The sequence below is a fragment of the Carcharodon carcharias genome, chromosome 28 (genome assembly GCF_017639515.1).
Source record: "Carcharodon carcharias isolate sCarCar2 chromosome 28, sCarCar2.pri, whole genome shotgun sequence".
Classification (NCBI taxonomy): Eukaryota; Metazoa; Chordata; class Chondrichthyes; order Lamniformes; family Lamnidae; genus Carcharodon; species Carcharodon carcharias.
This window is the reverse complement of record NC_054494.1, coordinates 5,244,364-5,388,542: the sequence shown is the minus strand read 5'-3', so window position 1 is coordinate 5,388,542 and position 144,179 is coordinate 5,244,364. Positions and strand designations below refer to the sequence as shown.

General features: G+C 47.1%; 1 protein-coding gene across 1 annotated transcript; it reads left to right on the top strand.

Moving 5' to 3' along the window:
* The first annotated feature begins 33,319 nt into the window (after positions 1–33,319).
* On the top strand, positions 33,320–117,460 carry alox5a (arachidonate 5-lipoxygenase a). Its single transcript, XM_041176309.1, has 14 exons — positions 33,320–33,533; positions 40,543–40,741; positions 72,849–72,930; positions 75,077–75,199; positions 85,470–85,576; positions 86,949–87,121; positions 88,638–88,784; positions 92,138–92,341; positions 95,147–95,233; positions 96,673–96,851; positions 105,243–105,364; positions 112,574–112,674; positions 113,574–113,744; positions 116,950–117,460. Exons 1-14 carry the CDS (start codon positions 33,384–33,386, stop codon positions 117,127–117,129), a joined length of 2,025 nt encoding a protein of 674 aa, XP_041032243.1. The 5' UTR covers positions 33,320–33,383; the 3' UTR covers positions 117,130–117,460.
* The last annotated feature ends 26,719 nt before the right edge of the window (positions 117,461–144,179 follow it).

Here is a 144,179-nt window from a genome sequence, read left to right as displayed (position 1 = left end):
TGAGAGCAGAGGAGCTATAAAAACAGTGTGAGAAACAGTGAGAGGTCGAGAGCAGAGGAGCAATAAAAACAGAGAGAAGCAGCGAGAGTTTGAGAGCAGAGGGATAAAAAAACAGCGAGAGAAGCAGGAAGAGTTTGAGAGCAGAGGGATAATAAAACAACATGAGAAGCAGCGAGTTCGAAAGCAGAGGAGCTATAAATACAACGCGAGAAGCAGTCTGTTCAACAGTAGAGGGATATAAATACAGCTCGAGAAGCAGCAAAAGTTTGAGAGCAGAGGGATATAAAAACAGCGAGAGAAGCAGCGAGAGTTTGAGAGTGGAGGAGCTATAAAAACAGTATGAGAATCAGTGAGAGTTCGAGAGCAGAGGGATATAAAAACAACACGAGAAGCAGCAAGAGTTTGAGAGCAGAGGGATAGAAAATCATTGTGAGAAGCAGTGAGAGTTCAAGAGCAGAGCAGCATAAAAACAGCGCGAGATACAGCGACTGTTCGAGAGCAGAGGGATATTAACACAGTGCAAGATATAGCTAGATTTCCAGAGCAGAGGAGTTATGAATAAAGCGCCAGAAGCAGCGGGAGTTTGAGAGCAGAGGAGCATAAAAACAGCGCAAGAAGCAGCGAGAGTTTGAGGGCAGAAGGATATAAAAACAGCCACAGAACCAGCGAATGTTCGCCAGCAGAGGAGCTATAAAAACAGCACGAGAAGCAGCGAGGGTTGAAAGCAAAGGACTATTTAAATAGTGCAAGAAACAGCGTGCGTTCGACAACAGAGGGATAAAAAAACAGTGCGAGAAGCAGCGAGAGTTCAAGACCAGAGGGATATAAAAATAACATAAGAAGTAGCGAGAGTTTGAGAGCAGAGGGATAAAAAAAGTGTGAGAATCAGTGAGAGTTCGAGAGCAGAGGGATAGAAAATCAGTGTGAGAAGCAGCGAGAGTTTGAGAATAGAGGCATATAAAAACAGCTTGAGAACCAGCGAGAGTTCGAAAGCAGAGGAGCTATAAATACAGTTTGAGAATAAGTGAGAGTTCGAGAGCAGAGGGATATAAAAACAACGCGAGAAGCAGCAAGAGTTTGAGAGCAGAGGAGTTATAAAAACAATGAGAGAAGCAGTGAGATTTCGTGAGCAGAGGGATATAAACACAGTGCAAGAAATAGCTAGCTTTCCAAAGCAGAGGAGTTATGAATAAAGCGCCAGAAGCAGTGAGAGTTTGAGAGCAGAGGAGCATAAAAACAGCGCAAGAAGCAGCGGGATTTTGAGGGCAGAAGGATATAAAAACAGCCACAGAACCAGCAAATGTTCGCCAGCAGAGGAGCTATAAAAACAGCACGAGAAGCAGCGAGGGCTTGAGAGCAAAGGAGTATTTAAATAGTGCTAGAAACAGCGTGAGTTCGATGGCAGAGTGTTATAACAACAGCGCGAGAAGCAGCGAGAGGTCCAGAGCAGAGGGATATAAAAACACTGAGAAAAGCAATGAGAGTTTGAGAGCAAAGTGATATAAAAACAGTGAGAGAAACAGCGAGAGATTGAGGCGAGAGGAGCTATAAAATCAATGAGAGAAGCTGTGAGATTTCGTGAGCAGAGGGATATGAAAATAATATGAGAAGCAGCGAGATTTCGTGAGCAGAGGGATAAAAAACAGCGTGAGAAGCAGCGAGAGTTTCAGAATAGAGGCATATAAAAACAACGCGAGAAGCACTGAGAGTTCAAGAGCAGAGGAGCTGTAAAAACAATGAGAGAAGCAGCGAGAGTTCGAGAGCAGAGGAGTTATAAAAAGTGTGAGAATCAGTGAGAGTTCTAGAGCAGAGGGATATAAAAACAGCTTGAGAACCAGCGAGAGTTCGAGAGCAGAGGAATATAAAAACTTGAGAACCAGCGAGAGTTCGAGAGCAAAGGAGCTATAAAAACAGTGTGAGAATCAGTGAGAGTTCTAGAGCAGAGGGATATAAAAACAGTGTGAGAATCAGTGAGAGTTCTAGAGCAGAGGGATATAAAAACAGCTTGAGAACCAGCGAGAGTTCGAGAGCAGAGGGATATAAAAACTTGAGAACCAGCGAGAGTTTGAGAGCAGAGGAGATATAAAAATAGTGTGATAATCAGTGAGAGTTCTAGAGCAGAGGGATATAAAAACAGTGTGAGAACCAGCGAGAGTTCGAGAGCAGAGGAGCTTTAAAAAAAAATGAGAATCAGTGAGCGGTCGAGGGCAGAGGGATATAAAAACAACGTGAGAAGCAGCGATAGTTCGAGAGCAGAGGAGCTATAAAATTGTTTGAGAATCAGTGAGCGTTCGAGAGCAGAGGGATATAAAAACAGTGTGAGAATCACTGCGATTTCGTGAGCAGAGGGATGTAAAATCCAGGCGAGAAGCAGCGAGATTTTGAGAGCAGAGGAGCTATAAAAACAGCGAGAGAAGCAGGGAGAGTTCGAGAGCAGAGGGATATAAAAACAACGAGAGAAGCAGCGAGAGTTCGAGAGCAGAGGGAAATAAAAACAGTGAGAGAATCAGTGAGAGTTCGAGAGCAGAGGGATATAAAAACCATGCGAGAATCAGTGAGAGTTCGAGAGCAGAGGGATATAAAAACAGCTTGAGAAGCAACGAAAGTTCGAGAGCAGACGAGTTATAAAAACAGCACAAGAAGCAGCAAAATCTCAAGAGCTGAGGGTTATAAAAACAGTGCGAGAATCAGTGTGAGTTCGAGCGCAGAGGGATATAAAAACAGTGCGAGAAGCAGCTAGAGATCAAGAGCAGAGGGATATAAAACAGTGAGAGAAACAGCGAGAGTTTGAAGGCAGAGGGATATAAAATCAGTTTGAGAACCATCGACAGTTCGAGAGTAGAGGGATATAAAAACAACGCGAGAAGCAGCGAGAGTTCGAGAGCAGAGGGATATAAAAACAGTGTGAGAATCAGTGAGAATTGAGAGCAAAGGGATATAAAAACAACGGAAGAAGCAGTGAGAGTTTGAGAGCAGCTATAAAAACGATGAGAGAAGCATTGAGAGTTCAAGAGCAGAGGGATGAAAAACAGTGTGAGAATCAGTGGGAGTTTGAGAGCAGAGGGATATAAAAACAGCGCGAGAAGCAACGAGAGCTCGAAAGCAGAGGGATATAAAAACAGCGAGTGAAGCAACGAGAGTTCAAGAGCAGAGGGATGTAAAAACAGTGAGAGAATCAGCGAGAGTTTGAGGGCAGGAGGATATAAACACAGTGCAACATAATACTAGATTTCCAGAGCAGAGGAGTTATGAATGAAGCGCCAGAAGCATCGAGAGTTTGAGAGCAGAGGAGCATAAAAACAGCGCAAGAAGCAGCAGGTTTTCGAGAGCAGAGGGATATAAAATCAGTGTGAGAAGCAGTGAGAGTTCAAGAGCAGAGCAGCATAAAAACAGCGCAGGAAACATCGTGATTCGAGAACAGAGGGATATAAAAACAGCACGAGAAACAGCGACAGTTCGAGAGCAGAGGGATATATACACACTGCAAGAAATAGCTAGATTTCCAGAGCAGAGGAGTTATGAAAAAAGCGCCAGAAGCAGCGAGATTTCGAGAGCAGAGGTATATAAAAACAGTGAGAGAAGCAGCGAGAGTTCGAGAGCAGAGGTATATAAAAGCAGTGCAAAAAGCATTGAGAGTTTGAGGGCAGAGGGATATAAAAGCATTGAGAAACGCCTCGAGAGTTTGAGGGCTGAATGATAGCCAGAGAAGAGGGTTATAAAAACAACGCGAGAATCAGTGAGAGTTCTATAAAAGAGGGATATAAAAACAGCGTGAGATCAGTGAGAGCTCGAGAGCAAAGAGATATAAAAACAGCGAGAGAAGCAGCGAAAGTTCCAGAGCAGAGGGATATAAAAACAACGCGAGAAGCATCGAGAGTTCCAGAGCAGAGGAGTATAAAAACATGAGAAGCAGTGAGAGTTCGAGAGCAGAAGGATATAAAAACAGTGTGAGAATCAGTGAGAGTTCGAGAGCAGAGGGATATAAAACCAATGTGAGAATCAGTGAGAGTTCGACAGAAGAGAGATGAAAATACAGCTCAAGAAGCAACAAGAGTTCGAGGGCAGTGGGATATTAAAACAGCGAGTGATTCAGAGAGAGTTTGAGGGCAGAGGGATATAAAAACAGTGTCAGCACCAGCGAGATTTCCAGAGCAGAGGATTTATAAAAACATCGTGAGAAGCAGCAAGAGTTCAAGAGCTGAGGGTTAAAAAAATCAGTGTCAGAAGCAGTGAGAGTTCAAGAGCAGAGTAGCATAAAAACAGTGCAAGAAACAGCAAGAGATGGAGGCGAGAGGAGCTATAAAAACAATGAGAAAAGCAGTGAGATTTCGTGAGCAGAGGGATACGAAAATAATATGAGAAGTAGCGAGAGTTCGGGAGCAGAGTGATATAAAAACAGCTTGAGAAGCAGCGAGATTTTGAGAGCAGAGGGATATAAAAACAACGCAAGAAGCAGTGAGAGTTCGAGAGCAGAGGAGCTATTAAAACAGTGTGAGAATCAGTGAGATTTCGTGAGCAGAGGAATATAAAAACAGCGAGAGAAGCGGCGAGAGTTCCAGAGCAGAGGGATATAAAAACAGCTTGAGAAGCAGCAAGAGTTTGAGAGCAGAGGGATATAAAAACAGCGAGAGAAGCAGTGAGATTTCGAGAGCAGAGGGATATAAAAACAGTGAGTGAAGCAACGAGAGTTCGAGAGCAGAGGGATATAAAAACAGCGTGACAAGCAACAGGAGTTCGAAAGCTGCTGAGTTATAAAAACAGCACAAGAAGCAGTGAAATCTCAAGAGCTGAGAATTTAAAAACAGCTCGAGAAGCAGTGAGAGTTTGAGAGCAGAGGAGTTATAAAAACAATGAGAGAAGCAGTGAGATTTCATGAGCAGAGGGATATAAAAACAGTGTGAGAAGCAACGAGAGTTCCAGAGCAGAGGGATATAAAAACAGCTTGAGAAGCAGCGAGATTTTGAGATCAGAGGGATATAAAAACAACGCGAGAAGCAGCGAGATTTTGAGATCAGAGTGATATAAAAACAACGCGAGAAGCAGCGAGAGTTCGAGAGCAGAGGAGCTATTAAAACAGTGTGAGAATCAGTGAGATTTCGTGAGCAGAGGAATATAAAAACAGCGAGTGAAGTTGCGAGAGTTCCAGAGCAGAGGGATATAAAAACAGCTTGAGAAGCAGCAAGAGTTCGAGAGCAGAGGGATATAAAAACAAAGCGAGAGGCAGCGAGAGTTCGAGAGCAGAGGAGCTATAAAAACAGTTGGAGAAACTGTGAGAGTTCGAGAGCACAGGGAGATAGAAACAGTATGAGAATCAGTGAGAGCTCGAGAGCAGAGGGATATAAAAACAACACAAGAAGCAGTGAGAGTTCGAGAGCAGAGGTATATAAAAATAGTGAGAGAAGCAGCGAGAGTTCGAGAGCAGAGGTATTTAAAACAGTGCAATAAGCATCGAGAGTTTGAGGGCAGAGGGATATAAAAACAGCCACAGAACCAGTGAATGTTCTCCAGCAGAGGAGCTATAAAAACAGTACGAGAAGCAGCGAGGGTTTGAGAGCAAAGGAGTATTTAAATAGTGCAAGAAACAGCGTGAGTTCGATGGCAGAGGGTTATAACATCAGTGCGAGAAGCAGCGAGAGTTCGAGAGCAGAGGGATATAAAAACAATGAGAGAAACAGCGAGAGATTGAGGCCAGAGGAGCTAGAAAAACAATGAGATAAGCAGTGCGATTTCGTGAGCAGAGGGATACGAAAATAATATGAGAAGTAGCGAGAGTTCGAGAGCAGAGGGATATAAAAACAGCTTGAGAAGCAGCGAGATTTTGAGAGCAGAGGGATATAAAAACAACGCAAGAAGCAGTGAGAGTTCGAGAGCAGAGGAGCTATTAAAACAGTGTGAGAATCAGTGAGATTTCGTGAGCAGAGGAATATAAAAACAGCGAGAGAAGCGGCGAGAGTTCCAGAGCAGAGGGATATAAAAACAGCTTGAGAAGCAGCAAGAGTTTGAGAGCAGAGGGATATAAAAACAGCGAGAGAAGCAGTGAGATTTCGAGAGCAGAGGGATATAAAAACAGTGAGTGAAGCAACGAGAGTTCGAGAGCAGAGGGATATAAAAACAGCGTGACAAGCAACAGGAGTTCGAGAGCTGCTGAGTTATAAAAACAGCACAAGAAGCAGTGAAATCTCAAGAGCTGAGAATTTAAAAACAGCTCGAGAAGCAGTGAGAGTTCGAGAGCAGAGGAGTTATAAAAACAATGAGAGAAGCAGTGAGATTTCGTGAGCAGAGGGATATAAAAACAGTGTGAGAAGCAACGAGAGTTCGAGAGCAGAGGGATATAAAAACAGCTTGAGAAGCAGCGAGATTTTGAGAGCAGAGGGATATAAAAACAACGCGAGAAGCAGCGAGAGTTCGAGAGCAGAGGAGCTATTAAAACAGTGTGAGAATCAGTGAGATTTCGTGAGCAGAGGAATATAAAAACAGCGAGTGAAGTGGCGAGAGTTCCAGAGCAGAGGGATATAAAAACAGCTTGAGAAGCAGCAAGAGTTCAAGAGCAGAGGGATATAAAAACAAAGCGAGAGGCAGCGAGAGTTCGAGAGCAGAGGAGCTATAAAAACAGTTGGAGAAACTGTGAAAGTTCGAGAGCACAGGGATATAAAAACAGTGTGAGAATCAGTGAGAGCTCGAGAGCAGAGGGATATAAAAACAACACAAGAAGCAGTGAGAGTTCGAGAGCAGAGGTATATAAAAATAGCGAGAGAAGCAGCGAGAGTTCGAGAGCAGAGGTATTTAAAACAGTGCAATAAGCATCGAGAGTTTGAGGGCAGAGGGATATAAAAACAGCCACAGAACCAGTGAATGTTCTCCAGCAGAGGAGCTATAAAAACAGTACGAGAAGCAGCGAGGGTTTGAGAGCAAAGGTGTATTTAAATAGTGCAAGAAACAGCGTGAGTTCGATGGCAGAGGGTTATAACATCAGTGCGAGAAGCAGCGAGAGTTCGAGAGCAGAGGGATATAAAAACAATGAGAGAAACAGCGAGAGATTGAGGCCAGAGGAGCTAGAAAAACAATGAGAGAAGCAGTGCGATTTCGTGAGCAGAGGGATACGAAAATAATATGAGAAGCAGTGAGAGTTCCAGAGCAGAGGGATAAAAAACAGCTTGAGAAGCAGCGAAAGTTTGAGAATAGAGGCATTTAAAAACAACGTGAGAATCAGTGAGCGTTTGAGAACAGAGGGATATAAAAACAGTTTGAGAATCAGTGAGAGTTCGAGAGCAGAAGGATATAAAAACTGTGTGAGAATCAGTGAGAGTTCGAGAGCAGAGGGATATAAAAACAGCTTGAGAAGCAGTGAGAGTTCGAGAGCAGAGGAATATAAAAACAGTTTGAGAACCAGCGAGAGTTCGAGAGCAGAGGGATATAAAAACAACGTGAGAAGCAGCGAGAGTTTGAGAGCAGAGGAGCAATAAAAACAATGAGAGAATCAGTGAGAGTTCGAGAGCAGAGGGATATAAAAACAGCATGAGAAGCAGCGAGAGTTCGAGAGGAGAAGGATATAAAAACAACTTGAGAACCAGCGAGAGTTCAAGAGCAGAGGAGCTATAAAAACAGTTTGAGAATCAGTGAGAGTTTGAGAGCAGAGGGATATAAAAACAGTGTGAGAATCAGTGAGAGTTCGAGAGCAAAGGGATATAAAAACAACGCGAGAGGCAGGGACAGTTCAAGAGCAGAGGAGCTATAAAGACAATGAGGGGAGCAGCGAGAGTTCGAGAGCAGAGGGATATAAAAACAGGGTAAGAAGCAACGAGAGTTCGAGAGCAGATAAGTTATAAAAACAGCGCAAGAAGCAGCGAAATCTCAAGAGCAGAGGGATATAAAAACAGCTCGAAAAGCATTGAGAGCTCTAGAGCAGAGGGATATAAAATCAGCGAGTGAAGCAACGAGAGTTTGAGGGCAGGAGGATATAAACACAGTGCAACATAATACTAGATTTCCAGAGCAGAGGAGTTATGAATGAAGCGCCAGAAGCATCGAGGGTTTGAGAGCAGAGGAGCATAAAAACAGCGCAAGAAGCAGCGAGAGTTTGAGAGCAGAGGGACATAAAAACAGTGCGAAAAGCTTCAAGAGTTTGAGGGCAGAAGGATATAAAAACAGCCTCAGAACCTGCGAATGTTTGCCAGCAGAGGAGCTATAAAAACAGCACGAGAAGCAGCAAGGGTTTGAGAGCAAAGGAGTATTTAAATAGTGCAAGAAACAGCGTGAGTTCGATGACAGAGAGTTATAACAACAGTGCAAGAAGCAGTGAGAGTTCCAGAGCAGAGGGATATTAAAACAGTGAGAGAAGCAGCAAGAGTTTGAGAGCAGAGGGATATAAAAACACTGCGAGAAGCAGTGAGAGTTCGGAAGCAGAGGAGCTATAAAAACAATGAGAGAAGCAGCGAGAGTTCGAGAGCAGAGGGATATAAAAACAACGCGAGAAGCAGCGAGAGTTCGAGAGCAGAGGAATATAAAAAATATGCGAGAATCAGTGAGAGTTCGAGAGCAGAGGGATATAAAAACAGATTATGAAGCAATGAAAGTTCGAGAGCAGATGAGTTATAAAAACAGCACAAGAAGCAGCAAAATCTCAAGAGCTGTAGGTTATAAAAACAGTGCGAGAAGCAGCGAGAGATTGAGAGCAGAGGGATAGAAAAACAGTGCGAGAAGCAGCAAGAGTTCGAGAGCAGAGGGATATAAAAACAGTGCGAGAAGCAGCAAGAGTTCGAGAGCAGAGGGATAGAAAAACAGCAAGAGAAGCAGCAAGAGTTCGAGAGCAGAGGGATAGAAAAACAGCGAGAGAAGCAATGAGAGTTTGAGGGCAGAGGGATATAAAAACAGTGTCAGCACCAGCGAGATTTCCAGAGCAGAGGAGTTATAAAAACGTGAGAAGCCGCAAGAGTTCGAGAGCAGAGGGATAGAAAATCAATGTGAGAAGCAGTGAGAGTTGGAGAGCCGAGGGATATAAAAACAGCGCTAGAAGCAGCTAGAGATTGAGAGCAGAGGGATATAAAAAACAGTGTGAGAAGCAGCGAGGGTTCGAGAGCAAATGGATAAAAAAACAGTTTGAGAACCATCGACAGTTCGAGAGAAGAGCGGTATAAAAAAAACGTGAGAAGCAGCGAGAGTTCGCGAGCAGAGGGATATAAAAACAGTGTGAGAATCAGGGGGAGTTCGCGAGCAGAGGGATATAAAAACAGTGTGAGAAGCAGTGAGAGTTCGAAAGCTGAGGGTTAAAATTAGTGAGAGAAGCAGTGAGAGTTCGAGAGCCGAGGGATATAAAAACAATGAGGGAAGCAGCGAGAGTTCCAGAGCAGAGGGATATAAAAAGAGCGTGAGAAACAGGAACTGTTCGAGAGCAGAGGGATATAAAAACAGTGAGAGAAGCAGCGAGAGTTCGTGAGCAGCGAGATACAAAAATAATATGAGAAGCAGTGAGAGTTCAAGAGCAGAGGGATATAAAAACAGCGTAAGAAGCAACGAGAGTTCGAGAGCAGAGGGATATAAAAACAGTGAGAGAAGCAGGGAGCGTTTGTGAGCATCAGAATACAAAAATAATATGAGAAGCAATGAGTGTTCAAGAGTAGAGCATCATAAAAACAGCGTGAGAATCAATGAGAGTTTGAGAGCAGAGGGATATAAAAACAGTGAGAGAAGCAGCGAGAGATTGAGGCAAGAGGAGCTATAAAAACAATGAGAGATTCAGTGAGATTTCGTGAGCAGAGGAATACAAAAATAATATGAGAATCATTGAGAGTTCGAGAGCAAAGGGATATAAAAACAACACAAGAAGCAGTGAGAGTTCAAGAGCAGAGGGATATAAAATCAGCGTGAGAAGCAATGAGAGTTTGAGAGCAGAGGGATATAAAAACAACACGAGAATCAGTGAGAGTTTGAGAGCAGAGGGATATAAAAACAGTGTGAGAATCAGTGAGAGTTCGAGAGCAGAAGGATATAAAAACAGTGTGAGAATCAGTGAGATTTTGAGAGCAGAGGGATATAAAAACAACGCGAGAAGCAACGAGAGCTCGAGAGCAGAGGGATATAAAACAGCGTGAGAAGCAACGAGAGTTCAAGAGCAGAGAGATATAACAACAGTGTGAGAATCAGTGAGAGTTCAAGAGCAAAGGGATATAAAAACAACGCAAGAAACAGTGAGAGTTCGAGAGCAGAGCAGCTATAAAAACGATGAGTGAAGCATCGAGAGTTCAAGAGCAGAAGAGTTATAAAAACAATGAGGGAAGCAGCGAGAGTTCCAGAGCAGAGGGATATAAAAACAGTGTGAGAATCAGTGAGATTTTGAGAGCAGAAGGATTTAAAAGCAGCGTGAGAAGCAACGAGAGCTCAAGAGCAGAGGGATTTAAAAACAGCGTGAGAAGCAACGAGAGCTCAAAAGCAGAGGGATATAAAAAAAGTGTGAGAATCAGTGAGAGTTTGAGAGCAGAGGGATATAAAAACAGTGTGAGAATCAGTGAGAGTTTGAGAGCAGAGGGATATAAAAACAGCGTGAGAAGCAACAAGAGCTCGAGAGCAGAGGGTTATAAAAACAGTGTGAGAATCAGTGAGAGTTTGAGAGCAGAGGGATATAAAAACATGGCTAGAAGCAGCAAGAGTTCGAGAGCAGAGGGATATAAATACAGCTCGAGACGCAGCAAGAGTTCAAGAGCAGAGGGATATAGAAACGATGTCAGCACCAGCGAGATTTCCAGAGCAGCGGAGTTATAAAAACAACGTGAGAAGCAGCAAGAGTTCGACAGCAGAGGGATAGAAAATCAATGTGAGAAGCAGAGTTCAAGAGCAGAATAGCACACAAACAGCACAAGAAACCTCGTGATTCAAGAACAGAGTGATATAAATACAGCACGAGAAATAGCTAGGTTTCAAGAGGAGAGGAATTATGAAAAAAGCACCAGAAGCAGCATGGGTTTGAGAGCACAGGAGCATAAAAACAGTGCAAGAAGCAGCAAGAGTTTTAGAGCAGAGGGATATAAAAGCAACGCGAGAAGCAGCGAGAGTTTGACGGCAGAGGATAATAAAAACAACATGAGAAGCAGTGAGATTTCGTGAGCAGAAGGATAGAAAAACAATGTGAGAAGCAGTGAGAGTTCGAGAGCAAAGGGATATAAAAACAGTGTGAAAAGCAGTGAGACTTCGAGAGCAGAGGGCTATAAAAATAGTGTGAGAAGCAGCGAGAGTTCGAGGGTAGAGGGATATAAAAACCGTGTGAGAATCAGCGTGACTTCGAGAGCAGAGGGATATAAAAACATCACGAGAAGCAGCGAGAGTTCGAGAGCAGTGGGATATAAGAACAGTGTGAGAAGCAGCAAGAGTTCCAGAGCAGAGGGATAAAAAACAACGCGAGAAGCAGCAAGAGTTCCAGAGCAGAGGGATATAAGAACAGTGAGAGAAGCAGCAAGAGTTTGAGAGCAGAGAGATATAAAAACAGTGCGAGAAGCAGTGAGAGTTCGGAAGCAGAGGAGCTATAAAAACAATGAGAGAAGCAGCGAGAGTACGAGAGCAGAGGGATATAAAAACAACGCGAGGAGCAGCGACAGTTCGAGAGCAGAGGGAAATAAAATCTATGCGAGAATCAATGAGAGTTCGAGAGCAGAGGGATATAAACAACGCGAGAAGCAGCGAGAGTTTGAGAGCAGAGGGAAATAAAAACGATGCGAGAATCAGTGAGAGTTCGAGAGCAGAGGGAAATAAAAACAGTGAGAGTTCGAGAGCAGAGGGATATAAAAACAGTGAGAGAATCAGTGAGAGTTTGAGAGCAGAGGGAAATAAAAACGATGCGAGAATCAGTGAGTGTTCGAGAGCAGAGGGAAATAAAAACAGTGAGAGAATCAGTGAGAGTTCAAGAGCAGAGGGATATAAAAACCATGTGAGAATCAGTGAGAGTTCGAGAGCAGACGTGTTATAAAAACAGCACAAGAAGCAGCGAAATCTCAAGAGCTGAGGGTTATAAAAACAGTGAGAGAAGCAGTGAGATTTGAGGGCAGAGGGATATAAAAACAGCGTCAGCACCAGCGAGATTTCCAGAGCAGAGGAGTTATAAAAACAACGTGAGAAGCAGCAAGAGTTCAAGAGCTAAGGGTTAAAAAAATCAATGTGAGAAGCAGTGAGAGTTGGAAAGCAGAGGGATATAAAAACAGGGCAAGAAGCAGCTAGAGTTCGAGAGCAGAGGGATAAAAAATCTGTGAGAAGCAGTGAAAGTTCAAGAGCAGATCATCATAAAAACAGCGCATGAAACATCGTGATTCGAGAACAGAGGGATATAAAAACAACGCGAGAAACATGAACTGTTCGAGAGTAGAGGGATATAAAAACAGTGAGAGAAGCAGCGAGAGGAGCTATAAAAACAATCAGAGAAGCAGTGAGATTTCGTGAGCAAAGGGATATAAATACAGTTTGAGAACCAGCGACAGTTCGAGAGCAGAGGGATATAAAAACAATGAGGGAAGCAGCGAGAGTTTGAGAGCAGAGGGATATAAAAACAGTGTGAGAATCAGTGAGAGTTCGAGAGCAGAGGGATATAAAATCAGTGTGAGAAGCAGTGAAAGTTCAAGAGCAGAGCAGCATAAAAACAGCGCATGAAACATCGTGATTCGAGAACAGAGGGATATAAAAACAATGCAAGAAACAGCGACTGTTCGAGAGCAGAGGGATACAAAAATAATATGAGAAGCAGTGAGAGTTCGAGAGCAGAGGGATATAAAAACAGCGCGAGAAGCAGCGAGAGTTCAAGAGCAGAGGAATAGGAAATCAGTGTGAGAAGCAGTGAGAGTTCAAGAGCAGAGCAGCATAAAAACAGCACGAGAAACAGCGACTGTTCGAGAGCAGACGGATATAAACACAGTGCAAGAAATAGCTAGAATTCCAGAGCAGAGGAGTTATGAATAAAGCGCTAGAAGCAGCGGGAGTTTGAGAGCAGAGGAGCATAAAAACAGCGCAAGAAGCAGTGAGAGTTCGAGAGCAGAGGGATATAAAAACAATGAGAGAAGCAACGAATGTTCGAGAGCCGACGAGTTATAAAACAGCACAAGAAGCAGCGAAATCTCAAGAGCTGAGGGTTATAAAAACAGTGAGTGAAGCAGCGAGATTTGAGGGCAGAGGGATATAAAAACAGTGTCAGCAACAGCGAGATTTCCAGAGCAGAGGAGTTATAAAAACAATGTGAGAAGCAGCAAGAGTTCAAGAGCTAAGGGTTAAAAAAATCAATGTGAGAAGCAGCAAGAGTCCAAGAGCAGAGGGATATAAAAACAGCGCGAGAAGCAGCGAGAGTTCAAGAGCAGAGGAATAGAAAATCAGTGTGAGAAGCAGTGAGAGTTCAAGAGCAGAGCAGCATAAAAACAGCGCGAGAAACAGAGACTGTTCGAGAGCAGAGGGATATTAACACAGTGCAAGATATAGCTAGATTTCCAGAGCAGAGGAGTTATGAATAAAGCGCCAGAAGCAGTGAGAGTTTGAGAGCAGAGGAGCATAAAAACAGCGCAAGAAGCAACGAGAGTTTTTGAGCAGAGGGATACAAAAATAATATGAGAAGCAGTGAGAGTTTGAGAGCAGAGGGATGTAAAAACAGCGCGAGAAGCAGCAAGAGTTCGAGAGCAGAGGGATATAAAAACAGCGCGAGAAGCAGCGAGAGTTCAAGAATAGAGGGATAGAATATCAGTGTGAGAAGCAGTGACAGTTCAAGAGCAGAGCAGCATAAAAACAGCGCGAGAAACAGCGACTGTTCGAGAGCAGAGGGATATAAACACAGTGAGAGAAACAGCGAGAGTTTGAGAGCAGAGGAGCATAAAAACAGCGCAAGAAGCGGTGAAAGTTTGAGAGCAGAGGGATATAAAAACAGCCTCAGAACCAGCGAATGTTCGCCAGCAGAGGAGCTATAAAAACAGCACGAGAAGCAGTGAGAGTTCAAGACCAGAGGGATATAAAAACAACATGAGAAGCAGTGAGAGTTCGAGAGCAGAGAGATATAAAAACAGTGTGAAAAGCAATGAGAGTTTGAGAGCAGAGGGATATAAAAACAGTGAGAGAAGCAGCGAGATATTGAGGGGAGAGGAGCTATAAAAACAATGAGAGAAGCAGTGTGTGTTCAAAAGCAAAGGGATATAAAAACAGTATGAAAAGCAGCGTGATCTCATGAGCAGAGGGATGTAAAAACAGTGAAAGAAGCAGCGAGAGTTCCAGAGCAGAGGATTATAAACACAATGAGAGAAGTAGCGAGAGTTCGAGAGCAGAGGGATATAAAAACAGTGTGAGAATCAGTGAGATTTCGAGAGCAGAGGGATATAAAAACCATGCGAGAAGCAGCGAGAGTTTGAGAGAACTGGAGCTATAACAGCAGCGCGAGAAGCAGCGAGAGCTCGAGAGCAGAGGGATATAAAAACCACGCAAGAAGCAGCGAGAGTTTGAGAGCAGAGGAGCTATAAAAGCAGCGCGAGAAGCAGCGAGAGCTCGAGAGCAGAGGAATATAAAAGCAGCGAGAGCTCGAGAGCAGAGGGATATAAAAGCAACGCGAGAAGCAGCGAGAGTTTGAGAGCAGGGGGATATAAAAACAGCTTGAGAACCAGCGAGAGTTTGAGACAAATGAGATATAAAAACAATGTGAGAAGCAGTGAGATTTCGAGAGCAGAAGAGCATAAAAGCAGCAAAAAAAGCAGCGAGTGTTTGAGAGCAGTTGGATATAAAAACAGCGAGAGAAGCTGCGAGAGATCAAGAGCAAAGGGATATAAAAACAGTGCGAAAAGCAGCAAGAGTTCAAGTGCAGAGGGATATAAAAACAGCCTCAGAACCAGCAAGTGTTCCCCAGCAGAGGAATTATAAAAAAAGAACAAGAAGCAGCGAGAGTTTGCGAGCAGAGGGTCATAAAAACGGCGCGAGAAGCGGCAGAAGTTTGAGAGCAGAGGTGACAGAGGGAGTTCGGGGACGAGGGGCGAGGTGTTACTTTCCTTTTCTACCCTTCCTCAGAAAGAAGAGTGGTGGCTTCATTAAGTAGGGCCTGGTGAGTAAATGAGAAATGTCTAATATTTTTGAACAAGTTTCTGTACTTGTATTTAACTGAGAAGCACCCGGAATAAGGGAAATTTTAGGCCAATATAATGAAGTAATATAAATAAGCAAACGTAGAGAAAAGTTACTATAAGGAAAGTAAGACATGGCTGGGCAGCTCAGTCAAGGGGAATGCGTGTCCTGTAACATGTACAAGTTCACGGACGCTACCGGTGTCCGTGCTGACCACATGTGCAGGAAGTGCTGTCAGCTGCAGAAACTTGACCTCTGGGTTTCAGAGCTCGAGCAGCGGCTGGAGTCTCTGTGGCACATCTGGGAGGGTGAGAACTCCGTGGGTAGCATGTTCAGAGAGGTGGTCACACTGCAGCTTAAGGGCCTGGAGACAGAGAGGGAATGGATGACCTCCAGGCAGTCCAAGAGAAGGAGGCAGGTAGTGCAGGAGTTTCTCAGGGCCCCGCTCACAAATCAGTTTTCCATTTTGGAAGCTGGTGAGGGGGCTGGCTCCTCAGTGAAGTGCAGTCGGAACCAAGTTTGTGGCACCACGAGCATGTCAGCTGTACGGGGTTGGGGGGGAAGAAGAAAGGAAGAGCTATAGTGATTGGGGATTCATTGCTTAGGATCAGACAGACAGGTGTTTCTGTGGCAGTAAACGTGACTCCAGGATGGTTTGTTGCCTCCCTGGTGCCAGGGTCAAGGATGTCACAGAGCGACTGCAGGACATTCTTCTGGGGGAGGGTGAACAGCCAGAGGTCGTGGTCCACATTGGGACCAATGACTTAGGTAGGAAGGGGGATGTGGTCCTACAATCAGAATTTAGGGAGCTCGGTCGAAAATTAGCGAGCAGGACCTGAAATGCAGTAATCTCCGGATTACTCTCAGTGCCACGTGCCAGTGAGTACAGCAATAGGAAGATAAGGCAGATGAATGCCTGGCTGGAAAGATAGTGCAGGAGGGAGGGCTTTAGATTCCTGGAACACTGGGACTGGCTCTGGGGGAGATGGTGCCTGTACAAGCTGGACGGGTTACACCTGAACAGAGCTGGGACTGAGTTCCTTGCGGGGCATTTTGCAAGGATTGTTAAGAGGGCTTTAAACTAACTCAGCGGGGGTGTGGGAACCATTAGGGAGGAATACCAGGGTGCACAAAATACTGGGAGGGAAGATAGCACGAGTATAGAGAATAGTAATAAAATCTAAATCAGGGTTACTGTGCATGTGTGTGAATGCACGGAGTGTAGTAAATCAGATTGGGGAGTTACAGGTGCAGATTGCCATGTGGAAATATGATGTTGTAGCGATAACAGAGACCTGGCTCAAGGAAGGGCAGGCCTGGGTGTTAAATATTCCCAGGTACAAGGTGTTGAGAAGAGATGGGAAAGGGAGGAAAGGAGGAGGGATGGTGGTATTGGTTAAGGAGAGCATTGCAGTGCTGGAGAAAGAGGATGTCCCAGAGGATTCAAGGACAGAATCAATTTGGCTCGAGCTAAGGGACAGAAAGGGTGAAATTACATTGCTTGGTGTAGTCTATAGACTGCAAAATAGTGAGAAGGATGTAGAGGAACAAATCTGCAGGGAAATTACAGAGAGATGAAGGCATTATACAGTAGTTATAGTGAGAGACTTTAATTACCCAAATGTAGACCGAGACAATGGTTGTGTAAAGGATGGAGAGAGGCAAGAGTTGCTCTGTTGTGTTCAGGAGAATTTTCTACAGCAGTATGTGCCCAGTCCAACAAGAAAAGATGCACTGCTGGAAATGAGGCAGACCAAAGAGATCAAGTGTCAGTAGGGGAGCATTTAGGAGACAGTGATCATTGTATTGTGTGTTTTAGGACGATGATAGAAAAGGACGATAGGCAATCCAGAGTAAGAATAATAAACTGGACGAGAGCCAATGTCGATGGGGCAAGAACAGAGCTGGGCCAGATAGACTGGACTGAAAGATTGGTGAGAAAAACCATAGCTGAACAATGGGCTATAATCAAAAAAGAATTGTTTCGGGCACAGTCGAGGTATATTCCCTCGAAAAGGAAAGATAGAGCAAACAAATCCAGATTCCCTGGATGAAAAAGGAGATAGAAATTAAGATAAAGAAGAGAGAGTGTACTTATGACAGGTGTCAGTTAGAAAATACAATCGAGAACCAAGAGAAATGCAAATGGTTCAGAGGGGAGGTGAAAAAGCATATTAGAGAAGCAAAGAGAGGTTATGAGAAAAGAGCGGCAGCCAATATAGAGGGGAATCTCAAAGTCATACATAGGCACATAAATAAAACCATAGAACCATAGAAAAATTATAGCACAGAAGGAGGCTATTCAGCCCATCTTGTCCATGCCAGCCCAAGGACACCCAGGTGCCCTTTCTAATCCCACCTTCCTGCACCCGGCCCATAGCCCTGCAGCTTACAGCACTTAAGGTGCAGATCCAGGTACTTTTTAAAAGAGTTTAAAGTTTCTGCCTTTACCACCAACTTGGGCAGCGAATTCCAGACACTCACTACCCTCTGTGTAAAAAAGTTCTTCCTCATGTCCCCCCTACACCTTCTGCTACTTAACTTGAATCTATGTCCCCTGATTCTAGAATTCTCCACCAAGGGAAACAATTTTATCCTGTCCACTCTATCTATTCCCCTCATAATTTTGTACACCTCAATCAAGTCACCTCTCAGCCTTCTTTGTTCTAAGGAAAATAACCTCAACCTATCCAATCTCTCCTCATAGCTACACTTTTCTAACCCTGGCAACATTCTTGTACACCTCCTCTGCAATCTCTCCAGAGCTATTACATCCTTCCTGTAATGTGGTGACCAGAACTGCACACAATACTCCAGTTGTGGCCTCACCAGTATTTTATATAATTCCAACGTTATATCCTTACTTTTATATTCTACACCTCTGCCAGTGAAGGAGAGCATTCCATATGCCTTCTTTACAACCTTGTCTACTTGAACTGTTGCCTTCAGGGACCTGTGTACTTGTACAACAAGATCTCTCACTTCATCTACCCCTCTTAGTATATTCCCACTTATTGTGTAATCTCTGTAACTGTTTGACCTCCCTAAATGTATGACCTCACACTTCTCTATGTTAAAATCCATCTGCCACTTTACCGTCCACTCCATCAACCCATCTATATCGTTTTGGAGATTATGACTATCCTCTACACTATCCATTGCTCGGCCAATCTTTGTGTCATCTGCAAATTTCCCAATCGTTCTCCCCATGTACACGTCCAAATCGTTAATATATAACATAAACAGCAAGGGTCCCAACACCGAGCCCTGTGGAACATCACTTGAGACAACTTTCCATTGGCAAGGGCATCCATTGACCATTACCCTTTGTTTCCTGTTACAAAGCCAACCTTTTATCCAGTTTGCCACATTACCCTGAATCCCATGGGCTTTTACTTCCCTGACCAATCTGCCATGTGGGACCTTGTCAAATGCCTTGCTAAAATCCATGTACACAACATCCACTGCACTACCTTCTTCAACCCTTCTTGTCACTTCCTCAAAGAATTCAATCAAATTTGTGAGACAAGACCTTCCTTTAACAAATCCACGCTGACCATCCCTGACTAGTCCATGCCTTTCCACATGACAGTTAATCTTATCTCTCAGGGTTGATTCTACTAATTTGCTCACCACTGATGTAAGACTAACTGTCCTATAATTGTTTGGCATTTCCTTTGATTCCTTTTTAAACAATGGAACTACGTTTGCATTTCTCCAGACCTCCAGTACCTCCCCTGTATCTAGCGAAGATTGGAAAATCATCCTCAGAGCATCTGCTATCTCCTCCCTGAATTCCTTCAGCAGCCTCAGAAACAATCCATCTGGCCCTGGTAACTTATCAACTTTCAAGGATTTCAGCCCTTCGAGTACTTCTTCTCTCTTTATGACTATCCCGTCCAATATCTCGCAGTGTTCCTCCTGGACTACTATATCTACATCCTCCCTTTCCTTTGTAAACACGGAGACAAAATATTCATTCAAAACCCTTCCCACAGCCTCTGCATCTACACACAAGTTTCCATCTTCATCTCTGATAGGTCCCACTTTTTCCTGAACTAACCTTTTAGCATTAATGTATTAGTAAAACATCTTTGGGTTATCTTTAACTTTACTTGCGAATCTTTCTTCATGCCCTCTCTTTGATTTCCTTATTTCCATTTTTACTTCATCCCTGCACTTCCTATATCTGTCTAGGCTATCTGCAGTGCTTAGTTCTTTGTGCCTATCGTACACTTTCATTTTCTGTTTGAATTTCCCCTGTATTCCTCTAGACAACCAGGGAGGTCTAGATTTGGCAGTACCACTCTTATTTTTGTAGGGGACATGTCTACTTTGTACAATTAGGTTCTCGCTTTTTAGTGCTTCCCACTGGTTTCCCACTGTTTTATCCTCCAGCAGTGCTGTCCAGTCCACCTCAGCCAAGACCCTTCTCATTTCTGCAAAATTTGCCTTCCCCCAGTTCAAGACTTTTACTCCTGCCTTATCTCTGTCCTTTTCCATGGTAATGCTAAATCTAACTGAATTGTGATCACTGTCCTCGATATGGTCGCCAACTGTCACTTCACCCACTTGCCCTTCTTTGTTCCCCAAGACTAGGTCTAGAATTGCATCTCCTCTCGTTGGGTTTGTCACTAATTGGTTGAAAAAATTTTCCTGGACACACTGCATGAATTTTTCTCCCTCAATGCCCCTTATATTGATTGAATTCCAGAAAATTCTTTGTGACAGGATTTACTGCCATTTGGAAGCAAATGGGCATATTAGTGAGAGGCAGCATGGTTTTGTAAAGGGGAGGTCGTGTCTCACTAACTTGATCGAATTTTTCGAGGAAGTGACAAAGATGATCGACGATAGAAGGGCAGTGGATGTTATCTACATGGATTTCAGTAAGGCCTTTGACAAGGTCCCTCATGGCTGACTGGTACAGAAGGTAAAGTCGCACGGGATCACAGGTGAGCTGGCAGGATGGATACAGAATTGGCTTGGTCATAGAAGACAGAGGGTAGCAGTGGAAGGGTGCTTTTCTGAATGGAGAGCTGTGACTAGTTGAGTTCCGCAGGGATCAGTGCTGGGACCTTTGCTGTTTGTAGTATACGTAAATGATTTGGAGGAAAATATAACTGGGCTAATTAGTAAGTTTTCAGATGACATTAAGGTTGGAGGAGTTGCAGATAGTGAGGAGGATTGTCAAAGGATACAACGGGATATAGATCGGTTGGAGACTTGGGCGGAGAAATGGCAGATGGAGTTTAATCCGGACAAATGAGAAGTAATGCATTTTGGAAGGTCTAATACAGGCAGGAATTATACAGGAAATGGCAGAACCCTTAAGTGCATCAATGGGCAGAGGGATCTGGGTGCATAGGTCCACAGGTCACTGAAAGTGGCAACGCAGGTGGATAAGGTAGTCAGGAAGGCGTATGGCATGCTTGCCTTCATCGGCAGGGGTATTGAGTATAAAAGCTGGGAAGTCATGCTGCAGCTGTATAGAACCTTGGTTAGGCCACACTTGGAATAGTGCGTGCAATTCTGGTCATCACATTACCAGAAGGATATGGAGGTGTTGGAGAGGGTGCAGAGGAGGTTTACCAGGATGCTGTCTGGTCTGGAGGTTATTAGCTATGAGGAGAGGTAGGAGAAACTTGGATTGTTCTCACTAGAGCGACGGGGATTGAGGGGCGACTTGATAGAAGTTTACAAAATTATGAGCGGCATGGACAGAGTAGATAGTCAGAAGCTTTTTCCCAGGGTGGAAGAGTCAATTACTAGGGGACATAGATTTAAGGTGAGAGGAGAAAACTATAGAGGAGATGTGCAGGGCAAGTTTTTTATGCAGAGGGTAGTGAGTGTCTAGAATTTGCTGTCAGAGGAGGTGGTGGAAGCAAGTACGATAGTGGTGTTTAAGAGGCAGCTTGATAAATACATGAATAGGATGGGAATACGGACCCTGGAAGTGCAAAATGTTTTAGTTGATGTGCAATATGATCGGCGCAGGCTTGGAGGGCCGAAGGGCCTGTTCCTGTGCTGTACTTTTCTTTTCTTTGATATTAGGATAGTTTAAGTCTCCTATTATTTTTGCCCTCTCATTCTTACAAGCAGAAATTTGCCTACATATTTGTTCTTCTATCTCCCTTTCACTATCTGGGGGTCTGTAGTATACTCCCAGCAGTGTGACTGCCCCTTTTTTATTGCTAAGCTCAATCCATGCAGCCTTGTTTGTTGACCCATTTAGTATATCATCCCTTCTCACAACTAGACTTGATTCTTTAACCATTAGTATTACACCCCCCCCCACCCCCCCCAACCACCACCACCACCCCTTCTTTTTTATCTCCTACTCTCTCTCGTGTCTGAAGATTCTATAACCAGGGATATTTAGCTGCCAGTTTTGTCCCTCCTTTAGCCAGGTCTCCATTATAGCAATGACATCCTGCTGCCATGTGTCTACCTGTGTCCTTAACTCACCTACCTTGTTTGTAATACTCCTTGCATTGAAGTATAAACAGTTTAACCCCGTCAATGTCCCTTGCTGGACACTTTATAAACTTTGCTTCTCCTGTAACTCCATGTCTATCACAAAGTCCCTAGCTAATGCTCTACCTCCATTTTTCTGATCTGAATCTGACCTATCAGATCCTACTCCTGGGATCCCATCCCCCTGCCACACTAGTTTAAATACCCCCCAACAGAACTAGCAACAGCCCCCACAAGGACACTGGTCCCAGCTCTGCCTGGGTGCAGCCAGTCTGATTTGTACAGGCCCCACCTTCCCCAGAACCGGTCCCAGTGCCTCAAGAATCTGAATCCCTCCCGGTTACACCATCTCTCCAGCTACATGTTCATTTGGTCTATCCTCTTATTCCTGCTCTCGCTAGCACGTGGAACTGGGAGTAATCCTGAGATTACTACATTTGAGGTCCTGCATTTTAATTTATCTCCTAACTTCCTGTACTGAGCTTGCAGGTCCTCATCCCTTATGTCGTTGGTACCAACGTGTACCACGGCCACTGGCTGCTTACCTTCCATCCCCAGAATGTCCTGCAGCTGCTCTGTGACATCCTGGACCCTGGCACCAGGGAGGCAACATACCATCCTTGATTCACGTTTGCGGTCACAGAAGCATCTGTCTGTGCCCCTAACTACTGAATCCCCTATCACTATAGCCCTGCCACTTGTTTTCCTCCCGCCCCTCTGAGCAGCAGAGCCACCCACGGTGCTGTGAACTTGGCTGTTGCTGTTTTCCCCTGAGAGACCATCCCCCCCCCAACAGTATCCAAAGTGGTATATCTGTTAGAGAGGGAGATGACCACAGGGCATCCTAGTTCAAAAAAGGTTGTAAGGATAAGCCCAGCAATTACAGACCAATCAGTTTAACTTCGGTGGTGGGGAAGTTTCTAGAAACAATTACTTAGGACAGAATTAATAGTCACATGGAAAAATGTGGGTTGATTAGTTAGAGCCAGCATGGATTTCTAAAGGGGAAATCATGTTTAACTAACTTGCTGGATTTTTTTTGAAGAGGTAACAGAGGGTTGATGAGGGTAATGCTGTTGATGTGGTGTACATGGACTTTCAAAAGGCATTCGATACAGTGCCGCACAACAGACTTGTGAGAAAAGTTATGGCTCATGGAATAAAGGGGACAGTAACAACATGGATACAAAATTGGCTGAAAAATAGGAAGCAGAGAGTAATGGTTAATGGATATTTTTTGGGCTGAAGGAAGGTTTGTAGTGGAGTTCCCCAGGAGTCTATATTGAGACCCTTGCTTTTCCTGTTATATATTAATGATCTAGATCTTGAAGTGCAGGGGACAATTTCAAAGTTTTCAGATGATATTAAGCTTGGGAATGTTGTGAACTGCAAGGAGGACAGTGTAGAACTTCAGAAGGACATAGACAAGTTGGTGGAATGGGCCAATATGTGGCAGATGAAGTTCAATGTGGAGAAATGTGAGGTGATGCATTTTGGCAGAAGAACATGGACAGACAATATAAAATAAGAGGTTGAAATTTTGAAGGGAGTGCAGGAGCAGAAAGACCTGTGTACAGATGGGCATAGATCATTGAAGGTGGCAGGGCAGGTGGAGAGAGCAGTTAATAAAGCATATAGTATCCTGGGCTTTTTATAGGGGCATAGAGTACAAGAGCAGGGAGGTTATGCTGAATTTGTATAAGACGCTCATTAGACCTCAGCTGGAGTATTGTGTACAGTTCTGGGCAGCACATTATAGGAAGGATGTGAACACATTGGAGAGAGTGCAGGAGATGTTTATAAAAATGGTTGCAGGGATGAGAAACTTCAGCTATGGGGATAGATTGGAGAGGTTGGGGCTGTTCCTTGGAGAGAAGGCTAAGATGAGATTTGATAGAGATGATCAAAATCACGAGGGGGCAGGACAGAGTAGATAGGGAGAAGCTGTTCCCGCTCAGAAAAGGATCAAGAACGAGAGGCACAGATTTAAAGTGATTTGCAAAAGAAGCAAATGTGAGGTGAGAAAAAACTTTTTCACACAACGAGTGGTTCAGGTCTGGAATGTGCTGCCTGGAAGTGTGGTGGAGGCAGGTTCAATTGAGGCATTCAAGAGGGAATGAGATGATTATTTGAATAGAAACAATGTGCAGGGTACGGGGAAAAGGCAGGGCAATGGCACTAGGTCATAATGCTCATTTGGAGAGCTGGTGCAGACACAATGGGCCGAATAGCCTCCTTCTGTGCCATTAAAACTCTATGATTCTGTGATATACATATATTTTTTTGTAAAGTATACAGAACAGCCCTTGATGTGTGGGGAGGAGGTGATTGAGCATTGAGGCCTTTGCAACTTGAGATTCCAGTGGAAGCGACTCCATTAAACGAATAGTTGGTTCCGAGATTCCAATGGAGTTGACTCCAGTAGACAAATAGCCATTTTTAAGGTTCCAGTAGTGTTAAATTTGGTAGAGAGAGAGAGGCACCGGGATACCTGCAAAATGGTGAGTTACAGAGGTACTGCATGTGGCTCTTACTTCTGAGTCAAACTTCCAGCACATGCTCTCTCTCAGCGCACCCACCAACAGACAGAGACCACAGCAGCTTTTTAACTCATCTTTAACCCCTTCTTTGTATTTAACAAATGGAAAGCAAATTCACAAATCTGTCTGGGCATTGCCCACAGGATTTCTTGATGAGATGATACTCATCTCCCATTATGTCCCATTGTCTCTACCGGAGGGAGCAATTAGTTTCTGGATGTCTTTAGAAGTACCTCGCCTGGCAACAGGGTGGGGTTCCAAAACCTCTTAGGGAGTCACCCTGCAGCATTCCAGCCAGTGGCTTGTGTGCATTGTTAAAAACTCAGGTTTTATTTTTAAAGTCCAGTATTTCCGGATGCAATTCAGTGTTTTCACCTTCATTATCATGACACCCAACCAAAAAGAGGAATTCTGATTGCAGCCCATGACCAATCTGAAAAACCTGCACACAGCCAACTGAATTCCTGAACTGTAGGATCAAATAAACTCAGCTGTACTAGGCTCCTTTACCCAAACAATTGGGTTTGAGCATTGCCATCACCAGGACTGGTTCGATAAAAATGATGCTCAAATACGAGAACTCCTGCAACAAAAACAAGCAGCCTTAGTTGCCTGGCAGAACAACCCAAGGTCTCAAGTCAAGGAGGCAGCATTCCAACAGCTCCAGGATAATGCCCAAAGACAAATCAGGAAGCTAAAGGAAATGAGGTGGAAGAGAGAGTCCAAGAGATCCAATAGTACGCTCGAATCATGGTGTGAAGCTTTCTGAAGCCAACAGGGTCTTCGACAGACCAAGATCAAATGGACAGAATTTCCTTCACTCTCAGGATGGTGCTTCTCTTCTCAATGCCACCCATCAATGCTGGAAAGAACATTCTGAACAACTCAATTGTAAATCCACAGGGGCAGCTGATACTCTCCAGGTTATCCCTCAGGTCCCTGGGTTAGAATCCACGGGTGAACCACCATCGTTGGGAGAGCTGCAACAAGCAATCAAACAGATGAAAAACAACAAAGCCTGCGCCCCTAATGGTTTTCCAGCTGAGCTCTTCAAAGCTGCCGGACTTCTGCTTAAATTAAACCTCCACGTACTCATCCAATGGATTTGGAATGGAAAAGACCTCCCCACTCCACATCAACTTCTGAGGGAGAGTAAACGTGCGGAACCGGGTCCGAGGGAGAGTAAACATGTGGAACCGGGTCCGAGGGAGAGTAAACATGTGGAACCGGGTCCGAGGGAGAGTAAAAGTGTGGAACCGGGTCCGAGGGAGAGTAAACGTGTGGAAGCGGGTCCGAGGGGGAGTAAACGTGTGGAAGCGGGTCCGAGGGAGAGTAAACGTGTGGAAGCGGGTCCGAGGGAGAGTAAACGTGTGGAAGCGGGTCCGAGGGAGAGTAAACGTGTGGAAGCGGGTCCGAGGGAGAGTAAACGTGTGGAACCGGGTCCGAGGGAGAGTAAACGTGTGGAACCGGGTCCGAGGGAGAGTAAACGTGTGGAACCGGGTCCGAGGGAGAGTAAACGTGTGAAACCGGGTCCGAGGGAGAGTAAACGTGTGGAAGCGGGTCCGAGGGAGAGTAAACGTGTGGAAGCGGGTCCGAGGGAGAGTAAACGTGTGGAAGCGGGTCCGAGGGAGAGTAAACGTTTGGAAGCGGGTCCGAGGGAGAGTAAACGTGTGGAACCGGGTCCGAGGGAGAGTAAACGTGTGGAAGCGGGTCCGAGGGAGAGTAAACGTGTGGAAGCGGGTCCGAGGGAGAGTAAACGTGTGGAAGCGGGTCCGAGGGAGAGTAAACGTGTGGAACCGGGTCCGAGGGAGAGTAAACGTGTGGAACCGGGTCCGAGGGAGAGTAAACGTGTGGAACCGGGTCCGAGGGAGAGTAAACGTGTGGAACCGGGTCCGAGGGAGAGTAAACGTGTGGAACCGGGTCCGAGGGAGAGTAAACGTGTGGAACCGGGTCCGAGGGAGAGTAAACGTGCGGAACCGGGTCCGAGGGAGAGTAAACGTGTGGAACCGGGTCCGAGGGAGAGTAAACGTGTGGAACCGGGTCCGAGCGAGAGTAAACGTGTGGAACCGGGTCCCAGGGAGAGTAAACGTGCGGAACCGGGTCCCAGGGAGAGTAAACGTGCGGAACCGGGTCCCAGGGAGAGTAAACGTGCGGAACCGGGTCCGAGGGAGAGTAAACGTGCGGAACCGGGTCCGAGGGAGAGTAAACGTGCGGAACCGGGTCCGAGGGAGAGTAAACGTGCGGAACCGGGTCCGAGGGAGAGTAAACGTGTGGAACCGGGTCCGAGGGAGAGTAAACGTGTGGAAGCGGGTCCAAGGGAGAGTAAACATGTGGAACCGGGTCCGAGGGAGAGTAAACGTGTGGAACCGGGTCCGAGGGAGAGTAAACGTGTGGAACAGGGTCTAAGCAACGTTCATCTTCAGCAGAAAAGAGGACATTTTGCAAAAAGTGAAAATCCTAAATACAGTAGCATCACAAAATATTCACTTAATTTTTATTCACCACTAAGATATGACAGTGAAATGAGGCAAGTATAATCACCTTGTGACCCCTGGACAATATCCTCTAGCAAATTCAGCCTTTCTCCAGCTCCCATCTCGATGGCTCACTCTCTATGTCCTATCATAGCAACTGGTAACACTCTCCTAAAAGAGAGAACATGGAATCACACAGAATCAGAGAACTGTTACAGTGCAGAAGGTGGCCGTTCTGCCCATCGCGTTTGCACTGGCTCTCCAAATGAGCAATTCACCTAGTGCCATTCACCTGTCTTCTCTCTGTAACCCTGCACATTCTTCCTTTTCAAAAAAACAGCCTAATTTCTCCTTGAATGCTTCAGGCTCTGCCTCTACCACATTTCCAGGCATTGCACTCGCTACATAAAAAGCTATCTCTTCATATCACTTTTGTTTCTTCCACTATTTACTTTAAATCGGTGCCCTCTCATTCTCAATCCTTTCATGAGTGGGAGCAGTTTCTCCCGATCTACTCTGTCCAGGCTCCTCATGATTTTGAATCCCTCTATCTAATCTTCTCTCAGCCTTCTTTTCTCCAAGGTAAACAGTCCCAATTTCTCCAATCTACCTTCGTAACTGAAGAAGTTCCTCATCCCTGGAACCATTCTCATGAACCTTTTCTGCACTCTCTCCAATGCCTTTACATCCTTCCTAAAGAGCGATGCCCGGAACTGGATGCAACACTCCAGCTGAGGTTTAACGGGTGTCTTATATAAATTCAGCATAACCTCCTTGCTCTTGTTCTCTTTGTTCCTATTAATAAAGCCCAGGACACTGTATGCTTTATTAACCGCTCACTAAATCCGTTTTGTCACCTTCAATGAGTTATTCACATATACGCCCAGGTCCTTCTGCTCCTGCACTCCTTTTAGAATTGCACCCTTTATTTTATATTGTCTCTCCATGTTCTCTCTACCAAAATGAATCACTTCACATTTCTCTGCATTGAACTTCATCTGCCACCTATCTGCCCACTCCACCAACTTGTCTATGTCCTTTTGAAATCCTACACTATCCTCCTCACAGTTCACAATGCTTCCAGATATTTTATCACTCACAAACTTTGAAATTATCCCCTGCACATCAAGATCTAGATCATTAATATATATCAGGAAAAGCAAGGATCCCAACACTAACCCCTGGGGAACTCCACTACAAACCTTCCTTCAGCCTGAAAAACATCCATTAACCATTACCCACTACTTCCTGTCACTCAGCCGATTTTGTACCCATGTTGCTTCTGTCTCTTTAATTCGTGAACTATAACATTGTTCACAAGTCTGTTGTGCGTCTCTGCATCAAATGCCTTTTGGAAGCCCATATACCCCACATCAACAGCATTACCCTCATTAAGCCTCTCTGCTACCGCCTGAAAAAAACTCCAGCAAGTTAAATATGATTGTCCCTTAGGAAATCCATGCTGGCTTTCCTTAATTAATTCACATTTGTCCATGTGACAATTAATTTTGTGCCAATTTATTGTTTCTAGAAGTTTCCCCACCCCCAAAATTAAACTGACTGACCTGTAGTTTCTGGGCTTATCTTTCCACCCTTTTTGGAACATGGGTGTAACATTTGCAATTCTCCAGTCCTCTGGCACCACCCCTGAGTCTAGGGAAGACTGGAAAATTATGCCCAGTGCCTCTGCAATCTCCACTGTCACTTCCCTCAGTATCCTTGAATACATCTCATCGGTCCTGGTAACTTATCAACTTTAAGCACAGGTAACCTATTCGATACCTAAATAAAATTATAATAGTGCAAATGCTGGAATTCTGAAATAAAAACGGAAAATCCAATCCCTCCTCATTTTCTATTTTAAACCCAGCTAGCGTCTGATTTACCTCATCTTTCACCATAGGCTGGGCAGCATTTAAATAACACTTATGTTATCCTCAGGATATTGTGCAGCACTGTACAACCAATTCATCACTTTGTTTTGAAGTGAATAAGGTCAACGTTGTTATGTAGCCAAATGTAGCAGCCAATTTGCTTGTAGCAAAACCACAAACACACACGCACACACACATAAACACAGACTTAAATACACAAACACAGACAGGCTGAAACACACACACAGCCTCTAATACACAACCGCACACAGCCTCTCTCTCTCTCACGCACACACACACACAGACTCAAATATACAAACACGCAGTGACTCACACACGCACAGACTCGCACACATGTATACACGTGCACAGATTCTCACATGTGCAGACTCAAATAAACAAACACAAAGACTCAAGTGCACAAACACACACACAGACTCAAACACAGGCTCAGAAACATAAAACACATACATAACCACAGACTCAAACACACAGATAAACGCAGGCTCGCTCACATGTGCGCATGTACGGACTCCCACGGTGCACGCACAGCCCCGTGCACACATGCACACCACCACCTCCCGACTCTTGCACACACGCACACACACACACTCAAACACAAACACAGACACAGGCTCAAATACACAAATATACACACAACCACAGGCTCAAAAACAGAGACTCAAATACTGACACACAGGCTCACACACACACTCAAGTACACAAACTCAAAAACACACACAGGCTCAAATACACAAATAACCACAGACTCAAGCACATGGACTCAAACACAAACACACTCATCCGCGAGCACTCACGGACTCTCACACACACTTACACCCCCCACCCCACCTCCAGCTCTCACACACACACACATTCACAGACTCAAACACAAACTCAAATACTCACACACACACAGTCTCTCACACATGCACACAGACTTTCACACACGCTCACAGTCTCTCACATAGAGACTCAAATACACAAACTCAAAAACACACACAGACTCAAATACTCAAACACACAGACACAAATACACACACAGGCTCAACCACACACAGATGCATAAACACAGGCTCAAACACACACAGATGCATAAACACAGGCTCAAACACACACAGGCTCACATTCACATCCAGGCTCAAATACACAAACACACATAAGCACAGACTCAAACACTCACACAGAGGCTTAAATACACAGACACATAAACACGGACTCAAATACTCACACACAGTTTCACACGCACAGATGCTCACACTCACACACAGACTGAAATACACAAACACGCACAGACCATCACATACACAGACTCAAATACACAAACTGCACAGGCTCAAATATATGCACATGCACAGGCTCACACACAGGCACAGACCCACACACACGCGCAGGCTCAAATATAAAAACTCATATATAAACACATACACAAACACACACAGACTCACACACAGGCTCAAAAACAGACTCATATACACAAACACAGAGGCATACATAAAAACAGAGTCACACATTAAAACACACACTGACTCAAATACACACACGCACAGACCCCCACATGCACAGACCCCTGCACAAGCTCAAATACACAAACACACACAGGCTCAAACACACAGACTCACATACACAAACACAAACAGAGTCACACATAAAAACAGAGTCACACATAAAGACATGCACGGGCTCAAATACACATGCACACACAGATCCCCACATGCACAGACCCCTACACAGGCTCAAATACACAAACACATAGGCTTAAAAACACAGACTTAAACACACAGACTCAAATACACAAACACAGCGTCAAACATAAAAACATGCACAGACTCAAATACACATGCACGCACAGACCCCCAAATGCACAGACCCCAAGACAGGCTCAAATACACAAACACATAAATAGACACATACACAAATGCACACAGACCTTCACACATGCGCACAGACTCAAATATACAAACTCAAACACACAAACTCACACACAGGTTTAAATGCAGAAAGACACACACAGGCTCAAATACACAAACATGCATGGGCTCAAATACGCACACAGGCACGGGCTCAAATATACAAACACACACAGACCCTCACATGCACAGACCCATTTACACAAACTCAGACACACACACAGGCTCAAATACACAAACACACACATGAACACAGACTCAAGCACACAGACTCACATACACAAATACACACAGACTCACACACACAAACTTACAAACACAAACACACACAGACTCAAACATGCACAGACTTAAGTACTCACACACACACAGACTCAAACACACAGACTCAAGCAAACAGCAAATGAGACCAAAACCTGCTAATGGATTCAGGAACTGCTCTGTTCTGTTTTGAATAATTCTGAGAGATTTATCTGAATGGGCCGGTTTAACAATTCAAACACAAGATAACACCTCTCACAATTCAGCACGCCCAGGGTCAGCCTGCGGTATGTGCAGGAGCTAAGAGTCTAACAGTAGGGGCAGGAGCTAGTCATGTTTTGAGCTAATAAAAGGCATCAGCAGGTTACACCCAGCACTATTTAGGAAGGGCAAAACTTTAGCTGCGGCTGACCCGTGTTCCCAAGGCTCTATGGTTTGAAGTCAGCGCCACAGGCCGAGAGGAACTCCCTGTAGCTGGAAAGCCCGGGCGCTTGGGTTGGTCACTGTGAACCACACAACAGGCTGTTTGGAAAAATACACCACAGAAACATCACTCCAGCACCTCCCCTGAAAGAGGAGTGAGCAGCTCCTTACTGATAGCATTATTTAATGATAACATTAATAATAACATTATTTAATGATAACATTAATAATAACATTAATAATAACATTATTTAATGATAACATTAATAATAACATTATTTAATGATAACATTATTAAACATCTCAAAGAAAAAGAACTTAAACTCTTCGCCCTATAGCTCCGTGCTTCTACATTCCTCACGATGGTTCTTGTTCTTCGGTCTGAAAAGCGCAGCTTTTAATAAGGTGATTGATGCCCCTGAGCTCTCTGACCCGGAGAATGTCCTGTCCTCTGTTACCCTCTCTCTCTCTCTCCCTCTCTCCTGTACACCCTTACATTGTTTTCCATTTTATCCAGCCGAGATACACTCAGCATTCCTTTAACACCTCCCCCCGGGCTGTCAATACCCAATACTGCCCGCAATACTTAGCGGTATAACTCCAGTCCCCTCCTCCAGGACTGGAGTTATACCGCACACTAACCTCTGAGCTGTGCGCTCTGCTAAATTTGGCTGGCATTGAAAACCCTTTCACATAAAGTGATTGACAACATTCTTGCCTGGGGCTCCTGTCCTGTACAAATCGTTCCGGCATGCCGCTTTATTTCGGAGAGGTTACGGGCTGGGTTAGCAGGGTAGAATGTCCGCTGCCTGACAGTGTGCGGCTGGAGGCGGATTTAATCATGCTTTTATTTTTAAAAATAGAGATTTGGGTGATGTGCAAGGGAACTGCAGGGTTTACAGGCTTCGGGTCAGGGAGTCGGACGAGCTGAGTGCTTGCCGAAGGGTGGCAGGATATGACGGGCCGAATGGCCTCCTTGTGTGCTGTGAGCATTCTGCCAAGCTGCCCTCTGCTCCCAGGCACCAGGTCCCATGTCAAACTGTGAGAGTGGGTTCCTGACCAGTGGAGCTGCTGTGTGTGTGTGTGTGTGTGTGTGTGTGTGTCTGTATGTGTTTGTGTGTCTGTGTGTGTGTGTTTGTGTGTGTGTGTGTGTCTGTGTTTGTGTGTGTTTGTGTGTCTGTGTGTGTGTTTGTGTGTGTGTGTTTCTATGTCTGTGTGTGTGCTTGTGTGTGTTTGTGTGTCTGTATATGTTTGTGTGTCTGTGTGTGTGTTTGTGTGTGTGTGTGTCTGTGTGTGTTTGTGTGTGTGTGTTTCTGTGTCTGTGTGTGTGTGCTTGTGTGTGTTTGTGTGTCTGTGTGTGTGTGTGCTTGTGTGTGTGTCTGTGTGTGTGTGTCTGTGTGTGTGTCTGTGTGTTTGTTTGTTTGTGTTTGTGCGTCTGTGTCTGTGTGTCTGTGTGTTCTTGTGTCTGTGTGTGTGTGTTTGTGTGTGTCTGTATGTGTTTGTGTGTCTGTGTGTGTGCGCTTGTGTCTGTGTGTGTGTGTGTCTGTGTGTATGTGTATTTGTGTGTCTGTGTCTGTGTGTCTGTGTCTGTTTGTCTGTGTCTGTATGTCTGTGTGTGTTTGTGTGTCTGTGTCTGTGTGTGCCTGTGTGTGTTTGTGTGTGTCTGTGTCTGTGTGTGTGTGTCTGCGTGTGTCTGTGTGTGTGTTTGTGTGTCTGTGTCTGTGTGTGTGTCTGTGTGTGTTTGTGTGTGTCTGTGTGTGTTTGTGTGTCTGTGTGTGTGTTTGTGTGTGTCTGTGTGTGTGTTTGTGTGTGTCTGTGTGTTTGTGTCTGTGTGTGTGTTTGTGTGTCTGTCTGTCTGTGTGTTTGTGTCTGTGTGTGTGTGTGTCTGTGTGTTTGTGTGTGTGTGTTTGTGTCTGTGTGTCTGTGTGTGTCTGTGTGTTTGTGTGTGTGTGTTTGTGTCTGTGTGTTTGTGTGTGTCTGTGTGTTTGTGTCTGTGTGTGTGTTTGTGTGTCTGTCTGTCTGTGTGTTTGTGTCTGTGTGTCTGTGTGTGTCTGTGTGTTTGTGTGTGTGTGTTTGTGTGTGTGTGTGTGTGGAAGGATAAATTGCAAACAGACACTAGAAGTAACAGCTACAACTTTTCTGCACGAACTTTAAAGCGGACTGAATGAGAGCGGCAGTCCGATTGGAGGGAGGTTTCGGTTTGGGAACTTGTCTCTTCTGCTGCTTCAACATCGAGAGAGAAGAAACTGGGCGGAACCAGAGATCGGAATAAAACGGAGAGTGAGTGATGTGGGCGGAGAGCTGACGAGCTGGGTGGCTGGCAATGTGTTGGGGCCAGACACTGGCACTTTAACCCTCTCCAGCAGCATGTTCTCCTACACTGTGACAGTAGCGACTGGCAGCCAGTGGTTTGCGGGCACGGATGATTATATTTACCTGACCTTGGTGGGAACTGAAGGCTGCAGTGAGAAAACCCTCCTGGACAAACCGCTTTACAATGACTTCGAACGGGGAGCGGTGAGAATAAACCTTCTTTATAACCCCCTCCCTCTCACTTTAACCCGGGAGCTCTTCATCCACAGGATCAGCCCCACACCCCCCTCCCCAATGTGCCCGGACTCCGGCAGCACCCCCCACCCCCCTTCACAGCCGTGAACTCCCCCATCCCAACTCCCTCCCTGTCCCCACTTTAACTCTTTTCACTCCTCTCTCACCCCCTCCCTCCCTCCCCCCTCCCTCTCTCTCACCCTCCCTCTCTCTCACCCTCCCTCTCTCTCCCCTTCCCCTCCTCCTCCCTCCCTCTCCCCCTCCCTCCCTCTCTCTCACCCCTCCCTCTCTCCCCCTCCCTCTCTCTCCTCCTCCCTCTCCCCTTCCCTCTCTCCCCCTCCCTCTCTCTCCTCCTCCCTCTCCCCTTCCCTCTCTCCCCCTCCCTCTCTCTCCTCCTCCCTCTCCCCTTCCCTCTCTCACCCCTCCCTCTCTCCCCCTCCCTCCCTCCCTCTCTCTCACCCCTCTCTCTCACCCCTCTCCCTCTCCCTCCCTCCCTCCCTCTCTCTCACCCCTCTCTCTCACCCCTCTCCCTCTCCCTCCCTCCCTCCCTCTCTCTCCCCCTCCCTCTCTCTCCCCCTCCCTCTCTCTCACCCCTCTCTCTCCCTCTCTCCCCCTCCCTCCCTCCCTCTCTCTCACCCCTCTCTCTCACCCCTCTCTCTCACCCCTCTCTCTCCCTCTCTCCCCCCTCCCTCCCTCCCTCTCTCTCACCCCTCTCTCTCACCCCTCTCTCTCACCCCTCTCTCTCCCTCTCTCCCCCTCCCTCCCTCCCTCTCTCTCACCCCTCTCTCTCACCCCTCTCTCTCACCCCTCTCCCTCTCCCCCTCCCTCCCTCCCTCTCTCTCACCCCTCTCTCTCACCCCTCTCTCTCACCGCTCTCCCTCTCCCTCCCTCCCTCTCTCTCCCCCTCCCTCTCTCTCCCCCTCCCTCTCTCTCACCCCTCTCCCTCTCCCCCTCCCTCCCTCCCTCTCTCTCACCCCTCTCTCTCACCCCTCTCTCTCACCCCTCTCCCTCTCCCTCCCTCCCTCTCTCTCCCCCTCCCTCTCTCTCCCCCTCCCTCTCTCTCACCCCTCTCTCTCCCCCTCTCCCTCTCCCTCCCTCCCTCTCCCTCCCTCCCTCTCTCTCCCCCTCCCTCTCTCTCACCCCTCTCTCTCACCCCTCTCTCTCCCTCTCTCTCACCCCTCTCTCTCACCCCTCTCTCTCTCTCACCCCTCTCTCTCCCCCTCTCCCTCTCCCTCCCTCCCTCTCTCTCCCCCTCCCTCTCTCTCCCCTTCCCCTCCTCCTCCCTCTCTCTCACCCATCCCTCTCCCTCTCTCTTCCCCCTCTTTCCCTCCCCCTCCCTCTAACAGCTGGGGTCAGCTCTGGCAGTGCCTGCCAGTGTATGCCGTTTCCCACTGGAATTAGAGATGTGCTGGTGATACTGAATAAACACTATCACATTTCACCTTCCAAACAGACAGAAGGTGCTGAGAGCAGCCCTATCACTGTCTGTTGTGGTAAAGCCTCTCGATACATCCTGACCGAGGTTTCATTCTCCTGTAGAAGGAGATGTACCACCTCAGTGGCACCAGTCACTCTGCATGCGAGAGCTATGCTGGTCTATATTCACTCCCTCGTTGCTCCGGGGTTCCCTGTAGTGTTCAGCCTTCATGCATTCACCCAGTGTCCCTGCAACATCTGCTACACTCGGGCTTGCACCCCTCACCAGAACGGTCCACAGGGTACTGCTGCTGGGAAAACAGTCCACGCCCATCATATCTCATGGGTCAGAGCTGGACTGGAACTACAGCCAATTTTTCAGCAATAATTCAATCCATTTTAATTAGCTCCCTGCTCCAAACGTGGTTCTCCCCAGCCCCATCACTGTTGGATCCATTCCAACCTTCTTTCATGGTGGCTGCACTTATTTTGATAATTTGCTTGTTCAGGGTATTTCTGAAGTGTAGTCACTGCTTTAGTGGGCAGGCATGATGTCAGTTGCCATGCCCACCCTAGGTCAATAAGCAATAAACACTTGATGTCCAGGTTTACACTGAGAGTTGCTGCCACTATGTTCCAGTAAGTGAGCGCGTGTGGAGGGAGTACAAAGGAAAGAATGGCTAGATGCAAACCTGATAAAGTTCAGTGTGACAGCAGCTGATGAACCAAACGTGTGGCTAGTGCAGGGTTGACTAATCCCTGTCCATGGTTTGGTGACTCATTACACCTCCGATCTCCACATTGCTCGATTGTGTCGAGTTGCGTGTATTGTGAAAGCCAGAAGCGACTTTCTGAAAATTTTTAACAGAAAAGCCAAGTCAGTTAGAAGCCGCATTAAAAGAATTGGTTTGGGTGTGCAGAGAGGTTCCCCATTCCACATTCATTAAAGCACTGCTGGACGTATCCAACCTCCTGGATTTCCTGATATAGTCTAGATCTCTGGAAAATGAGAAGTTAGTTCATTGGAAGGATTTGACAGGAAGCTGGTCCAGTCAGTATGCAGCAGTTTATTGAGAGCACAGCAAATCCAGGCCCTGGTTTGTGAGGCAGTCCGCTATACGCTGCTGAGATGTGTCGCCTCTTGACTGAGATGTGTGTGCCTGACTAGTAACAGCATGTGTCCTAATGAGAGGCACAGAACTACAGGGATTATTAATATTATTTATATATTTTATATATATTTTTCTTTTCTCACCTATTTCCATTATTTTTAAATGTATTTCCATCCATTGTTTTATCTCTACCTTTAGCCTTTTTTGATGCATTCCCTTCACCCCACCCCGGCTGGGGCTATCTGTTCCTTGCTTGTCCTGCTTTCTACCCTTAATTAGCACATTCCTTAGATAATATTCACCTTCAACACCTCTTTGTCCTTTTGTCTATGGCATCTTTTGGCTATCCCCACCTATCACTGGTCCTCTATCCAGCTCTACTTGTCCCACCCCCGCTTAAACCAGTTTATATTCCACCTCATTTCTATTTTTCCTTAGTTCTGTTGATGAGTCATACAGACTGTATTCCCCTCCGCAGATGCTACCAGACCTGCTGAGTTTTTCCAGGTATTTTTATTTTTGTTTCAGATTTCCAGCATCCGCAGTATTTTGCTTTTATCTTGGGGTTTTTTCCTACTCTGTTCTCTGTCCATTAGCCAATCCTCAATCCATGCTGATCCCATATTGTCCCAAATCCCGTGAATCTTCATTTTGTGCATTAACCTCTTGTGTGACATCTTATAAAATGCTTTTTGAAAATCCAAATGCACTACAAGGTGCATTTATACAAGGTGACAGTTACAACCTCTTAAAACCTCTAGCAGATTTATCAAACACAATTTCTTTTCCAAATCCATATTAACTCTGCTTCATCATTATCATTTTCTACATGTTACTCCGTCCCTAATAATAGATTCAGGTGTTTTGACTACCGCTGATGTTGGATTAACCAAACTGCAGCTCCCTGCTTTCTCTCTTCCTCCTTTCTTGAATAGCAGAGTTTGGTTTGTTACCTTTTAATGCATGAGGATTATTCCAGAATCGATGCAATCAGAAGGAATACATCCACTCTCTCTGAGTGACATCCAGAATGTAGGTCCAGAGGATTTGGCAACTTTCAGTCACAATTTCTCTAACACTGTTTCTTCACAATATTTACTTATTTAAGGTCCTCATTTTCATCAGACATTTGGTTACCCGTTATTTCAGGAACTGGTTGTGTGTCTCTGACTGTGAAAACAAATAAAATGTCTCTACCATATCCTTATTCACCATTTTTAAAATTCATTCATGGGATGTGGGTGTCACTGGCTGGGCCAGCATTTACTGCCCATCCCTAATTGCCCCTTGAGAAGGTGGTGGTGAGCTGCTTTCTTGAACCGCTGCAGTCCATGTGGTGTAGGTACACCCACAGTGCTGTTAAGGAGGAAGTTCCAGGATATTGACCCAGTGACAGTGAAGGAACGGTGATATATTTCCAAGTCAGGATGGTGAGTGACTTGGAGGGGAACTTCCAGGTGGTGGTGTTCCCATCGTTCTGCTGCCCTTGTCCTTCAATATGGTAATGATCGTGAGTTTGGAAGGTGCTGTCTAAGGAGCCTTGGTGAATTCCTACAGTACATTTTGTAGATGGTACACTCTGCTGCTATTATGCACCGGTGGTGGAGGGAGTGAATGTTTGTGGATGCGGTGCCAATCAAGTGGGCTGCTTTGTCCTGGATGGTGTCGAGCTTCTTGAGTGTTGTTGGAGCTGCACTCATCCAGGCAAGTGGGGAGTATTCCATCACACTCCTGATTTGTGCCTTGTAGATGGTGGACAGGCTTTGGGGAGTCAGGAGGTGAGTTACTCATCGCAGGATTCCTAGCCTCTGACCTGCTCTTGTAGCCACAGTATTTATATGGCCAGTTCAGTTTCTGGTCAATGGTAACCCCCAGGATGTTGATAGTGGGGGATTCAGTGATGCTAATGCCATTGAACATTAAGGGGCAATGGATAGATTCTCCCTTGTTGGAGATGGTCATTGCCTGGCACTTGTCAGCCCAAGCCTGGATATTATCCAGGTCTTGCTGCATTTGGACATGGACTGCTTCAGTATCTGAGGAGTCGTGAATGGTGCTAAACATTGTGCAATCATCAGCGAACATCCTCACTTCTGACCTTATGATGGAAGGAAGGTCATTGATGAAGCAGCTGAAGATGGTTGGGCCGAGGACACTACCCTGAGGAACTCCTGTGGTGATGTCCTGGAGCTGAGATGACTGACCTCCAACAACCACAACCATCTTCCTTTGTGCTGGGTATGACTCCAACCAGTGGAGAGTTCCCCCCCTGATTCCCATTGACTCCAGTTTTGCTGGGGCTCCTTGATGCCACACTCGGTCAAAGGCTGCCTTGATGTCAAGGGAAGTCACTCTCACCTCACCTCAGGAGTTCAGCTCTTTTGTACATGTTTGGACCAAGGCTGTAATGAGGTCAGGAGCTGAGTGTCACTGGCAGAACACAAACTGGGCACCAGTGAGCAGGTTATTGCTAAGCAAGTGCAGCTTGATAACACTGTTGATGACCCCTTTCATCACTTTACTGATGATGGAGAGTAGACTGATGGGGCGGTAATTGGCCGGGTTGGATTTGTCCTTTTTGTGTACAGGACATACCTGGGCAATTTTCCACATAGCTGGGTAGATGCCAATGTTGTACCTGTACTGGAATAGCTTGGCTAGGGGTGCGGCAAGTTCTGGAGCACAAGTCTTCAGTACTATTGCTGGAATATTATCAGGGCCCATAGCCTTTGCAGTATCCAGTGCCTTCAGCCATTTCTTGATATCACAAGGAGTGAATCGAATTGGCTGAAGACTGGCATCTGTGATGCTTGGGACCTCCAGAGGAGGTCGACATGAATCATCCACTCTCTCATATCTCTGCCCTTTGGGTTGGGAACCCATGTTTAACCTCTTCCTTTTTAATATCCCAATAGACTTCTACTATTTAGGTCATTTACCATTTTACTCTCATATACTCTTTCTTTATCAGTTTCATGGCCATCCTTTGTGTAATGGTAAAATTCTTCCAATCATTATACTCAGTGCTCCTTTTATTAGAGACCTCTTCCTTTGACTTAATACTATCTTTAACTCCTTTTAAAATTAGATCTGATGGGTTCTTCCCCTTGAATTGCTTTTTAAAATCTTTGGCCAGGGTTTTCCAGCCCCACTGTAGCACGACCAGTCACGGGGGGATATGTGGCCCACTGACCTTCGATGGGACTGAACAATCCCAGTGGTGGGTGGTCCTGGGAAATCCAACCCTTTGTGTTCCTAATTTTATCTAAAAGCTGTCAATCATGCCTGATTGAAGACACAGTGCTGTAGACTTTACATGGATTGTTCATCAGCTAGACTCCACGGACTCCTTAATACTTCAGCACCTTCAGTTTAATTAATACCTGGAGCAAAAAAAATCCCTTTCCATAGAAACTCCCAGTGAAACAACTTGGTCCAGTCTGCTTGATTTTTAACAACTCTTTAACAGGATGTGGGCCTCACGTTTTCTATTCTATTGCCCATCTCTAGTTGCCCTTGAGAAGGTGGTGGTGAGCTGCCTTCTTGAACCGCTGCAGTGTCTGTGGTGTAGGTACACCCACAGTGCTGTTAGGGAGGGAACATTTTGTAGCAGATTGGTACAACTGAGTGTCTTGCTCGGCCATTTTCAGAGATCAGTTAAGAGTCAACCACATTGCTGTGGGTCTGGAGTCACATGTAGGCCAGACTGGGTAAGGATGGCATTAGTGAACTAGGTGCGTTCTTACAACAATTGACAATGGTTTCATGGTCACTATTACCGAGACCAACTTTTTTATTTTGAATTCCAGATTTATTAACTGAATTTAAATTCCACCAGCTGCCATGTAGGATTTGAACCTCTGTCCCCAGAGCCTGGAACTCTGGATTACTCCAACATTGACTTGGATTTATGGTAAAGGAAACCAGATTGTGGTTTGCCTCAAACTATTTGAAAATCCTGTGAGGAGTAAGAGGTATTCTTCACACTTTATCACTGGAATGAGTGATGGAGGGTAAGGTCCAAAGTAAATTGGGAGCTAAACATAGGGGGTAAATAGAAGAGGCAATTTTAATGTTTAGGAGAAGCACTGCCCAGATTGTCATGACTCATATTTAAGGTTGAAATGTGAAAAGGTCCTGATAGGATAACTGTAGAAGAGTCACAGGGACTCGAAATGTTAACTCTGTTTCTCTCTCCGCAGATGCTGCCAAACCTGCTTGAGTTTTTCCAGTATTTTCAGTTTTTGTTCTTGGTAGGATAACTTCTGTTGTGCACATGTGAGAGACTGTCGTTTGTCTGTTTAAAAAGTGGCTGACCCTGATTTTCGACCAGAGTAAGAGGGACAGCCCTGATGGTCAAGTCTGGATATTTTCCCTTTATGATGACAGCAGGCTCAGTGCCTGCTCTTTACACTCAATACAACACTAATGTTCCCCTTCACTTTGCGTAGGTGGACTCATATGATGTAACAATGACGAATGATATTGGGGAGATCCTGTTGTTGAAGGTTGAGAAACGCAAGTACTGGGTTCACGATGACTGGTACTGTAAATACATCACAATCAAAACCCCTGCAGGAGAGTACATGGAGTTTCCGTGTTACCGATGGATTACTGACCGCAAGGAAATCGAGCTACGGGATGGACACGGTGAGTACCAAACCCTGGACAATGAACGTGAGAGAAGGTGTGGCCTGGGACAAATGGTTTGATGTCCTGCCCTTTTCAGTGGGTTACAGCTGACCTTCATGTCCCTGGGCTAGAGGGAGGAAATGTCAATAAGACTACCCACCCACACTCCGACCCCTTGGTCAACTGTGTTAAGTGTGGATGGCAGGCTCTGCAATGATGCCTTCATGGATAAACAGCCTGCCATTAATGTGTTAATCCACATATTTGAGGCCGGAACACTCTGGAACCCAGGAATGAAGATGAGCAGATGAAATTAGGGTGAAAAAATGCTTGGAAATCACCAAGTGCATTGAACATTGGGGAAGATAAAGTCACTTGGTGATGGAAGCAGCTGGTTTTATTGATCCCATCGTCAATAATACATTTCTAGAAACAGGCCAGATTCTCTACTGAGTTCGTGGCCCGGGTCGGGGGTGGGGGGGGGGGGCCTTGCTGTTGGTGGGGGAGGGGCCCTGCTGTGGGGAGGGGTCTACTGTGGGGGAGGGGCCCTGCTGTGGGGAGGGGTCTACTGTGGGGGAGGGGCCCTGCTGTGGGGAGGGGTCTACTGTGGGGGAGGGGCCCTGCTGTTGTCCTGAGTGACCCCTATGACCAGACTGGCAGATTAAGACAAGAGTTAGGAGCAGGAGGAGTTGATTTGGCCCCTTGATCCTGCACTGCCCTATAATGGCAGCTCTAATTGTGGCATCAAATGCACTTTCCTGTCTGACCCCTATGAACCCTTAACTCTCTCTTGTTGATCAAAAATCTAACTCAACCTGAAAATATTAAACTTAAATTTCCCAAATGCTATGGTGGGGTTTGAACTTATCTACAATACATAAGTGATTTGCATCATGCAGGTCAGTACCTGTAACCCAGGCAGCAGCCAAGACTCCTTCACATTGTGCTCTGAGAGGAGAGATAATGGAATCTGTATCAAAAATAAATGGTAAACATTTAAATGCCAAAGATAGAATAAAGAATAGCCAGGAGGGAATTCAAAAAGGAAGGTCTTGTTTGAACAACTATACTGAATTCTTAAAAGGAGTAATAAAGAGGAGACAAGAGAAATGCAGAAGTAAAGTATTTTAATTTCCAATAAGCCTTTGATAAGGCTCCACATAATAGAATCATTACTAATATCAGCATTCATAGATTGAGGACAAATCTAACTCCATGCCTAGGAGTGTTTGATGGAGACAGTGTATAGCGAGCTTTACTCTGTATCTAACCCCATGCTGTACCTGTCCTGGGAGTGTTTGATGGGGACGGTGTAGAGGGAGCTTTACTCTGTATCTAACCCCGTGCTGTACCTGTCCTGGGAGTGTTTGATAGGGACAGTGTAGAGGGAGGTTTACTCTGTATCTAACCTCGTGCTGTACCTATCCTGGGAGTGTTTGATGGGGACAGTGTAGAGGGAGCTTTACTCTGTATCTAACCCCGTGCTGTACCTATCCTGGGAGTGTTTGATGGGGACAGTGTAGAGGGAGCTTTACTCTGTATCTAACCCCGTCCTGTACCTGTCCTGGGAGTGTTTGATGGGGACAGTGTAGAGGGAGCTTTACTCTGTATCTAACCCCGTGCTGTACCTGTCCTGGGAGTGTTTGATGGGGACAGTGTAGAGGGAGCTTTACTCTGTATCTAACCCCGTGCTGTACCTGTCCTGGGAGTGTTTGATGGGGACAGTGTAGAGGGAACTATACCCTGTATCTAACCCCGTGCTGTACCTGCCCTGGGAGTGTTTGATGGGGACAGTGTAGAGGGAACTATACCCTGTATCTAACCCCGTGCTGTACCTGTCCTGGGAGTGTTTGATGGGGACAGTGCAGAGGGAGCTTTATTCTATATCTAACCCCGTGCTGTATCTGTCCTGGGAGTGTTTGATGGAGACAGTGTAGAGGGAGATTTACTCTGTATCTAACCCCGTGCTGTACCTGTCCTGGGAGTGTTTGATGGGGACAGTGTAGAGAGAGCTTTACTCTGTATCTAACCCCGTGCTGTACCTGTCCTGGGAGTGTTTGATGGGGACAGGGTAGAGGGAGCTTTACTCTGTATCTAACCCCGTGCTGTACCTGTCCTGGGAGTGTTTGATGGGGACGGTGTAGAGGGAGCTTTACTCTGTACCTAACCCCGTGCTGTACCTGTCCTGGGAGTGTTTGATGGGGACAGTGTAGAGAGAGCTTTACTCTGTATCTAACCCCGTGCTGTACCTGTCCTGGGAGTGTTTGATGGGGACAGTGTAGACGGAGCTTTACTCTGTACCTAACCCCGTGCTGTACCTGTCCTGGGAGTGTATGATAGGGACGGTGTAGAGGGAGATTTACTCTGTATCTAACCCCGTGCTGTACCTGCCCTGGGAGTGTTTGATGGGGACAGTGTAGAGGGAGTTTTACTCTGTATCTAACCCCGTGCTGTACCTGTCCTGGGAGTGTTTGATGGGGACAGTGTAGAGGGAGCTTTACTCTGTATCTAACCCCGTGCTGTACCTGTCCTGGGAGTGTTTGATGGGGACAGTGTAGAGGGAGCTTTACTCTGTATCTAACCCCGTACTGTACCTGTCCTGGGAGTGTTTGATGGGGACAGTGTAGAGGGAGCTTTACTCTATCTAATCCCGTGCTGTACCTATCCTGGGAGTGTTTGATGGGGACGGTGTAGAAGGAACTTTAGCTAAGTAGGTAATTAACCATAGTTCATGAGGGACGGTAGAAAACTCTCTCTATTAGAGAGGGACACACTCTGCATCCAGCATGGGGGTAATGTGAAGTAGCAGGTCCCAAGTCTACCACAGCCAGATGTAATTGAAGTTGTGATGTTGGTATTATTCTGAACCACACACTAGCCATCAAATGAAGTGAGCTAACTAACGTCCAGAGGAAACTCTGTAAGTAATCCCATCTTGTACAGAGTGCAGGGACAGACACGCTCTAATTCTGTCTAAACACTGCTCCAGGACATACACACACGCTCTGTAACTCTGTCTGAACACTGCCCCAGGACACACATACTCTGTAACTCTGTGTGAACCACGCCCCAGGACAGACACACACTGTAACTCTGTCTGAACACTGCACCAGGACACACACACTCTGTAACTCTGTCTGTACACTGCCCCAGGACACACACAATCTGTAACACTGTCTGAACACTGCCCCAGGACACACACACTCTGTAACTCTGTCTGAACACTGCCCCAGGACACATACACTCTGTAACACTATCTGAACACTGCCCCAGGACACACACACTCTGTAACTCTGAACACTGCCCCAGGACACACACACTCTGTAACTCTGCCTGAACACTGCCCCAAGACACACACACTCTGTAACTCTGTCTGAACACTGCCCCAGGAGAGACACACTCTGTAACTCTGTCTGAACACTGCCCCAGGACACAAACACTCTGTAACTCTGTATGAAAACTGCCCCAGGACAGACACACTCTGTAACTCTGTCTGAACACGGCCCCAGGACACACACACTCTGTAACTCTGTCTGAACACTGCCCCAGGACACACACAATCTGTAACTCTGTCTGAACACTGCCCCAGGACAGACACACTCTGTAACTCTGTCTGAACACTGCCCCAGGACACACACGCTCTGTAACTCTGTCTGAACACTGCCCCAGGACACACACACTCTGTAAATCTGTCTGAACACTGCCCCAGGACACACATACTGTGTAACTCTGTCTGAACACTGCCCCAGGACAGACACACTCTATAACTCTGTCTGAACACTGCCCCAGGACACACACGCTCTGAAACTCTGTCTGAACACTGCCCCAGGACACACACGCTCTGTAACTCTATCTGAACACTGCCCCAGGACACACACACTCTGTAACTCTGTCTGAACACTGCCCGAGGACACACACACTTTGTAACTCTGTCTGAACACTGCCCCAGGACAGACACACTCTGTAACTCTGTCTGAACACTGCACCAGGACACACACACTCTGTAATTCTGTCTGAACACTGCCCCAGGACACACATGCACTGTAACTCTGTCTGAATACTGCCGCAAGACACACACACTCTGTAACTATGTCTGAACACGGCACCAGGACACACACACTCTGTAACTCTGTCTGAATACTGCCCCAGGACACACACAATCTGTAACTCTGTCTGAACACTGCCCCAGGACAGACACACTCTGTAACTATGTCTGAACACTGTCCCAGGACACACACGCTCTGTAACTCTGTCTGAACACTGCCCCAGGACACACACACTCTGTAAATCTGTCTGAACACTGCCCCAGGACACACATACTCTGTAACTCTGTCTGAACACTGCCCCAGGACAGACACACGCTGTAACTCTGTCTGAACACTGCCCCAGGACACACACACTCTGTAACTCTGTCTGAACACTGCCCCAGGACAGACACACTCTGTAACTCTGTCTGAACACTGTCCCAGGACAAACACACTCTGTAATTCTGTCTGAACACTGCCCCAGGACACACACGCTCTGTAACTCTGTCTGAATACTGCCCCAGGACACACACGCTCTGTAACTCTGTCTGAACACTGCCCCAGGACACACACGCTCTGTAACTGTCTGAACACTGCCCCAGGACACACAGGCTCTGTAACTCTGTCTGAACACTGCCCCAGGACAGACACACTCTGTAACTCTGTCTGAACACTGCCCCAGGTCACACACGCTCTGTAACTCTGAACACTGCCCCAGGACAGAAAAACTCTGTAAATCTGTCTGAACACTGCCCCAGGACAGACACACACACTCTGTAAATCTTTCTGAACACTGCCCCAGGAAACACACACTCTGTAACTCTGTTTGAAAACTGCCCCAGCACACACACACTCTGTAACTCTGTCTGAACACTGCTCCAGGACACACACACTCTGTAAATCTGTCTGAACACTGCCCCAGGACACACACACTCTGTAAATCTGTCTGAACACTGCCCCAGGAGAGACACACTCTGTAACTCTGTCTTAACACTGCCCCAGGAAAGACACACTCGGTAACTCTGTCTGAACACTGCCCCAGGACAGACACACTCTGTAACTCTGTCTGAACACTGCCCCAGGACACACATGCTCTGTAACTCTGTCTGAACACTGCCCCAGGACAGACACACTCTGTAACTCTGTCTGAACACTGCCCCAGGACAGACAAACTCTGTAACTCTGAACACTGCCCCAGGACACACAAGTTCAGTAACTCTGTCTGAACACTGCCCCAGGACAGACACACTCTGTAACTCTGTCTGAACACTGCCCCAGGACACACACGCTTTGTAACTCTGTCTGAACACTGCCCCAGGACACACACAATCTGTAACGCTGTCTGAACACTGCCCCAGGACACACACACTCTGTAACTCTGTCTGAACACTGCCCCAGGACAGACACACACACTCTGTAAGTCTGTCTTAACACTGCCCCAGGACAGACACACACACTCTGTAACTCTGTCTGAACACTGCCCCAGGACACACACTCTCTGTAACTCTGTCTAAACACTGCCCCAGGACACACACACTCTGTAACTCTGTCTGAACACTGCCCCAGGACACGCACACTGTGTAACTCTGCCTGAACACTGCCCCAGGACAGACACACTCTATAAGTCTGTCTGAACACTGCCCCAGGACACACACACTCTGTAAATCTGTCTGAACTCTGCCCCAGGACACACACACACTGTAACTCTGTCTGAACACTGCCCCAGGACACACACACTCTGTAACTCTGTCTGAACACTGCCCCAGGACACACACACTCTGTAACTCTGTCTGAACACTGCCCCAGGACAGACACACTCTGTAACTCTGTCTGAACACTGCCCCAGGACACACACACTCTGTAACTCTGTCTGAACACTGCCCCAGGACAGACACACTCTGTAACTCTGTCTGAACACTGCACCAGGACAGACACACACACTCTGTTACTGAGTCTGAACAATGTCCCAGGACAGACACACACAATCTGTAAATCTGTCTGAACACTGCCCCAGGACACACACACTCTGTAACTCTGTTTGAAAACTGCCACAGCACACACACACTCTGTAACTCTGTCTGAACACTGCCCCAGGACACACAAGCTCTGTAACTCTGTCTGAACACTGCCCCAGGACACACACACTCTGTAAATCTGTCTGAACACTGCCCCAGGACACACATACTCTGTAACTCTGTCTGAACACTGCCCCAGGACAGACACACGCTGTAACTCTGTCTGAACACTGCCCCAGGACACACACACTCTGTAACTCTGTCTGAACACTGTCCCAGGACACACACACTCTGTAACTCTGTCTGAACACTGTCCCAGGACACACACACTCTGTAATTCTGTCTGAACACTGCCCCAGGACACACACGCTCTGTAACTCTGTCTGAATACTGCCCCAGGACACACACGCTCTGTAACTCTGTCTGAACACTGCCCCAGGACACACACGCTCTGTAACTCTGTCTGAACACTGCCCCAGGACACACACGCTCTGTAACTCTGTCTGAACACTGCCCCAGGACAGACACACTCTGTAACTCTGTCTGAACACTGCCCCAGGTCACACACGCTCTGTAACTCTGAACACTGCCCCAGGACAGAAAAACTCTGTAAATCTGTCTGAACACTGCCCCAGGACAGACACACACACTCTGTAAATCTTTCTGAACACTGCCCCAGGAAACACACACTCTGAAACTCTGTTTGAAAACTGCCCCAGCACACACACACTCTGTAACTCTGTCTGAACACTGCTCCAGGACACACACACTCTGTAAATCTGTCTGAACACTGCCCCAGGACACACACACTCTGTAAATCTGTCTGAACACTGCCCCAGGAGAGACACACTCTGTAACTCTGTCTGAACACTGCCCCAGGACAGACACACTCTGTAACTCTGTCTGAACACTGCCCCAGGACACACATGCTCTGTAACTCTGTCTGAACACTGCCCCAGGACAGACACACTCTGTAACTCTGTCTGAACACTGCCCCAGGACAGACAAACTCTGTAACTCTGAACACTGCCCCAGGACACACACGCTCTGTAACTCTGTCTGAACACTGCCCCAGGACACACATACTGTGTAACTCTGTCTGAACACTGCCCCAGGACAGACACACTCTGTAACTCTGTATGAACACTGCCCCAGGACACACACACTCTGTAACTCTGTCTGAACACTGCCCCAGGACACACACAATCTGTAACACTGTCTGAACACTGCCCCAGGACACACGCACTCTCTAACTCTGTCTGAACACTGCCCCAGGACACATACACTCTGTAACACTATCTGAACACTGCCCCAGGACACACACACTCTGTAAGTCTGAACACTGCCCCAGGACACACACACTCTGTAACTCTGCCTGAACACTGCCCCAGGACACACACACTCTGTAACTCTGTCTGAACACGGCCCCAGGACACACACACTCTGTAATTCTGTCTGAACACTGCCCCAGGACACACACGCTCTGTAACTCTGTCTGAACACTGCCCCAGGACACACATACTCTGTAAATCTGTCTGAACACTGCCCCAGGACACACACGCTCTGAAACTCTGTCTGAACACTGCCCCAGGACACACACGCTCTGTAACTCTGTCTGAAAACTGCCCCAGGACACACACACTCTGTAACTCTGTCTGAACACTGCCCGAGGACACACACACTCTGTAACTCTGTCTGAACACTGCCCCAGGACAGACACACTCTGTAACTCTGTCTGAACACTGCACCAGGACACACACACTCTGTAATTCTGTCTGAACACTGCCCCAGGACACACATGCACTGTAACTCTGTCTGAATACTGCCCCAAGACACACACACTCTGTAACTCTGTCTGAACATGGCACCAGGACACACACACTCTGTAACTCTGTCTGAATACTGCCCCAGGACATACACAATCTGTAACTCTGTCTGAACACTGCCCCAGGACAGACACACTCTGTAACTCTGTCTGAACACTGTCCCAGGACACACACGCTCTGTAACTCTGTCTGAACACTGCCCCAGGACACACACACTCTGTAAATCTGTCTGAACACTGCCCCAGGACACACATACTCTGTAACTCTGTCTGAACACTGCCCCAGGACAGACACACGCTGTAACTCTGTCTGAACACTGCCCCAGGACACACACACTCTGTAACTCTGTCTGAACACTGCCCCAGGACAGACACACTCTGTAACTCTGTCTGAACACTGTCCCAGGACAAACACACTCTGTAATTCTCTCTGAACACTGCCCCAGGACACACACGCTCTGTAACCCTGTCTGAATACTGCCCCAGGACACACACGCTCTGTAACTCTGTCTGAACACTGCCCCAGGACACACACGCTCTGTAACTCTGTCTGAACACTGCCCCAGGACACACACGCTCTGTAACTCTGTCTGAACACTGCCCCAGGACAGACACACTCTGTAACTCTGTCTGAACACTGCCCCAGGTCACACACGCTCTGTAACTCTGAACACTGCCCCAGGACAGAAAAACTCTGTAAATCTGTCTGAACACTGCCCCAGGACAGACACACACACTCTATAAATCTTTCTGAACACTGCCCCAGGAAACACACACTCTGTAACTCTGTTTGAAAACTGCCCCAGCACACACACACTCTGTAACTCTGTCTGAACACTGCTCCAGGACACACACACTCTGTAAATCTGTCTGAACACTGCCCCAGGACACACACACTCTGTAAATCTGTCTGAACACTGCCCCAGGAGAGACACACTCTGTAACTCTGTCTTAACACTGCCCCAGGACAGACACACTCGGTAACTCTGTCTGAACACTGCCCCAGGACAGACACACTCTGTAACTCTGTCTGAACACTGCCCCAGGACACACACGCTCTGTAACTCTGTCTGAACACTGCCCCAGGACAGACACACTCTGTAACTCTGTCTGAACACTGCCCCAGGACAGACAAACTCTGTAAATCTGAACACTGCCCCAGGACACACACGCTCTGTAACTCTGTCTGAACACTGCCCCAGGACAGACACACTCTGTAACTCTGTCTGAACACTGCGCCAGGACACACATACTCTGTAACTCTGTCTGAACACTGCCCCAGGACAGACACACGCTGTAACTCTGTCTGAACACTGCCCCAGGACACACACACTCTGTAACTCTGTCTGAACACTGCCCCAGGACAGACACACTCTGTAACTCTGTCTGAACACTGTCCCAGGACACACACACTCTGTAATTCTGTCTGAACACTGCCCCAGGACACACACGCTCTGTAACTCTGTCTGAATACTGCCCCAGGACACACACGCTCTGTAACTCTGTCTGAACACTGCCCCAGGACACACACGCTCTGTAACTCTGTCTGAACACTGCCCCAGGACACACACGCTCTGTAACTCTGTCTGAACACTGCCCCAGGACAGACACACTCTGTAACTCTGTCTGAACACTGCCCCAGGTCACACACGCTCTGTAACTCTGAACACTGCCCCAGGACAGAAAAACTCTGTAAATCTGTATGAACACTGCCCCAGGACAGACACACACACTCTGTAAATCTTTCTGAACACTTCCCCAGGAAACACACGCTCTGTAACTCTGTTTGAAAACTGCCCCAGCACACACACACTCTGTAACTCTGTCTGAACACTGCTCCAGGACACACACACTCTGTAAATCTGTCTGAACACTGCCCCAGGACACACACACTCTGTAAATCTGTCTGAACACTGCCCCAGGAGACACACACTCTGTAACTCTGTCTTAAAACTGCCCCAGGACAGACACACTCGGTAACTCTGTCTGAACACTGCCCCAGGACAGACACACGCTGTAACTCTGTCTGAACACTGCCCCAGGACAGACACACTCTGTAACTCTGAACACTGCCCCAGGACACACACACTCTGTAACTCTGTCTGAACACTGCCCCAGGACACATACACTCTGTAACACTATCTGAACACTGCCCCAGGACAACACACTCTGTAACTCTGAACACTGCCACAGGACACACACACTCTGTAACTCTGTGTGAACACTGCCCCAGGACACACACACTCTATAACTCTGTCTGAACACTGCCCCAGGACAGACACACTCTGTAACTCTGTCTGAACACTGCCCCAGGACACAAACACTCTGTAACTCTGTATGAAAACTGCCCCAGGACACACACACTCTGTAACTCTGTCTGAAAACTGCCCCAGGACACACACACTCTGTAACTCTGTCTGAACACTGCCCCAGGACACACACAATCTGTAACTCTGTCTGAACACTGCCCAGGACAGAAACACTCTGTAACTCTGTCTGAACACTGCCCCAGGACACACACGCTCTGTAACTCTGTCTGAACACTGCCCCAGGACACACACACTCTGTAAATCTGTCTGAACACTGCCCCAGGACACACACACTCTGTAACTCTGTCTGAACACTGCCCCAGGACACACACACTCTGTAACTCTGTCTGAACACTGCCCCAGGACACACACACTCTGTAACTCTGTCTGAACACTGCCCCAGGACAGACACACTCTGTAACTCTGTCTGAACACTGTCCCAGGAAACACACACTCTGTAATTCTGTCTGAACACTGCCCCAGGACACACACGCTCTGTAACTCTGTCTGAATACTGCCCCAGGACACACACGCTCTGTAACTCTGTCTGAACACTGCCCCAGGACACACACGCTCTGTAACTCTGTCTGAACACTGCCCCAGGACACACACGCTCTGTAACTCTGTCTGAACACTGCCCCAGGACAGACACACTCTGTAACTCTGTCTGAACACTGCCCCAGGTCACACACGCTCTGTAACTCTGAACACTGCCCCAGGACAGAAAAACTCTGTAAATCTGTCTGAACACTGCCCCAGGACAGACACACACACTCTGTAAATCTTTCTGAACTCTTCCCCAGGAAACACACGCTCTGTAACTCTGTTTGAAAACTGCCCCAGCACACACACACTCTGTAACTCTGTCTGAACACTGCTCCAGGACACACACACTCTGTAAATCTGTCTGAACACTGCCCCAGGACACACACACTCTGTAAATCTGTCTGAACACTGCCCCAGGACACACACACTCTGTAACTCTGTCTTAAAACTGCCCCAGGACAGACACACTCTGTAACTCTGTCTGAACACTGCCCCAGGACACACACGCTCTGTAACTCTGTCTGAACACTGCCCCAGGACAGACACACTCTGTAACTCTGTCTGAACACTGCTCCAGGACACACACGCTTTGTAACTCTGTCTGAACACTGTCCCAGGACACACACACTCTGTAACGCTGTCTGAACACTGCCCCAGGACACACACACTCTGTAACTCTGTCTGAACACTGCCCCAGGACAGACACACACACTCTGTAACTCTGTCTGAACACAACCCCAGGACAGACACACACACTCTGTAACTCTGTCTGAACACTGCCCCAGGACACACACTCTCTGTAACTCTGTCTAAACACTGCCCCAGGACACACACACTCTGTAACTCTGTCTGAACACTGCCCCAGGACAGATACACAAACTCTGTAACTCTGTCTGAACACTGCCCCAGGACACGCACACTGTTTAACTCTGCCTGAACACTGCCCCAGGACAGACACACTCTTTAAGTCTGTCTGAACACTGCCCCAGGACACACACACTCTGTAAATCTGTCTGAACACTGCCCCAAGAAACACACACTCTGTAACTCTGTCTGAACACTGCCCCAGGACAGACACACTCTGTAACTCTGTCTGAACACTGCCCCAGGACACACACACTCTGTAACTCTGTCTGAACACTGCCCCAGGACAGACACACTCTGTAACTCTGTCTGAACACTGCACCAGGACAGACACACACACTCTGTTACTGAGTCTGAACAATGCCCCAGGACAGACACACACACTCTGTAAATGTGTCTGAACACTGCCCCAGGACACACTCACTCTGTAACTCTGTTTGAAAACTGCCACAGCACACACACACTCTGTAACTCTGTCTGAACACTGCCCCAGGACACACACGCTCTGTAACTCTGTCTGAACACTGCCCCAGGACACACACACTCTGTAAATCTGTCTGAACACTGCCCCAGGACACACACGCTCTGTAACTCTGTCTGAACACTGCCCCAGGACACACACGCTCTGTAACTCTGTCTGAATACTGCCCCAGGACACACACACTCTGTAACTCTGTCTGAACACGGCCCCAGGACACACACACTCTGTAACTCTGTCTGAACACTGCCCCAGGACAGACACACTCTGTAACTCTGTCTGAAAACTGCCCCAGGACACACACACTCTGTAACTCTGTCTGAACACTGCCCCAGGACACACACAATCTGTAACACTGTCTGAACACTGCCCCAGGACACACACACTCTGTAACTCTGTCTGAACACTGCCCCAGGACACATACACTCTGTAACACTATCTGAACACTGCCCCAGGACAACACACTCTGTAACTCTGAACACTGCCACAGGACACACACACTCTGTAACTCTGTCTGAACACTGCCCCAGGACACACACACTCTATAACTCTGTCTGAACACTGCCCCAGGACAGACACACTCTGTAACTCTGTCTGAACACTGCCCCAGGACACAAACACTCTGTAACTCTGTATGAAAACTGCCCCAGGACACACACACTCTGTAACTCTGTCTGAAAACTGCCCCAGGACACACACACTCTGTAACTCTGTCTGAACACTGCCCCAGGACACACACAATCTGTAACTCTGTCTGAACACTGCCCAGGACAGAAACACTCTGTAACTCTGTCTGAACACTGCCCCAGGACACACACGCTCTGTAACTCTGTCTGAACACTGCCCCAGGACACACACACTCTGTAAATCTGTCTGAACACTGCCCCAGGACACACACACTCTGTAACTCTGTCTGAACACTGCCCCAGGACAGACACACTCTGTAACTCTGTCTGAACACTGCCCCAGGACACACACACTCTGTAACTCTGTCTGAACACTGCCCCAGGACAGACACACTCTGTAACTCTGTCTGAACACTGTCCCAGGAAACACACACTCTGTAATTCTGTCTGAACACTGCCCCAGGACACACACGCTCTGTAACTCTGTCTGAATACTGCCCCAGGACACACACGCTCTGTAACTCTGTCTGAACACTGCCCCAGGACACACACGCTCTGTAACTCTGTCTGAACACTGCCCCAGGACACACACGCTCTGTAACTCTGTCTGAACACTGCCCCAGGACAGACACACTCTGTAACTCTGTCTGAACACTGCCCCAGGTCACACACGCTCTGTAACTCTGAACACTGCCCCAGGACAGAAAAACTCTGTAAATCTGTCTGAACACTGCCCCAGGACAGACACACACACTCTGTAAATCTTTCTGAACTCTTCCCCAGGAAACACACGCTCTGTAACTCTGTTTGAAAACTGCCCCAGCACACACACACTCTGTAACTCTGTCTGAACACTGCTCCAGGACACACACACTCTGTAAATCTGTCTGAACACTGCCCCAGGACACACACACTCTGTAAATCTGTCTGAACACTGCCCCAGGACACACACACTCTGTAACTCTGTCTTAAAACTGCCCCAGGACAGACACACTCTGTAACTCTGTCTGAACACTGCCCCAGGACACACACGCTCTGTAACTCTGTCTGAACACTGCCCCAGGACAGACACACTCTGTAACTCTGTCTGAACACTGCTCCAGGACACACACGCTTTGTAACTCTGTCTGAACACTGCCCCAGGACACACACACTCTGTAACGCTGTCTGAACACTGCCCCAGGACACACACACTCTGTAACTCTGTCTGAACACTGCCCCAGGACAGACACACACACTCTGTAACTCTGTCTGAACACAACCCCAGGACAGACACACACACTCTGTAACTCTGTCTGAACACTGCCCCAGGACACACACTCTCTGTAACTCTGTCTAAACACTGCCCCAGGACACACACACTCTGTAACTCTGTCTGAACACTGCCCCAGGACAGATACACAAACTCTGTAACTCTGTCTGAACACTGCCCCAGGACACGCACACTGTTTAACTCTGACTGAACACTGCCCCAGGACAGACACACTCTATAAGTCTGTCTGAACACTGCCCCAGGACACACACACTCTGTAAATCTGTCTGAACACTGCCCCAAGAAACACACACTCTGTAACTCTGTCTGAACACTGCCCCAGGACAGACACACTCTGTAACTCTGTCTGAACACTGCCCCAGGACACAAACACTCTGTAACTCTGTCTGAACACTGCCCCAGGACAGACACACTCTGTAACTCTGTCTGAACACTGCACCAGGACAGACACACACACTCTGTTACTGAGTCTGAACAATGCCCCAGGACAGACACACACACTCTGTAAATGTGTCTGAACACTGCCCCAGGACACACTCACTCTGTAACTCTGTTTGAAAACTGCCACAGCACACACACACTCTGTAACTCTGTCTGAACACTGCCCCAGGACACACACGCTCTGTAACTCTGTCTGAACACTGCCCCAGGACACACACACTCTGTAAATCTGTCTGAACACTGCCCCAGGACACACACGCTCTGTAACTCTGTCTGAACACTGCCCCAGGACACACACGCTCTGTAACTCTGTCTGAATACTGCCCCAGGACACACACACTCTGTAACTCTGTCTGAACACGGCCCCAGGACACACACACTCTGTAACTCTGTCTGAACACTGCCCCAGGACAGACACACTCTGTAACTCTGTCTGAAAACTGCCCCAGGACACACACACTCTGTAACTCTGAACACTGCCACAGGACACACACACTCTGTAACTCTGTCTGAACACTGCCCCAGGACACACACACTCTATAACTCTGTCTGAACACTGCCCCAGGACAGACACACTCTGTAACTCTGTCTGAACACTGCCCCAGGACACAAACACTCTGTAACTCTGTATGAAAACTGCCCCAGGACACACACACTCTGTAACTCTGTCTGAAAACTGCCCCAGGACACACACACTCTGTAACTCTGTCTGAACACTGCCCCAGGACACACACAATCTGTAACTCTGTCTGAACACTGCCCAGGACAGAAACACTCTGTAACTCTGTCTGAACACTGCCCCAGGACACACACGCTCTGTAACTCTGTCTGAACACTGCCCCAGGACACACACACTCTGTAAATCTGTCTGAACACTGCCCCAGGACACACACACTGTGTAACTCTGTCTGAACACTGCCCCAGGACAGACACACTCTGTAACTCTGTCTGAACACTGCCCCAGGACACACACACTCTGTAACTCTGTCTGAACACTGCCCCAGGACAGACACACTCTGTAACTCTGTCTGAACACTGTCCCAGGAAACACACACTCTGTAAGTCTGTCTGAACACTGCCCCAGGACACACACGCTCTGTAACTCTGTCTGAATACTGCCCCAGGACACACACGCTCTGTAACTCTGTCTGAACACTGCCCCAGGACACACACGCTCTGTAACTCTGTCTGAACACTGCCCCAGGACACACACGCTCTGTAACTCTGTCTGAACACTGCCCCAGGACAGACACACTCTGTAACTCTGTCTGAACACTGCCCCAGGTCACACACGCTCTGTAACTCTGAACACTGCCCCAGGACAGAAAAACTCTGTAACTCTGTCTGAACACTGCCCCAGGACAGACACACACACTCTGTAAATCTTTCTGAACTCTTCCCCAGGAAACACACGCTCTGTAACTCTGTTTGAAAACTGCCCCAGCACACACACACTCTGTAACTCTGTCTGAACACTGCTCCAGGACACACACACTCTGTAAATCTGTCTGAACACTGCCCCAGGACACACACACTCTGTAAATCTGTCTGAACACTGCCCCAGGACACACACACTCTGTAACTCTGTCTTAAAACTGCCCCAGGACAGACACACTAGGTAACTCTGTCTGAACACTGCCCCAGGACAGACACACTCTGTAACTCTGTCTGAACACTGCCCCAGGACAGACAAACTCTGTAACTCTGAACACTGCCCCAGGACACACACGCTCTGTAACTCTGTCTGAAGACTGCTCCAGGACACACACACTCTGTAACACTGTCTGAACACTGCCCCAGGACACACACACTCTGTAACTCTGTCTGAACACTGCCCCAGGACAGACACACACACTCTGTAACTCTGTCTGAACACAACCCCAGGACAGACACACACACTCTGTAACTCTGTCTGAACACTGCCCCAGGACACACACTCTCTGTAACTCTGTCTAAACACTGCCCCAGGACACACACACTCTGTAACTCTGTCTGAACACTGCCCCAGGACAGATACACAAACTCTGTAACTCTGTCTGAACACTGCCCCAGGGCACGCACACTGTTTAACTCTGCCTGAACACTGCCCCAGGACACACACACTCTGTAAATCTGTCTGAACACTGCCCCAAGAAACACACACTCTGTAACTCTGTCTGAACACTGCCCCAGGACAGACACACTCTGTAACTCTGTCTGAACAATGCCCCAGGACACACACACTCTGTAACTCTGTCTGAACACTGCCCCAGGACAGACACACTCTGTAACTCTGTCTGAACACTGCACCAGGACAGACACACACACTCTGTTACTGAGTCTGAAAAATGCCCCAGGACAGACACACACACTCTGTAAATGTGTCTGAACACTGCCCCAGGACACACACACTCTGTAACTCTGTTTGAAAACTGCCACAGCACACACACACTCTGTAACTCTGTCTGAACACTGCCCCAGGACACACACGCTCTGTAACTCTGTCTGAACACTGCCCCAGGACACACACACTCTGTAAATCTGTCTGAACACTGCCCCAGGACACACACACTCTGTAACTCTGTCTGAACACTGCCCCAGGACAGACACACTCTGTAACTCTGTCTGAACACTGCCCCAGGACACACACACTCTGTAACTCTGTCTGAACACTGCCCCAGGACACACACAATCTGTAACACTGACTGAACACTGCCCCAGGACACACACACTCTGTAACTCTGTCTGAACACTGCCCCAGGACACATACACTCTGTAACACTATCTGAACACTGCCCCAGGACAACACACTCTGTAACTCTGAACACTGCCACAGGACACACACACTCTGTAACTCTGTCTGAACACTGCCCCAGGACACACACACTCTATAACTCTGTCTGAACACTGCCCCAGGACAGACACACTCTGTAACTCTGTCTGAACACTGCCCCAGGACACAAACACTCTGTAACTCTGTATGAAAACTGCCCCAGGACACACACACTCTGTAACTCTGTCTGAAAACGGCCCCAGGACACACACACTCTGTAACTCTGTCTGAACACTGCCCCAGGACACACACAATCTGTAACTCTGTCTGAACACTGCCCAGGACAGAAACACTCTGTAACTCTGTCTGAACACTGCCCCAGGACACACACGCTCTGTAACTCTGTCTGAACACTGCCCCAGGACACACACACTCTGTAAATCTGTCTGAACACTGCCCCAGGACACACACACTCTGTAACTCTGTCTGAACACTGCCCCAGGACAGACACACTCTGTAACTCTGTCTGAACACTGCCCCAGGACACACACACTCTGTAACTCTGTCTGAACACTGCCCCAGGACACACACAATCTGTAACACTGTCTGAACACTGCCCCAGGACACACACACTCTATAACTCTGTCTGAACACTGCCCCAGGACACATACACTCTGTAACACTATCTGAACACTGCCCCAGGACACACACACTCTGTAACTCTGAACACTGCCACAGGACACACACACTCTGTAACTCTGTCTGAACACTGCCCCAGGACACACACACTCTATAACTCTGTCTGAACACTGCCCCAGGACAGACACACTCTGTAACTCTGTCTGAACACTGCCCCAGGACACAAACACTCTGTAACTCTGTATGAAAACTGCCCCAGGACACACACACTCTGTAACTCTGTCTGAAAACGGCCCCAGGACACACACACTCTGTAACTCTGTCTGAACACTGCCCCAGGACACACACAATCTGTAACTCTGTCTGAACACTGCCCCAGGACAGAAACACTCTGTAACTCTGTCTGAAAACTGCCCCAGGACACACACGCTCTGTAATTCTGTCTGAACACTGCCCCAGGACACACACACTCTGTACATCTGTCTGAACACTGCCCCAGGACACACACGGTCTGAAACTCTGTCTGAACACTGCCCCAGGACAGACACACACACTCTGTAACTCTGTCTGAACACTGCCCCAGGACACACACTCTCTGTAACTCTGTCTAAACACTGCCCCAGGACACACACACTCTGTAACTCTGTCTGAACACTGCCCCAGGACAGATACACAAACTCTGTAACTCTGTCTGAACACTGCCCCAGGACACGCACACTGTGTAACTCTGCCTGAACACTGCCCCAGGACAGACACACTCTATAAGTCTGTCTGAACACTGCCCCAGGACACACACACTCTGTAAATCTGTCAGAACACTGCCCCAGGACACACACACTCTGTAACTCTGTCTGAACACTGCCCCAGGACACACACACTCTGTAACTCTGTCTGAACACTGCCCCAGGACACACACACTCTGTAACTCTGTCTGAACACTGCCCCAGGACAGACACACTCTGTAACTCTGTCTGAACACTGCCCCAGGACACACACACTCTGTAACTCTGTCTGAACACTGCCCCAGGACAGACACGCTCTGTAACTCTGTCTGAAAACTGCACCAGGACAGACACACACACTCTGTTACTGAGTCTGAACAATGCCCCAGGACAGACACACACACTCTGTAAATCTGTCTGAACACTGCCCCAGGACACACACACTCTGTAACTCTGTTTGAAAACTGCCACAGCACACACACACTCTGTAACTCTGTCTGAACACTGCCCCAGGACACACACGCTCTGTAACTCTGTCTGAACACTGCCCCAGGACACACACGCTCTGTAACTCTGTCTGAACACTGCCCCAGGACAGACACACTCTGTAACTCTGTCTGAACACTGCCCCAGGTCACACACGCTCTGTAACTCTGAACACTGCCCCAGGACAGAAAAACTCTGTAAATCTGTCTGAACACTGCCCCAGGACAGACACACACACTCTGTAAATCTTTCTGAACTCTTCCCCAGGAAACACACGCTCTGTAACTCTGTTTGAAAACTGCCCCAGCACACACACACTCTGTAACTCTGTCTGAACACTGCTCCAGGACACACACACTCTGTAAATCTGTCTGAACACTGCCCCAGGACACACACACTCTGTAAATCTGTCTGAACACTGCCCCAGGACACACACACTCTGTAACTCTGTCTTAAAACTGCCCCAGGACAGACACACTCTGTAACTCTGTCTGAACACTGCCCCAGGACACACACGCTCTGTAACTCTGTCTGAACACTGCCCCAGGACAGACACACTCTGTAACTCTGTCTGAACACTGCTCCAGGACACACACGCTTTGTAACTCTGTCTGAACACTGTCCCAGGACACACACACTCTGTAACGCTGTCTGAACACTGCCCCAGGACACACACACTCTGTAACTCTGTCTGAACACTGCCCCAGGACAGACACACACACTCTGTAACTCTGTCTGAACACAACCCCAGGACAGACACACACACTCTGTAACTCTGTCTGAACACTGCCCCAGGACACACACTCTCTGTAACTCTGTCTAAACACTGCCCCAGGACACACACACTCTGTAACTCTGTCTGAACACTGCCCCAGGACAGATACACAAACTCTGTAACTCTGTCTGAACACTGCCCCAGGACACGCACACTGTTTAACTCTGCCTGAACACTGCCCCAGGACAGACACACTCTTTAAGTCTGTCTGAACACTGCCCCAGGACACACACACTCTGTAAATCTGTCTGAACACTGCCCCAAGAAACACACACTCTGTAACTCTGTCTGAACACTGCCCCAGGACAGACACACTCTGTAACTCTGTCTGAACACTGCCCCAGGACACACACACTCTGTAACTCTGTCTGAACACTGCCCCAGGACAGACACACTCTGTAACTCTGTCTGAACACTGCACCAGGACAGACACACACACTCTGTTACTGAGTCTGAACAATGCCCCAGGACAGACACACACACTCTGTAAATGTGTCTGAACACTGCCCCAGGACACACTCACTCTGTAACTCTGTTTGAAAACTGCCACAGCACACACACACTCTGTAACTCTGTCTGAACACTGCCCCAGGACACACACGCTCTGTAACTCTGTCTGAACACTGCCCCAGGACACACACACTCTGTAAATCTGTCTGAACACTGCCCCAGGACACACACGCTCTGTAACTCTGTCTGAACACTGCCCCAGGACACACACGCTCTGTAACTCTGTCTGAATACTGCCCCAGGACACACACACTCTGTAACTCTGTCTGAACACGGCCCCAGGACACACACACTCTGTAACTCTGTCTGAACACTGCCCCAGGACAGACACACTCTGTAACTCTGTCTGAAAACTGCCCCAGGACACACACACTCTGTAACTCTGTCTGAACACTGCCCCAGGACACACACAATCTGTAACACTGTCTGAACACTGCCCCAGGACACACACACTCTGTAACTCTGTCTGAACACTGCCCCAGGACACATACACTCTGTAACACTATCTGAACACTGCCCCAGGACAACACACTCTGTAACTCTGAACACTGCCACAGGACACACACACTCTGTAACTCTGTCTGAACACTGCCCCAGGACACACACACTCTATAACTCTGTCTGAACACTGCCCCAGGACAGACACACTCTGTAACTCTGTCTGAACACTGCCCCAGGACACAAACACTCTGTAACTCTGTATGAAAACTGCCCCAGGACACACACACTCTGTAACTCTGTCTGAAAACTGCCCCAGGACACACACACTCTGTAACTCTGTCTGAACACTGCCCCAGGACACACACAATCTGTAACTCTGTCTGAACACTGCCCAGGACAGAAACACTCTGTAACTCTGTCTGAACACTGCCCCAGGACACACACGCTCTGTAACTCTGTCTGAACACTGCCCCAGGACACACACACTCTGTAAATCTGTCTGAACACTGCCCCAGGACACACACACTCTGTAACTCTGTCTGAACACTGCCCCAGGACAGACACACTCTGTAACTCTGTCTGAACACTGCCCCAGGACACACACACTCTGTAACTCTGTCTGAACACTGCCCCAGGACAGACACACTCTGTAACTCTGTCTGAACACTGTCCCAGGAAACACACACTCTGTAATTCTGTCTGAACACTGCCCCAGGACACACACGCTCTGTAACTCTGTCTGAATACTGCCCCAGGACACACACGCTCTGTAACTCTGTCTGAACACTGCCCCAGGACACACACGCTCTGTAACTCTGTCTGAACACTGCCCCAGGACACACACGCTCTGTAACTCTGTCTGAACACTGCCCCAGGACAGACACACTCTGTAACTCTGTCTGAACACTGCCCCAGGTCACACACGCTCTGTAACTCTGAACACTGCCCCAGGACAGAAAAACTCTGTAAATCTGTCTGAACACTGCCCCAGGACAGACACACACACTCTGTAAATCTTTCTGAACTCTTCCCCAGGAAACACACGCTCTGTAACTCTGTTTGAAAACTGCCCCAGCACACACACACTCTGTAACTCTGTCTGAACACTGCTCCAGGACACACACACTCTGTAAATCTGTCTGAACACTGCCCCAGGACACACACACTCTGTAAATCTGTCTGAACACTGCCCCAGGACACACACACTCTGTAACTCTGTCTTAAAACTGCCCCAGGACAGACACACTCTGTAACTCTGTCTGAACACTGCCCCAGGACACACACGCTCTGTAACTCTGTCTGAACACTGCCCCAGGACAGACACACTCTGTAACTCTGTCTGAACACTGCTCCAGGACACACACGCTTTGTAACTCTGTCTGAACACTGCCCCAGGACACACACACTCTGTAACGCTGTCTGAACACTGCCCCAGGACACACACACTCTGTAACTCTGTCTGAACACTGCCCCAGGACAGACACACACACTCTGTAACTCTGTCTGAACACAACCCCAGGACAGACACACACACTCTGTAACTCTGTCTGAACACTGCCCCAGGACACACACTCTCTGTAACTCTGTCTAAACACTGCCCCAGGACACACACACTCTGTAACTCTGTCTGAACACTGCCCCAGGACAGATACACAAACTCTGTAACTCTGTCTGAACACTGCCCCAGGACACGCACACTGTTTAACTCTGACTGAACACTGCCCCAGGACAGACACACTCTATAAGTCTGTCTGAACACTGCCCCAGGACACACACACTCTGTAAATCTGTCTGAACACTGCCCCAAGAAACACACACTCTGTAACTCTGTCTGAACACTGCCCCAGGACAGACACACTCTGTAACTCTGTCTGAACACTGCCCCAGGACACAAACACTCTGTAACTCTGTCTGAACACTGCCCCAGGACAGACACACTCTGTAACTCTGTCTGAACACTGCACCAGGACAGACACACACACTCTGTTACTGAGTCTGAACAATGCCCCAGGACAGACACACACACTCTGTAAATGTGTCTGAACACTGCCCCAGGACACACTCACTCTGTAACTCTGTTTGAAAACTGCCACAGCACACACACACTCTGTAACTCTGTCTGAACACTGCCCCAGGACACACACGCTCTGTAACTCTGTCTGAACACTGCCCCAGGACACACACACTCTGTAAATCTGTCTGAACACTGCCCCAGGACACACACGCTCTGTAACTCTGTCTGAACACTGCCCCAGGACACACACGCTCTGTAACTCTGTCTGAATACTGCCCCAGGACACACACACTCTGTAACTCTGTCTGAACACGGCCCCAGGACACACACACTCTGTAACTCTGTCTGAACACTGCCCCAGGACAGACACACTCTGTAACTCTGTCTGAAAACTGCCCCAGGACACACACACTCTGTAACTCTGAACACTGCCACAGGACACACACACTCTGTAACTCTGTCTGAACACTGCCCCAGGACACACACACTCTATAACTCTGTCTGAACACTGCCCCAGGACAGACACACTCTGTAACTCTGTCTGAACACTGCCCCAGGACACAAACACTCTGTAACTCTGTATGAAAACTGCCCCAGGACACACACACTCTGTAACTCTGTCTGAAAACTGCCCCAGGACACACACACTCTGTAACTCTGTCTGAACACTGCCCCAGGACACACACAATCTGTAACTCTGTCTGAACACTGCCCAGGACAGAAACACTCTGTAACTCTGTCTGAACACTGCCCCAGGACACACACGCTCTGTAACTCTGTCTGAACACTGCCCCAGGACACACACACTCTGTAAATCTGTCTGAACACTGCCCCAGGACACACACACTGTGTAACTCTGTCTGAACACTGCCCCAGGACAGACACACTCTGTAACTCTGTCTGAACACTGCCCCAGGACACACACACTCTGTAACTCTGTCTGAACACTGCCCCAGGACAGACACACTCTGTAACTCTGTCTGAACACTGTCCCAGGAAACACACACTCTGTAATTCTGTCTGAACACTGCCCCAGGACACACACGCTCTGTAACTCTGTCTGAATACTGCCCCAGGACACACACGCTCTGTAACTCTGTCTGAACACTGCCCCAGGACACACACGCTCTGTAACTCTGTCTGAACACTGCCCCAGGACACACACGCTCTGTAACTCTGTCTGAACACTGCCCCAGGACAGACACACTCTGTAACTCTGTCTGAACACTGCCCCAGGTCACACACGCTCTGTAACTCTGAACACTGCCCCAGGACAGAAAAACTCTGTAAATCTGTCTGAACACTGCCCCAGGACAGACACACACACTCTGTAAATCTTTCTGAACTCTTCCCCAGGAAACACACGCTCTGTAACTCTGTTTGAAAACTGCCCCAGCACACACACACTCTGTAACTCTGTCTGAACACTGCTCCAGGACACACACACTCTGTAAATCTGTCTGAACACTGCCCCAGGACACACACACTCTGTAAATCTGTCTGAACACTGCCCCAGGACACACACACTCTGTAACTCTGTCTTAAAACTGCCCCAGGACAGACACACTAGGTAACTCTGTCTGAACACTGCCCCAGGACAGACACACTCTGTAACTCTGTCTGAACACTGCCCCAGGACAGACAAACTCTGTAACTCTGAACACTGCCCCAGGACACACACGCTCTGTAACTCTGTCTGAAGACTGCTCCAGGACACACACGCTTTGTAACTCTGTCTGAACACTGCCCCAGGACACACACACTCTGTAACACTGTCTGAACACTGCCCCAGGACAGACACACACACTCTGTAACTCTGTCTGAACACAACCCCAGGACAGACACACACACTCTGTAACTCTGTCTGACACTGCCCCAGGACACACACTCTCTGTAACTCTGTCTAAACACTGCCCCAGGACACACACACTCTGTAACTCTGTCTGAACACTGCCCCAGGACAGATACACAAACTCTGTAACTCTGTTGAACACTGCCCCCAGGACACGCCACACTGTTTAACTCTGCCTGAACACTGCCCCAGGACACACACACTCTGAAAGTCTGTCTGAACACTGCCCCAAGAACACACACACTCTGTAAACTCTGTCTGAACACTGCCCCAGGAGACCACACTACACTCTGTAACTCTGTCTGAACACTGCCCCAGGACACACACACTCTGTAACTCTGTCTGAACACTGCCCCAGCCCCAGGACACACACTCTCTGTAACTCTGTCTGAAACACTGCCCCAGGACACACACACTCTGTAACTCTGTCTGAACACTGCCCCAACTCTGTCTGAACACTGCCCCAGGACACACACTGTAACTCTGATACACAAACTCTGTAACTCTGTCTGAACACTGCCCCAGGACACGCACACTGTTTAACTCTGCCTGAACACTGCCCCAGGACACACACACTCTGTAAATCTGTCTGAACACTGCCCCAAGAAACACACACTCTGTAACTCTGTCTGAACACTGCCCCAGGACAGACACACTCTGTAACTCTGTCTGAACACTGCCCCAGGACACACACACTCTGTAACTCTGTCTGAACACTGCCCCAGGACAGACACACTCTGTAACTCTGTCTGAACACTGCACCAGGACAGACACACACACTCTGTTACTGAGTCTGAAAAATGCCCCAGGACAGACACACACACTCTGTAAATGTGTCTGAACACTGCCCCAGGACACACACACTCTGTAACTCTGTTTGAAAACTGCCACAGCACACACACACTCTGTAACTCTGTCTGAACACTGCCCCAGGACACACACGCTCTGTAACTCTGTCTGAACACTGCCCCAGGACACACACACTCTGTAAATCTGTCTGAACACTGCCCCAGGACACACACACTCTGTAACTCTGTCTGAACACTGCCCCAGGACAGACACACTCTGTAACTCTGTCTGAACACTGCCCCAGGACACACACACTCTGTAACTCTGTCTGAACACTGCCCCAGGACACACACAATCTGTAACACTGACTGAACACTGCCCCAGGACACACACACTCTGTAACTCTGTCTGAACACTGCCCCAGGACACATACACTCTGTAACACTATCTGAACACTGCCCCAGGACAACACACTCTGTAACTCTGAACACTGCCACAGGACACACACACTCTGTAACTCTGTCTGAACACTGCCCCAGGACACACACACTCTATAACTCTGTCTGAACACTGCCCCAGGACAGACACACTCTGTAACTCTGTCTGAACACTGCCCCAGGACACAAACACTCTGTAACTCTGTATGAAAACTGCCCCAGGACACACACACTCTGTAACTCTGTCTGAAAACGGCCCCAGGACACACACACTCTGTAACTCTGTCTGAACACTGCCCCAGGACACACACAATCTGTAACTCTGTCTGAACACTGCCCAGGACAGAAACACTCTGTAACTCTGTCTGAACACTGCCCCAGGACACACACGCTCTGTAACTCTGTCTGAACACTGCCCCAGGACACACACACTCTGTAAATCTGTCTGAACACTGCCCCAGGACACACACACTCTGTAACTCTGTCTGAACACTGCCCCAGGACAGACACACTCTGTAACTCTGTCTGAACACTGCCCCAGGACACACACACTCTGTAACTCTGTCTGAACACTGCCCCAGGACACACACAATCTGTAACACTGTCTGAACACTGCCCCAGGACACACACACTCTATAACTCTGTCTGAACACTGCCCCAGGACACATACACTCTGTAACACTATCTGAACACTGCCCCAGGACACACACACTCTGTAACTCTGAACACTGCCACAGGACACACACACTCTGTAACTCTGTCTGAACACTGCCCCAGGACACACACACTCTATAACTCTGTCTGAACACTGCCCCAGGACAGACACACTCTGTAACTCTGTCTGAACACTGCCCCAGGACACAAACACTCTGTAACTCTGTATGAAAACTGCCCCAGGACACACACACTCTGTAACTCTGTCTGAAAACGGCCCCAGGACACACACACTCTGTAACTCTGTCTGAACACTGCCCCAGGACACACACAATCTGTAACTCTGTCTGAACACTGCCCCAGGACAGAAACACTCTGTAACTCTGTCTGAAAACTGCCCCAGGACACACACGCTCTGTAATTCTGTCTGAACACTGCCCCAGGACACACACACTCTGTACATCTGTCTGAACACTGCCCCAGGACACACACGGTCTGAAACTCTGTCTGAACACTGCCCCAGGACAGACACACACACTCTGTACATCTGTCTGAACACTGCCCCAGGACACACACGGTCTGAAACTCTGTCTGAACACTGCCCCAGGACACACACACTCTGTAACTCTGTCTGAACACTGCCCCAGGACAGATACACAAACTCTGTAACTCTGTCTGAACACTGCCCCAGGACACGCACACTGTGTAACTCTGCCTGAACACTGCCCCAGGACAGACACACTCTATAAGTCTGTCTGAACACTGCCCAGGACAGAAACACTCTGTAACTCTGTCTGAACACTGCCCCAGGACACACACGCTCTGTAACTCTGTCTGAACACTGCCCCAGGACACACACACTCTGTAAATCTGTCTGAACACTGCCCCAGGACACACACACTCTGTAACTCTGTCTGAACACTGCCCCAGGACAGACACACTCTGTAACTCTGTCTGAACACTGCCCCAGGACACACACACTCTGTAACTCTGTCTGAACACTGCCCCAGGACACACACAATCTGTAACACTGTCTGAACACTGCCCCAGGACACACACACTCTATAACTCTGTCTGAACACTGCCCCAGGACACATACACTCTGTAACACTATCTGAACACTGCCCCAGGACACACACACTCTGTAACTCTGAACACTGCCACAGGACACACACACTCTGTAACTCTGTCTGAACACTGCCCCAGGACACACACACTCTATAACTCTGTCTGAACACTGCCCCAGGACAGACACACTCTGTAACTCTGTCTGAACACTGCCCCAGGACACAAACACTCTGTAACTCTGTATGAAAACTGCCCCAGGACACACACACTCTGTAACTCTGTCTGAAAACGGCCCCAGGACACACACACTCTGTAACTCTGTCTGAACACTGCCCCAGGACACACACAATCTGTAACTCTGTCTGAACACTGCCCCAGGACAGAAACACTCTGTAACTCTGTCTGAAAACTGCCCCAGGACACACACGCTCTGTAATTCTGTCTGAACACTGCCCCAGGACACACACACTCTGTACATCTGTCTGAACACTGCCCCAGGACACACACGGTCTGAAACTCTGTCTGAACACTGCCCCAGGACAGACACACACACTCTGTACATCTGTCTGAACACTGCCCCAGGACACACACGGTCTGAAACTCTGTCTGAACACTGCCCCAGGACACACACACTCTGTAACTCTGTCTGAACACTGCCCCAGGACAGATACACAAACTCTGTAACTCTGTCTGAACACTGCCCCAGGACACGCACACTGTGTAACTCTGCCTGAACACTGCCCCAGGACAGACACACTCTATAAGTCTGTCTGAACACTGCCCCAGGACACACACACTCTGTAAATCTGTCAGAACACTGCCCCAGGACACACACACTCTGTAACTCTGTCTGAACACTGCCCCAGGACACACACACTCTGTAACTCTGTCTGAACACTGCCCCAGGACACACACACTCTGTAACTCTGTCTGAACACTGCCCCAGGACAGACACACTCTGTAACTCTGTCTGAACACTGCCCCAGGACACACACACTCTGTAACTCTGTCTGAACACTGCCCCAGGACAGACACGCTCTGTAACTCTGTCTGAAAACTGCACCAGGACAGACACACACACTCTGTTACTGAGTCTGAACAATGCCCCAGGACAGACACACACACTCTGTAAATCTGTCTGAACACTGCCCCAGGACACACACACTCTGTAACTCTGTTTGAAAACTGCCACAGCACACACACACTCTGTAACTCTGTCTGAACGCTGCCCCAGGACACACACGCTCTGTAACTCTGTCTGAACACTGCCCCAGGACACACACACTCTGTAAATCTGTCTGAACACTGCCCCAGGACACACACACTCTGTAACTCTGTCTGAACACTGCCCCAGGACAGACACACTCTGTAACTCTGTCTGAACACTGCCCCAGGACACACACACTCTGTAACTCTGTCTGAACACTGCCCCAGGACACACACAATCTGTAACACTGTCTGAACACTGCCCCAGGACACACACACTCTGTAACTCTTTCTGAACACTGCCCCAGGACACATACACTCTGTAACACTATCTGAAGACTGCCCCAGGACACACACACTCTGTAACTCTGAACACTGCCCCAGGACACACACACTCTGTAACTCTGTCTGAACACTGCCCCAGGACACACACACTCTATAACTCTGTCTGAACACTGCCCCAGGACAGACACACTCTGTAACTCTGTCTGAACACTGCCCCAGGACACAAACACTCTGTAACTCTGTATGAAAACTGCCCCAGGACACACACACTCTGTAACTCTGTCTGAAAACGGCCCCAGGACACACACACTCTGTAACTCTGTCTGAACACTGCCCCAGGACACACACAATCTGTAACTCTGTCTGAACACTGCCCCAGGACAGAAACACTCTGTAACTCTGTCTGAACACTGCCCCAGGACACACACACTCTGTAACTCTGTCTGAACGCTGCCCCAGGACACACACGCTCTGTAACTCTGTCTGAACACTGCCCCAGGACACACACACTCTGTAAATCTGTCTGAACACTGCCCCAGGACACACACACTCTGTAACTCTGTCTGAACACTGCCCCAGGACAGACACACTCTGTAACTCTGTCTGAACACTGCCCCAGGAGACACACACTCTGTAACTCTGTCTGAACACTGCCCCAGGACACACACAATCTGTAACACTGTCTGAACACTGCCCCAGGACACTCACACTCTGTAACTCTGTCTGAACACTGCCCCAGGACACATACACTCTGTAACACTATCTGAACACTGCCCCAGGACACACACACTCTGTAACTCTGTCTGAACACTGCCCCAGGACACACAACTCTATAACTCTGTCTGAACACTGCCCCAGGACAGACACACTCTTTAACTCTGTCTGAACACTGCCCCAGGACACAAACACTCTGTAACTCTGTATGAAAACTGCCCCAGGACACACACACTCTGTAACTCTGTCTGAAAACGGCCCCAGGACACACACCCTCTGTAACTCTGTCTGAACACTGCCCCAGGACACACACAATCTGTAACTCTGTCTGAACACTGCCCCAGGACAGAAACACTCTGTAACTCTGTCTGAACACTGCCCCAGGACACACACACTCTGTAAATCTGTCTGAACACTGCCCCAGGACACACACGCTCTGAAACTCTGTCTGAACACTGCCCCAGGACACACACACTCTGTAACTCTGTCTGAAAACTGCCCCAGGACACACACACTCTGTAACTCTGTCTGAACACTGCCCCAGGACACACACACTCTGTAACTCTGTCTGAACACTGCCCCAGGACAGACACACTCTGTAACTCTGTCTGAACACTGCACCAGGACACACACACTCTGTAATTCTGTCTGAACACTGCCCCAGGACACACACGCTCTGTAACTCTGTCTGAACACTGCCCCAGGACACACACGCTCTGTAACTCTGTCTGAATACTGCCCCAGGACACACACACTCTGTAACTCTGTCTGAACACGGCCCCAGGACACACACACTCTGTAACTCTGTCTGAACACTGCCCCAGGACAGACACACTCTGTAACACTGTCTGAACACTGCCCCAGGACACACACACTCTGTAACTCTGTCTGAACACTGCCCCAGGACACACACGCTCTGTAACTCTGTCTGAACACTGCCCCAGGACACACACACTCTGTAACGCTGTCTGAACACTGCCCCAGGACACACACACTCTGTAACTCTGTCTGAACACTGCCCCAGGACAGACACACACACGCTGTAACTCTGTCTGAACACTGCCCCAGGACAGACACACACACTCTGTAACTCTGTCTTAACACTGCCCCAGGACACACGCTCTCTGTAACTCTGTCTAAACACTGCCCCAGGACACACACACTCTGTAACTCTGTCTGAACACTGCCCCAGGACAGATACACAAACTCTGTAACTGTGTCTGAACACTGCCCCAGGACACACACACTCTGTAACTCTGTCTGAACACTGCCCCAGGTCAGACACACTCTGTAACTCTGTCTGAACACTGCCCCAGGACACACACTCTGTAACTCTGTCTGAACACTGCCCCAGGACAGACACACTCTGTAACTCTGTCTGTACACTGCAACAGGACAGACACACACACTCTGTTACTGTGTCTGAACACTGCCCCAGGACAGACACACACACTCTGTAAATCTGTCTGAACACTGCCCCAGGAAACACACACTCTGTAACTCTGTTTGAAAACTGCCCCAGCACACACACTGTAACTCTGTCTGAACACTGCTCCAGGACACACACACTCTGTAAATCTGTCTGAACACTGCCCCAGGACACACACACTCTGTAAATCTGTCTGAACACTGCCCCAGGACACACACGCTCTGTAACTCTGTCTGAACACTGCCCCAGGACAGACACACTCTGTAACTCTGAACACTGCCCCATGACAGACACACTCTGTAACTCTGTCTGAACACTGCCCCAGGACACACACACTCTGTAACTCTGTCTGAACACTGCCCCAGGACACACACAATCTGTAACTCTGTCTGAACACTGCCCCAGGACACACACGCTCTGTAACTCTGTCTGAACACTGCCCCAGGACAGACACACTCTGTAACTCTGTCTGAACACTGCCCCAGGGCACGCTCACTGTGTAACTCTGTCTGAACACTTCCCCAGGACACACACACTCTGTAACTCTGTCTGAACACTGCCCCAGGACACACACACTCTGTAACTCTGTCTGAACACTGCCCCAGGACACACACGCTCTGTAACTCTGAACACTGCCCCAGGACACACACGCTCTGTAACTCTGTCTGAACACTGCCCCAGGACAGACACACTCTGTAACTCTGAACACTGCCCCATGACACACACACTCTGTAACTCTGTCTGAACACTGCCCCAGGACAGACGCACTCTGGAACTCTGAACACTGCCCCAGGACACACACGTTCTGTAACTCTGTCTGAACACTGCCCCAGGACAGACACACTCTGTAACTCTGAACACTGCCCCAGAACACACACACTCTGTAACTCTGTCTGAACTGCCCCAGAACACACACACTCTGTAACTCTGTCTGAAATGTCTTTCTGCAGCAAGATTAGCACGTGATGAGCAGACTCAAATTGCCAGACAACACCGGCGTCAGGAATTGGAGGAGAGGCAGAAACTGTACAGGTAAAGTCATCATGTCCATGGAATAAGTTAGGTTGCTGTGTTTCTAACAGTGAAAGTCTATCCATACGAAACTGACTCAAACAAACCAGTTGAGCCCCTGCTCTTGTTGGCTTAGCCGAGGCAGGAGTTTGTCACAGGGAGTATCGTGGTTACTCCAGGGTCCTGGGCAGTGGAAGAGGGAGGACAATATAGGAGTCTCAAAAGTAATCTGAACTGCTGTTGCTGTCCCTTGACCCCACCACTCACAATCCCAATACACACCATCCCTTGCTGCCTGACCAATTTAAGTTGCTAGTTTGTGCTCTGATCCATTTACCTGCTGAATTTGGGGAAATTTGATCAAGGCACCTGAATGGCTGCTGGAAGCTTGCTTGGTAAATGTGCGGCTGGTGTCTCCAAATCACAGGGGGTCCCTTCATCCCGAGAATGGGGGAGGTCAAACAAATAGCCAAATATTTCTCGTTGTTTTGCCTGCCGCTTGAAGGGTCTGTTCTGCACATTGCCTGTCCATGCTCGATTCACCAGCTGCAGCTTTTTCCATTCAGGGAAAGCCTATCATCCTGACAGTGAGTCACTGCAGGTACCGGGACATTGGATGTTCTGGGGAAACTGCAGCACCATCTATCCCACTCTGAACTTTGTGGTTCCCCATTCAAAAGCTCCCTCAACAGAAACAACAAAGTCCTCCAATAATTTGCCTGCACCTTCATCACAGCTGTGGATAAGTCAAATGAGCTTCATGAACCTCCTGGTAATTTCGTTTTTGTGGTTAGATTATTTGAATTGTTCTTTGCTGATGACCTGTCTTCTGCCTGGGATGCAGCAGCTGAGATGTGCAGCCATTTTCCCTTCCTCTCTGCCCTGTTCAGTCTCCTCGCTCAGCATGTGGCCGGACATGGCACACAGCCCCTGCGACTGAAGGAGTCACCTCCTCACACTGCTGGCCAAGTGGTTATTTCCTCTTACTTCCCTATTGGCTCAGTGACTCCCAAGTTGAGTTTGCCTGTACTCTGTGCTGGATTTATATGATTAATCTCCTGTACCCTTTGCGTTGTCGGGATTCCCTGAGCCTTGGTTCTGTTCGCCTACAACTGATCTCCCCAGAGTTCAGGTCCCTGGGTATGTTATAACAGAGAGTGTGTCGGTCTGCACTGGTCACACACAACAGCACAGATTGAAATTGTTCACTTTCTTTGGATTGAGAGTTGATTTTAACCCACTCATTCCCATTCTCTGCCTCTGTCCTTGTGACCTGTCTTCTGTGCATCATGGTGACATAAATTCAATATATCATAGTGACACGAGTTCCTTTTACAGCTCATTATCACTTCAGGCTCCAGTAGATGCAGATGTCCCTTCTCCAACAGACCTCTCTTTAATTGCTCCATATTTCTCCATCTTTTATCTCCTAGAGATCACAGCCTCCCTGCTCTGTTGTCTTGTCCGAGGCACACGACATGCACTGTGTCACTTTGTATCTAAAAGCTTGTTTAAACTCCAGTGTTCTATCCTTCGCCTGACTATCCAAGTTTTGAGTGTTGGCTCTGTCCAATCAGTCCCATCCCCCACTCTCTCCCTATTGTCCTGCAAACTTCTCCCCTCCAAATATTTATCCAATTCCCTTTTGAAAGTCATTATTAAATCTGTCCCTGCCTCCCTTTCAGGCAGCAGACGTTATTTCTGTGTTTAGTCTAGCAAATCCAAACCATTCTTAATTTCGAGCATTTTAATTAAATCTCCCTTTAACCTTCTCTGCTCTAAGGAGAACAATCCCAGCTCCTCTGGTCTCTTCACATTAACTGAGACCATCCCAGTGAATCTCCTCTCCAAGGTCTCGATATCCTTCCTGAAATGTGGTGCCCAGAACTGGATACAGCTCTCCAGCTGGGAATTTGTTAAAAAACATGCCATACTTTAACTTGTGTTTTTTTTGTGTCTTCTACACTTATAAACCAAGAATTGTGTACGTGTTTTAACAGCCTTCTCAACTTACCATGTGGCCTTCAAAGGTTTCTCCATCTATTGTACTCCCACCTCGTGCACACCCTTTAAAATTGTACTGTTTATTGTATGTCGCCTCTGGTCATGCTCCCTAACAAATTGGGTTGCTTTACGCTGCTGAATCGAAATGGTTTGTGTGTTGCAGGTGGAAGGAATGGCATCCAGGTTTCCCACTGAGTATTGATGCAAACTTTCACAGCGACTTACCCCGTGATATTCAGTTTGACAGTGAAAAAGGAGTTGACTTTGTCCTGAACTACACCAAAGCGTGAGTAAAGACTCTGCCAGTGACTCACTGACCCCAGTCCTGCCCCCCCGATGGATCATTGGTCGAGGGTCCTACTTACGCATAAAACCCGACAGGCCCAGAATCTATTTCCAGCCTAAACCAGGTTAACGGATCCCTACCTGGACACGGGGCTGGGAAAGGGAAAATATTCCTGTCCCTGTGGATCCCTGTTGGCAACTGTGTGCATGGAGGGTGGGCGGGGACAGAATTGGGCTCAGTTACGATGTCATCATGCCAGAATTCATAGTTTTGACTCACACGTGAACACTAGACACCTGAACCCCACCACCCAATCACATGCTCTCTGTCACGCTTTCTCGCTCTCTCTCTCTCGTGCTTTCTCTCGTGCTCTCTCTCTCTCTCTCGCTCTCTCTCTCATGCTCTCTCTCTCGTGCTCTCTCTCTCATGCTCTCTCTCTCGTGCTCTCTCTCTCGTGCTCTCTCTCGCTCTCTCTCTCACTCTCTCTCGCTCTCTCTCACGCTCTCTCGTGCTCTCTCTCTCGTGCTCTCTCTCTCGTGCTCTCTCGTGCTCTCTCTCGCGCTCTCTCTCGCGCTCTCTCTCACGCTCTCTCTCGCACTCTCTCGTGCACTCTCTCATGCTCTCTCTCTCGCGCTCTCTCTCTCGTGCTCTCTCTCGTGCTCTCTCTCTCACGCTCTCAATCTCTCTCGCTCTCTCTCACACTCACATACCCATAGCACAGTAAAAGCCCACAATATGGGTAGAAAACCAACAATGGTTTCTGGAGGAAGAGGGTTATTTTGACTATGGTGTGGAGTGAAACAGGTGATGTTGAGTTGGCAGCTTTTTGACATCCTTCCCATTGAATCTGGAAATCAATTGCGAAGAGAAGTGAAAAGGGAGGATTTACACTACCGCCAGCCCCAACACCACCTGGTGCTACAACAATGCACATAGTCTGAATGTCACTGCTGTTTTCAGACAGGTGATACATGTGTTAAAATAATAAAAGTCACTGAGTGTGTCTAAGATAATCACCTTGAAGGACAGAGTTTTAGGGAAATTTCCAAAGCAGAGCAGGAAAGTCCTGTAGAGTTTCAGGTTGGGGGTAGAGTGTGACACACAGTGAATTCACTGCTGGAAAGTACAATGCATATTCTAGAGTCACTGACTGGAGAAATGCATCCTGCTCTGCTTAACACAGAGCAGGAACACTGGGCCAGAGCTAATAGTTTTTGGAAATGCTTTTTTCATTGGACCTCAGGAGTGTTGTGTGGGATGGGGGTTGGAAGATCAGAATGGGAGTTAAGGCATTTGGGCCTTGGAGAGTGGGGACGAAAGTTCTGGCTCTATTGGCCCACAAGCAGTGCTGGAAAGGCACTTACACCTTCCCATTTCCCTTAATCTACCCTGACCAGGAAATCCCAGTCTTGTGTTTAAAAATTTAAATCCAGTTAACCTGGAGGTGCACAGCCTCTGGCAAATATTTTGCTGCCCTTCCCCCTTGTCACTTAAACCTCCCATTAAAACTGACAGTCGGTGGGTTGGGGTCAGGTTTGAGAGTTAAACAATTTTACTTTCCTACATACCCCCATCCCCCTGGCCCATCCACCACTGGGGGCTAAAGCTCCCCTAGAACAAACATGTAGGTGACTGCAGTGAGCAGGAGAACCTCCCTCCCCCAGGACCTCAACAGTGGAGTCAGACATTGTTTTACACTGGCTGCACCAACAGTGGAGTCAGACACTGTTTAACACTGGCTGCACAACAGTGAAATTAAATGCTGTTTAACACTGGCTGCACCAAAAGTGGAGTCAGACACTGTTTAACACTGGCTGCAACAACAGTGAAATCAAACGCTGTTTAACACTGACTGCACCAACAGTGGAGTCGGACACTGTTTAACACTGGCTGCACCAACAGTGAAATCAAACGCTGTTTAACACTGGCTGCATCAACAGTGGAGTTAAACCCTGTTTAACAATGGCAGCATAAGCAGTGGAGTTAAACCCTGTTTAACACTGGCTGCATCAACAGTGGAGTCAGACCCTGTTTAACACTGGCTGCATCAACAGTGGAGTCAAACCCTGTTTAACACTGGCTGCATCAACAGTGGAGTCAGACACTAATTAACACTGGCTGCATCATCAGTGGAGTCAGACACTGTTTAACACAAGCTGCACCAACACTTTTTAAAACTGGCTGCAACAACAGTGGAGTCAGACACTGTTTAACACAGGTTGCACTAACAGGAGGTCAGACACTGTTTAACACTGGCTGCATCAACAGTGGAGTTAAACCCTGTTTAACACTGGCTGCATCAACAGTGGAGTCAGACACTGTTTAACACTGGCTGCACCAACAGGGAGTCAGACACTGTTTAATACTGGCTGCACTAACACTGTTTAACACTGGCTGTGCCAACTGGGGAGCCAGACACTGTTTAACACTGGCTGCATCAACAGTGGAGTCAGACACTGTTTAACATTGCCTGCATCAACACTGTTTAACACTGGCTGCACCAACAGTGAAATCAAACGCTGTTTAACACTGGCTGCATCAACAGTGGAGTCAGACACTGTTTAACACTGGCTGCACCAACTGTGGAGTCAGAAACTGTTTAACACTGGCTGCATCAACAGTGAAATCAAAAACTGTTTAATACTGGCTGCAGCAACAGTGGAGTCGGACACTGTTTAACACTGGCTGCACCAACAGTGAAATCAAATGCTGTTTAACACTGGCTGCATCAACAGTGGAGTTAAACCCTGTTTAACACTGGCTGCATCAACAGTGGAGTCAGACCCGGTTTAACACTGGCTGCATCAACAGTGGAGTCAAACCCTGTTTAACACAGGCTGCATCAACAGTGGAGTCAGACACTGTTTAACACTGGATGCATCATCAGTGGAGTGAGACACTGTTTAACACAAGCTGCACCAACACTGTTTGACACTGGCTGCACCAACAGTGGAGTCAGACACTGTTTAACACAGGTTGCACTAACAGGAGGTCAGACACTGTTTAACACTGGCTGCATCAACAGTGGAGTTAAACACTGTTTAACACTGGCTGCATCAACAGTGGAGTCAGACACTGTTTAACACTGGCTGCATCAACAGTGGGGTTGAACGCTGTTTAACACTGGCTGCATCAACAGTGGAGTCAGACACTGTTTAACACTGGCTGCACCAACAGTGGAGTCAGACACTGTTTAAAACTGGCTGCACCAACAATGGTGTCAGACATTGTTTAACACTGGCTGCACCAACACTGTTTAACACTGGCTGCACCAACTATGGAGTCAGACACTGTTTAACACTGGCTGCACAAACACTGTTTAATACTGGCTGCATCAACAGTGGAGTCAGACACTGTTGAATACTGGCTGCACCAACACTGTTTAACACTGGCTGCACCAACTATGGAGTCAGACACTGCTTAACAATGGCTGCACCAACAGTGGAGTCAGAAACTGTTTAACACTGACTGCACCAACACTGTTTAACACTGGCTGCACCAACAGGGAGTCAGACACTGTTTAACACAGGCTGCACCCACAGTGAAATCAAATGCTGTTTAACACTGGCTGCACCAACAGTGGAGTCAGAAACTGTTTAACACTGGCTGCACCAACAGTGGAGTTAAACCCTGTTTAACACTGGCTGCACCAACAGTGAAATCAAATGCTGTTTAACACTGGTTGCACCAGCAGTGGAGTTAAACCCTGTTTAACACTGGCTGCATCAACAGTGTAATCAGAAACTGTTGAACACTGGCTGCACCAGAAGTGGAGTTAAACCCTGTTTAACACTGGCTGCGTCAACAGTGGAGTCAGAAACTGTTTAACACTGGCTGCACTAACAATGGAGTCAGACACTGTTTAACACTGGCTGCACCAACAGTGGAGTTAAACCCTGTTTAACACTGGCTGCAGCAACAGTGGAGTTAAACCCTGTTTAACACTGGCTGCACCAACAGTGAAATCAAATGCTGTTTAACACTGGCTGCACCAACAGTTGAGTTAAATCCTGTTTAACACTGGCGGAACTAACAGTGGAGTCAGACACTGTTTAACACTGGATGCACTAACAGTGGAGTCAGACACTGTTTAACACTGGCTGCACCAACAGTCGAGTCAGACACTGTTTACAACTGACTGCACCAACACTGTTTAACACTGGCTGCACCAACAGGGAGTCAGAAACTGTTTAACACTGGCTGCACCATCACTGTTTAACACTGGCTGTGCCAACTGGGGAGCCAGACACTGTTTAACACTGGCTGCATCAACAGTGGAGTCAGACACAGTTTAACACTGGCTACACCAACAGTGGAGTCAGATACTGTTTAACACTGGCTGCACCAACACTGTTTAACACTGGCTGCACCAACAGTGGAGTCAGACCCTGTTTAACACTGGCTGCACCAACAGTGGAGTTAAACCCTGTTTAACACTGGCTGCAGCAACAGTGGAGTCAGACACTGTTTAACACTGGCTGCACCAACAGTGGAGTTAAACCCTGTTTAATACTGGCTGCATCAACAGTGGAGTCACACAATGTTTAACACTGGCTGCACTAACAGTGGAGTCAGACAATGTTTAACACTGGCTGCATCAACAGTGGAGTCAGACACAGTTTATCACTGACTGCGCCAACAGTGGAGTCAGATACTGTTTAACACTGGCTGCACCAACACTGTTTAACACTGGCTACACCAACAGTGGAGTCAGACGCTGTTTAACGCTGCCTGCACCAACACTGTTTAACACTGCCTACACCAACAGGGAGTCAGACACTGTTTAACACTGGCTATACCAACAGTGGAGTCAGACACTGTTTAACACTGGCTGCACCAACAGTGAAATCAAACCCTGTTTAACACTGGCTGCATCAACAGTGGAGTCAGACACTGTTTAACACTGGCTGCACCAACAGGGAGTCAGACACTGTTTAACACTGGCTGCACCAACAGTGGAGTCAGACACTGTTTAACACTGGCTGCACCAACAGTGGATTCAAACACTGTTTAACACTGGCTGCATCAACAGTGGAGTCAGACACTGTTTAACACTGGCTGCACCAACAGTGGAGTCAGACACTGTTTAACACTAGCTGCACCAACAGTGGAGTCAGACACTGTTTAACACTGGCTGCACCAACGGGGGTGGCAGACTCTGTTTAACACTGGCTGCACCAACAGTGGAGTCAGACACTGTTTAACACTGGCTGCACCAACAGGGAGTCAGACACTGTTTAACACTGGCTGCACCAACACTATTTAACACTGGTTGCACCAACAGGGAGTCAGACACTGTTTTACACTGGCTGCACCAACAGGGAGTCAGACACTGTTTAGCACTGGCTGCACCAACAGGGAGTCAGACACTGTTTAACACTGGCTGCACCAACAGTGGATTCAAACACTGTTTAACACTGGCTGCACCAACAGTGGTGTCAAACCCTTTTTAACACTGGCTGCACCAACAGTGAAATCAAATGCTGTTTAACACTGGCTGCACCATCAGTGGAGTCAAACCCTGTTTAACACTGGCTGCATCAACAGTGGATTCAAACACTGTTTAACACTAGCTGCACCAACAGTGGAGTCAAACCCTGTTTAGCACTGGCTGCACCAACAGTGGAGTCAGACACTGTTTAACACTGGCTGCACCAACATTGGAGTCAGACACTGTTTAACACTGGCTGCACCAACAGGGGTGTCAGACTCGGTTTAACACTGCCTGCACCAACAATGGAGTCAGACACTGTTTAACACTGGCTGCACCAAGAGGGAGTCAGACACTGTTTAACACTGGCTGCACCAATACTGTTTAACACTGGCTGCACCAACAGGGAGTCAGACACTGTTTAACACTGGCTGCACCAACACTATTTAACACTGGCTGCACCAACAGTGGAGTCAAACACTGTTTAACACTGGCTGCACCAACAGGGAGTCAGACACTGTTTAACACTGGCTGCACCAACAGTGGAGTTAAACCCTGTTTAACACTGACTGCACCAACAGGGGAGTCAGACACTGTTTAACTGGCTGCACCAACAGTGGAGTTAAACCCTGTTTAACACTGGCTGCATCAACAGTGGAGTCAGACACTGTTTAACACTGGCTGCACCAACAAGGAGTCAGACACTGTTTAACACTGGCTGCACCAACAGTGGAGTCAGACGCTGTTTAACACTGGCTGCACCAACAGTGGATTCAAACACTGTTTAACACTGGCTGCACCAACAGTGGAGTCAGACACTGTTTAACACTGGCTGCACCAACATTGGAGTCAGACACTGTTTAACACTGGCTGCACCAACAGGGGTGTCAGACTCTGTTTAACACTGCCTGCACCAACAATGGAGTCAGACACTGTTTAACACTGGCTGCACCAAGAGGGAGTCAGACACTGTTTAACACTGGCTGCACCAATACTGTTTAACACTGGCTGCACCAACAGGGAGTCAGACACTGTTTAACACTGGCTGCACCAACACTATTTAACACTGGCTGCACCAACAGTGGAGTCAGACACTGTTTAACACTGGCTGCACCAACAGGGAGTCAGACACTGTTTAACACTGGCTGCACCAACAGTGGAGTTAAACCCTGTTTAACACTGACTGCACCAACAGGGGAGTCAGACACTGTTTAACTGGCTGCACCAACAGTGGAGTTAAACCCTGTTTAACACTGGCTGCATCAACAGTGGAGTCAGACACTGTTTAACACTGGCTGCACCAACAGGGAGTCAGACACTGTTTAACACTGGCTGCACCAACAGTGGAGTTAAACCCTGTTTAACACTGACTGCACCAACAGGGGAGTCAGACACTGTTTAACTGGCTGCACCAACAGTGGAGTTAAACCCTGTTTAACACTGGCTGCATCAACAGTGGAGTCAGACACTGTTTAACACTGGCTGCACCAACAGTGGAGTCAGACGCTGTTTAACACTGGCTGCACCAACAGTGGATTCAAACACTGTTTAACACTGGCTGCATCAACAGTGGAGTCAGACACTGTTTAACACTGGCTGCACCAACATTGGAGTCAGACACTGTTTAACACTGGCTGCACCAACAGGGGTGTCAGACTCTGTTTAACACTGCCTGCACCAACAATGGAGTCAGACACTGTTTAACACTGGCTGCACCAAGAGGGAGTCAGACACTGTTTAACACTGGCTGCACCAATACTGTTTAACACTGGCTGCACCAACAGGGAGTCAGACACTGTTTAACACTGGCTGCACCAACACTATTTAACACTGGCTGCACCAACAGGCAGTCAGACACTGTTTAACACTGGCTGCACCAACAGGGAGTCAGACACTGTTTAACACTGGCTGCACCAACAGTGGAGTTAAACCCTGTTTAACACTGACTGCACCAACAGGGGAGTCAGACACTGTTTAACTGGCTGCACCAACAGTGGAGTTAAACCCTGTTTAACACTGGCTGCATCAACAGTGGAGTCAGACACTGTTTAACACTGGCTGCACCAACAAGGAGTCAGACACTGTTTAACACTGGCTGCACCAACAGTGGAGTCAGACGCTGTTTAACACTGGCTGGACCAACAGTGGATTCAAACACTGTTTAACACTGGCTGCATCAACAGTGGAGTCAGACACTGTTTAACACTGGCTGCACCAACAGGGAGTCAGACACTGTTTAGCACTGGCTGCACCAACAGGGAGTCAGACACTGTTTAACACTGGCTGCACCAACACTGTTTAACACTGGCTGCATCAACAGTGGAGTCAGACACTGTTTAACACTGGCTGCAACACCAGTGGAGTCAGACACTGTTTAACACTGGCTGCACCAACAGGGGTGTCAGATTCTGTTTAACACTGGCTGCACCAACAGTGGAGTCAGACACTGTTTAACACTGGCTGCACCAACAGGGAGCCAGACACTGTTTAACACTGGCTGCACCAACAGTGGAGTTAAACCCTGTTTAACACTGGCTGCACCAACAGTGAAATCAAATGCTGTTTAACACTGGTTGCACCAGCAGTGGAGTTAAACCCTGTTTAACACTGGCTGCATCAACAGTGTAATCAGAAACTGTTGAACACTGGCTGCACCAGAAGTGGAGTTAAACCCTGTTTAACACTGGCTGCGTCAACAGTGGAGTCAGAAACTGTTTAACACTGGCTGCACTAACAATGGAGTCAGACACTGTTTAACACTGGCTGCACCAACAGTGGAGTTAAACCCTGTTTAACACTGGCTGCAGCAACAGTGGAGTTAAACCCTGTTTAACACTGGCTGCACCAACAGTGAAATCAAATGCTGTTTAACACTGGCTGCACCAACAGTTGAGTTAAATCCTGTTTAACACTGGCGGAACTAACAGTGGAGTCAGACACTGTTTAACACTGGATGCACTAACAGTGGAGTCAGACACTGTTTAACACTGGCTGCACCAACAGTCGAGTCAGACACTGTTTACAACTGACTGCACCAACACTGTTTAACACTGGCTGCACCAACAGGGAGTCAGAAACTGTTTAACACTGGCTGCACCATCACTGTTTAACACTGGCTGTGCCAACTGGGGAGCCAGACACTGTTTAACACTGGCTGCATCAACAGTGGAGTCAGACACAGTTTAACACTGGCTACACCAACAGTGGAGTCAGATACTGTTTAACACTGGCTGCACCAACACTGTTTAACACTGGCTGCACCAACAGTGGAGTCAGACCCTGTTTAACACTGGCTGCACCAACAGTGGAGTTAAACCCTGTTTAACACTGGCTGCAGCAACAGTGGAGTCAGACACTGTTTAACACTGGCTGCACCAACAGTGGAGTTAAACCCTGTTTAATACTGGCTGCATCAACAGTGGAGTCACACAATGTTTAACACTGGCTGCACTAACAGTGGAGTCAGACAATGTTTAACACTGGCTGCATCAACAGTGGAGTCAGACACAGTTTATCACTGACTGCGCCAACAGTGGAGTCAGATACTGTTTAACACTGGCTGCACCAACACTGTTTAACACTGGCTACACCAACAGTGGAGTCAGACGCTGTTTAACGCTGCCTGCACCAACACTGTTTAACACTGCCTACACCAACAGGGAGTCAGACACTGTTTAACACTGGCTATACCAACAGTGGAGTCAGACACTGTTTAACACTGGCTGCACCAACAGTGGATTTAAACCCTGTTTAACACTGGCTGCATCAACAGTGGAGTTGGACCCTGTTTTAACAATGCAACAAGTGTCCTTGGTGGTATCTCCATTTGTAAAGTAGCCATGAGTTGGTGGAAGATGATAGATGGAACACTGAAAGTGTGGACAGTGTATAAGTGTGGATGACTCATGTCACACCTCTCTCTCATAGAAACAAGGGTCTGTGAACCAGCTATTGAGATAAAGTAGCAGATTTCAGTTCTGTAAGTGCAGGGAGACTGCCCTCAGCCCACGGTGTCTGCTCACTGATTATAAAAGCAGAGCCGAGGACCATCCTGGGCAGTGTCTGGGGGGAGTACAGAACAGAGGGCACAGTGACAGTCCAAGGGCAAATGCACCAATTAGCTTGACAACCCACAGCAAGCACCACCAGCCTGTCCTCACTTACCATAATATTGCAAACAGCACCTTATTTCCCTTTCTCCATTGGGGCTGAGCTGGAGTCAGGAGAGCTGTGTAAAGACAGGGACAGATTGAGCTAAGTGGAAGAGCTTGGACAGCAGCAATGCAATAGGAGTGTCAGATAGTGATCATGTAGGCGTGGAGTTTCACAGTGGTTAGTGAAACCACACTCCCAACACGTGTTAGTGGGGTCTAGGTGGCCAGTTAATGCTCAGAAAACAAGCTGCGTAGCCAAATCCTCCATGTTATCGTTGATCTGGTAAAGATATTTTAATATTGTCCATGGTGTTAATGACATATCAGTCTCTCCCCAGGAGATCCCAGACATCACCATAACATTCTCCAAGTCCCTTCACAATGGCCTCTGCCAATGTATTTTGGAAAATGAGACCCCCTCCTGTAGTTTCCAGTTGAGTGTGGTGCCCTGTTGGTTTCTGCTAACACAAGATGCCCTGTCACTAGATCAAACTCCAAAACATGGACAATAGACACTTCCAGGGTGGGATCCCCTTTCCCCCTACCGCACCCAGAACCCCCCACCCCCCTCCTCTCACTGGCCCATACACACTCACCAGCACTGTGCCAGCTCAGCTAATGTGCCCAGAAAAGCTGAGAATTCTCTATCACTGAGGCTATAACTAAAGGGAACGTTTTTTTACAGGATGGAGAATCTGTATGTGAATCGGTTTATGCACATGTTTCAATCCTCATGGAACGATTTTGCCGACTTTGAGAAGATCTTTGTTCGGATTAGCAACACCATTTCAGGTATGTCATATCCTCCGCATTTAATCCACACATTAACAGCCTTAGGTATAACTGCCCCCACCACCCAAGTTCACCCACGCAGGGCAGATTACGGTGGTAAACACATTCCAGGGGCCGTCGCTTTTCCTTCTTGTTGGATAAATAAGATTTTCCTCGGGTGGTCTCTAGTTCTTCAGTCAGTCAGTTTAAAATCTGTGCCCCCTGGTCATTAACCCTTCAGCCTTGAGAACAACCTCCATCTAAATAATCCCTTCATAATTTTTAAGGCCTGCATCAAATCTCTTCCTAACTTCCTTGTCTCTAAGGAAGTTAGAGATTAATTAACTTCCCGATTCTCCCTAACTGGAGTCTTTCATCCCTGGAACCATTCTGATAAATCCTCCCCAAAGCTTCCACATTCTTCCGTTAAGTGTGGTCTCTGGAATTGCAGGGACTGATGTACATTAATGAGCTACATTAACTGCTTTATAACCGCTTCTATTAAGAATAAAGATCTCTGTAAACAAACACTGCCTGTTTTTGTACCGATACAAAAACAGATAACTTGCATTTCATGCTCGTTCTTCCCACCAAAAATGTGTCACCTCAAATATCTGATCCACCCCACCTGCCTGGATGTGCCTTTTTGAAGTCCATTACTCTCTTCCTCACTGATAACCATGTCCACATGTTCGGTATCATCAGCAAATCTCGAAATTGTGTTTGTTGTTCGGCTGGAGGTGGCTCCAATACTAAATGGGTGAAACTTATTTTTATGTTGTACAGAACCTGGGTCAGACCCCAAGCAGCGTAACTACTTGCAGTTCTCAGAAAGGATGTATTAGTCTCCGAAGCAGTGCAGATTCACTGGAATGGTGCCCGGGCTGAAAGGGTTACATTTTGAGGACCGGTTGCACGGAGACAAGGCTTGTAATCCCTTGAGTTTAGAAGATTGAGGGGTGGTCTAATCGAGATGTTTAAATTGTTAAAAGGATTCTATCAGGCAGATATATCGTCTGCTGAGGGAGCCCAGGACAAGGGGTATAACCTTAAAATAAGATCCAGACCCTTTAGATGTGAAACGAGGAAGAACATTTTCAAATAAGAAAAAGTGAAAATCTTGAACTCTCTGCCCAAAATGCGGTTGCCGTTAGGAGGGGGGGGGTTTGGAACTTTCAAGGCTGGGACTGATTGATATTTGTTGGGTAAGATTATCAAAGGATATGGAATTCACTGATGATTCCACTGACTGCTGAAACAGGCCTCCTCCTGTTCTATGTCAAGACCTTTAGGGGGAGAAGTGGGGAAGCCAGGCCGTGGAGGAGTGTGGTGAATGAATGAATGAATGAATTAGCGGCGATCACACTGTGTGTTACTGCTGTGCCTCTTGCAGAGTATGTCATGCAGCACTGGCAGGAGGATTTCATGTTTGGATACCAGTTTCTCAACGGATGCAACCCTGTCATCTTCGAGAAATGCAAGAAACTGCCTGAGAAATTTCCAGTCACAAATGAAATGGTGAAGATCTGCCTGGAGCGGCAACTCACCTTGGAAGAGGAGATAAAGGTACAGAGATCCTAAACACTGGGATACTGGGGAGGTTCCAAGGTGTGCCTGGCAGACGGGTAACAGAATGTGACTGTGATGTTATCCTTGTTAAGATGAGTGATGAATATGAAACAGGGTTACTTGTTCCTTTTCCTCCAAAACAAAGAGAATGTGGTTCAATGTTGGTTCCCCCAAGGTCACTGGCTCTGAGAACCCAATATTGCTGTAGCTGTCTCTGGTTTATGTGTCGTCCTATCGGGCTGACACTCCTACGTGCTAGGAGCTCTCAAACAGATTTCTAGGGAAGGTGATGGGAGGATGTTTCCTTGCCTGGGGAGTCTAGAACACAGAGACATAGACTCTGACACAGACTCATGAGGATATTTCCCTGTCAGGGGAGTCAAGAACACAAAGACACAGTCTTGAAGACAAGGAATTGGCCATTTAGGACTGAGTAGAAATTTCTTCACTGAGAGTTACAACTCTGCTGGAGAGCTGTAGATGCTCAGTCATGGAGTGTATTCGAGACTGATGGGAGTGTGCCCCTGGGGAGCATCCCAGAGACCAGCCCAACAGAGACCTCATAGATATTGATGGCTGAGGCCTTGGGCCTTTACAAGGACAAAGAACAGGAAGTAAAGGCCAGAATGGTGGTTTGCTGGCTACCTGTGGTGGGCAGGGTGGGGGGGGAGGGAATGCCTGTGGTGGGTGTTGACTGGTGGAGGTAGTGGCCTCTGTGGGTGTGGCCTGGGTGAGGGGAAGGAGAGCTAAAAGGATTAAAATGACCAGTGAGCAGCTCAGGTCATCAAATGCAATCAAATCTGCTGTCGGCTCGCACAATTTCTTCGCAGAAAATGTCAGTGGGAATCAGTCCTTTTGAAGAGATGGGAACAGTCGGCTGTCATTTCCTCCGAGTCTTCACTTGGAAACACGGTTCTTGCACAGACTCCGGACTCACTGAGAAAGATCAGCAGCCCACGTTAACATTATGCAGCAAGGTTTTCAACTGTTGACCTTTGAATGGGGAAAACCTCAACCCTGGTGACGATTGGCAGTCTCAGCAAGCACTGTCTGGGGAAATGACACAGTGTTACTGCAACTCTGCCTCTCAGCTCCAATTCCCGTGGGCACAGTAATCCTCATTCCTGACTGCAGCATGTGCTGTGATCGCAGCTGACACAAGAATTGGCCCCAGCCAGCATTAGGAAGAGGCAATTGGCCACAGTCTCTACCCCTCAGCACTGAATTGTTCACTAGTACACATGTTCACGAGTGCATATCATGGGAGGGCAGGAATTCACCTGAATATGAAGCCCGCCAGAGTGGAGCAGCTTGGTCTGACCTCCGGTCTGATGGTGGCCAGACGGACAAAGCTCCTGCACAAGACACAAGGCAGCCCCTCAGCACAGGTCACCAGCCCCTGAGAAACCTACCCCAAGCACAGTTCAGTGCCCCAGAACAGACTCCAGCATGGGAATTTGCAAAGAAGCAATTCTAATTCTAATTCTATTGTGTTTTTTTTATTCTGGGACAGAAAGGCAACATTTACCTGGCGGACTACGAGATAATGGACGGAATTCCTGCCAATGCCACTGACCCCTGCACCATGCAGTACCTGACAGCTCCCCTGTGCCTGCTGTATAATAACGCCAAGAATAAATTAGTTCCCATTGCAATCCAGGTAGGCAGGCTCTTTAATCAAGAAAACAAACACTGAGAGCAAAACAGTACCAAGATGGATGGGGGGGGGGGGGGGTGGGGTCAGTAATTACTGAGTGGATGAACATGAGGGAGCAACAAAAGAATAATTTACAGGCTCACTGAGGGAGGGAGTTGAGCCAGGGACCTCAGTGAGGTTTCAATATTGTAGGAGGAAGGTGATCATAGAATTATACAGCACAGGAGACCATTCAGCCCATCCTGCCTGGGCCAGCTCTTTGAAAGAGCTATCCAGTTAGTTCCACTCGCACGGCTCATCCCCACAGCTCATCGAATGTTTAACCTGGTTCCTTTTCGAAGTAGCAATTGAATCTGCTTCCAGATCAGAGCAACTCATTCCAGAGAGGGAGTTCTCCGAATCGCCCCTTCAGTTTTTAACATTTTGAAAATCGGTGACCCCTGCTGACCGGCTCTCCTGCCAGTGGAGACTGTTTCTCCCCGGCTACTTTACCAAAAACCCCACGATTGTGAGCACCTCTATTCAATCTCTCAATCTTCCCTGCTCTAAAGACAACAACCCGGCTTCTCCAGCCTCTCCAAGTAACTGAAGTCCCCCATCCCCAATTCCATTCAGGAAATCTCCTCGGTACCTCCTCCAAGGCCCTGTAATCCTTCCTAAAGCCCGGTGTCCAGAGTTCGACACAATACGCCAATGATTTACACAGGTTCACCACACCGACCGGACACTTAGGAGGGAAACAATTAGAGTCCTATCAATAGATTAGATAGATGGGTAAAGGTTACAACAGAGAAGAGAGAGTGCAGGGAGGCTTAAAGAAAGACTTGTATTATGTCACACCTTTCACAAGCTCAGGAAGGCTCACAGGCCTGAATTTTCACTCCCGGCTCAGGAGAGAGAATTCCTGGCTCCATGGACCAGGCTCCTGAAGACCTGCTCCGAAGTTCTGATCTTCATCCCAGGAAGGGGAGGGTGGGCCCAGGGTGCAATGGGAGTCAGGCCTGGCACTCCCGGGCACAGTTCGGAGGCTGCCGGGTACCAGGGTGGACTGGGCGAAAGGCCAGCTTCGATATACCAGCACTTTGGCCCGGCTGCAAAAAAACCCCAATAAAACAGCCCTCTAGCCCTCAACCCTGACACCCCCTTACCCATCCATGCCAACCTATGCCCCCCTTGTCCCCTCGAGCCCATGGCCCTTTATAGCTCCTGTGCCAACTCATGCCAACAAATGTCCCCACCATCCACCCTTTCCTCATACCTACCATGCCAACTCACCCAGGATCCACCATGGGCAGACCTCAGGACCCCTGCTGAGAGGGAATAAAATAAAGTTCCATATGTCTATTGATTAATTCACTATTTTAAAAGAAACACTCATTATTATTTTAAAAAATCCCATTCACTAAATTTAAATTCCTTAATCGCTTATAACAATAAGCATTTGTAATCACAGTCCCACATCAAAGACTATATAAGCACATGGAGCTGTCAATCAAATTGCGAACAGACAGGCATCCCATGCGATAATGATAAATTGTGAAATCAGTTATGTAGCACAAATCCTATAATGCTAACCCTCAGCTGTATGTCAGCAAACAAGCACTGATATTGTTTTTAAACTACAGAATGCTTTTTCTTTGAATTTATTTGCCATGATATTTAAGTCCCTTGCAGCTTGACAGTTTCAATGAGTTTATCCACTTTCTACACATATTCATGTCTAATTTTAACAAACCCAAAGGGCAACTTAACTCTCCCATGTGCAGTTGCCTCCATGAACCAATCATGTGCGCCCAGCTCCTTTATAACCCTGCCCTACAAAAATGGTGGGGGCCAAGTTCAGGGGCAGGACTTGCAGATTTGGGCCTCCAGTGCCGTTTTTGCTATAATGGAGAGCCTCTCTGCCTGTGTGAAAATTCAGGCCAAAGTGTTAGCAGCCAATGAGGTATTTCTTGAAGCATATTCACTTTTGTAATGTGGAAAATGTGGCAGCCAATTTGCATAAGGCAAGCTCTCACAAACAGCAGTGAGAATATGATCACGTTAACTGATTCAGTGATGTTGGCCAGAACACTGGGAAGAACTTGCCTACCATTGTTCAGATCGTGCCTTGGGATCTGTTACATTCACCTGAAAGGGGACAAGGCCTTAACTGAATGATATATTCGCTGTGCAGTGGTAGTCAGTGTGTAGATACAGGTCAATGTATAGACACCAATTAGCTCACAATCTGTTTGCTTTTCAAGTATTTTAGGAACTGCTACATATTATTAATTTATGAGCGATCTCCACTCTATTCTGGATGTTTACTGCATGCCAGTAATGGTGTCAGTCTCTAGTGTAACGAGGTGTAAGAATTCTGTGCAGTGTTCCTGCATCTCTCTGTGATACCTGGTTCCAGCTGGGTAGATTCCTCTTGGTGCTGTCTGTCCATATAATCTGTACAAATCAGTCCTGGGAAACGCTACTGGATACCTCTCGTTGTCTCTAATTTGTGTCTCTATTTGCATCCCCGGTTCTTTACAATAATTTTTTGAACTGTCTCGAACTGCAGCATCAATCCTGATTGCTCCCACCTTTGACTTCCTTAAACCTTCTAGAATATTTCTGTCTGCTTTTTGGTGAGTTCTGACCTGCCTGTCACTGCAGCTCCTGCGGCCTCTCCCCCGTCCTTCAGTTAAAATTACCATAAATATTCTTTGATTTTTAGATTCACCTTCAATATTTCCAAAAATTTGCAAGACTCTGAAACACGCTGCTTCTCAAGTTTATATGGAAGTATTTAAACTCCTCCATTAACACGTTTGTTACCCTCTCTGTGTTCTATAACATCTGGCGCTGTCTTTTCTAGCTTCACTCTTTTATTCTTGACTTTGCTCTGTTCTGTCACCCCTTCACTTTTATCATGTTAATTTAATTCTCTCTCACTGCTCTATTAATTAATCCCTCCATTGGTGGCCCATTAGTTCCTTTCCACCTTCCATGTTGCCCTATTCATTCCTCCCTCACTGCCTTAGTTATATTTTATGCAGTGATGATTCAGGTAAAACTCATCCCATCGAAGGAATATTCCCAGCCCCTAATATTCATCCCAGTATCCCTACAACCCAAACATCTCCATTTAACGAGACTTCACAAGTCCCATGTTGAGTCCATTCTGGACAAGACTTCTACTCTTTATGTCCTGCTCTTTAAATCAGTAACTCTCCTTTACTATGTCCTATGTTGTATTACCACAACTACTGCAAGTTCTGAGACTTATTTGTGATTTGCTTCCTATGTTTTTTGGTGCCTGATTAAGACCCAGTGAAAGTTATGGATCGAATCCCGATAATGTGAGGAATTTTTTTCCACAGCTGAAACAAATCCCTGGGCCTGATAATCCCATTTTCCTCCCCACTGACAATAAGTACGATTGGCTGTTGGCAAAAATATGGGTGAGGTCAGCGGACTTCCAAATTCATCAGACTGTCACCCACCTCCTGAAGACTCACCTTATGTCGGAAGTGTTCGGTATAGCTCTGTATCGGCAGCTCCCAGCTGTACACCCTCTGTTTAAGGTATGCTCTCTGTCGAATCCATTCAGCTATTATCATCGGATATTAGCAAAAGCATCTGCTCCAAATCAACCAGGTGAGACGGGGTTAGGTCCTGAGGCTTCATCACTGGGATTTACAATCCAGCTCAAACTGGGGAACTGTTTCCTTCTGCTGGCTGTAAAATTGACCAATCTCAGCCTAGTTTGCCAGTCGGCTTGGCCAATCCCAGCCTAGTGTCTAGTCGGCTTGACCAATCCCAACCTAGCTGCCCATCTAGTTCCCATTCAGTTTGACCAATTGCAGTCTAATTCCCAGTTTGACCAATCCCAGCCGGGTCCCCGGTCGGTTTGACCGGTCCCAGCCGGGTCCCCGGTCAGTTTGACCAATCCCAGCCGGGTCCCCGGTCGGTTTGACCGGTCCCAGCCTGGTCCCCGGTCGGTTTGGCCAATCCCAGCCTGGTCCCCGGTCGGTTTGACCAATCCCAGCCGGGTCCCCGGTCGGTTTGACCAATCCCAGCCTGGTCCCCGGTCGGTTTGACCAATCCCAGCCGGGTCCCCGGTCGGTTTGGCCAATCCCAGCCTGGTCCCCGGTCGGTTTGGCCGGTCCCAGCCTGGTCCCCGGTCGGTTTGACCGGTCCCAGCCGGGTCCCCGGTCGGTTTGGCCGGTCCCAGCCGGGTCCCCGGTCGGTTTGGCCGGTCCCAGCCGGGTCCCCGGTCGGTTTGACCAATCCCAGCCTGGTCCCCGGTCGGTTTGACCGGTCCCAGCCGAGTCCCCGGTCGGTTTGACCAATCCCAGCCGGGTCCCCGGTCGGTTTGACCAATCCCAGCCTGGTCTCCGGTCGGTTTGGCCGGTCCCAGCCGGGTCCCCGGTCGGTTTGGCCGGTCCCAGCCGGGTCCCCGGTCGGTTTGACCAATCCCAGCCTGGTCCCCGGTCGGTTTGACCGGTCCCAGCCGAGTCCCCGGTCGGTTTGACCAATCCCAGCCGGGTCCCCGGTCGGTTTGACCAATCCCAGCCTGGTCTCCGGTCGGTTTGACCGGTCCCAGCCGGGTCCCCGGTCGGTTTGACCGGTCCCAGCCGGGTCCCCGGTCGGTTTGGCCAATCCCAGCCTGGTCCCCGGTCGGTTTGGCCGGTCCCCGGTCGGTTTGGCCGGTCCCAGCCGGGTCCCCGGTCGGTTTGGTCGGTCCCAGCCTGGTCCCCGGTCGGTTTGACCAATCCCAGCCTGGTCTCCGGTCGGTTTGACCGGTCCCAGCCGGGTCCCCGGTCGGTTTGACCAATCCCAGCCGGGTCCCCGGTCGGTTTGACCAATCCCAGCCTGGTCTCCGGTCGGTTTGACCGGTCCCAGCCGGGTCCCCGGTCGGTTTGACCGGTCCCAGCCGGGTCCCCGGTCGGTTTGGCCGGTCCCAGCCGGGTCCCCGGTCGGTTTGACCAATCCCAGCCTGGTCTCCGGTCGGTTTGACCGGTCCCAGCCGGGTCCCCGGTCGGTTTGACCGGTCCCAGCCGGGTCCCCGGTCGGTTTGACCGGTCCCAGCCGGGTCCCCGGTCGGTTTGGCCGGTCCCAGCCGGGTCCCCGGTCGGTTTGACCAATCCCAGCCTGGTCCCCGGTCGGTTTGGCCGGTCCCAGCCGGGTCCCCGGTCGGTTTGACCAATCCCAGCCTGGTCCCCAGTGAGCACTGGGCAACAGTACAAATTTATCCTGAATTGGAAATGGAAAGAGGATTGTTAGTCAGTTAGACATTGTCCTTTGTGACTGAGGTTCCAATCAGCTGTCAGCTAGAGAATGAAAGGCACCCCCACCTCCTGTTCAGGCTCAAAGAGCAAAACTATACCTCTTTCTGCAGGAATTTGCATTAGATTACTAATCAAATTTGGTGACCACAGAACGGCTGATACAGGAAATTGAGAAATTTGAGGCTGGTAAAAAACAAAGTGTTCTTTTACTCATCAGGCTGAGAGAGGCTCTTGAGACAATTTAACTCTATATCTAACACCGTGCTGTACCTGTCCTGGGAGTGTTTGATGGGGACAGTGTAGAGGGAGGTTTACTCTGTATCTAACCCCGTGCTGTACCTGTCCTGGGAGTGTTTGATGGGGACAGTGTAGAGGGAGGTTTACTCTGTATCTAATCCCGTGCTGTACCTGTCCTGGGAGTGTTTGATGGGGACAGTATACAGGGAGCTTTACTCTGTATCTAACCCCGTGCTGTACCTGTCCTGGGAGTGTTTGATGGGGACAGTGTAGAGGGAGCTTTACTCTGTATCTAACCCCGTGCTGTACCTGCCCTGGGAGTGTTTGATGGGGACAGTGTAGAGGGAGGTTTACTCTGTATCTAACCCCGTGCTGTACCTGTCCTGGGAGTGTTTGATGGGGACAGTGTAGAGGGAGATTTACTCAGTATCTAACCCCGTGCTGTACCTGTCCTGGGAGTGTTTGATGGGGACAGTGTAGAGGGAGATTTACTCTGTATCTAACCCCATGCTGTACCTGTCCTGGGAGTGTTTGATGGGGACAGTGTAGAGGGAGCTTTACTCTGTATCTAACCCCGTGCTGTACCAGTCCTGGGAGTGTTTGATGGGGACAGTGTAGAGGGAGATTTACTCTGTATCTAACCCTCTGCTGTACCTGTCCTGGGAGTGTTTGATGGGATTATGTAAAGAGACCACAGGGAGAGAGAGGGCAGTAGGCTTAATTTTGAATTGATAAAAGTCTGTGGGAAGAGCGTTTTGGATATTTTATTTTTTCTGTTTTCAAGTTGAAGTTAAATGTATTCAGCCACTAGTTAGCGCATTAATATCTTCCTTCTCCTTTTCCCCCTGTACATAACTTCAGCTGTTAGTGCCTCATGTCCGATTTACAATTGCAATCAACACCAAAGCGAGGGAGCAGCTGATATGTGAATGTGGTCTCTTTGACAAGGTAAATTGAGCTTTAAACACCTGCCATATTGGCCCGTATCTAGCGGGACATGTGCCTGACATGTAGCCGGACGTGTGCCTGACGTGTAGCGGGACGTGTGCCTGACGTGTAGCAGGACGTGTGCCTGACGTGTAGTGGGATGTGTGCCTGACGTGTAGCGGGACGTGTGCCTGACGTGTAGCGGGACGTGTGCCTGACATGTAGCGGGACGTGTGCCTGACATGTAGCGGGACGTGTGCCTGACGTGTAGCGGGACGTGTGCCTAACGTGTAGCAGCACGTGTAGCGGGATGTGTTCCTGACGTGTAGCAGGATGTGTGCCTGACGTGTAGCGGGACGTGTGCCTGACGTGTAGCGGGACGTGTGCCTGACATGTAGCGGGATGTGTGCCTGACGTGTAGCGGGACGTGTGCCTAACGTGTAGCAGCACGTGTAGCGGGATGTGTTCCTGACGTGTAGCGGGACGTGTGCCTAACGTGTAGCAGCACGTGTAGCGGGATGTGTTCCTGACGTGTAGCGGGATGTGTGCCTGACGTGTAGCGGGACGTGTTCCTGACATGTAGCAGGATGTGTGCCTGATGTGTAGCAGGACGTGTGCCTGACGTGTAGCGGGACGTGTGCCTGACGTGTAGCAGCACGTGTAGCAGGACGTGTGCCTGACGTGTAGCAGGATGTGTGCCTGATGTGTAGCGGGACGTGTTCCTGACATGTAGCAGGATGTGTGCCTGATGTGTAGCAGGACGTGTGCCTGACGTGTAGCGGGACATGTGCCTAACGTGTAGCAGCACGTGTAGCGGGATGTGTTCCTGATGTGTAGTGGGATGTGTGCCTGACGTGTAGCAGGACGTGTGCCTGACGTGTAGCGGGATGTGTGCCTGATGTGTAGCGGGATGTGTGCCTGATGTGTAGCGGGATGTGTGCCTGACGTGTAGCGGGACATGTGCCTAACGTGTAGCAGCACGTGTAGCGGGATGTGTTCCTGACGTGTAGCGGGACGTGTGCCTAACGTGTAGCAGCACGTGTAGCGGGATGTGTTCCTGACGTGTAGCGGGACGTGTGCCTAACGTGTAGCAGCACGTGTAGCGGGATGTGTTCCTGATGTGTAGCGGGATGTGTACCTGACGTGTAGCAGGACGTGTGCCTGACGTGTAGCGGGATGTGTGCCTGATGTGTAGCGGGATGTGTGCCTGACGTGTAGCAGGACGTGTTCCTGACGTGTAGCAGGACATGTGCCTGATGTGTAGCGGGATGTGTGCCTGACGTGTAGCAGCACGTGTAGCAGGATGTGTTCCTGACGTGTAGCAGGACATGTTCCTGACATGTAGCAGGATGTGTGCCTGATGTGTAGCAGGACATGTAGCGGGACGTGTTCCTGACGTGTAGCGGGACATGTTCCTGATGTGTAGCAGGATGTGTATCTGATGTGTATCTTGTGGACAGGCAAACGGCACAGGGGGAGGGGGCCATGTCCGCATGGTCCAACGAGCCATGACCTTGCTCACCTACAAATCATTCTGCTTCCCGGAGAGCATCAGGATGCGAGGACTTGACAGCACAGAGGATCTTCCTTATTATTTCTTCAGAGATGATGGGCTGAGAGTCTGGGATGCTGTTCAGAGGTAAGTTAAAGGCTTGCTCTCTTTCCCAGTGTCTGGGATTCAGGGTGGGTGGACCTGAGTGTTCAGGGAAGGGGATGACAGTAGGCCCCAGGCAGGTTTACCTCTGCTGGCAAGGCCCATAGTCTCCTGTTGGAGCCTCACGCAGGATGGGAGGGATGGGCTGGCTCAACCTGGTGACTAGTCAGTAACTCTCGCCTCACTCCAGCAAGAGGACCGAGCACTGCTACTGACACTGCCCAGAGCAAACTTCAGGATCTCTCAGACCAAATTTGACATCATAGCCTGTCCAAGGCAAAATACTGCGGTTGCTGGAAATCTGAAATAAAAGCAAAAACTGCTGGAAAATCTCAGCAGGTCTGACAACATCTGTGGAGAGAGAGACAGAGTTAACGTTTCCAGTCCATATGACTCTTCATCAGAGCTAAAGGGAAATAGAAATGTGGTGAAATATATACTGTTTAAGGGGGTGGGACAGGTGAAGCTGGATTGGAGGTCAGTGATAGGTGGAGGCAAAGAAGAGGTTGCCAAAAATGTTATAAACAAATGTCAAAGGGGTGTTGATGGTGGTGATGCTGACTAAAGGAGGTGCTAATGGTGACATTAAGCATAGAAAGCAGAATGTGATAAAAGCCAGACAAGGGTCTGGAAAGAAAGATCATAGCTTGTCTCTCTCTGACCAGTATTCTAGCCTGTCTCTATCCTGGATCACTGACCATCCTCCTCACCATCAACCACCCTCTCGTTTTCGATGGACTGTATAGATATTGATAATGTGCCCTATACCCAGACCATTTATTGTATTGAGCAGGGCAATGGTCCTAAAACTGACTACCATGGGGACACACTGCTACATCCATCCACACCATAAAACATTGATAACAGTGACACAATGGCCTATATCACCCTGCCAACACAAACTGTCCATGGCCTGGAATAAATAGGCCCTCCTGATATTGGGCTCCAGACTATGAGAATGTGGGCTATTGAGACAATGCCTTGCCTTGGGAGAAGGTCGAGGGCATTTGGCAGCCTTTGACTGGAGAAAGTTCCAGAATTCCACAGCCCTTTGCATGAAAAGTGCTTCCTGACATAAACTCTAAACAACTTGACCTGAATTTGAAGTTAATTCCCCTTGTTCTGAACTCTCCCAGCTTCACCACACCACACCCCCTCCACCAGTTTTTCTCTATCCTAACAAATTCTTTCCACATTTTAAACATCTCAATCAGATCATCCCTCAATTGTCAAAGTGAATTTAAGGCAAGATTTTACCAGCTGTTCTCATAATTTAATCTTTATGACGCTGTGCCACACCCTCTCCAAGGACAATCTATTCTTCCTGATATATGGTGCCCAAGGATCTTGTCATGACCACTGAACATTTTTTCTATTCATTCACAGGATGTGGGTGTCGCTGGCTGAGCCAGCATTTATTGCCCATCCCTAATTGCCCTTGAGAAGGTGGTGGTGAGCTTCCTTCTTGAACCACTGCAGTCCATGTGGTGTAGGTACACCCACCGTGCTGTTAGGGAGAGAGTTCCAGGATTTTGACCCAGTGACAGTGAAGGAACAGTGATATATTTCCAAGTCAGGATGGTGTGTGGCTTGGAGGGGAACTTCCAGGTGGTGGTGTTGCTGTGCATCGGTGGTGGAGTGAGTGAATGTTTGTTGATGGGGTTCCAGTCAAGTGGGCTGCTTTGTCCTGGATGGTGTTGAGCTTCTTGAGTGTTGTGGGGGCTGCACTCATCCAGGCAAGTTGGGTGTATTCCATCACACTCCTGACTTGTGCCTTGTAGACAGTGGACATGCTTTGGAGAGTCAAGGGGTGAGTTACTTACCACAGGGTTCCTATCCCCTGATCTGCTCTTGTAGCCACATTATTTACATGGCTAGTTCAGTTTCTGGTCAAAGGTAACCCTCAGGATGTTGAAAGTGGTGGATCCAGCAGTGGTAATGTCATTGAATGTCAAGGGGCAATGGTTAGATTCTCTCTGGTTGGAGATGGTCGTTGCCTGGCACTTGTGTGACACAAATTGTTACTTGCCAATTATCAGCCCAATCCTGAATGTTGTACATGACTTGCTGCATTTGGCCATGGACTACTTCAATATCTGAGGAGTTATGAATGGTGTTGAACAGTGTGCAATCATCAGGGAATATTCCCACATCTGATCTTTTGATGGAAGGAAGGTCATTGATGAAGCAGCTGAAGATGGTTGGGCCGAGGACACTATCCTGAGGAACTCCTGCAGTGATGTCCTGAGACTGAGATGATTGACCTCCAACAACCACAACCATCTTCCTCTGTGCTTGGTATGACTCCAACCAGTGGAGAGTTTTTCCCCGATTCCTATTGGCTTCAAGACAGTTATGTTTTGAGATGTACCTTTAACTCAAAGTAAAACAGAGAATTCTAAATAGACGCATACCCACGTGATCAGGTTGCCCTGGAGAGAGAAAACCAAACAAACCTATTGAAGTGTGAAGGCCTTTGCTCCAGAAGCTGTAACTGTAAGGAAACTCCGTAATTGCTTTAAAATGTTTGGGGAATCTGTAATTTGAAATATTTATTATATTTATTTTATACTTAAATATTTGAAAATAATGTTTAAGAGTCTGTAATGCTGGTAAAGAGATCAATTATAATTTTTGGATAAAAAGGCACTTTGGTCCATTTGACTTGGTGACCCTTGAACTGGAAGCAATAACAACAGGAAGGAAGCTAAAATATGGAAGCCATGGGGCAAACAGACTGAAAGAGGAGGAAAAGCTAGAGGTGAGAGTTGAGAAGGTTCCAGGAAGACGTGCACCATACAGGGAAGATTGCACAGCGGAACCCTGCTTACTCAAAAACTACCACCTGCAGAGAATCTGCTGAATCCTTGAAGGTTGAAACTGGCACTCTACAGGTGATGTGGACCGCCTACTAACTCAGTGAGATATTCTCTGTTGTATCTACTATTCCACATATAAATTATAGTTTCTGCTGACAGATTTGACAGTGAATTTATGTTTAACTTAACTCAGAATCAACATAAATTGAAGTAAAAGTTACAGAAAGTGAAATCTTGTTCAGTAATTTCTTCATTTGGGGGCTGGTCGGTAATTTGGTTATTTTGGCTTATGGATTCCAACAGGAATCATCACAAAAATGGGGGTTCCTCTGGGAATGTACCCAGAGATTAAAATACACTCACTGGAACTTTCCAGCATTTAAATGAACAAAGGTTTCACCTTGAACTTTGCTGCATTCAGTAAAATGTCTATGTGGCTGCTTTTAATAGTCAGGAGTTTCTGAAAAGAGAAGACTTTTCTGTTAGTGCCTTGCAACAGTTAAAAAAAATAACTTATAGACTGTAGCAGAGCACATGGGAATTAACATAAGATCAGGAGTTAAGAGGGGCTGGATCCTTGGAGGATTGGGTAGGCATCTGGGGCTCAAGGAAGAAAGGACATGTTCCATTAGTGATCAAGTACAACTGGCCAGAATTGAAAAAGGTATGGAACTAAGAGAAGTTGACATGGAAAGAAAGAAATTAGCCAATGAATAAAGAGACAAGGAAAGAGATAAACAGAGAGGGAGATGAAAAAACTCAATGGAATTTGACTTCTGATAATGCGAATTTAAGTTGATGAGGAGAGGGTGAGGCTGACTCAGAGAGAAGGCCTCTTAATTTTGGTTTGGTGAGAATTTTAGCTTCATACATAAATATAGTGAGAAGGGAGTGGAGATGTACTTCCTGTCATTTGAGAAAGTTGCCATGAATCTGAATTGGCTGAAAGAACAGTGGGCTATCCATCTACTAAGTGCTTTGGTAGGGAAGGCTTTGAAAGTGTACACATCACTTTCAGCAGAGCATTCGTGTGATTATGAGGAAGTGAGGGTTGCTGTACCCAACGCTCCCAAGTTGGCGACAGAGGCCCACAGACAGAAATTGAGAAATTTGAGAAAGGGAACTATTTGAGGAAGAGAACTATTCGGCCTATGTCGAACTTGCCAGGGAAAAGGAAATGTACAGTGGGCGGTGCAGGACAATGAAGGTTGGACAGAACTTTGATAATTTTAGGGAAATGATGATGGTGGAAAAGTTCAAAAATAACGCCTCCTTGGGGTTAAAGTCTCACCTGGAAGACCACAAGGTTTGTAAAATAAAGGAAGCCTCAGTAGTGGCAGACGATTATGAGTAAACTGATAAGGTGATGAGTAACCGGCCCCACTTTGGAATCTTCCAGAGTAACTGAAATGCGCAGAAGGTCAATGATGAGTCGAGCTCAGGCTCTGCTGAGAAAGGTGGAGGAGGTAAAGACCCAGGCACTTGTTGAGTTAGTAGGTGTGAAGGTTCAGAGGTCAGGATTAGTTCAAGGGGAATGACATGCGAAGGCTTAATATTGGAAATTAAAGAGCAGACCTGCAGCCTTTGTAAGGTTGAATGCTGCCCCTCCAGAAAATCCTGTCCCAGTGAGGGAAGTTTATTAGAAGCTGACAGGTTCTCGTGAATTTACTACTAAAGTGGATCATGGCTCAGGAAATTATGGAAATTTTCTATTTAAAGGTGGAGTATCTTCATTCTTGTCTGGTGAAGCAGGGAAGTCAATTGTTATTCTTGGAGATTCAGGAGAAGCATAGTCACTAATATTGGCAGGTGAGGGAATTTATCTCCAGTTAGTTCGCTAAATAAAAACATATTGATATGGGGTATTGGTGGAAATTGTTCACCTGTTCCTTTATATAGATTTATTAATTTAAAATGTGCCTCAGTCACAGGTCCAGTAATTGTTGGTCTTGTTCATAATTTCCCTATTGATCATGTAGATTTTTTATTGGGAAATGACTTGGCTGGGGATAAGGTATTACCATCTCTGAGGGTTTCTGGAAAGCTGGTTAAGGCTGTTGAAACTGAAATTGTACAGGAAAACCTGCATGACTTAAAAGAATCCACAACATGCTGTAAATCTGCTGCAAGAATTGATATTTTGACTAAAGATATGTTCAAAGAGTCAGAAATTCAGCCTGCTAATTTTAAATGACACTGGAGTATCGGCTGAAAAGGAAAAGTTAATGGCAGCTAGAAAAGGCTGTAAAATCTCGGAAAAAGTATAATCAAGATGAGGCAAAAGAAGATAACAGGACTCACAGCTAATGATGAAGCAGAGGAAACCATACTTAGAAAGAGCGTAGAGAAGCTGAATCCAGCGCTGTCTCTTTTGTAAGGAAGGATACGTGTTCTTGAATGTAAATTAAAACTTCAACACAAGGCTCTTGCGCAGAGTGGAATCAAACAAAGCTCAAACGTAGTGGGAGGACAAAAAGAAATTAAGAAAATTTTAAAACTAAACATGAAGGAGCATCAAGATTTCGGTACTGAACATCAACATAACCTGAACAAAGTTCTTAAAGCAGCTAAAATGGATTGTACTGAACAGAGACATGAACTGCTTGCACAAAAGAAGGCAGTGTTGAACCTGAATTCCCCAGAAAAGAAAACCAAAATGTTAAATCCTGGAGAAGAACTTAAAGTTAAAAATGATCCAGAATTTTAGCACGATGAGGTGAATTCATTTGTTATGAGGGGCAATTTGGATTTTTGGTTGGTTGAGACTTTTTTTCCAAGACTTAGACATTAAGAAACATGCAGACATTGAAGAAAATGGATATCAGAAGTTAAAACTGAAGAGTGGCTCAGAGCCTGTTTTTAAAAAAATGACCACCCTGATGACAATTTAGTGTCAGGCTTTAAGGGTGAACAAAGGAAATCACTGAATCCAGAAAGCAACAAGCAATATGACAGGGAATTTCTCCTTTGATTCCAATTCACAGCCACCAGTACCTAGAAGCCAGCAATATTACTCTTGATAAAGTTAACCAGGCCAAACAAATTGTAAAGCCTATGGCTCCCTCATGAATGCTAACCAAGGACCCTGACTGTACAAATACCAATACAGATTTTTTTTAAAAGCAATATGAGGAACATAAAGTTAAGGTACAATGTTTTAACCCTGGATATGGGAAAGCTGTAAATGCTACCCAAATAAAAAAGACCTTTTGTGGTATTGAAAGCAAGTGAATTGATTGGTGATGAAATAAACTTCTGTTTGCAAGAAAGTTGGGACGCCAACAACACACACAAGCTGGACTTTCAATCTTAATTGTCACATGTGGTTGGCTAAACCTTATAGTGTTGCCAAGATAGAATGTTTAATGATGAAATGTAACAAAAGAGGATGGATGTTACCTGTACTCTATGTAATAAGTTAGTTATTAAAATGTTTACAGTGTTGAAATTTGTTGTACTTTGATCTCATAGAAAAAAATCTTCACTACAGTATTTTCATTTTAGGGGGTGGTGTCATTAACACTGAGCTTTACACAGTGGTTATGTTTTAAAATGTATCTCTAACTCAAAGGGAAACAGAGAATCTTGAATCAACATGTCCGCTCGAAGACATGCCCATGTGATCCAGTTGGCATGGGGAGAGAACAGGGTGACCACACCTGCCCCTTACTTTTGGGATCTTTCCATATTTGAGGCCAACCCCTCACCCCACACCCCACCCTCCAACCTCCCCCACCCCCACGCTGCTTGTTCAGGCCCCATGCCAGACTAAGCTTTTAATTTTCTCTAGTCAATATAAGTCAGTGAGCAGAGGGGTGGTGGTGAATGGGACTTGGTGTACATTAGCACACAGGCAGCAGAACTTTGGATGACCTCAAGTTTATGGAGGGTAAAATGTGAAAGGCTGGCTGGTGGTGTATCAGACTAGATCCCATGAAATGTAGGAAATTGAATGTTGGAATTCAAAATGGAGGAAATTATGTTTTGGTTGTCCAGAGTGTTCTGACTCCTGTGGGGATCCATAAACCAAAATAACCAATTTACCGATCAACCTCCCCCCCACCCAAGTCCTGTTCACCATCACCCCTCTGCCCGTTGACATGTATTGACTCCTGGTCAAGAAACATCTTGATTTTGACACTCTCACCATTGTCAAATCCCTCCATAGCCTTCCCCTTACTATCACTCTCTTTATCTCTTCCAACTCTACAACCCTACGAAATATCTACCCTCCGCTAATTCTGGCCTCTTGAGTATTCCTGATTTTAATCACTTCAGTGTTGGTGGCCATGCCTTCAGTTGCCTGGGTCCCAAGCTCTGGAATTCCCTCCCTCTCCCTCCACCTCTCCACCGACCTTTCTTATTTTCAGATGCTCCTTAAAACGTTCATCTTTGAGCAACTTTCCTGATATTACCTTGTGATTTGATGTATAACTTTGGTTTATAATGCTCCTATAAAGTGCCTTTGGGCATTTTATTATGTTAAAGGAGCTATATGAAAATGAGTTATTCTTGCTATGTTCATTGTTTTTTATCTCTCCCTTCCACTTTTGTTTTTTGTTTTAATTCTCCCCCCACCCCATGTCCCCCACCCCATGATAACTGAGAAGGGTTCTCTTACAATTAATCTTTTCCTCACCACAAATGCTGCCTGATCAGCTGAGCTTTCCAGCATTACCTGCGTTGGTTTGCAGTGATGAAGAATGGTAAATACTAGGAAGACTCTCAGTATCGATGGTCACAACACAAACCAAGGGGCTGATTCCCAAACCCAATGGAATTTCCTTCACTAGGGTGGATAAGGAAGTGGAATTTGAGCACCTAGACCTCATCTTTAGGCATTTATAGGGCACAGCAACAGCACTTGAAGATTGATGATTTATAAAAAGTGGCTTAAGAATACAACAAGCATGGTAGCTGGAGGAGGTAAATCGTGAAGGCCCCTGGTAGCTATGTCAACCCTCCAGTTGGGCCTGGAGTCTCCAGGAATTGAAGAGCAATCTCCAGGACACTGCTGTGTGCAATCCTGGAGAAAAATCATCGGGATATTAAAAAATATATTTTTAAAACATTTTCTTTGAACATTTCTCTTTACCAGATATAAAAATGTGAAAGTGGGATTATAAGGCTGTTTGGCTGACAGTCAAGCATCATCCAATTGGGTAATGAGTCTTTTAGCTTTCCAATTTGGTTTAGGAAGGCCATACGTCACAAAGATGGATGTGTTGGCCGACTAATGGCTGGAATGTGGGGGCAGGTCATGTGATGAAAGCTCCAGAAATACATTTAATCACAGTTGGCAACTCTAGCTCCTGGAGAAGAAAATAACAAAGCACATGGACAAATATGGAGTTCAGTACAGGCTAGGCTCTAACATGGTGTTTACCGACCAGCAGCACACAGTCCAGCTTTGGTACCCAAAGCAGGGGGCACAGAGCTGACTGGAGATTCCAGATTGGAGCAAGCGGGTGGCTGTAAACTGCAGGGTAGAACATGCTTCTGAAATATTGACATCTCTGGTTCCAACTGGTGCTGACTGTTGCTCTTTTTCTGACAGCTTTGTCACTGAAGTAGTGAATATATATTACGATGACGACCAGGCTGTTCTGACAGACACGGAACTACAGGCCTTTGTGAAGGATGTGTTCATCTATGGGCTGAAGGACAATAAAAGTTCAGGTAACTGCCTGTTCACCAAGGTGTCTTTAATATTGTTGATTGACAGGGTTGCCTCAGGATGAGGGCTTATCCTTGGGGTGGTGTTCCTGGTAGTGAGAAATTCACCTCCCTGTCCAGACAATGCTGGCTTGAGCTGCGATACTGACTCAGTCACTGGTGCCCTGGTGCACTTCACCAATGACCATTCTTCATATACAAACCTTGACACTGAACATTGGGAGCTATTTAAATGTGGAAAGCCTCACAGCTGAGTCAGACCCTGTCCTCCTCTTATGTCTACCAGCTAATAATCCAGCACAGACCCCTGGATAGTCACGGCCACCGTATGTCAGAGTGACTGTAGCCTTCGAGCTTGTGTGTGACCTGCTATTTAATCATCAGACTGCCCGGCACTGCACATTTCCTGTTCGTTACTGTAACTGTGGTCATGGCCAATCTTAACCCTCTGATATGGAGGAGGATAGCCTGAAAGCAGTAGAAATAGTGGTATATGACAGGAAATTATAGCAAGTATTTAGAGAAAATTATATCAGATTTGCAACTATCCACATATTTATCAGATTCTAGCTGCATGCGTCATCCAAATACAAGATCAAAAGTTAAGAACAGCTTGGTCTAGATCATCTGCCTAGCTCTTATTAACAGATGATGAAGCTAACCTCCTGGTCTCATTCTCTGCTCCCAAGCTATCCCACCTGTTCTCCCTGAAGCACTTTTTCTGAGATCTGTGCTAAACATTCCCTTCCCCTGCCTTGCCCAGGGTTTCAACATGATTCCCTCAGTCACCTCTTCTCAAGGTTGAAGAGTTCCAGTTTCTTCAGTCTACCCTCATCACTCAGCCTCTAGTCAGTGTTGTTCCCTTCTATATATCATCCCTAGATTGAACTGAACCCAGTGCAGGTACAGTTTGACCAGCCAGGTACATTTTCAGTCTGATTCCTTCTGATTACATGCACTGACCTAACTATGGAGAGGTGGTGGCCCAGTGATATTGTCACTGGACTAAGAATTCAGGGAGCCAGAGTAATGCTCTGGGGACCCAGGTTCGAATCCCACCACGGCAGATGGTGAAATTTGAGTTCAATAAAAATCTGGAATTAAAAGTCTAAAGATGACAATGAATCCATCGCTGACTGTTGTAAAAGCCCATCTGGTTCACTAATGCCTTTTAGGGAAGGAAACCTGCTGGTCTGGCCTACATGTGACTCCAGACCCAAAGAAATATGGTTGATTCTTACATGCCCTCTGAAATGGCCTAGCAAGCCACTCAGTTGTAACTACAAAGATACAAAAAGGGAATGAAATTGGACGAACCACCCAGCGTCGACCTTGGTACCGGAAATGACTAGCGGCAATCTCAGCCCTGTCAACCCTGCAAAGTCCTCCTTACTAACATCTGGGGGCTGGTGCCAAAATTGGGTGCCATGACCATAGTTACAGTAACGAACAGGAAATGTGCAGTGCCGGCTAGATTGATGATTAAATAGCAGGTCACACACAAGCTCGAAGGCTACAGTCACTCTGACATATGGTGACCGTGACTATCCAGGGGTCTGTGCTGGATTACTAACTGGTAGACTTAAGAGGAGGACAGGGTCTGACTCAGCTGTGTGGCTTTCCACATTTAAATAGCTCCCAATGTTCAGTGTCAAGGTTTGTATATGAAGAATGGTCACTGGTGAAGTGCACGAGGGCACCAGTGACTGAGTCAGTATCGCAACAGCCTGACATAGTCTTACTCACGGAATCATACCTTACAGATAATGTCCCAGACTCCACCATCACCATCCCTGGGTATGTCCTGTCTCACCAGCAGGACAGGCCCAGCAGAGGTGGTGACACAGTGGTATACAGTCGGGAGGGAGTTGCCCTGGGAGTCCTCCACATCGACTCCAGACTCCATGAAGTCTCATGGCATCAGGTCAAACATGGGCAAGGAAACCTCCAGCTGATGACCATATACCGCCCTCCCTCAGCTGATGAATCAGTGCTTCCTCCATGTTGAACATCACTTGGAGGAAGCACAGAGGGTGGCAAGGGCACAGAATGTACTCTGGGTGGGGGACTTCAATGTCCATCACCAAGAGTGGCTCGGTAGCACCACTACTGACCGAGCTGGCCGAGTCCTAAAGGACATAGCTGCTAGACTGGGTCTGCGGCAGGTGGTGAGGGAACCAACAAGAAGGAAAAACATACTTGACCTCATCCTCACCAACCTGCCTGTCGCAGATGCATTTGTCCATGACAGTATCGGTAGGAGTGACCACCGCACAGTCATTGTGGAGATGAAGTCCCGCCTTCACATTGAGGATACCCTCCATCATGTTGTGTGGCACTACCACTGTGCTAAATGAGATAGATTTCAAAAAGATCTAGTAACTGAAGGCTGGGCATCCATGAGGCGCTGTGGGCCATCAGCAGCAGCAGAATTATAATCAATCATAATCTGTAACCTCATGGCCTGGCATATCTCCCACTCTACCATTACCACCAAACCAGGGGATCAACCCTGGTTCAATGAAGAGTGTAGGAGGGCATGCCAGGAGCAGCACCAGGCATACCTAAAAATGAGGTATCAACCTGGTGAAGCTATAACACAGGACTACTTGTGTGCTAAACAGCATAAGCAGCAAGTGATAGGCAGAGCCAAGTGATCAGATCTAAGCTCTGCAGTCCTGCCACATCCAGTTGTGAATGGTGGTGGAAAATTAAACAACTCACTAGAGGAGGAGTCTCCACAAATATCCCCATCCTCAATGATGGAGGAGCCCAGCACATCAGTATAAAAGATAAGGCTGAAGCATTTGCTACAATCTTCAGCCAGAAGTTCCAAGCGGATGATCCATCTCGGCCTCCTCCAGAGGTCCCCAGCATCACAGATGCCAGGCTTCAGCCAATTCGATTCATTCCACGTGATATCAAGAAACAGCTGAAGACACTGGATACTGCAAAGGCAATGGGACCTGACAATATTCTAGCAACAGTACTGAAGACTTGTGCTCCAGAACTTGCCATGCCCCTAGCCAAGCTGTTCCAATACAGCTACAACACTGGCATCTACTCTGCTATGTGTAAAATTGCCCAGATATGTCCTGTACACAAAAAGCAGGACAAATCCCACCCAGCCAATTACTGCCCCATTGGTCTACTCTCCATCATCAGTAGAGTAATGGAAGGGATCATCAACAGTGTTATCAAATGGCACTTGCTTAGCAATAACCTGCTCACGGATGCCCAGTTAGAGTTCCGCCAGGGCTACTCAGCTGCTGACCTCATTACAGCCTTGGTTCTAGCATGGACATGGTGTGGCATCAAGGAGTCCTAGTGAAAGTCAATGGACAAATTGAGGAAAACCCTCCACTGGTTGGAGTCATACCTAGCACAAAGGAAGATGGCTGTGGTTGTTGGAGGTCAATCATCTCAGCTGCAGGACATCACTGCAGGAGCTCCTCAGGGTAGTGTCCTCGGCCCAACCATCTTCAGCTGCTTCATCAATGACCTTCCTTTCATTATAAGTTCAGAAATGTGCAATCATCAGTGAACATCCCCAATGTTCAGCCCCATTCGCGATTCCTCAGATTCTGAAGCAGTCCATATCCAAATGCAGCAAGACCTGGATAATATCCAGGCTTGGGCTGACAAGTGGCAAGTAATATTCACACCACACAAATGCCAGGCAATGACCATCCCCTACAGGAGAGAATCTAACCATCGCCCTTTGACATTCAATGGCATTCCATCACTGAATCCCCCACTATCAACATCCTGGGAGTTACCACTGATCAGAAACTGAACTGAACTAGCCATATAAATACTGTGGCTAGAAGAGCAGGTCAGAGGCTAGAAAGAAAAACAGAAAATGCTGGAAAGCTCAGTAGGTGTAACAGATTCCGTGAAGAGAGGAACAGAGTTAATGTTTCGAGTCCGTATGACCCTTCCTCAGAGCTGAAGAGAAGGGGAAATGTGAGCAAATTCATACTGTTTTAAGGGGGGGGTGGGGCAGATGGAGCTGGATAGAAGGCCAGCGATAGATGGGGACAAAGGAGGGATTGACAAAGATGCCTTGTACTAAAGGACTAAGGGAGTGTTAATGATTGTGGTTAGTGCTCAAATAGTGACATAAAGATAAGAGAGCAGAATGTAACTAGAGCAGAACAAGGGTAGCATTGTGTGAAAAAACACCATGGAACAAGTAACAGATAGCCCTGTAGGGGATTGGGTGGCAGTGGTGGAGAAACAAAAGGATAAAAAATGGGATAGAAGGGGGGATAAAATCACAAATAATGAAATAAAAGTAAGTGGATAAAAAATAAAAATGAATGTGGAAAAAGGGGATTAAAAAAGGGGGTGGGGATGGAGCAGAGAGTTCATGGTCTAAAATTGTTGAACTCAATATTCAGTCCGGAAGGCTGTAAAGTGCCTAGTCAGAAGATGAGGTGCTGTTCCTCCAGTTTGCGTTGAGCTTCTCTGGAACAATGCAGCAAGCCAAGGACAGACATGTGGGCAAGAGAGCAGGGTGGAGTGTTAAAATGGCAAGCGACAGGGAGGTCTGGGTCATGCTTGCGGACAGACCGAAGGTGTTCTGCAAAGCGGTCACCCAGTCTGCGTTTGGTCTCTCCAATGTAGAGGAGACCACATTGGGAGCAGCGAATGCAGTAGGCTAAATTGAGGGAAGTGCAAGTGAAATGCTGCTTCACTTGAAAGGAGTGTTTGGGCCCTTGGATGGTGAGGAGAGGGGAAGTAAAGGGGCAGATGTAGTACTTTCTGCGATTGAATGGAGAGCTGCCGTACAAAGCAGATGAGGTTTTGGGGGTGATGGAGGAGTGGACCAGGGTATCCCGAGGGAATGGTTCCTACAGAATGCTAACAGGGGTGAAGGGAAGATGTGTTTGGTGGTGGCATCATGCTGGAGTTGGCGGAAATGGCTGAGGATGATCCTTTTGAATGCGGAGGCTGGCGGGGTGATAAGTGAGGTCAAGAGGCTAGGAAGAGACGAGTAACTCACCTCCTGACTCCCTAAAGCCTGTCCACCATCTACAAGGCACAAGTCAGGAATGTGATGGAATACTCCCCACTTGCCTGGATGAGTGCAGCTCCCACAACACTCAAGAAGCTCGACACCATCCAGAGCAAAGCAGCCCGCTTGATTGGCACCACATCCACAAACATTCACTCCCTCCACCACCAACACACAGTAGCAGCAGAGTGTACCATCTACTAGATGCACTGCAGGAACTCACCAAGGCTCCTTTAACAGCACCTTCCAAACCCACAACCAAGTCACTCACCATCCTGACTTGGAAATATATCACCGTTCCTTCACTTTCGCTGCGTCCAAATCCTGGAACTCCCTCCCTAACAGCACTGTGGGTGTACCTACACCACATGGACTGCAGCGGTTCAAGAAGACAGTTCACCACCACCTTCTCAAGGGCAACTAGGGATGGGCAATAAATGCTGGCCCAGCCAGCGGAGCCCACATTGAACAAATGCAAAAAAAAAGTATATAAATCAGGATAGAGTTTGCATTTATGGACTCTCCTCCCTGCTAAAGCCCTGCCCCCCACTCCCAGTGTAATATGCAGCGTTACTCAACTTACTATGATCATTCTCCTTCTGCATTTCAGCTGTTGCAATTTCCACATCATTGACGTCCAGATAGGTTTTCACTCAAGCCCCAACTCAGTGTGATCAAACACTGTCCCTTTCCCACACTGGGTCACTGGGTCACATACTGTCCCTTTCCCACCCTGGGTCACATACTGTCCCTTTCCCACACTGGAAGACTGGATCACACACTGTCACAGTCCTGCGCTGGGACACTGGATCACACATTGTCCATTTCCCCACACTGGGACACTGGATCACCCACTGTCCTTTCCCACACTGGGTCACATACTGTCCCTTTCCCACACTGGATCACCCACTGTCCTTTCCCACACTGGGTCACATACTGTCCCTTTCCCACACTGGATCACCCACTGTCCTTTCCCACACTGGGTCACATACTGTCCCTTTCCCACACTGGGTCACACACTGTCCTTTCCCACACTGGGACACTGGATTACACACTGTCACTTTCCCACACTGGGACACTGGATTACACACTGTCACTTTCCCACACTGGGTCACACACTGTCTTTTCCCACACTGGGTCACACACTGTCACTTTCCCACACTGGGACACTGGATTACGCACTGTCACTTTCCCACACTGGGTCACACACGGTCACTTTCCTACACTGGTCATATACTGTCCTTTCACACACTGGGTCACACACTGTCCTTTCCCACACTGGGACACTGGATTACACACTGTCACTTTCCCACATTGGGACACTGGATTACACACTGTCACTTTCCCACACTGGGTCACACACTGTCTTTTCCCACACTGGGTCACACACTGTCCTTTCCCACACTGGGACACTGGATTACACACTGTCACTTTCCCACACTGGGTCACACACTGTCTTTTCCCACACTGGGTCACACACTGTCACTTTCCCACACTGGGACACTGGATTACGCACTGTCACTTTCCCACACTGGGCCACACACGGTCACTTTCCTACACTGGTCATATACTGTCCTTTCACACACTGGGTCACACACTGTCCCTTTCCCACGCTGGGACACTGGATCACACACTGCCCCTTTCCCACACTGGGACACTGGATTATGCACTGTCACTTTCCCACACTGGGTCACAAACTGTCCTTTCACACACTGGATCACATACTGTCCCTTACCCATGCTGGGGCAATGGTTCATACACTGTCTGTTCCCACACTGGGTCATGCATGGTCCTTTTGAATGCTGGGACACTGGGTCACCCATTGCCTTTTCCTGTGCTGTAATACTGGATCACTCACTGCCCTTTCCCACACTGGGTCACACATTGTTCTTTCCCACACTGGGACTCTGGATCACACTGCCCTTTCCCAGTCTGAGACACTGCATCACACACTGCCCTTTCGCACACTGGGTCACACATGGTCCTTTCCCAGTTTGGGACAATGGATCACACACTGTCCTTTCTCCCTCTGGCACAGTGGGGTCACACACTGTATTTGTAATGAGGATCTTGGATTGATGGAATGGTGCAGGCACCTGACTCCAAACCTGTGCAGGTGAAATGTCTGTGCAAGGATTCTCTGTTACAATAGGCCAACACGTTTTACAAAAAAGCATCTTTCTTATTTGCAGGTTTCCCCAAAACAATCAGAACAATTCAGAAGCTGATAGAGTATCTGACCGTAGTAATCTTCACCACTTCTGCTCAACATGCTGCTGTCAACTTTGGGCAGGTATTGGATTAATAATAATTCACAGATTTCCTCTCTGGGTTTTGTCTATTTTGTACCGTGTGTGGGGTCTCTGGCCCAGTGGGTAAAGGCAGCCCCAGTGTGGCACTGAGAGACATACAAACTAGAAAAGCACCACACCTTCTGTTCAAGAGAAATACAGAGCAGAAACTGTCCCCCAGGAGGTGGGAACATGTCTAAAGGTCAGTTGAAGAGCTAGGATTAAAGTCTAAAGGCAGCACATTGCTGCTGCTAATAGACTCAGCACAATGTTGGGGTGAAATTGAACTTTGATAATAGCTCATTTTACATCCTGCCCTACTGATGTCACTGGAAAGGATATTGGAACAAGCTGGCTAATGACCCAGGATTCATGATCGCCCATTCTAAGCCTCCGGTGTTGAGTATCGGTTTTATGATGGGAGGGGGGCGTTGATGAGGCTTCTGGAGATTGGGAGGGTTGCGGATGTTTAGCATATGGAGAGAACCAGCAGGGTAGATAGGGGACAGTGCTTTGTCCGCTGCGGAAATCCTGAACAAGAGAACAACCAGCTTAAGCAACAGAGGAAGGCCTGCCCATGGCCTGGCCACTGCCTGATTGGCTTCCGGTTTGGTGGCCTTCCCAAAAAGAGGCAGCTGGGGTTTCTCGCTGACTCTCCAGCCGGCAGTGCAAAACCTCCAATGCCTCAACGATATTCTCCCCGTTCATGGGCAGTGAGGGAGGGTGGGAGTTAATGATTATAAAATAAAGACCTTCTATTGGCTGAGAACTCAACACAGCTACCTAGAGCAGCAAAACCACATTCTCATTAGTGAGGAGACAACTAGAAAGAAGAAACCAATGGGTCTTCATCCTTTTTTGAGTTTTTGTGAATTCTTATTGTATTTTCTTTTAATTACAGTATGACTGGTGCTCGTGGATTCCAAACTCTCCCCCCACAATGAGACAGCCCCCACCCTCCGAGAAAGGGGTTGTGAGTGTGGAGTTCATCATTGAGAGCTTACCAGACAGAGGCCGGTCATGTTGGCACCTGGGGGCTGTGTGGGCACTCAGCCAGTTCCAGGACAATGAGGTAGGATTCCGATTGCCAGTCCCTGAAGCTTAGCTCAGGCCAGGGATCAGACTGCAGGAGACTCCCTAGGTAGGATGGTTTGGTGTCACATAGCCCAGGGCCCACACTCTGACCATCTGCAAACTGCTACTGAAATTCCCACCATTGCCTTTGTAACCCATTTCAGACCATTTTAACAGTCTCCTTGCTGACCTTTCACCCTCAGTAACCAACAGCTCATCCAAAAAATCTCCTGCTCGCCCAGAACAAGTTTCTTCGAGTCCAGATAGCAATTGGAACATGAACAAAAACAGAATTACCTGGAAAAACTCAGCAGGTCTGGCAGCATCGGCGGAAAAGAAAAGAGTTAACGTTTCGAGTCCTCATGACCCTTCAACAGAACATGAATTTTGACTTCCTCACCTGGGATACTGAAGCCAGTAACTCATCAATGTTTCAGGCTGTTCTTCTCCATATTGATCTGTGTAGTTGTATCAGGGTAAATCACAGATATTGGCAATTTTATTCACAACCACTCAACATGTAGACATTCAGAAGTAAAAATCAAACTAGGAACCACTCCTCTCTCCTTTCCTTGGCCTCCCACCCACCCATCGCTCTCTATCTCTTCCCTTCCATTTTTCCTTTTGCCTCATCCACCCTTAGGCTCTCCCTTAGGCTCTCCCCCATCATGTGTGTGCCCCCATTCTCCCCACCATCATGGACAGACACTCACTTCCTCCCCAACCCCATGGGCATGTGATCACCCCCATACCCCACATCCCCAAATTTGATGTAACCCACTCCACTGGCACCCACCCCCCTCCCCCCCACCGATTCTCTCTCTCAGTCCCCATCTGCCCTCACTCCTTCTTCCACTCCTGTGCCCTCTCCCTGCTCCTCAGGTTTAAGATCTCTTTCCACTTCGTCATCTTTAGTATTTAACTTTGTGGTTCAGCGTTGTAATGTTACAATTTCCATTAATTGTATTGCGATGTTGATCAAGGGTTCATATAATTGATATTTAAATGATTTATAAATTGCATTGAGTTATTGTTTGATCATTTTTATAAAATCATAGAGCAGTACAGCCCTGAATGAGGTAATTTGGCCCATCTAATCAGTGCCAGCTCTTTCAAAGCCCCCATTCAGTTAATCCCAATCCTCTGCTCTTTCCCCACATCCCTACAATTCTTCCTCCTCTTTAAATATTGATCAATGATGTTTGAAATAGTCACACTTTAAACTCACATTTAATGAAGCTCCAGCATCTGTTTCTCTGATCACACGATATGCTATGGGCTGATGCATTGTTGCTCGGTACCTTGACTGTAGTGAGTAATTTGGCACCCTAGATAATTATATATACATACAGATGATCATATAGTTCCTAAATCATATAGTAATAATATAACAACATAACATCCCTCTTTCTTTAAAAAATACTTTTATCTCAATAAAACTGTTACAATCATTGACATTTTATTATATCTAAGCACAAGATTAAGAATCGACTTTTATAATTAAATTGAACACCTTAAGGACACCTGTAAAGCTTGTTTCCTTTTCTCAAAAAAATGTTATTCTCTGTATCGCTTATCTTGTGGATTTAATATTTATCACTCTCAGTGCTGAGCTGGTACACTGCACAGGCAATGTTGGGCAAGTTGCTCCCTGGTGTCATTTGAGTTGTGATTGATTTTGCGAATGTTGTGTTGCTGATCTTGTCTTACTGGTTAGCTGCCTTCCCCATGTCTTAACTGAAGGCTAGCCATTCCGGTAGTTAGTGACTTCATCTGTGTACTTGTGGTTTCATCTGCCCCACCCAGCAGTTTCTACAACTTGTGAGGTTGTGAGCCTTTTCCAACAAAACCTTTTTCACATCAGGGTGTACAGAGCCCCAGCTGAGCTGCTCCAGCAGGACTTTCTCCCGTTTCTTTCAATTTACACTTGTTGGCTTCATTTTCAACCTTGTTAAAAAATTGTCAACAGGCTTGCCTGGTTCCTGTCTCTGGCTTTGAAACTCATATTGATGGATCTGATGATTTGACCATGTCTGGAACTGGGTTCTGAATTCTTCAAAAATGTTGTCTGGGTTTTAACTGTTGTCCTCACTCGTATCCCAGCTATTAAATAAATGTAACCCTTTCTCTCCTGTCCACAAAGCGACTGAATGTCAATCTGCACTTTTGTTTAAACTTCAAAAATGCCTCCATAACCTTACCATTCGCATCTAGTTCAGCATTAATTCCATTTAAAATGTTTGGGTTTCACTCATAGGTGCCAGCTGCCACCATGTTATGTTTTGTGCTCCCCAGAAGTTGAACATAAGCACATTTTTAAAATGAAATGCTGGAGCTTCATCGAATGTATTTCTCAGATCGCACCGTGTGTGCAGCACCTTTACCGTGGTGTAGTAGCAGGTCTGGATGTGGCGCTCTGGATACCTATATATACCTCCACATGAACATATAGGGGAGAATTTTCCCCAGTTAGCGAGCGGGGGCAGGGCCCACTCACTGACGTGTAAGATGGTGTGGGGTGATGTCAGGTGGGTGTCCCAACATCACCGCGCATCATTTAGATTTTCAGTTCGGCCCGCTGAACTGTCAAAGGCCTATTAATGCCTGCTTAAAACTAATTAGACCAATTAACTCAGCTGCCCGTCCAACCTTAAGGTTGTTGGGCAGGCGAAGAGCCCAGGCGGCTTTCACATTTTTCATGGAACCTCATCCACGGGCGGGGTGAGGTTTCATGAAGTGTTTATAAATTAAATAAATTTTTAAATCAAAGTTCCTTGACATGTCCCAGCTCATGTGACACTGTCACACGAGGGGACATGTCTTAAAATATTTTCAATTCTTCATTTAAATGTTTGAACCTTAAACAAATCTCCCTGAGGAATCTCTGTGCCTCTGGAAGATTTCTGTGCTCTTTCACGCGCGTGCGCTATCGAGTGCAGGCCCGGACTTTGGGAATCCCACCGCCCCCCCCCCCGGCCGCACAGGGAGTGTCCAGCGCTTCTGGGCAAGCGACACGCTGGACGGGCCTTAATTGGCCTGCCCACGTAAAATGGCAACGCCCACCAGATCGGAGGCACCAATCGGGTTTTCACTCGTTCCTAACCCACAGTCCCTAACTCATATTGCAATAATATAACAATATAACAGATGATTTACATAAATGAGATTTAAATATTGATCAATGATGATTTCTATCTCTGCAGCTATTCCTCGGAATGTACCCAGATGAGCACTTCATAGAAAAACCCGTCAAGGAAGCGATCGAGAAATTCCAAACATGTCTTCAAGGAATTACACAGCGTATCACAGAACGCAATAAAGACAAGAAGCTCCCCTATTACTACTTCTCTCCAGACAGAATCCCCAACAGTGTTGCAGTGTGAGTCAGAGGCACCTGACACAGAGAGGAACCCAGTCTGGTAAAGTGGAAGAGGCAGTGAATCTGATGCAGGGTCACTCCTTCCTGCTTTATGCTTATGCAATCAGCAGCTTGGGTGGAAAATCATTGAGTTAGATTTTTGAACCAACTTCAGCTTAAAGCAATAATAAGATTGTGTGACAATGTGAAGCTTTAGTTCTGTTTGATTCGGCTGCACTGGGTCCAGATAGAAACCATAGAACCATAGAAAAGTTACAGCACAGAAGGAGGCTATTCAGCCCATCTTGTCCATGCCAGCCCAAGGACACCCAGGTGCCCTTTCTAATCCCACCTTCCTGCACCCGGCCCATAGCCCTGCAGCTTACAGCACTTAAGGTGCAGATCCAGGTACTTTTTAAAAGAGTTTAGAGTTTCTGCCTTTACCACCAACTTGGGCAGCGAATTCCAGAGACCCACTACCCTCTGTGTAAAAAAGTTCTTCCTCATGTCCCCCCTACACCTTCTGCTACTTAACTTGAATCTATGTCCCCTGATTCTAGAATTCTCCACCAAGGGAAACAATTTTATCCTGTCCACTCTATCTATTCCCCTCATAATTTTGTACACCTCAATCAAGTCACCTCTCAGCCTTCTTTGTTCTAAGGAAAATAACCTCAACCTATCCAATCTCTCCTCGTAGCTACACTTTTCTAACCCTGGCAATATTCTTGTAAACCTCCTCTGCACTCTCTCCAGAGCTATTATATCGTTCTTGTAATGTGATGACCAGAACTGCACACAGTACTCCAGTTGTGGTCTCACCAGTGTTTTATATAATTCCAACATTATATCCCTACTTTTATATTCTATACCTCTGCCAATGAAGGAGAGCATTCCATATGCCTTCTTTACAACCTTGTCTACTTGAACTGCTGCCTTCAGGGACCTGTGTACTTGTACACCAAGATCTCTCACTTCATCTACCCCTCTTAGTATATTTCCATTTATTGTGTAATCCCTATAACTATTTGACCTCCCTAAATGTATGACCTCACACTTCTCTATGTTAAAATCCATCTGCCACTTTACCGCCCATTCCACCAAGCCATCTATATCATTTTGGAGATTATGACTATCCTCTACACTACCCACTACTCGGCCAATCTTTGTGTCATCTGCAAATTTCCCAATCATGCCCCCCACGTTCACGTCCAGATCGTTAATATATAACAGTAAGGGTCCCAACACCAAGCCCTGTGGAACACCACTTGAGACAACTTTCCATTCGCAAGGGCATCCATTGACCATTACCCTTTGTTTCCTGTTACAAAGCCAACCTTTTATTCAGTTTGCCACATTACCCTGAATCCCATGGGCTTTTACTTTCCTGACCAATCTGCCATGTGGGACCTTGTCAAATGCCTTGCTAAAATCCATGCACACAACATCCACTGCACTACCTTCATCAACCCTTCTTGTCACTTCCTCAAAGAATTCAATCAAATTTGTGAGGCAAGACCTTCCTTTAACAAATCCACGCTGACCATCCCTGACTAGTCCATGCCTTTCCACATGACAGTTAATCCTATCTCTCAGGATTGATTCTACTAATTTGCTCACCACTGATGTAAGACTAACAGGCCTATAATTGTTTGGCATTTCCTTTGATCCCTTTTTAAACAATGGAACTACGTTTGCATTTCTCCAGACCTCCAGTACCTCCCCTGTATCTAGTGAAGATTGGAAAATCATCCTCAGAGCATCTGCTATCTCCTCCCTGAATTCCTTCAGCAGCCTCGGAAACAATCCATCTGGCCCTGGTAACTTATCCACTTTCAAGGATTTCAGCCCTTCGAGTACTTCCTCTCTCTTTATGACTATCCCGTCCAATATCTCGCAGTGTTCCTCCTGGACTACTATATCTACATCCTCCCTTTCCTTTGTAAACACAGAGACAAAATATTCATTCAAAACCCTTCCCACAGCCTCTGCATCTACACACAAGTTTCCATCTTCATCTCTGATAGGTCCCACTTTTTCCTGAACTAACCTTTTAGCATTAATGTATTGGTAAAACATCTTTGGGTTATCTTTAACTTTACTTGCAAATCTTTTTTCATGTCCTCTCTTTGATTTCCCTCTTCAACCCCCGAACCCTCCCTGGGAGGAAGTCATGGCAGATTTCCCTGAGCACTGATGAGGAGAATCTGGGTCTGATTGTCCTAATTTGCATCGTGCTTTATAACTTTTTATTTTTGGGATGTGGACTTCACTGGCCAGGCCAACATTTATTGCCCATCCCTAACTGCCTTGGAGAAGGTGGTGGTGAGCTGCCTTCTTGAACCGCTGCAGTCCATGTGGTGAAAGTGCTTCCTGTTATGTAGAGAGTTGTAGGATTTTGACCCAGCGACAATGAAGGAACAGTGATGTATACCCGAGTCAGGGTAGCATGTGGTCTGGAGGGAGACTTGGAGGTGATGGTCTTCCCATGACACTAATGTGCTTGCCCTCACTGATGGATATCGCAAGAGGAGGGAATTCTATCATATTAAAAATCAGACACCAGAAAATCTACTTGCCATCTAGCTAACCAAGATATGCTTCTTGAACCTTACTGGGGCTGCCTGCCTTGCTTTGAAAGATCCAACTGACCACCCCTCCATCAGCCACAGCGCTTTGGGGGAGAGAGTGCCAGATTTCCAGTACCCTTTGTGGGGAAAGTTGTGCTGATGATTGTAAATGTTTTGATTCTGATTACAGTATTAAAATAAAACTACCCACAACAAGCACTAGGCTAACAGGGTCATAATTCCCCAGTTTATCTCCTACCCTTAGAGAAATGGCATTGGCAATTTTCCAATCTGAGGGAACAATCCTAGAATTGGGCGAGTTTTTGAAGGACGTGACTAGAGCATCTACAACCTCCTCAGTTCTCCCTGTAGCTCTGCGGAGTGGGAATGTACAGAGGGACTCTCTGCCTCATTCCAGTGGGAGCTTCAATGATGAAGATTGCAATTCATCTCATCGCCTGATGTCCTGTAACACAGCGATAAGTCAGCAGAGGGAACTCTCGACTCTGGTCTGGCTACTGCCCAGTATTTAAACACAAGGGGTCAGTTAATGACACAAAAATCAGTTTAACATCTTCAGATGTAACAAGAGGAAGCTAATCTCTATGAACCATTGAACCAGGTAGTGAGGACTCCAGTGATGCAGCTACTGGACTGGTGTCTCTGTAATAAACTGGAAGCCTTTGTTTCTCACCCTTTCTCACCCAAAAGTGCAACACTTTTGATAATTCTTTATGATATTGCAAGCTCCTAAAACATATAATTCTTTAATAAAAGATGCCTTTATATTTTCGCTTCATGTAATGTGCTTTTTAAGTTGTAGGGAAATGAAGTGTTATTTCTGATTGCTGGGTCCTGTCAGCTCACACACTCACAGAGAATGGCGAGGGGGGGTTGGGGTTAGATAGCACAGCTGCCTTGTTGTGAATTGGAATCAAAACCTCACAGGAATGAACACGTTTCTCATTGCTTCATTTCCCAGCCCTTTACTCCAGCATCTTCTGGACAGAATCTTGTGCACTCTCTCCCGCGCTGAGTTTGCGGCTGGACGGGGCGGGGTGGTGAGCAGTTTTTAAGGATGGAGGATGACGGGGTTGGGACTCCGCCACCTTCCCACTTCCAGCCTGGTTAAGTCCAGGGCAGGCTCGCCACATGGAGAGTATGACCAAACAAAGCGAGTTTGCTTTCCCACTCCTGGGCGGGTCGGGGTCCCTGGTTCAAAGGCACTCAGTACCTGATCAAGGGACTCAGCATCGGAATGTGGGAGGGGGCCCACTGAGAGCCACACCCCTGCTCTTGTCCCCAACTGCCCTCCAGCTCCTCCCCCATGACCCTGTGAACTCCCTCCTGCCATCGCTCATCTCAGGCCTGGGTCCTGGGCCTCGGGTGCAGACACTGCCTCCCCGGTGGAGCCTCCATTCAAAAAAGCTGCTGGCCTCTGACTGGCTGGCAACTCTCGGCAGCTGGGGCTTCTCCCCCTGGGGTCCTGACCCTGGGGGACGGGCCTGTTTCTGACCTGTCAGCTTGCACGTTGTACCAGTGGGCTTCCGGTTCTCTCGTTAGTGACTGAGATCCTGAGGCTGGCACAAGATTCCACCCCCTATGTGGGATGACTAATTTATGTCAAATTTCTAATGTTTGTTTTCTACTGGTTCATGCTGACAAAGATTAGCTAAGACATTGTTGCAATTGTCCCTAAAACTAAATTATTAAAACAAATAATCTGATCACCACCACATTTTTCAGTGGGAGCTTGGCTGCTTCACTACATTGCAAAAGTACGTCCTTATTAAGTAAGATCTTAGGCTCAATAACTCTCACGTCTTGAGATGCATGTGGAAGACAAAGCTGTCCATTCTGTGCTGTCACAGCCAGTGTTCTCATGTCACTCCAGCCTCGGTTGACCAGCTGGAGGTACCTACTGCTGGCTTGGCACCAACTCAGCTTGGCTCGCCCTCTTCCCCAGTGTTTGGGAGGAGCCCACTACAAAACCCGATGGGTGGGCCATGTTAATGGGAGCCAGGTGACATGACCAAGCCAGCTGAGCTGTCTTTTGTAGGTGACGGATGGAACAGGGACACCCTTAGGCCGTGCAAAAGGGACAGGAGAAATATAAACCTTCCTTTGACTGGTTTCACACAAGAGTCTCGAGAGCTGACACAGGAAGGAAGCTTTTATTACCGGCCTGGGTTAAGTCCCTGGTGTGAAAGTGCAGTTTAGCAGAAGCTTAGCACCAGACCTTATGGAGTCCATTAAACGAAAGGAAAATGAAGATATTCTTCATCCCTGACGGAGCAGGTTCATCTGCTTTTGTTACCCACTTTCTAATAATCATTGAATGACACTCAGAATTCACTTTAAAGTGAGGAAACCTCCTGTCGCCCTGAAAAGCGGGAGAAGGTTGGGGCTAACAGAGCAGGTGGGAATTCAAACAGAACAAGGAGGCACAGCCAGGGTCAGAGAGCTGAAAGGGATTTCCAAACAGCCAAAGAGGAGGATGAAAAACCAGTGAACAGAAAGAGGGAGTCAGTGAATAAAGAATGGGGCAGTCGCATTCAGCTGGACAGTGGGAGTCGGGAGAGCTGGTGTAAAATAGACAAAATATATTCGGCAGTGAATTGTGGTCAGGGGCAGAGAACCAATTCCCCTTATAGATATCGACAGGAAGTTAATCTTCTGGACATTAAGTGTGAATGTTAATATAATCCTTACCAGTGACCTTGAGAACACACCCAGCGAGTGAAAACCAAGAGTGCTTTACAGATAACAGAGGAAAAGGGGAGTTCAGATAATTGGACTCGGTTACTTGATGTAACTCAATTCCTATTTTAAAGTCACACATTCTGTTTTTATTTTTATATAATTTATTGTTAAATAGCAAAACTGGCTGTGGTGTGGGAAGCTGAGTTGGTTGAAGTGATAGAGTTTCTGTTCTGTTCAGGCTGAGGAGCAGGAGATACAACACCAAAGCAATTTCTTTTACTCATAGAGTCATTATGGTATAGAAGGAGGGCATTCAGCCCCTTGAAGCCATGCCAGCTCACTGCAGAGCTGTCCAGTCAGTTCTTTCCCCTGCTCTATCCTCTTGGACCTGCATCTTTATTACTCTCAATTTCCTTCTGAAATCATTGATGGGAGGGGAACTTGTAGGTGATGGTGTTCCCATGTTAATGGAGAGGTCACAGGTTTGGAAGGTGCTGTCAGAGGAGCCTCAGTCCTCTCAGAAAGCGAGGAATTTGTTATTGTGCCTGGTTCCAATTTTGGTGTGCCTTCATCCCAAACCAAACGGGAAGAGGTATTTGCTGAGTTTGAACTCCTCTACTCCCAACTATCCCATCACAGAACAGAACCCACTGAAGGTGCTGAATCTTTGAAAGTGTGCCTAGCTGATCTAGTGCACACATATTATGGGATTCTGAATGACGTGTCTGATTTTCACATGTAATATGATCATTGGGAGGCCTTAAGACCAGGCTGGACATACACATCAGTAAACCTGACAAAGAGACAGGAATAGTTACCCTTAACAAGCGTGACTATATCAACAAAATGCACGTCATTCTTAATGGCAGGTCCAAATTCGTATCCATTGGACCTGCTGCTCAACATGACCTTGCTCAAAAGTAAGTTTAAAAAAATGCATGCTGGACTTGTGCAAGAGCGATGAGCTGCTGCGTGTTATATATGACAGAGTTCGTCCTCACAGTTCACCCTGTCTGCATATGTATGGGCTGTCCAAGACACACAAAAATGATGTCCCTTTATGGGATCGAAGATGGAAGGGCAGTGGATGTTATCTACATGGATTTCAGTAAGGCCTTTGACAAGGTCCCTCATGGCAGACTGATACAGAAGGTAAAGTTGCACGGGATCAGATGGATGGATACAGAATTGGCTTGGTCATAGAAGACAGAGGGTAGCAGTAGAAGGGTGCTTTTCTGAATGGAGAGCTGTAACTAGTGGAGTTCCGCAGGGATCAGTGCTGGGACCTTTGCTGTTTGTAGTATACATAAATGATTTGGAGGAAAATGTAACTGGGTTAATTAGTAAGTTTGCAGACGTCACTAAGGTTGGAGGAGTTGCAGATAGTGAAGAGGATTGTCAAAGGATACAACAGGATATAGATCGATTAGAGACATGGGCGGAGAAATGGCAGATGGAGTTTAATCCGGACAAAAGCGAGGTAATGCATTTTGGAAGGTCTAATACAGGTAGGAATTATACAGTAAATGGCAGAACCCTTAAGTGCATCAATGGGCAGAGGGATCTGGGTATACAGGTCCACAGGTCACTGAAAGTGGCAACGCAGGTGGATAAGGTAGTCAGGAAGGCATATGGCATGCTTGCCTTCATCGGCAGGGGTATTAAGTCTAAAAGCTGGGAAGTCATTGAACCTTGGTTAGGCCACACTTGGAATATTGCGTGCAATTCTGGTCACCACATTACCAGAAGGATATGGAGGTGTTGGAGAAGGTGCAGAGGGGGTTTACCAGGATGCTGCCTAGTCTGGAGGTTATTATCTATGAGGAGAGATTGGAGAAACTCGGATTGTTCTCACTAGAGCGACGGAGATTGAGGGGCGACTTGATAGAAGTTTACAAAATTATGAGTGGCATGGATAGAGTAGATAGTCAGAAGCTTTTTCCCAGGATGGAAGAGTCATTTACTAGGGGACATAGATTTAAGGTGAGAGGAGAAAACTATAGAGGAGATGTGCGGGGCAAGTTTTTTTACACAGAGGGCAGTGAGTGTCTGGAATTCGCTGCCAGAGGAGGTGGTGGAAGCAGGTACGATAGTGGTGTTTAAGAGGCAGCTTGACAAATACATGAATAGGATGCGAATAGAGGGATATGGACCCCGGAAGTGCAAAATGTTTAGTTGATGGGCAATATGATCGGCGCAGGCTTGGAGGGCCGAAGGGCCTGTTCCTGTGCTGTACTTTTCTTTGTTCTTTGTTTTTTGTTCTTTATGCTCTATCTTATCTATCACCAGTTCTGCACATCAAGATTTGGTCAAACGGTTGGGTGATTTGTTACAACCAGTTTTGAGCAGGTTTTTCACATTCAGAGCGATGGATTCCTTCACATTCGCAAAGACCACACCAGACTTGCATATCGATATCAATGCTGTGTCCATGTGCTCAACTGACATTGCTAGCGTATTCACTAATGTTCCATTTAAGGAAGCCATAGATATTTGTGCTTCAGCACTATATCATAGTGATCTAGACCCACCACCTTTGTGTGAATCAATATTCATTGAACTTATGAACTCGGCAACTCGCATGGTTGAGTTCAGTTTTAATGACACCATGTATGCCCATAGAGATGGTGTTGCCATGGGATCCCCTCTAGGCCCCACTCTCGCAAACATCTTTGTTGGGCTCCATGAGAAACGTGCTTTCGATGGAATGACACCTAACTTTCCTACCCCTTTGCATATTTCCGATTTGTGGCTGATATGTTTGCTATATTTAAATCCGCGGCTGCATGTAACAATTTCCTTACATGTCTTAATGGGCTCCATCCTGCTCTCAAATGGAGCAGTCAAATGAACTCCCCTTCCTTGATGCACTAGTTGAGAAATCTGTCAGGGGATTCTCTACCACGGTCTACCGCAAGCCTACCTTCAATGGTCAATATACACATTTGGATTCTAACAGTTCCACACGCTATGAGATTGGTCTTATTGGCAACTTTGCAAATGGCTCGGGCCCTATTTACTCACCATGCAAGCTTGATGCTGAAACAGGACCCATCAAAAGCATTCTGCAGGACAATGGCTACCCTGATCAGATCATTTCGCACTGTATATTGCACAAACTCATGAACGGGCCTAAGACCATCACTTTCGGCCCTGAAAAGTGCCCAGTCTACCTCAGATTACCCTGGAAGGGCAAGGTATTGCAAAAATTTGATCAACCAGTGAAGCTAGCTGTTTCACACTGCTACTATGCAGTAGCAACATGAGTGGTATTCACCACTAACAGAATGCTGCTGTCAAGCCAAATAGACATTCTGCCCATCACACAAATGAGTAATGTGGTGTATGAATTTCAGTGCTGGTGTGATGCTAGGTATGTAGCCGGAAGTTCCAGAGACTGGCAGATTGTATCAAACAGCTTGTCCCAGCCACTGTTTGCAATGGGCAGGGTACAAACCGGACCCAACCAGCTCATGCTTGCAAAAGTCAAAACACAGTGTCCAACATTGAATGTGATTCCGTGATTGGACAACATTTGCTAAATAATCCTCAGTGTGCTAAGAATTACACTGACAACCAATTTAAGATAGTCAGTTGGGCTCGCAGTGTGATGCATGTGTGTGTACCGGAAGCTACATATATTAATACACGGGGCCCTGTTCTTTGCAGATAGAAAAAAACATGTACACACATTGCACCTGTTTCAGCTAAACAAAATAAGTGACAGCCATTCGCTGACTCATTCCTCATGGCAATGGCTTGACCAATCAAGCTGCCTGGTTTAAATTTCAACCAATGCTTGGCAGTTAGCTATCAGTCACCATCACTGGTGCGTTCTCCATAGCAACGTCTCTACCAATCAGAGTCCACTCGCCAACCAATTAGCACTCTCTCCTCATGCAGTATAAATTGTTGTTTTCCCCTTGTAATGTTATTCTTACAAAGTGCCCTGATGAGTGCAAGATGAAAAGCTTTGACATGTCTCTTTTCTCAGCAATGCTCAAGCCTTGGTGAATTCCTACAGTGCTTCATGCAGATGGTACACACTGCTGCTACTGTGCGTCAGTGGTGGAGGGAGTGAGTGTTTGTGGATGTGGTGCCAATCAAGTGGGCTGCTTTGCCCTGGATGGTGTCAGGTTTCTTGAGTGTTGTGGGATCTGCACTCATCCAGATAAGTGGGGAGTATTCCATCACACTCCTGACTTGTGCTTTGTAGATTGTGGACAGACTTTGGGGAGTCAGGAGGTGAATTACTCGCCACAGGATTCCTAGCCTCTAACCTGCTCTTGTAGTCACAGTATTTATATGGCTAGTCCAGTTCAATTTCTGGTCAATGGTAACCCCCAGGATGTTGATATTGGGGGATTCAGCGATGGTAATGCCATTGAATGTCAAGGGGTGATGGATAGATTCTCCCTTGTTGGAGATGGAGATGCCTGGCACTTGTGTGGCACGAATGTTACTTGCCATTTGTCAACCCAAGTCTGAATGTTATCGAGGTCTTGCTGAATTTGGACACGCACTGCTTCAGCATCTGAGGAGTCAGGAATGGTGCTGAACATTGTGCAAACAACGAACATCCCCACTTCTGACCTTATGATGGAAGGAAGGTCTTTGATGAAGCAGTGCCACTACAGGTGAGATGGTGCAATTATAGTTTGTTTACATGGATAATTTCCATTATTAATGAGGGCATTGGAAATGATAATAGGAAAGGTTCACAGTAAAGTATGACAGAAGGCAGAAGTTATCTATATAAGAAGCGTGGATAGTTGTCAATAACTAATAAAACAGAACACAACACATTAAATGGCTGGCTTTCAAATTTCTTTCACAAATGGCACTGTTTCAGGGGGAATGACACATCACTGATTATAAATATCGCAATGTTCAGAGCACTGGGTGAAACTCCTTCCAGGACAAATATAGCAGAAATTACATAGGAACAGGAAGAGGCCATTCAGCTCCTTAAGCCTAAACCACAGCTCAATCATGGTTGATCTGCACCTTAACTCCATTTGCCCACTTTGTCCCATATCCCTTGATTTTTTGACCTATCAATAATTTATCAATCTCAATATTGAAAGCTCTAAGTGACCTGCAGCATCCACAGCCTGTTGGAGGTGAGAGTTCCAGATTTCCACGACCTTTTGTGTGAGGTAGTATCTCCTGATTTCCCTGCTAACTGACCTCAATATATTTTTAAATTTACGTCCTGTTGTTCTGGATTGCTGCACAAGAGTTTCCTTTTACAGGTACCATGTCTCAAAACCAGTAACCTTGGGACTGAGGCCGCCTGGATTTCAGATCTTGCCGGATTTTGGGTCGGCGGTTCAGGTCAACCTGGGTCGTGTAGGGTCAAGGGTCGTTGGGAGCGCAGGAATAGACTGGCTCACAAGTGGATAACCAGCCAGCCATCACATCGCGCCAATGCAAGGCCTAGCTAAACGGTAAGAATTTCTTATTTAACTTTATTAAAATTGATGCATGACACATGTTTCAAATATCCAGTTTTCAGATAAATCCAGTTTTTGCACAGCTGGGTTTGAGAGACTTACGCATTGACTTCTTGGAGGATTCGTTCAATATTTTAAAACCCTCAAACATCCCTGTGCTTTCTAAACCAATGGGTAAGATCAGTAATGTCCCTCAATTGATAGGGTGACTTTAATAAAACCCCCTGGCACACAACACTCAGAATACATGAGGGCAGAAATTAGATAAAACTAAAACACTGCGAATGCTTGAAATCTGAAATAAAAATCGAAAATGCTGGAAAAACTCAGCAGGTCTGGCAGCATCTGTGGAGAGAGAAACAGTTAACATTCTAGGTCGGTGACATCAGTTCTGAAGAGAGGCCAGAGACATGAAACTTTAACTGGAGATGTATTTACATGGATGCTTAAACCCCCTTTCTCCTGTCCCCCACACCTTCGCATCGAACAACAAGTACATGGAGCTCACAGGCCTCTTAGTCACTAAGATTGAGACAATCCAACCAGCTGTCTCTGCTGTGTCCCTCCCTGCCACTCGCCACCTCCGAAAACGTTCTTTAATGATCCTCAATCCCTGCCCTAGGCCTGAACTCACAGCTTTCTCTGGTTTCTCTCCTATCTCCCCTCATGCCCTCTCTGAGCTCATCTTGTCCTTGGGACCCACCTCCTGCTCCCTTGGCTCTATTCCCACCAAACTACTGACCACCCAACTTCCCCTCCTGCACTTCATGTTAACCAATGTTGTAAATGGTTTTTGCAAATCCTACCCAATGTTTGATAAACTCTTGTCCAAAATTCACTTTCACAGCCACATCTCCTTCCTCAGCAATTGTCTCCAGCTCTGACTTACCCCACATGGATTCCAACTGAAGTTCCATCCATTATGATTTGATTCCACCCAGGATTACAGGTATCTCCGGGACATACGACATTCCTCGGACTGCTGTTCTCGCCACATCCTGAGATCCACACTCATTGCCATGTGCCGCCATATAAACACACTCGACCTCTCCCTCCAGCAGCACCGATTCACCCTACCATAGAGCCGAATTTGCCCCCAGTTTCATTTTATTCTTTATCTCATCCAGCACTTTAACAAGTAACTTTTTCTCTCCATTTCAGGTGTTAAGGAATGCAAGTTCCCACAACTTATTGATACCAATGTCCCTCTGGAACCTTTCTCCCCTTCCATTCCCTCTCACCCCATTCCTTCTCCATACATTCACTATAACCCCTGACCATCCCTTCTCTGATGCTGGACGTTCAGTGCTCAGCGGAGGATTCAGTTTCATACCCTTACGACCTCATCTCAATGAAGTTCGGGCTCAGCACGATGCTGAACTCTTCTTCCGCCGTCTTCGTCTCCATGCTCACTTCTTTGGGCAGGAGTCCTCTCCCCGTTCAATGGATCCTTTTACCCACCTCCAATATCCTCCCTCCAATTGGACCCCACCCTCTGGCCTCTTACCTGCTCTCGATCTTTTCATTGAGAACTGTCGGCGTATCATCGGCAGACTCAATTTCTCTGCTCCTCTCATCAACACTAACCTCTTTCTCTCTGAACTTGCTGCACTCCATTCTCTCAGGTCCAACCCTGATTTTGTCATCAAACCCGCTGTCAAGGGTGGTGCAGTTGTTGTCTGGCGCACTGACCTCTACCTCGCGGAGGCTGAGCATCAACTCGCAGACACTTCCTCCTACCTCCCCATGGAACATGATGCCACCACCATTTCCAGGGTTGTCACTGACCTCATCTACTCTGGAGATCTTCCCTCCACAGCTTCCAAACGCATAGCCACCAAAAGCAGACAGAACGCATCTACTGACTTCCCAAAATCCAACAAACACAACTGTCCTGGGTGAGCCATTATTTCAGCCTGCTCTTGCCCCAGAGAACTCATTTCTTCCTATCCTGACTTTTTTTATGCTTTGTACAGTCTTATCCCAACTATATCCAGGATAGCTCTGATGCCCAACATCATTTCAATTTACTGTGCTACTGAATTATACAATTCACTGTGATAATGAGTTGCACAACAACATTTGAACTGCACTGCACAACCTACTGAGGTACAGTAATACAGAAACCACCGTGATACTGAGCTACACAACCCACTGTGATACTGATCTACACGACCCACTGTGATACTGAGCTACACGACCCTCTGTGATACTGAGCTACACGACCCACTGTGATACTGATCTACACGACCCACCAAGATACTGAGCTACACGACCCACTGTGATACTGAGCTACACGACCCATTGTGATACTGAGCTACACGACCCACTGTGATACTGAGCTACACGACCCACTGTGATACTGATCTACACGACCCACTGTGATACTGATCTACACGACCCACTGTGATACTGAGCTACACGACCCACTGTGATACTGATCTACACGACCCACTGTGATACTGAGCTACACGACCCACCGAGATACTGATCTACACGACCCACTGTGATACTGAGCTACACGACCCACCGAGATACTGAGCTGCACGACCCTCTGTGATACTGAGCTACACGACCCACTGTGATACTGAGCTACACGACCCACTGTGATACTGATCTACACGACCCACTGTGATACTGATCTACACGACCCACTGTGATACTGATCTACACGACCCACTGTGATACTGAGCTACACGACCCACCGAGATACTGAGCTACACGACCCACCATGATACTGAGCTACACATCTCATTGTGATACATGTCTACATGATACTCTGTGATACTGAGCTACACGACCCACTGTATTACTGAACTACACGACCCACTGTGATACTGAGCTACACATCTCATTGTGATACATGTCTACATGATACTCTGTGATACTGAGCTACACGACCCACTGTATTACTGAACTACACGACCCACCGAGATACTGAGCTACACGACCCTCTGTGATACTGAGCTACACGACCCATTGTGATACTGAGCTACACGACCCACTGTGATACTGAGCTACACGACCCACTGTGATACTGAGCTACACGACCCACTGTGATACTGAGCTACACGACCCACTGTGTTACTGAACTACACGACCCACTGTATTACTGAACTACACGACCCACTGTATTACTGAACTACACGACCCACTGTATTACTGAACTACACGACCCACTGTGATACTGAACTACACGACCCACAATGATACTGAGCTACACGACCCACTGTATTACTGAACTACACGACCCACTGTATTACTGAACTACACGACCCACTGTATTACTGAACTACACGACCCACTGTGATACTGAACTACACGACCCACCATGATACTGAGCTACACATCTCATTGTGATACATGTCTACATGATACTCTGTGATACTGAGCTACACGACCCACTGTATTACTGAACTACACGACCCACTGTGATACTGATCTACACATCCCATTGTGATACATGTCTACATGATACTCTGTGATACTGAGTTACACGACCCACTGTATTACTGAACTACTCGACCCACCGAGATACTGAGCTACACGACCCTCTGTGATACTGAGCTACACGACCCATTGTGATACTGAGCTACACGACCCACTGTGATACTGAACTACACGACCCACTGTATTACTGAACTACACGACCCACTGTATTACTGAACTACACGACCCACTGTGATACTGATCTACACATCCCATTGTGATACATGTCTACATGATACTCTGTGATACTGAGCTACACGACCCACTGTATTACTGAACTACACGACCCACTGTATTACTGAACTACACGACCCACTGTGATACTGAGCTACACATCCCATTGTGATACATGTCTACATGATGCTCTGTGGTACTGAGCTATACATTGCAGTTTGATATCCAGGAAACTATTCAACTATGAAAATTACTCAGAAAGCAGCACTGCTGAGCAATGGGCATTACCAACGACTGCTGATCATATTCCTTTATGATAATTAGCTTAATGGAAACTGTATTACCACAGGATGCGGTGTTTCCTCTGATATTGCGCTTTTACTATATTACAGCAGAATCGATCCTGTTTGGAGTCAGAAGTGTCCTTAGCACGAGCTGGGTGGGTCGCATTGTGTCCTGTTGTGAAAAACAACACAAGAGATGAGTTCATGAACCAGCAGGATGTGTCCGAGAGATGAGTTAATGATCAGTAAAGTACCCACTGATAAGCTGAATTGCAGCAGCTGTGGTCATGCACATGGAGAGAAGGATAATGGGAAACCTGAATTCCACGCTAGGCAGGAGAACCCGGGACCGACACTCCAGAAACAAACTCAAAGTTGGTGTTAGTGAGCAAGTCCCCCCTCCAACAGCTCAATCAACCTGAGGACAGACGGGTAACATCACACGCACCAGAGAGTATTTGGTTAATGTCGTTGGGATATTTCGTGATGAAGCTCCCTTTGGTAAAGTTACACATTGTGATTGGTTCAGTGGAAGCTTGTGGGTCCTGTTTGTTACTCGATTCCGCTGGGAAGCGCCTAGGACACGGGGGTAACCGAGTGCGACAGGGCTCAGCTGTGAATTTACTCGAGTGGTATCGAGTAACAACCAACAGAAATGGCCACGAAAGCAGAATGGAAGCAGCAACTCGGCGCATATCTGGACAGGAAGTGGCTGCCTTGGTTTAAAGTTTTGGCAGCGCGACAGATTGCGAGAAAGCTAAAGGAAGTCAGGTGTGAGAGATCGCCCCCGACCAACGGGGTTCAAACAAGAGGCAAAGGGGTTGATTAGAAAGAGACGATTCAGAGGAGAAAAATAAGAAGTAGGAAGAAGAGATTTAGGAATTACGGGACGAGTTAGGACATTTGAAAGAGCGGAACTGCAGCCGCTGAAGTGGATCAGCATCGCTCGGTTATACATGTGGCGAACCCAGGCTGAAAAGGCTGGGAACAGCCAGACTAAGGCTGAGAAGGAAGTTCAGGAGTTAACGAAAGATCTGGGTAACGCCCCGACAAACGTGCAGTGATTTAAAGGCAGCAGCTAGGGTGTTGAGATAGGAAGAGCGTGCAGAGGAACATGATGCAGCAGATCATGCTATCACTGTCAGAAAGAAATAGGTCAAAGAGCAGCTGTTCACCCAGAGAGGCATCATTGGTGCTATGGGTCAGAGCAATAACTACGGTGAGGGAGGGAACTCTGAGGAAGTCGACTGGGGTAGTCTGGCAGAGGAAGCATGCGTGTAAGGACACCATGATGACGGTGACTGGGACCGACCCCCTCCAGAACCCATACCGGCTCCCACAGCTCCACCTGCACCTATGGCTCCGTCTACATCACAGGCTACAACAAACGTCTGAGGGATGGAAGCCACATACAGTCCTCCCTATTCAGTCACCCAGTTACTGGACATGTCTAAATTAATACCCAAGTATGATGTTCGCTGCCGTCACCCAACTGAGAGAGATGCATGGGTTGAATGTTAGAGAGGAAGTGAGTTTTTTGGGTAGGTGTCTGGACCCAACACTGTTTTCAGGAACCACAGTGAGGACAGGGCACACCCCAGGCAATGAAGGATGCATTTTTGAATGCGGCAAGATGAGGAAGGGCAGATCCCGCTGAAAGATTACATTGGTGCCATCAAGGTCCAAACGAACACCCAGAGGTTTTTGCCAATTGGTTGTGGGGAAATTTCAATGGAGTGTATGGGCCAGACCTAGATAGAAAGGACTTAACGGGCGACAAGCGAAGTAAATGGTTGCGCACCCTTATCTCGCAGTATAAATCAGGGACACAGGACGTTTGAACCAGAAGACAAGACCCGTACAGAAGCTTAGGTACTAAAGTGCGTGACCCGAGTATGGGAAAAAGGGACACACCAGAAAGGCCAGAAAGGGAAGTAGTGCCCTCCAACCCAATTTGGGAGGAGGGTGTAGGGCAGTAGCCTGGAGACATGGTGGTCTGGGATGGCCAGGACCACCCAGACCCCCTCCACCGTACCGAGGGTGTGAGACCCACACCAGGGTATCCACAGCCCTGCCCAGGGCCCCATCTGGACAGTGGTGGAAAGGTAACAGGAAAAATGCTTTAACTGTGGAAAAATCGGACGCATGATGAGAGATTACAAAGCCCCAAATACAGAGGGTGCACCTGCTGTAAGGTAGAGGAAAGCTGTATCCAGTAGGTGATTCGTGACAGGTCAGATGTAAGAGGATGACAGTAGTGATGAGGAGTGACGAGGACAGGCCTCAGTCGAACGGGCGTGTGAGAGTGAATGGGATTCCTTTGGGTGACCGGTGATCACCTGCCGGGTAGGAGCTGCTCCGCTACATTTTTATGCGACCCCGGAGGCTGTAAGACAATGTTAAACACTCGCCCAGGATACTACCCAGATTGGCAAACCACTCAGGCCATAGCTTTGATTTGCGGGACCTTCACAAACTGGTTCTATCACTCAGAACTTACCTTTTCGGATGGGAATTTATGAATTCCAACATAAATGTGTTCTGGTAAATTTGGGGAAGGATGATTTGAACATTTTGGGAGTAGATGCTATGAGGAGGCAGGGCTTTATGTGGGACACGGTTTATCATTGTATCTGGCGCCACCCCAACAGAACGGGACCATTACAAATACCCTCAGGGGTGTAGACCGCGTGAGTTTGTTGTAAGCCAACCTTTTGTGTAAAAGCCAACAGAAATGTCAGATGATCCGGATGTGCAAAGGATTAATTCAACTGCACGAGCGAGCCTTTGCCATTCATAAGCATGATTGTGGAAAGATAGAGGGCGAGCTCCGTTAAAATTTTTTGTAGATGGTTGGTCTATGGTAGACGATGGTGTTAGGAAAATAGGGTGTGGTATTCTGGCAACACAAAATGGCAGAACAATGGATGAAATAAGCCTGGAACTATCAAAGGACATGTCAGCCCAAGGAGCGGAGTTGGCAGCAGTAGCCAACTTAAATTCCCATCACCCCTAAACATACGCTCAGACTGGATGTATGCAACAGCCTGAAAAAATACTTGCTCCTATGGGGTAGATGGAAAGCCTTTACCGTCTGCCCCCTTTACCAAAGAAAGTTTTTACGGCTATCACTACAACTAACGGCCAATATGGAATAATCCAGGTTAAAGCAACAGTAAAACCACGGCATGGGCCAAGGAATATGGGAAAGCAGACCTTTCAGCAAAAGAAGGAGCAAGACTTTTAGGTGAAGGATGGGATCCGAGGGAAAGGACGGATGTAGCAGTAAAGGTATCACAGGCACATCTAGACGGTTTAAGGGAAGGACCCCGAGCTAAAGTTAATCCAACAAGAACCCCCAGATAGATGGTCCACAGAATATAAAAGGGAAGAAAATAGCATAAGAATAAAGGAGGGATTGATATTGAGGAATGGACTATACGCAATATCAGAAACCAGGTGATTTATCAGAATCACGATATGCATGGAAATCAAGGCATTGAACCCACGGAGACCCGAACTAGACCATTACACTGGTATCCCGGTATGGGAAAGGACGTAAAGCACCATGTACAAAGCTGTCTAGAATGTGCTCAGAATAATCCAGACCGGTATGCAAACAGGACAAAATTGGGACATACTGGACCTGTGGCAGGACCGTGGGCTAATCTACAAATCAATTATGTAGGTCCATTGCCAGCCTGTAAGGGAGGTTATAAGTACATTCTAGTCATAATAGACACCATTAGCAAATGGGTAAGTGCCCTTTCCTACGAAAAACAATCCGGCAGTCATCACGTCAAAGATACTGATACAACAGGTCTTCACAAGGTGGGGATTACCCAGGTGGGGATTATACTAGGAGTATAGACTCGGATCAAGGCTCACACTTTACTGCCCAAGTGATGCAGTTGGCAATGAAATTGCTAGGAATCCAATAGAAATTCCGCATAGCCTACCATCTGCAACCCGGCAGTATCGTAGAAAGAATGGACAGAACTTTGAAAACTATGCTCAGGAAAGTGGTACAACAGAACAGTACAACGTGGGACAGGGGTTAGCCTCTGTCCCAATGTGGGACAGGGTGTTACCCTCTGTCCCAATGATAGTACCAAACACTGTATCAGGTTCTGCTGGATTTACACCCCATGAAGTAATGATGGGGAGGATGATGAGCGGGATTATTAGGAATAGACTTACCAGAACCACAGCTAGAAGCTATCAACCACGAGACCTACATAAAGGAACTAGCAAAAACTTTACGAGCTTTATGATTGGCAGTAGCTGTAAAATTGGGGAAAGGCAAAGATAAAGGAAAGCTTATTTTGATGGAAAGGTAACTCCTGTCGAACTACTGATAGGAGAACAAGTGATGGTGAGAATACAACAAGCAGAGAGCTTTCTGACCCCAAAATTTGCAGGACCATATGCCATTGTGGACAAAGCTAGCTTGTCAGTATACAAGGTCCTACTACACACAAGAGAAAGTCACATCAACCAGTTAAAACCAGACAAGGGTCCACAAGGGAAACAGGCCAAATTCCGTGAAGAATATCACTTAAAGGCAGTTCAGTTGGAAGCTTTAGATGATGCAGGAAATTGGGAAAACCCAAGTGGGAGTGTAGATGGGTTTGTGGGAGTAAAAGGGGAAGAAGATGGGCACGTTGAGGAAGACATAGGGATATCAGAGGAGGAATGGAAAGCCATAGCAGACCTGATAGCCAGAAGGAACAAAGAGATACTAAAGATATTTGATGACCCCTCAAATGGCTTTGAAGGTTTTTGTCTGAGGCACTGATTTAGCCTTGGTTTGCCCCAACAGGCCAATGGAAGGGAGCAACACCATGAAGTAGCTCACAATATTCTCATGCTGGACAATCTGGACTGCCAGAGTCAGCCAAGTGAACTGTGACCAGATATTAGGAACGCAGACAGGACAGAATAATGTAATTTGGGAAGAGGTGTGGATAGACCTGGATTGCTGGGACTTTTGCCGAGATGAAACTAAGACCCAGGGAAATGAAATCCATCCACAAGTGGCAGTAATGGTACAAATGGTCCAGTGCCTGAGCAGAAAATTGCAGCAGGAATTGTAAGAATTGTGAATGCCCTGAAATGTCATCAGTACCCACCTCAGGACTGGTGGTAGGACCACCATACAATATACATTATTAATGTGTGAAGTTCAGGAGGGTGTTGTTTAACCTGAATCCTATGTGGCCCTCTCAGTGTGATTATACCCCATGTAAAGTAGTTATTCTGAATAATATTAGGAAACTATTAAAGCACTGGCACAGGAGAGGTCATGACAAGGACAGTCTGTCTAAAAAGCATAGAAAAGGTTCAGTGCTAGAAACCCTAACGGGATTATCAGGTACAAGACTTGGAATAGTTAATTCGGCTGATCAGGCAGCATTGCATGGATATTTGACTCGATTTAGCCACCAGTTAAAGAAAATCATACTTCAAGGCACAGAACTAGGTAAACTATTTGATAAGCAATTTGGGCTACAAGTAAATACAACAGAAGAAATTAAAAACGTAACTGAGAAAAATTGGAAGTGGCCCAAGGAGAAATTAATAATGCGACCAATATTAATATTAGTTGTTTAATATATGGAGACTGGTGGAAGTCTAGTTGAGACCACTATCGGGGCTTTGCAATCAGGAAAGGCACCAACATGGGACAAGGGAGAGGAAACCATCAATAACCAGGCAAGGCCTGTCCCAATACCAAAGAGTAAACAAACTATCTGGTTGATTGGTTATGTAGCTCGAGACTGGGTAACAAAGGGAAGCACAAAGTGCATCCTCACCTCCACATGGGGAAAGTAACCTTTAAGGATAGGCACCCAGTGTGGCACCGATGGAAAGCCCCATACTGGGTAGGACCGAACGGTACTAATATTACCGGGATTGATATAACCAACTGCGAGCTGGAACATGCCCCTGGTTGGCTCTGTCCTTTAGAAGAGGAGGAGTTGGAAATCGAAATAGCTGACACCCTCCCCTTGAGAATCTCAAAACCCCCCGAAAAAGCCTATTTGGCATAAACGGTTTGATGATAATGGGTCGGTGTGGTGGTGCATTCTCACCGGTAATAACTGGACCCTACAAATTAACAAAACGAGTGTAATTCATACCCAGAATCAATATGGGTGAATGGATCACGGGATGATATGATGTTGAATAATACCATTCACTTACATTGGTTGCACATGTGAGAGCGAAGCATGTCTGTCAATTCCCCAAATCTTCCGTTTGATTACCCAGCTCCGTTACCAACCCTGAAGGTAGATTACACTAAATTGAATGCATTAATACAACCGAGTAAGGATAAGATGTCAAAGTCTCAATTAAACAAAATATAATAGAGATCTACCACCTGCCGGAACACAGCTGGTGGGGGTCAGCCAGAGATGTAATGGGTTCTCCTTGGACTTTGATCGTTGTATGTGTTGTGTTGGGTGTTATTCTACGTGTGTTGTCTGTGTTTTCGAGTGAATGGAGAAGTTTGTTTTGTGTACCAGAGATTGTCTCACATGTAGTGTAGGTTGTAATTATGCTATACCTAAAGCTAAAGTAGAATTTAGAATGAAATGAACATGATGAATTAATGTACCTTGTGTGTGTGATCCTACTCAGCTTAGCCTCGAAGATCAAAACCAGTTGGCTTTCTCATTCCTGCCTCGAACATTTGAACCGCCCTTTCGGCCAGTCAGTTTGAGGGAGGGTTGGTACTGTGCAGTTTTCACATGAGTGATACCGTTGAGGCTGATAAACTGTTGAAATTCAGCACTCGTAAATACCATGTCATTATCAGAAATGACCACTTCTGGTAGTCCGTGAATGGCAAAAACTCTGACATAGTTTCTCAATTGTAGCGGCCAATGTTGGTGACTTCATCTCATATACATCCAACCATATTGAATGGGCATCGACAATGAGCAGAAACATTGACTACGTTGGACCGAGAACAATGTGTAACCACACCCAGGGTCTACCTGGCCATGCCCAAGGGTGGCAACTTTTGCAGTTGCTGACATTGTACACAGTACTTCACTAAACTCTATTTCACCATCAATCCCAGGCCACCATAGATAGCTATGATCTATGGTCTTTATTTGGGATATTCCTGGATGGGCACTGTGTAGTTCAGCTAAAAGTGGCTCCCTTCCCTTTGGAGGAACAATCACTCGTGCTCTCCACAATAAGATGCCATCTTGGCAGATTATTTCATGTCTTCTGTTGAAATATGGTTTCATTTTGTCAGATACAAGCTCCTGTGAACAACCATGCAGCTCTTGTTCTCATACCTGAGATAGGACTGGGTCCCGACTTGTCCAGTCCCTGATCTGTTGAGCACATACTGGTGAGGAGTCTAAGAAACTTAACAATAAAACAAGTTCCTGTGGAACTGGGACATCCTCGTCATTTTCTTGTAAAGGCAAATGACTAAGGGCATCATTGTTTGTGATTTGACTGCCAGGCCTATGTATGAAAGTGTATTCGTATGCTGCCAGGGTTAAAACCCATCGTTGTGTTCTTGCTGAGGCTATCGGTGGTATAGCCTTGTCCTCACTGAACAACCCTAGCAATGGTTTGTGGCCTGAAACAATTGTAAAATGGCAGCTGTGTATGTACTGGTGAAATTTCTTGACACCAAAGATGATGGACAGGCCCTTCTTTCCCTATCTCCGAGTATCCCTTTTCCACTGTGGTGAGTGTTCTTGCCACATAACCTATTGGCCGTTCCATGCCATTGTCCATCCGATGAGAGAGTACAGCTCCCACCCCGTAGGGAGATGTGTCACATGTCAGCACCAATTCTTTTGTCTGGTCACAATGCACTAATAGATTGGACGAGTGCAACAATTGTTTCACCTTTATGAAAGCTTCTTTCTGGGGTGCTTCCCAAGACCAATGTTGGTTCTTTTTGAGTAGAGAATGCAGGGGGGTCAGCACTGTAGACAAATTGGGTAAGAAACGCCCATAATAGTTGATCATCCCTAGGAATGGTTTGAGCTCTGAGGTGTTCTTTGGTGCAGGTGCCTCACTTATGGCTCTCACTTCCCCCTCAACCAGGTGGAGGCCTGTGAATCTACCCGGTGACCCAAATAGATTACCTCCCTCGCTTGGAACCTGCACTTCTCTTTTTAAATGCACTCCAGCTTGCAAGAAACATTTTAAGGCTTCTTCTAAGTTTGCCAGATGCTCTTTTTCGTAAATCCTGTCACCAATACATCATCTAAATAGACTACAACCTGGGGCAGTCCCTACAGTAAACTTTCCATCGTTCTCTGAAAGATGGCATAAGCGGACGAAAGACCAAAAGGCAATCGTGTATTTTAGGACAACCCTTTATGGGTATTAATTGTGACAATTTCCAGGGAGACATTATCCAACTCTAGTTGTTGATAAACATGGCTCATATCAAGCTTTGTGTATGTTCTCTCTCCTGCCAAGGTCTTCAATTTTTGGAATGGGGGTATGTCTAGCTTAGCTACTTTATTAACTGTCAGTTTGTAGTCTCCACAAATTCGGATGGTTTGGTCATGTTTAAGAATGGGGCCTATGGGTGCTGCTCATTCGGAGAACTGAACAGGCTGCTTAACGCCCAGTTTCTCCAGTCTGTTCAGTTTGGTGTCGACATTTGGCACCAGTCCTGCCTTCATGAAGCAAGGCGTTACTTCCGGATCCCAGGAATTTTTACCTGCAGGCCCTGGATTTTCTCAAGATCCCCCTTGAAGATGGTGGCGTACTTTCTAAGTAACTGGCATAGCCCACTTGCTCTCAACTGGAAAATTTCAGCCCATTCTAAATTTAATCTCCTTTAACCAAAAGTCTCACTTTTTCGCGCCTATTTTGGCTGAGGTTTCCCGCTCCATGTGGAGGACAGCGCCATTTTGCGCACCCTGCATTGCCTTTGAATCTTTTACTGCACTTCCCATGGCCAGCGCTATCTCTAATGCCTTAAAATCCCAAATTCACTTTGGACAATAATCTTTTCTGAATAGTGTCCTCTTTCACACAACACATTAAACAATCTCTGAGCATGTCATTTAGAGACATACAGAACTCAAAATGTTCTGTCAGCTGCTTCACATTTACCAAGTAGCATGCGATTGTCTCATCCGGGGCTCTATTTCATGAATTAAACCTGAACCTCTGCATCATAACTGAGGGCTTGGGGTGAAAGTGACCCTTCACGAGGTCCACCAATTCAACCAAATTTTTTGAATCTGGGGCACTGGGTGCCATCAAACTTTGAATCAAGCCATAGGTTTTGCTCCCACAAGTACTCAAGAGGATCGCTCGCCTCTTTTCTTCCCCCGTAATCTTGTTCGCTTGTTAAAAGAACCTGAGGCGTTCTATGTATTGAGACCAATCACCTGTGGCTGGTTCAAAAGGATCAATTCTCCCAAATTGTGGCATTTTGAGAGAAGATAACTTCTTCAATTCTAATGGAGCTTGCTACTTACAATCACCGGGTAAGGTACAGTGCTGATTTCTTTCCAATGTGATTTCTTCTGTTCATTCTTGTTTTATCTTTGTCGCCAGTTTGTTGTAAGGGTGGCCAAGTTGTAATATTACTAATAGCGTTTAACTGCAGAGACTTCTTAAGTGGAAGCATTAAGATTATTTACAATATATTCAGCAGCAACTACACATGTGCTTTCAACTCCTACACTGTCTGCCTAGGTAGCCCATGCTACACTCCTATTGGTTACTACAGATCATTTGATCTTCCCTAACAAGTATTATTCTTAAAGGTACATTACACACTAAATAAAACCATAATTATTACACACTGCTCAAGAAGGGATGTTGTTAGCTCCACTTTTTCTGCTCATCTGAATGCTTTGCTTGCAGACAGAAAAACTTTCATTAAAGCTGAGGTTTTGGAGAAGATTCAATATTGCCTTACAGCACTACATAAAACCATTGGGAATACAGTTTAGACAAGGAGACATGGTATATTCTAAAAGGGAAGGCTGGAAAAAGTGGCAAGATTATAGAGAGTGACGGGAAAGTAGTAATTGTGTAATACGGCAATCAAACTGTTCTGGTACATTCTTCACTGTTATTCGGTACTGACTGTACCTTTACAGGTGCTGAACAGGACATAGAATGCGAGGAGGCAGCAGGCACTTCACATACACACACTGGGTAGTTATGAGAGCAGATGATGGCAGATACAGGGTTGACAGACTATGAACAAAGTAACACTGAGGTACCAGATAATACAATTCGTCCAAAAGTGCAACTACCCAAAGTAGAAACAAAGGTAACCTACCTGCCAGAAGGGGCCAGTGTGTGGAGGGATGTCACCATCATAGGGAGAGCAGGAAAGGCCACTGGTAAATACAAACATTGGCTAAATGTGCAGGATGAAGGACAGGAGACAAGACCTATTGATTGGCAAACCAAGGTTAAAATGTGTAAACCCAGAAAGTGCAGTATGAGTTCTGACAGTGAACAAGGTGCCATTGTGGGGTTATCACTGGACCAGTGCTCTAGAGACCCAGGGTAAAGCTCTGGGGACCCAGGTTCGAAATTTGAATTTAATAAAAATCTGCAATTAAAAGTCTGATGATGACCATGAAACCATTGCGGATTGTTGTAAAAACCCATCTGGTTCACTAAGGCCCTTTCAGGAAGGAAATCTGCTGTCCTTACCTGGTCTGACCTACATATGACAGCAATGCAGTTGACTCTTAAAATGCCCTCCCAAACAAGGGCAACTAAGGATGGGCAATAAATTCTGGCCTAGTCAGCAACACCCACATCCCATGAACGAATAATAAAAAAAAGTGAACCACAAAGTGTTTGTGATTGTGGAAAAAATCACGGGCTTGCGAATGGGGTCCTGCTCGCATGGGAGAAAGATCATGTAGTGGGTGTCCAGGAAGACAGAGGAATGTGAGCAGAGGCCATAGCTTAACAAGACTGAGGACTAGACAGCAAGCTAGGAATCTCAATAGGAATAGAAGACCTTATGACCAAGAGATTCTAGTAGCTGCTAATAAATTAGAAAATAAGCTGATAAAGGAAACAAACAGAAAGAGCTAGAAAGTTGGGAGGAATTTGGGGTATATTCTGAAATATGAGACTATGATGTTATTGCTATTACAGAGATTTGGTTGAAGGATGGACAGGATTGGCTGATAAACGTTCCAGGATTAGATGCTTCAGGCAGGATAGAGAGGGATGTAAAAGAGGTTGGGGAGTTGCACTGCTGGTTAAGGGGAATATCACAGCTGTACGACAGGAGGACACCTCGGTGGGCTCATGCAGCGAGGCAATATGTGTAGAGCTCCAGAATAGGAAGGGTGCAGTCACAATGTTGGGGGTTTACTATAGGCCTCCCAATTGCCGGGGGGAGATTGAGGAACAGTTATGGAGGCAGATTTTGGAAAGATGTAAAAGCAATAGGGTTGTTATGGTGAGTGATTTTAACTTTCCCTATATTGACTGGGAATCACTTAGTGCTAGGGGTTTGGATGGTGCAGAATTTGTAAGGTGCATCCAGGAGGGCTTCCTGAGCCAATATGTAGATAGTCCAACTTGGGAAGGGGCAATACTGGACCTGGTATGAGGGAATGAACCCGGCCAGTTGGTCGAAGTTTCAGTAGAGGAGCATTTCGGGAAAAGTGACCATAATTCAGTAAGTTTCAAGGTACTGGTGGATAAGGATAACAGGAGTCCTTGGGTTAAGGTGCTTAATTGGGGGAAGGCTAATTATAACAATATTAGGCAGGAACTGAGGAATCTAGACTGGAGGTGGATGTTTGAGGACAAATCAACAACTGACATGTGGGGGGCTTTCAAACGTCAGTTGATAAGAATTCAGGACTGGCATGTTTCTGCTAGGATGAAGGATTAGCATGGCGAGTTTCAGGAGCCTTGGATAATGAAGGATATTGTAAGATTAGTCAAAAAGAAAAGGGAAAAATTTGTAAGGGCTAGAAGGCTGGGAACAGATGAAGCCCATGCAGAATATAAAGAAACTTAAGCAAGGAGTCAGGAGGGCTCAAAGGGGTCATGAAAGTCACTGGCAACCAGGATTAAGGAAAATCCCAAGGCCTTTTATACATATGTAAAAAGCAAGAGGGTAGCCAGGGAACAGGGTAGGCCCACTCAGGGACTGAGGTGGAACAACATTGGCCATTCTCCAGTCCTCTGGGACCTCACTTGTAGCCAGTGAGGATACAAAGATTTCTGTCAAGGCCCCAGCAATCTCCTCCCTCGCCTCCCTCAGTACTCTGGGGTAGATCCCATCTGGCCCTGGGGACCTATCCACCTTAATATTCTTCAAGACGCCTAACACCTCCTCTTTTTTGATCTCAACATGATCCAGGCTATCTACACACTCTTCCCTGGACAAATCGACCGCTA

What these genes read in the sequence shown, in the direction of transcription:
- alox5a (XM_041176309.1), top strand. Translation starts at nt 33,384, where the DNA reads ATGTTCTCCTACACTGTGACAGTAGCGACTGGCAGCCAGTGGTTTGCG. An exon ending in CCTTGGAAGAGGAGATAAAG is followed by an intron (nt 87,122 to 88,637) that starts GTACAGAGATCC and finishes ATTCTGGGACAG; the next exon opens with AAAGGCAACATTTACCTGGC. An exon ending in GCCAGTTCCAGGACAATGAG is followed by an intron (nt 113,745 to 116,949) that starts GTAGGATTCCGA and finishes CTATCTCTGCAG; the next exon opens with CTATTCCTCGGAATGTACCC.